Source organism: Peromyscus leucopus, chromosome 1, assembly GCF_004664715.2.
Source record: "Peromyscus leucopus breed LL Stock chromosome 1, UCI_PerLeu_2.1, whole genome shotgun sequence".
Taxonomy (NCBI): Eukaryota; Metazoa; Chordata; class Mammalia; order Rodentia; family Cricetidae; genus Peromyscus; species Peromyscus leucopus.
In genome coordinates this window covers 627,229-771,407 of record NC_051063.1, presented here as the reverse complement: position 1 = coordinate 771,407, position 144,179 = coordinate 627,229, and the positions used below count along the sequence as shown (strand labels likewise).

General features: G+C 47.6%; 2 protein-coding genes across 2 annotated transcripts; both read left to right on the top strand.

Annotated features, from left to right (window-relative positions):
• The first annotated feature begins 28,596 nt into the window (after positions 1–28,596).
• On the top strand, positions 28,597–61,954 carry Zfp64 (ZFP64 zinc finger protein). Its single transcript, XM_028859016.2, is given in 7 exon segments — positions 28,597–28,928; positions 32,702–32,935; positions 43,969–44,130; positions 45,093–45,155; positions 50,682–50,933; positions 60,598–61,833; positions 61,836–61,954. Coding segments are annotated over 7 exon segments (2,235 nt in total). The 5' UTR covers positions 28,597–28,678; the 3' UTR covers positions 61,874–61,954.
• A 12,955-nt stretch (positions 61,955–74,909) lies between these two features.
• LOC114684439 (zinc finger protein 64-like) lies at positions 74,910–93,830 on the top strand. The gene is made up of 5 exons (XM_028859028.2): positions 74,910–75,323; positions 81,452–81,589; positions 82,862–82,924; positions 87,942–88,193; positions 92,604–93,830. The coding sequence occupies exons 1-5, from the start codon at positions 75,218–75,220 to the stop codon at positions 93,314–93,316; spliced, it is 1,272 nt and encodes a 423-aa protein (XP_028714861.2). The 5' UTR covers positions 74,910–75,217; the 3' UTR covers positions 93,317–93,830.
• The last annotated feature ends 50,349 nt before the right edge of the window (positions 93,831–144,179 follow it).

The following is a 144,179-nucleotide window of genomic DNA, read 5'->3' as shown; positions in this document are numbered from 1 at the left end:
CTGGCTCAGACCCATACAGGGTCTCTGATTGTCCCTTCAGTCCCTGTGAGTCCCTATGATCCTGTGGGTCATGTTCTCATGGTGTCCTTGACCTTGCTGGCTCTTAAACCAAATCTCAGTGAATTCTTCTGCCACCCATGGAAGATATAACGGTGCCAAAGGACAGTTTTGATTGGCACCAGTGGGTGAATCCTACTGCCTTCCATGGGTGGAGACCAGGATTTTGACTAAACATCTTACATGTTCTGTGTAGCCCCCATAAGGAAAACCATTCAGCTCCCAAGCATCAATAGTACCAAAGTTGAGAAACTATGAGTTTCCTAAAGCTGCTGTAACAAAATGCCAATGACTGAGAGACTTAATGTAACAGAAGGTTACTGTCTGCAGTTCTAGCAGCCAGAAGTCTGAAATGAAGGTGTCACCAGCGCTCCCTGGAGGTTCTAGGATAGAGCTTATTCTCTGATTTCTTTCTTAGCATCTAAAGATACTGGCATCTTTGATGGGCCCATAGCAGCATCCTTCCAATATCTGTGCCTCCTCCACTATGTATCTTTTTTTTTCTTGTACAAACACCAGTTATGTTGGATTAAGGACACACACTATTCCAGTGGGACTTCATCTCAGCTTACATCTCAATGATGTGTGCAAAGATCCTATTTCCAAATAAGGTCACTGTGGCAGGCAGTGTTTGTTATTAAAGGGGCAGAAATTAGAATCGCCTAGGCAGTGAGTCTCAATGAGAGACTGTATGGATTAGGCTGGCCTGCAGACATACCTCTGAGGGGTTTCCCTAATCAGGTGGATTGAGGTGGGAAGACCCAGTCTTAGTGTTGACTTCTGTCTTAGTTAGGGTTTACTATTTCTGTGAAGAGACACCATGACTATGGCAACTTATAAGAAAACATTTCATTGGGGTGGCTCGCTTACAGTTTCAGAGGTTCAGTCCATTATCATCATAGCGGAGAGCATGGCAGAGAGCATGGTGGCATGCAGGTAGATGTGCTGGCTACATCTTGGCAGACAACAGGAAGTTGATTGATTCACTGGGCGGTATCTTGAGCATAGGAAATCTCAAGGCCCAACCCCACAGTGACACACTTCCTCCAACACTGCACCCACTCCAACAAAGTCACACCTCCTAATAATGCCACTCCCTATGAGATTATGGGGCCAATTACATTGAAACTACCACAGCAGCATCATTTCATGAGCTGGGCCTAGACTGAATGAAAGAGAGTTGATTTCTTTGAAGCATAATGGAAAACAGGAGAATTTGAATAATAAATCCTATTTCTAAATGAAAAAAAGAGAGAGCTGAGCACACAAACTCATTGCTCTCTGCTTCCTTTTCTTAAGATTTATTTTTAATTATGATTGTGTATATGCATGTGAGTGCAGGTGCCCTTGGAGACCAGAGGTGTGGGATCTGCCAGGAGCTGAAGTTACAGATGGTCATGAGTAGGTTGTGAGACGCCCAGTGTGGGCACAGGAATCAAACTCAAGTCTTCTGGGAGAGCAGTACTTGATCTTAATTGGTGGACCATCACTCCAGGACCATTCTCTGCTTCTTGGCTATAGACACTACGTGACCTGCTTTCTTGACCTCTTGCCCCTGTGACTTGGGCTGTGATCCAGAACTGTGAGAATAAGTTATTATCCTTTTAAGTTACCTTTATCAGAGTATTTTATCTCAGGAACCAGAAAAAAAAACCAAGACATTCACATCCACATCCACAGCTAAGAGGGTTGGAAACTCATCTTCTTTAGGGAGGGCGCTATAGACAACATAAGAGAAGCTGTCCCCCAAAACCAGGCACACAAATCTCCATGAGCAGTTCTGGGTAGGAGGGTTGTGGACTGGAAATGAAATGTCCCCCATGGGCTCCTGTTTGGATGCTTGGTCCTGAGATGGTGGAAATGCTTTTTGAAGACTGTAGAAACTTTGGGAGGCGGAGTCTAATTGGAGGAAGTAGCTGCTGGGGACAGGTCCTTGGGGTATATTATTTACTTCCTGCTTCCTCCCCTTCCTGGTCAGCTGGGACGATCCTTCATGTCTTCCTGCCATGGTGAACAGATCATTATAAACCAGCTCAAATAATTCCTTCCTCCTTTGGGTATTCACGTCAGGTGATTCAGACATGGGAAGAGAAAAGTAACTAACACAGGAGTCACAGAGGAAAACAGGGAATGAGTGGGTAATAAATTCATGGAAGTTTAGCCAGCACCAAGCTGCTGGGGGCCTAATTCAGGTTCTCCTTCTATCTCATTTTCTTCCCTTCTTACCTTCTGACTCCAGACAGACCTGGGGATTTTTGTTTTTCCTTATCTTGAGCCACACAGGCCAAGATACAAGATTAAAGAATAGTGTACAGCTTAAACTGCTAAACAAGATTTTTTTTTTTTTGGTTTTTCAGACAGGGTTTCTCTGTGTAGCTTTGTGCCTTTCCTGGAACTCACTTGGTAGGCCAGGCTGGCCTCGAACTCACAGAGATCCGCCTGGCTGGGATTAAAGGCGTGCGCCACCACTGCCCGACTAAGATTTTTTAAAGATTTGTTTACTTTAGGTGTGTGACTGTTTACCTGCATATCTGTGCAGTGCCCACAGAGGCCAGAAGAGGGCATCAGATGCCCTGGAACTGGAATTACAGGCAGTTGGGAGCTGTCATGGGTGCTGGGAACCAAATACAGATCTTCCACAAGTGCAAGTGCTCTTAACTACTGAGCCATCTCTCCACCCTGAGTAAGATTTTTAAGGAAAAAATGGGGTGGGGGGTGGGAGTATGGCAAATCTGCTTACAAAACCCAAAAATGAACAGAGGAACTCAGAACAGGAGTAGACTCTGATAGTTCAGCTAGGATGTCATCTTTGCAAAACGGGAAAAGAGAATAAAGTCAGGGGCCCTCCCTGGCTGCTCTGCCCAGCCTTTGGCACCTGCTGAACATGACCTCATTAGCGCCAACCTTCTCTCCCTTGGCCGCAGGAGGTAAGGACAACCGTCGGTGTCCCACAGCCAGACAGGAATGCTGACCCAACCAGATCTTTGTGTCTTGTGCTTTCAGGGCAAAATCTGTCATATTAATAGGAATTCAGGGAGCTCAGTACATTATTTAAAACTACATACGTGGTCCCAGTACAATAAAAGCTGGCTCAGGTGGAGGGCTTCCCTCTGAGTTTTTTATCGTAGGTGAGTTATTCAATTATCTCAGCAGCAATCTTTTCGTTTTGGGTCCTGCCACTAAAATTTCCTTTGTATCCCCAAACAGAGGGAAAGTATTAGGGTTTGTGTTTAAGGTTTTTCTTCTTGTAAAACAGGGTCTCACTATATGGCCCTGGCTGGCCCAGAATTTTCTATGCAGACCAAGCTGAACTCATAGAAATCCACCCACCTCTTCCATCTGAGTGCCGGGATGAAAAACATGGGGCACCACTCCCATTCTGAGAAACTCATTTTACTTTTTATTGTTTGGTTGATTGTAGGAGTGTTTGCCTGTGTGTGTGTGTGTGTGTGTGTGTGTGTGTGTGTGTGTGTGTGTGTACGCTACTGAGTGAGTCTGGAATTACAGGCATTTGTGAGTGGTCCTATGGGTGCTGGGAACCTAACCTAAGTCTTCTGGAAGAACAGGAAGGGTTCTTGTTCTCTCTCTGTGTGGACCAGGCTGGCCTTGAACTCAGAGATCTGCTTGCCTCTGCCTCCCAAGTGCTGGAATTAAAGACATGTACCACCATGCCCCTCACAGCAAGGGCTCTTAAGTACTGAATCATTTCTTCAGTCCTTTAAAGGGGTGACCCAGGTTAGTCTCAAACTTGTGATCCTCTTGGGTCCACGTCTCCAGCATATCCTACCTATGTGGGACACCACAATAGCTTGAATTTTCATTCTTATGCATGTATGTTTGTGTGGGGGCATGTACATGTGCATGCTTCTGCCTCTGGAGGCCAGAAGAGGGTACTACATTCCTTGGAGCTAGAGTTACAGGCAGGAGTCAAGCTCTGATCCACTGGAAGAGCAGCAAGTGCTCTTAAGGGCTGAACTATCTCTCCAGTCCCAGGGAATTCAGGGTTTTGTTTCGTTTAGTTTTGGTTTGAGGATTTTTGTTTTTGTTTTCTAGATTTTGTTTTGTTTTTGTTTTTGTCTTTGTTATTTTTTTATTTTTGTTGTTGTTTTGTGGTTTACTGTAAAAAATGACCCTGAACATGGAAGCTTGAAGCAACACAGATTTACTATTGTGCTTCAGCCCCAGAAGTCAGAAGTCCAAAATCAGACTCATCTGCCTAAACTCATGGTATCAGTGGAGCTGGTTCCTCCAGCAGGTCACGGGCTCAATTCAGAAGCAAATCCAAATAACAGACATTATAGATGAGAAACATTGAACTGTGTGCTCCAAATAGGTTTGCGCTCACATCTGTAGAGCACTTGGCCGCTCATTCCCTCATAGGTGCAGAGGTCAGAGGGTCAGAGCAAGGGTTGGCCAGGTGGCATGGCGCAATTCCTCCTAAAGGTCTAGAAGAAGTCTGCCTTTCCCAGCTTCTACAGGTTGCCTGCTTCCCTCGGCTCCTGGTCCCTCAGCAGCATCAAATCCTACAAGGGTGCTGCTAAGTATTTTGAATCCCCAGCAATGGGTTTCTCCACTGATGCAATAAGCCAAATAGAGCCAAATTAAAAGTAAAGGACCAGGTTTAATCTGAGCAAAGCATTCCTAAGAGGAAGAGGAGAAGTCACATGTTGAGTCTATGGACCAGGGCTTAAGTACCATGTAGCCTAGGCTTGAGCAGCTCCAGGGGAGGAGCTGACACTTTGCAGGTTTCCTGAGGGGCAGGGTTTGAAGAGGGAGCAGGAGGCTGAGACAGAGTTCCAACGGAAACATCCAACTTTTAGATTATGCACCGTTCAAGTCTGGCTGCTTCCTGTTGGAATGGGGACATGGGGGGGGAGCCAGGAGTCTGTGGGCTCATGCTCAGCAGGAGGTATGGGTGAAGAAGCATTTAGTAAACTGCCATACTGGAGACCTCAGAGATCTGCTTCTTGAGGAAGCTGAGAAGACAAGTTGCTAGAAGAAAAGATAGATTGTTATTACCAGCCCCATGAATGGGATTAGCCATGGGGACAGTGGAGATGGCCAGTAAGAATAGGACGGAGATGTGCCCTGGTTGTACTGACAAAGATGAGTGAGGAAGGCAGAAGAGCAGACAGGCCCTTCATTGGGACAATTTGGAAAACTGGAGTGTCCTGGTTACTGGACAGACCATGTATCGTGGATAGGTGCCTGGAGAGATGGCACCAGCATTGATGTCCCAGGACCTTGGGGAGATGGCACACCAAATCAGGGGGGTGATGAATTCCAGGAGTACCTGAGCCATCACATCTGCTATTTCCCCAGAGGTAGGAAGTGCCTCCATCCTATAAAGGTGTGAACAAGAGGGATCTTTTTATGAGTGGGCATGTGGGTGAAGTCAGCCTACCAAAACTCACTCAGTTGGTGTCCTCAGAACTGGTGCAGGGGCTGGCGTACCTGGAGGGCATCCTGTGGGTTGGTCTTGACACACATCTGGCAGGAGTGGACCTGTAAAATATGGGCTTGAACATGGGTGGGGTCAAAGAGGGGCTCTAGAGACTGATATTAATTTCCACAAAGCCAGATTTCTTGATACAGTAGCAGAACTCTTCCCCCAGGAACATGCAGGTGCCTGTAAAACAGCTGGAACAGAATTATACCTTGGTGTCATAGCATAGGCTGTGTGTAAGACGAATTGCTAAACGGTCTTATAAATAAAAACCCTGGAGCCAGATATTGGGGTGAAAAACTGAGAGATGAGAGGAATAGGACAAGCCACAGCCAACCTTGCCTCATCAAACCCTCAGTTTCCAGAGAGACCTACTTCCTGTATACACATGCCTATACGTCTTTCTGTTCTGCCATCTCACTTCCTCTCTCCACCCAGCTACATCACTTCCTGTCTGTACAGACCTCCAGACCTCTATGGATAGTGCTGGAATTAAAGGTGTGTGCCACAATGCCTGGCTCTGTTCCCCAGTGTGGCCTTGAACTCAGAGATCTGGATAGATCTCTACCTCCCAAATGCTAGGATAAAAGGCATGTGCTACCACTGCCAGACTTCTAATATAAGAAAAACTATATACAATAAGTACAATAACTATATACAATATATACAAGCAAAAAAACATCAATAATGTCTAGTCCATTTCATTTAACAAATTCAGAGAAAATATTCCATTATCTATGCTATTTTTGTGAATCCAAAGGATTGTGTCTAATTCAACTTCTATCTAATTTGCATTAACAACCCAAGACTATCTTTTGATGTCTTTCAAACTTATACACTTTACACCTCTTTTGAGTTTCTTTCTGAAATTGTTAACAAGGAAAACTATAACTATCTAATCCTCAAGTCCCTCAGAGACCCAAGAAGGAAATAATATTACCTAGTAAGAAAGGAAGTGTAAACAAGCACCTTCCAAAAAATTTGAGTTATGACAGAAACAGCTGACTGCCTGGACAATCACCTGAGGTTTCTCTGCAAACGTTGGGGCATCATCTTCAGCCTACAGGCTTAGCGTATCTGACAGACTCATCTGTGAAGCAGGATTTTCTAAAGAGCCTTCCTACCTTCTCTTGGCAGGGATCAGCAGTCCTTTGTTTTGTGTCCTGCTTGTCCATTTTGGACAGCATACTATCAGCAGTCAAGGCAAGGGCACTTTCTTGCCCAATGGCTAACTTTTGCCACAATAAAAGTAAACTCCACATGGAGTTTCTTCAATGTTCATCATCTTCTCTGAAGTAGATTGGTGCTGTCAGAAGCAGACATATCCAACAGTCATAGAAAAAAAGAAGAAAAATCTATGTTATTAAAACATCTTAAATGCCATATTCCATAGATCTCTGAAGGGTTTGAAGATGACCTATCTATCTAAAATATATCTATCTCTCTTTGGCCTTGAAAACATACCTAATATGACTACAAGTTTGATTGTAATGACTAACTACTAACTTTCATTTCTTTGTATCCTAATTAGTTGGTAATAATAACGCTCAAGGATTAGCAAATTGCATTACATTGTTAAATGAACAGTATAGGTATAATACCTTGAACAAGATTAGAAATATATGTACAGTATTTTCTAGCAAAAACAATCTCAAATTGGTATCAACATACATAATTTGTATACAATATACAAAAATCCAATCCAATTTAAAACTAGTAGTTGCCTTTTAAAAGTAGATTCAATAATCTACTTTTTTTTTTTTTTTTTTTTTTTTGGTTTTTTGAGACAAGGTTTCTCTGTGTAGCTTTGCGCCTTTCCTGGACTCACTTTGTAGCCCAGGTTGGCCTCGAACTCACAGAGATCTGCCTGCCTCTGCCTCCAAGTGCTGGGATTAAAGACGTGCACCACCACTGCCCAGCTTAACAATGTACCTGTTTATCCTATCATACCTATATAAATCAACCTCAAATTTGTATCAATATACATAATTTGTATACAATATACAAAAATCCAATCTAATGTAAAATATTTTAAAACTAGTTGTTGCCTTTTAAAAGTAGATTCAATAATCTACCTTATTATCTTATCATATCCATATTCTCTCTTTTTTCTTTTCAGAGTAGATTCAATAATCTACCCTTTATCCATCATCTCTATATCTTTTTCTTTTCAAAGAAGATTCAATAATCTACCTTTTTTCTAAATCTTCTTTTTTTTTTTTCAAACAAGAACCCTGAATCTAATTTCCTTTGTTTAGCCTTTTTCCTGACCTTAACAATAACAACTTGTAACCAACCATCCTAAACAATGACAATTATCCAAAACCCATAGAATGACCAAAAACCACTCACCCCACCTCTTGGGAATGTGGATGTTGTTTTCCTAAAATTACTTTCTGCTGTTTTGGGGTAAAGGAATCTTTAGGAGATCCTGAAAAAAAAAAATTGGGGTTAATTATCAAGTTCTGGGAGAGGTAGCTATATCATTTGTTGTCTAGTCTCTGCATAATGTGAAAGTGCAGGGCTTATCTCAAGTCCTTGTTTGAGTAGTCTGTGAGGCTGGATCATCTCAGCTAGCCATCTCAAAATAGTCCTGAGCAGTTTGTAGTCCAAAGTTGACCTTTGGGTGATGTTTGTCAGCTTAGTGGTATTATCATCATCCTGATGGAATCATCGTTGTGGGGCCCCATCATCTTTTTGGAGACTTTAAATTTACTGTTAGGCAAGGTCTTGATTCCTTGCAAAAAACTGATAAAGACTCAAACACAAAAATACGTACAGGCAGGTAGATGAAGCTTTTTTTCTAGAATTAGTTAGTACTCTCTACATGACCATTAATATCATGACAGAAGTTTAAAATATATATTAATCTTATAAATTTTTATATAAAATTCATACCTTAAGTAAAGTTTTAAAGAATCAAAATAGGACCAAAGAACTGAGATTAGTGGCAATAGAATAGTCCCTTAATTTTTTTCGTTTTCTCCTGTCCCATATCTGGTGCTCTTCTGACATGATACAGAGATTTTGGGTTTTCCTTGTAAGAAGCATGCTTGGGTTTAGAGAAGGAGAGAGTCACATTCCAACTCCAAAGATAGCTTTAATTGTTAATTGAACTGGGACTACATAAAGACCATTTGTGTTATGTGTCTGTAGAGAAGACCAGAAACTCACATTTAGGAAGACTTATGAAATTTTATAGGTGATATACCAATAGGCCAATTTACTCTTTTTCTTGGGACATTTTTTCTGGATAATTTTTCCTTAAGATGTCTCATTTATCCAGTGTTCTTCAGATTCCTTAGCCTTCATTCTTCTAAAAGACAAAAATAAAAACCATTCCCCAAGACTAACTTTTGGCAAGTTATATCTGATTAAATGAAAAGCAATTGTTAGTTGTATAAATTAATTTAAATTGAATGGTTGTGCTGGTTAATAAACTATCACCTCTTCTAATTAAGAGGTATCTCTTGTTCAAATCGAACATTTATCAATTTTGATGATATTGACATCTTTTCTTTTCCTGTAGAGACAAAAGCAAAACCTCGTCCCAACATGATACATATCCTGGTTTTCATTATGAGGTCAGCACATCCTTAAAGTATATAGGCTGGTTTAATTCTGTAGTTTTTTTTCTATTATCCAATGTCTCTCCACAGCTGTTGTTCCTTTCTCATTAGCACTGAGAAAATTCAAAGTTAAAAGAGCATTATGTAATTTATTTCTGGGGGTTTTTGTTACCCCTTTCTGTTTATTTAGCATATCCTTTAGAGTTCAATTTGATCTTTCTATGGCTGCTTGGCCTGTAGGATTTTATGGCATACCTGTAATATGCTTTATATTGCAATAAGCAAAAAAATTGTTTCATTTTACCAGAGACATATGCTGGAGCATTGTCAGTTTTAACTTGTGCAAGTATACCCAAGATGGTCATAACTTCTAGCAAATGCGTGATTACAGAATCAGCCTTTTCTGAACTCAGAGCAGTTGCCCATTGAAATCCTGAATAAGTATCAATAGTGTGGTGTATATATTTCAATTTTCCAAATTCTGCAAAGTGAAATACATCCATTTGCCAGATTTCATTCCTGAGTACCCTTTGGCTTACATCATGGTGGTAGTGGAGTCTGATTGTAAAAAAACAAATTGGACATTTCCTTACAATTTCCTTGGCTTGTTGCCAGGTTATGGAAAAATTCTTTTTAAACCCTTACTATTGACAGATTTTTATGAAATTCTGAGGCCTTCAGCACATTTCCTATCAATAGTTTATCGATCTCATCATTACCTTGTGCTAGAGGGCCTGGCAGACCCATATGGGATTGGATGTGAGTTATAGATGAGGGATAATTCCTATCTGATTATATCATATAACTGAATAAATAACAAAGTTAATTCTGACTCACTAGGGATAAATTCTGTAGTCTCAATAAGTAAGACCACGCTTTCAGCATACTGAGAGTCAGTAACTCTGTTGAGAGTTCTGAAAAGTTCATTAGTACCTTTAGAATAAAATATAATTCTGATTTTTTAACCAAATTTTAAGGACTTTGAACCACTTTACTTAAATTTTCTTATTTGTAACCTGCCTTTCCTTGTTTGTTTGCATCTGTATAAAATGTAAGGGCTCCAGATATTGGTGTTTCCTCTACAATGCAAGACAAGATCCAATCAGCTCTCTTTATAAGCTAAATTTTGCCGGGCTGTGGTATCACATGCCTTTAAACCCAGCACTTGGGAGGCAGAAGCAGGCAGGTTTCTATGAGTTCAGGCCAACCTGGTCTACAGAGCAAGTTCCAGGACAGGCTTCAAAACTACACATAGAAACCCTGTCTTGAAAAAAAAAAATTGAATTCTATTGTTTTGGGGATATTTGCTGTTATTCTCTCCCAAAAAATTACTACAAGCTCTTTGCCAAGGTTCAATTTCTGCCCATAACTTGTCAATTTCATCCTTAGTTAAAGGTATGACAAGTTCTGCTGGGTCTATTCCTGCTAATTGATGAAGTCTCAATTTTCCTTTTAAAATCAACTCAAAGATCTTTTCCACATAAGTTTTTAATTTTTTACTCTGTTTATTTGGTAGAAATATTCATTCCAATATAATATCTTCACCCTGCATTAAAATTCCTGGAGGAGAATGCCTAGAGGGTAAAATAACCAAAATGCAATCAAGCTTTGGATCAATACGATCCACATGCCCTTCATGTACTTTCTTTTCTACCTAGGCCAATTGTCTCTCAGCTTCAGGTGACAATTCTCTTGGACTATTTAAGTCCTTGTCACCTTCTAAAGTTTTGAACAAATTACTCAGTTCATCATTTTTTACCACAACAATAGTTTGTAACTGGGAAACGTTTCCAAATAATCTTTGAAAGTCATTAAGAATCCGTAATCAATCTCTCCTAATTTACACCATTTGGGGTCTAATTTTTTGTAGACCTATTTTATATCCTAAATAATTAATAGAATTTCTTCTGTATCTTTTCAGGAGCAATTTTTAATCCCAAGCAAGGCAAAATTTTCTATACTTCTTCAAACATTCTTTCTAAGGTATCTGCATTTGAATCAGCTAGTAAAATTTCATCCATGTGTCAGGCGTGGTGGCACATGCCTTTAATCCCAGCACTCAGGAGGCAGAGCCAGGCAGATATCTGTGAGTTTGAGGCCAGCCTGGTCTACAGAGTGAGATCCAAGACAGGCACCAAAACTACACAGAGAAACCCTGTCTTGGGAAAAAAAAAATGTATTGTCCATGAAATGATAAATTACAGATTCAGGAAATTGTTTATGTATTACTTCCTATGGCTGTTGTACAAAATATTGGGTTGAGCTATTTAACATTCCATATGGGAGAATCCTTCATTGATATCTCTTCACTGGCTGAGAATTATTATAAGTGGGGACCATGAAGGCAAATCTTTTTCTTGTAAGGGTTATTGAAAAGAAACAGTCTTTTAAATCGGTAACTATAAAAGGCCATCCTTTAGGTAACAGAGTAAGCAAAGAAATTCCAGATTGTAGGGAGCCAGTTCACTGAATTACTTTGTTAATTGCTCTTAGGTCTGTTACCATTCTCCGCTGGTCTGTTACCAGATTTCTTTTTAATAACAAATACAGGAGAATTCCAAGGATTAGTTGATTCTTCAATATGATGAGCATTAACTGCCCTTGTACCTTCTATTCTAAGGCCTGCAGTTTCTCTGTTAAAGGGCATTGCTGAACCCATACAGGCTTGTCTGTTAACCATTTTAAAGGTAGAGCTGTTGGTATCTTAGAAAGATCAGCAACTGTTGTGCCCTGTTCTTGTACAATGTGGATGGCCAGTGACTGTTCTTTATATCGTCTAATATTTCTCTCAGAAACATGTGTTAGTTTATGGTTTGTTTCTGAGGTTTGAGGAATGTTAATCTGGGTGTTCTATTGTTGTAATAGGTCTGACCTCGTAAATTCATAGCTATATTAGCCACTTATGGTTTTAATTTTCTTCTCTGTGCTTCTGGCTCTATACATTTGACCCATCTTGCACTCTGTTTCATTTGAGATAATGTTCCAATCCCTAAAAGCTGAACATTTATCTCCTGAAGAGGCCAATTTGGATGCCAAGATTCTGGTGCGATTATTGTTACATCTGCACCTATGTCTACAAGACCCTCAATGTCATTTATTTGTATTTTTTGTTTTGATCTCTATTCATTTATAGAAGTTTGCCAAAAAATTTCCTTTATGGTTTCTCTTGAATTTCCTGTTCTCTCTGCTATAGCTGTTCTATCACCCCAAGCAGCATGGTTTTTTACAATAGGCATTTGGTTATTTAATTGCTCTGGAAAGGGGTTTCTTCTACGATGGCAGGAAAGGATTGAACTGAATTTGCCATGGGGGCCTGCAAGAGGCCCCTCAGGGAGTTTCCTGATGGCAAAGGCAAAGGATCCTCTTGCCTGTCCCTTGTTGATACATTTGTTAGTCCAATGTTTGCCTTTATCACTTCTGAATAATCCAGAAGGGAGGGGCATTCTGTTGCTACTGTTCCTTGTTGCTGGAGGGCTTTTCTCCAGGTTCCACCAAGCCCCGCAGTCCCACAATCCATGTATAAAATAATCACTCAGACACTTATATTACTTATAAACTGTATGGCCATGGCAGGCTTCTTGTTAACTGTTCTTATATCTTAAATTAAACCATTTCTATAAATCTATACCTTGCCACATCACTTGTGGCTTACCGGTGTCTTTACATGTTGCTTGTCCTGGTGGCGGCTCCAGGCCATCTCTCCTCTCCTTTCTCCTTCCTCAATTCTCCTCTGTGTTAGTCCCGCCTATACTTCCTGTCTGGCTATCAGCCAATCAGGTTTATTTACATATAGTGATATCCACAGCACTTCCCCCCCCCCTTTTTTTTAAAAAAGGAAGGTTTTAACTTTAACATAGTAAAATTACATATTAAAAAAACAATTATCGAGCAAGGATTACAGTGGGGGCCAGATGTAGATGTAACCAACCATCTTATTAAATAAGAAACACAGAACCAATGTAAAAGAGAAAGCCGAGAAGTCAGAGCTCAGAGCTAAAATCTTACCCTTCCTCCTGCGGTGCTCCTAGCTTTCCAAAAGAGAGAGAGCTATTTCCTGTGTGTATGTCTTTAAATAGTCTTTCTGTTCTGCCTTCTCATTGGTTGTAAACCCAAACACATGACTGCCTCGTCACTGCCTGTAAGTACAGCCCTCTAGGTCTTAAAGGCGTATGTCTCCAATGATGGCTGTATCCCTGAACACACAGAGATCTATGGGATTAAAGGCATGCGCCACCACCGCCACGCTCTTTCTATGGTTCTAATAGCTCTGACCGCCGGACAACTTTATTTATTAACATACAATTAAAATCACATTTCAGTACAAATAGAATACCACCATAGTTCCTTGAAGAAACATTGTTTCTAGGAATGCCCCATTTACAGTTCCTTTTTAGGTGACTTTGTTTACCACAATTAAAGCATCTGACATTATTATTTTTCTTTAACCGTCTGGAAATCACCTCTCCTATCCAAGTATCATCATGGTCATGAGATTCAATATTAATTGAATCTCTGACTCATTCCTCCAAGAGTGCTGATCTTGCCTTTAATGACCTAATTACCCTTTGCATGTTTCATTAGCATTCTCAAAAGCCAAAGATTCAATTATCTGTCTAGCTTCTAAATTTGGTACCATTCTATTTACTGCTGAAGATAGCCTTTGTAAGAAATCCATGAAGGTTTCTTTTGAGCCCTGTATAACTTTTGTAAATGACTCAATTTTCTTTTCTACTTCAATTCTGTCCCAGGCATTTATGGCTGCCATGCAGCGCAGAATTAGGGTGTGGTCATCATATAAAGATTGTCTTTGTATATCAGCATAATCACCTTCTCCAAGAAGTTGATTCTGGAAAATTTCCATACTTATAGTCCTACATCATTGTTCTATAGTCTTAGCCTCCTCTTTCCACCAGGTTCGCCACTGTAACTGTGTACCAGTCTCTAGGACAGCTGTAACCAATTCTTTCCAGTACCGAAGGATAATTCTATTACAAGTTGACAACAAGTTTAAAATGTGCTTTGCAAATGGAGAATACATACCTTATGATACTATAGCTTCTTTAAATCTCCTCACATCTAACATTTCCACTGGAGTCCAGTTAGCTTGTACACAGCCTTGAGCATTTGGCTGTTTCTGTAACCATATAATTCGGTGTTGAGATAGGTTCACCTTTAAATTCTTCTGTCTGGGTCTGAATATCTCTATAATTTGTTTTAACTAGTTTTTCTAAAACCTTTATCTTGGCACTCAAATTAACCAATCTTTTTAATGCTAAAATAAAAATGATCAAACAAATAATATTCATAGTTGACATTATGTAAATCCCATAAACATTAATAATCCTCTCATTTAATTGTTCCATTTTCAGACCACCTAATGTGTTATCAGGGACCAAATTCTCTCCATTGTAAAAATGTTTCCCATTTTTTAATGTGGGAAAAAAATTCTCTTTTAACTAATTCCTCCCTTTAAGATATCTTAATTAACTCACCAATCTGCCAACTGCGTAGAACAGAAGTCTGAGAGAGTTTCAAAGTAGCTACCTAGTGTGGCAGCAGTCCGAGATGGGAATCCAGAAAGAACCCACAGGAAAGAAGAAGCCAAAGAGACTCCAGCCTATGTGGGATGGAAACTCCGGCCATGTGCAATTCAGGACTAAGCTGGGGGTCTGTAAGGCCACAAGCAGCTTTTTAGTGAATTCATGCCACAAACATTAAGGAACCAGATGTAAGACGAATTGCTAAATGGTCTTATTAATGAAAAACCCAGAGCCAGATATTGGGGTAAAAAACTGAGAAATTGGAGGAATAGGACAAGCCACAGCCAACCTCACCTCATCAACTCCTCAGCTTCCAAAGAGACCTACTTCCTGTATACCCACGCCTATACGTCTTTCTCTTCTGCCATCTCATTTCCTCTCTCTGCCCATGCTAGGATTAAAGGCTTGTGCTACCACTGCCTGACTTCTATGTTTAATATAGTGGCTGGCTTTTCCGATGATCCTCAAGTAAGCTTTATTAGGGTGCACAATATATCAGCACAGCTATGTCTTTGGGTTAAAGGACATGAACATTTATCCTAAGGCCTGGCTGATGAAACATACCTTTAAGTCTATACTTCGAAGACAACCAGAGGAAGTTTACTGAAAGAGGGGAAGGAGACCAAGGAACAGGGGAGGAGGAACAGACTTGAACGTGCCTGCAGGCTTCCATACCCTCTTTAATCCTAACCTGTTTCAGAGGGGGAGGAGTTGGTATTTCAGCAGAGTTTTGCCATTTGTGGCTGGAGACAATACAGTAATGCTGAAAAAGCCTCTATGCAGTGCTAAAAGCTGGGACCAGTAAAGTCCACAGAAATTTAAGAACTTCTGAAAACTGTTTATAGTCAGGGCTCTATCAGTTTATCAAAACTTCATTTATCAATGCTAAAATTATGAAGCCTGTTTATCCTTTGCTATGAAGCCTGTGAACAAGGCAAACCTGTCTGTATTTTTAAGAGGAAAACTTAACTGATGAACTAATGAGCTACCAAGATGGTTGCAGCCCTGGGGTTGGGGGAAGAGCTGTTAAATTGGTAAATCTATCAGTACCCTCATCATCAAACACCATCAGATCTGAGAAGGATAAATTTTACTTTAGTAAGCAGAAGTAAGACAACTTTCCAGGTACCTAGGCAGCTACCCAGGTTTCTCCATGGTCACTGGGGCCAGAGGTCCCAAGGCAGTATCAGTCTTCAGCGGCCAGGCCCAGAAGATCTGACAGACTTTCCTGTGGAGTAGGAATTTGGGGGAGAATGGCCTACCTTGTCTTGGCAAAGTGGGACAATCAATCCCCCAGTGTCCTGCTTATCCAAAGTCTGGACAGGGTCTTGGCAACAGTTAAGGTGCAAGGCAGTTTTCCGCTCTGTGGCTGGCTTTGCTACATTTAAAGCAAGCTCCGGGTGGAAGTTCTTTTGAGGCCATCCATCTTCCTTAGAGGAGATAGGGGATGCTGCCAGAGCTGGCATTTCTCTATCATGAGAAGCCTTTTTTTTTTTTAATGCTATGTTCTCAGATCTCTGAAACATTTGAGGATCAGGAGGATCATCATCTGTTAGGCATAAGCAGTTGAATATCTCTAGAAGGCAAAACCCAGTTTTCACAGCATTAACAATTTAGTGTTTCTAAAATCAATACCAAGGGGATAACTCTTACATTATAAAATCTGGCTGCCAGCAAGATAACGTCCCAGTACATGAATGCATGGAAGTTCAGCTTTAATACCTCATTAAACCTATTGGAATTCCTGGCCACTCCCCCAGCTACCTGACCGAACATGCGCAGTTCAGTAGCCAAGTAAGGGGCCTTACATCCTACGTAATCTGTGCCCTGTGTGATCACACCATTTGCATGTACATGTGCAGGAGAATCCATAAGAATCGGATCACAGACTCCTCCCCGCTTCTGTCCCCCCCACACACACGTCTCTTCCACAGGCCTGCTCACACTCTCTCCGGTCCCTCTCTTCTGATAAAGCTCTGATAGTGGGTTCTGTCGTGGCTCGTGGCCTTTCTCGCATGGTAAGAGTGCTGCTTGATGAATAACACAGCGCTGCCGCATTAAAACCAACAACGGTGCCACGCAAAGCAGGCTCTCTGTGTCCGGGACCCTGCACTGAGGTTTTGCTCTGTCTACAACTGCCCACTTTTTCATTTGCCCAACGACGGACGACTCTGCACAACACCGGCTGCTCAGATTGGTGAGTTTTCCCTTTCCAATCCCTCACCATTTTCCACGACTGTCGCCTGAGGTATATTTCTCGACGTCAGACCCCCAGGGGGTCCTGCATACACCACAATTTATTCTTTCTTGACGAAACAATGAATGCTGTCAGACCCCCGGGTGTAACCAAATTTCTAAATGATCTTATTAAATAAAAAACACAGAGCCAGAAATTTGGGTTAAAGCCTTAGAGAGATCAGGGAAATATGGAAAGCCACGAGCTAACCTCACCTCACCAACTCCGCAGCTTTCAAAGAAGATAACTTCCTGTCTACCCAGGCTTATATGCCTTGTTTTTCTGCCCTCTCATGAGCTCTTAGCCCAGCCACCTCACTTCCTCTTTCTATACAGCTCTGTTACTGTCTGTCTGCCTGTACGACCTCCAAGTCTCTATGGTTGGTACTGGGATTAAAGGCATGTGTCACCCCGCTTGGCTCTGTTCCCTGGTGTGGTCTTGAACACACAGAGATTCTGCCTGCTATAAGGCATGTGCTACCTGATTTCTTTGTTTATTTAAAATGGCTGGCCTTTTCCCCTTGATCTCTAGGCAAGTTTTATTTATTAATGCACAAATAAAATATCACCACATCTCAGCACAAATAAATTATCACCACACCTGGGGGGTCCTCTGGGTATGTACACCTCCAGCCCTTACCCACTGATTTACAGATCCTTCCCTAGCCTCAGGGACGCCTGAGACTGGGGTCTTGGATCCTATTTGTTATTTTAATTTTTTATTTTTTCTCTCAGCTGCAGTCATGGGACATAAAGGCTTCCTCCTCTTGGTCATACTCCTCCTCTGAGAAATGCCTTAAATATCCCTAGATACCACTAAATATGGCCACGTATTGTCTGCTTGGAGCCCAATATTTCATGGGAATTATCTAACTTCTGCCAGCGAACAGGCAAATGAAGAGTTACCTTATCCCCACACTTTTACCTAAGCTCTGAACCCTCCCTTTCTGAGTCTTCTCTCCTGCCCACGGTCAACCTGAACCTGAGGAATCTCTGACTCCAAAGAACCTCCACTTATCTGACCTCTGCCCTGCTCTCTGGGATCAGGTGGGCTGCTCCTGCCCGACTCTGGCCCCCACCTCCTCTCTTACTGCCACCCGTTCTCAGCTGCCCAGAGAAGCACGGACAGGTGTGGAAACAGGCTAGGATGCACGCAAATGAGTTTACAATCAGGACCCACATTAGGATTATAATAATCTGGATGGCTCTCTAGCTAAAGACCACTTTATAACTTGCCTCCTGGCGGGCCTCCATAGGCTACCCTAAAACTAGCAAACTACCAAAAGCTAAAAAAAAAAAAAAAAAAAAAAAAAAAATTCAAGATACAGAATAAAATCTGTCTCATGTCTCCCAGAGCTTCCCGACATCAGAGCTAACTTAAGCATCTGGAGAGAGGGCCCCTGACCCCGCAGGCAGATGTCTCAGCTGTAGCATTTAAGGTACCATGGGAAGATGAGAAAGCCCATGAACAGAATTGCCAAATGCTGGCCCACGCTATCTGAGCAGCTGCATAAAGGCTTCCACGTCCCTGTTTTAAGTATGCTAGAAAAGGCCACATGGGCTTATTCTTGCCCTACTCCACACGGGCCATCAATTGAGACTTGTTCAAAGTGCCACTGAGAGGGACACTGGTCAGCTGACTGTACTCAGGCACCTTGTGGCATGGGGACATCAAACAAAGACCTCAGCAGACCTCCTAGGCTTGGCCACAGGTCCACAGGGAACCAGGGTAGCCATTGCAATATGGGGACGATCCATTTCCTTCTGTTTGGACACCGAGCCACTTACTCAGTCCTGAGGGAGTTTTGGGGTCCCGCTTCTCCTTATCGTTTCCCTATTGTCAGGGTAGGGGGACAGCCTTTCCCACCAGACCTCACCACTTAGTTGTACTTTCAGGGGTACCTAATGGGAAGAGATTTTCCAGCTGAGGTAGGAGCTTTCATTTCATTTGCTCCCTCCGTGTGCCTCACGCTAGTCGGGTCAGAAGGGCTTCTCCTCCTCATGCACAGTGACACAGACATGGCCCTGCCTGAAGTAAGGGTTTACAGTACAAAGTAGCATGTAAGAAACCGTAGGAATGAGTGACGCCTTAGGAGTGAGGAAGTAGAACCGTAGAGACCCTGGAATGTGGGTCTGCAGGCCAAAAGAACCAGAGCCATGTGGAGAATACAACCAGCAGGAGCTTAAGCTGTGGGTCTCCTAGGCTGTTGGGAGAAGCCAGCCAACAGCCATGTGCTGGGCATGAAGCATGAATCTCGATCTTCCATTTGTTACAATGTGTAAATGAAAGCCAACGTTGATGCAGTTTAGGGTGGAAGTGCCGGTAGGAACAGAGAGAAAGGATCTATTGTGGGAAGAATCCCAGCGTGGCCAGACCAAACGCCAGGGAAGCCCTGGGGAGTAAAGTCAAAGTGGGGGCACCCTTCGGCCGGCCCTGCCTAGGTGTGCCACTAAGAGAAAAGAGCAGTGCATCAGGGAAACGGGGAGAGTGACTTGCAAAGGTCATCACGGAGAAAGGTGGAGCGAAGGCATGGGAAACAGCGAGGCAAGCGAACAGGGTGGGAGGGGCGGAGATGCAGACAAAAACAGCGAACAGGAAAAGGGACCGAATGCAAATCTCCCCGGATGCGGAAGCTCAAACCAACGTATGGTGTGAGACAGCCCCAATTTTGGATAAATTTTGTAGGAGACGCCTCAAGGGTCTCTAGGGATCAAACTTGGACGTGCAAGTCCCCATTCACAAGCCTTTTTCCCGACACGGAAGGATACAGGACTGCATCCGGTTCTATAAACTTACATCCAGGAGCGGTATATGGGATTGCCCTCCGTGCAGAACATCTCCCACACGGGGGAACCCCAAGGAGCAGGTGATAGATTCATAACACGCCCAAATAACTAACAGCAGGGACTGTCCCTGCTCCCGAAGCAGGCCGGAGTTACCCTGCCCTTCCTCGACCCACGGGTAACCCCGGAAGCCTTTGACTCAGAAGGGGTTAAAAGACTCGGAAGAGATCCGGGATCCTTTACAGGCTTCTGGTTTGGAAATGGGTGACTTACCGAGCAAAAGTCGGTCCAGTGTGGCAGAGGCGGGGTGGGAGGTAGAGTGATTTTTCCACATTGCTGGGAGCCCTGCCGGGAATGAACCCATGTGACTGGCAACCCACCGGGGAGAACCCACCGAACCCACCCTACCCGGGCTCAGTACCAGATGATAAGTATTTTGAATACCCGGTATTAGGTTTCTCCACAGATGCAATAAGCCAAATAGAGCCGAATTAAAGGGTAAAGGACCAGGTTTAATCCGAGCAAAGCATTCCCAGGTATCTCAGGAAAAAGGAGGAGGAGAAATTACATGGCGGGTCTATGCAGGTCTACCCTGCAGGCATGGTCTTGAGTTCACGGGGAGGAGCGGCTGCTTGGCGGGCTTTCTGAGGGGCAGGGTTTGGAGAAGGAGGAAGAGGCTAAGGCATAGCTTCCGACAACAGGCGCATCTGGTCTTCCCCCCCTCCTCCCTCTCCTCTTCCCACCTCCTGCCTCCTGTCTCCCACATCTGTCGAGTCATCTCCCCCGCTTCCCTCACTCACCTCTGAAGAGCCTTGTAACGACACTGAAGGCAACTAAACACATACATACATACATATTAGCCTGGCCTGGACCTCCCGGTCCTCTCAGCCCACTGAGTGCTGGGGTTCCACGCGTGTGCCGAGTCCATTCGGCAAAGTGAGATGATATAATCAGCAGCTCCCAGCACGCAGACCTTGACAGATAACGTTCTTCGCTTCTTGGAGGGAGGACCAGCAACAGGAAACGGTCTAGCCTTTGGTACTGTGTCAGAGAAGGAGCCTGGGCGTGGATTCCCACTGGTACACCCCTCCTTTTAGCCCTAAACCTGGCCTCCACACGTTAAGGGACAGCTGACTCCATTTTCTTTTTTAGTTAAACAGTGTTAGACTTCGGTCATGTCCTCAGCTGGAGGTTAACTTTTTTCACTGGTTCTTCCTCAATAATCTTGTGAATTATACACTGCAAATTGTTTCCATTGTTCTGAGTGACCGACCATAAGATGTTTCATGGTATGTTAACTGTCTGATCATAAACCCATAAAGTGTACCTTTCCTGTGATCATAAAAATAACTGCAAAATTCCACTTTTAATAACTTGATATAGAGACTACTCTGCCTTTAATCTGAGCCTTTTTCTTAGAGATTTTTTTTTAGATTTATTTATTATGCATATAGGGTTCTGCCTGCATGTATGCCTGCACGCCAGAAGAGGGCACCAGATCTCATTAAAGATGAGCCACCATGCGGTTGCTGGGAATTGAACTCAGGACCTCTGGACAAGCAGCCAGTGCTCTTAACCACTGAGGCGTCTCTCCATCTCTCCAGCCCATATCTGGGCTTTTTTTCATTCTCCTACTACGGGAGACTGAAAATATGGCCCGGTCATTATTAAATTTTTATTTTGCAGAATCTCCTGGTTTTCAGCATCATACCACACAGAGCATAGGTTCGCTCTTGGGCTTCTAAATTTTCTTTTTCTCTTTTCTTTTTCTTTTTTTTTTTTCTTTTTTTTTTTTTTTTTTTTTTTTTTTTTTTTTTTTTTTTTTTGCAGATCTGAGGACCAAACCCAGGCCTTGCGCTTGTTAGGCAAGTGCTCTACCACTAAGCTAAATCCCAACCCCGGGCTTCTAAATTTTCAAAGTATCTTTTTAATTTTCTTCCCATCATATCTGTTCATTTAAACAGTGTGGTGATATATTGTGTATTCTAATAAACTTGCCTGAGGATCAGAGAACAGAGCCAGCCACTAGATTAGATATAGAGGTCAGGCAGTGATGGCACACACCTTTAATTCCAGCACTTGAAATCTCATGCCTTTGCTTGGGAAGCACACACACCTTTAATCCCAGGAGTAATATGGCAGGGCAGACAGAGAAAGGTATATAAGGCGTGAAGAAACAGGAACTCACTCTCTTTTGGCAGAGGATTTCGTAGGGGTAAGAACTTGTGGTTTGTTTGTTTTGTTTCTCTGATCTTTCAGCTTTCACTCCAATATCTGGCTCTGGGTTTTTAGTAATAAGACTGTTTAGCAATTCGTGTTACAAAACATCTGATTTCAACCCCTGGGACCCACATGGTAGAGGGAGAGAACCCCTAAAAGTTGACCTCTGACCTCCGTATGTGCACTATGGTCCCCATGAATTCACATACACACACTAAGTAAATCAATAAAATACCTCTGTGAGTTCATGGCCAGCCTGGTCTACAAAGTGAGTTCCAGGACAGCCAGGATTGTTTACACAGAGAAACCCTGTCTCAAAAAAAAATAAATAAATAAGATAAATTAATAAATAAACAAATATAAAAAAGGAAAACTATATAAGGAAGAGACAACCTGGAATTGGACCCCCTTCACCAATGCCCAGGCTTGACATTAACACCCCCACCACACACTCATCGTGTTCTCAGAACTGTCAATCACCTCCTTGCAGCTGTTTTCTAAAATAAGACTGGACAGGTGCACAGGACCTTGAGGGCCCCTGAAAGGCAAAGGCCAAAGACCCCATGGGTGCAAGTCAGATCACAGGGAGGAAGCCAGAGCACACTGGATAGGTGAGGACCCCCAGCACTTCAGCAACCTCAGAGAGGTTAAACTCCACGCCCACAGAATAGGAGCTAACTCTTAAATAAGATGCTAACTCTTGACATGTGAACAGCAGGGGCTGAAAAGAGGGCTCAGTGGTTAAGAGTGTGTGCATTTGGCACTCCCACCCCCTTTCCGCCATCTTTCTGTGCCATAGTGCACAGGAATGTCCTGCCTGATGCACTCAAGAGCATCATAATGCTGAGAAGAGGCAAGTGTCGGGTCCTCGTCAGGCCCGGCTCCAAGTCATCGTTGGGTTCCTAACTGTGATGATGAAGCATGGTTACATCAGTGAATTTTCAAATCACTGGTGACCACAGAGCTGGGAAAATTGTCATGAACCTCCCAGGCAGGTTGAACAAGTGTAGAGTGATAAGCCCTCGATTTGATGTGCAACTCGAAGACCTAGAAAAATGGCAGAACACCCTGCTCCCATCCGGTCAGTTCGGCTTCACTGCACCGACAACCTCAGCTGAGAAAACACACAGGAGGGGAAATCCTGGGACTCTTTTTCTATAGACGTAAAACACATAGATAAAAAGCCTCCATGGACTGTGGGAGCAGGGGGTGGGTTTGTTCCTCCAGAGGACCTGAGTTCATTTCCCAGTGTGTTCCCATGTTGGGTGCCTCACAACTACCTGTAACTTCGCTCCAGGAGATTCAACTCCCTCTTCGGGCCTATGTGAGCACCTGTACCCACATGGTACACATACATACATACATACAGATAGACAGACACACACATGGGCACACACACAGGTACACACTCACATATATACATGCACATGTAAACACACACACACACACACACACACACATTAAATAAATAGAAACTTCACGGTGATGCTGAAAACAGTATCCCAAGACAAATGCCACTCAACTGCCCTCTCTAGACTAAGGAACTGTGTAGTGGTATTTGCTCTGCCCATGACCTTGGGCTATAAGGCCCAAAGGAGGTGGTGCTTCCTGCCCTTATGGGAGACTTCTTAAAAGGAAAGCTAGGCAGGACCAGAGAAACTTCCAGCTACAGAACTGACTTTATTAAAAACACAAAATCAACAGATACTAGCTTGTGTTTGGATACGGTGAGAGACGTTTGCACAGCCAGCGGTGAGTGATTCAAATGAATGACTGCACAGAAAATAAACAAACAAACAAGATGTCGTCAACTCCAGTGGAAACGAGAAGTATCACACGAAGGACAAGTGATCAGAACACACACGCTCTGGCTCAGCCGGCACCACTGTTTGCGTGATGCAAACACTGAATGTTTGTCTAAAAAATACCCTGTAACTCCTTTGAGGTCGGAGAATTGAGAGTGGAAAACCCCCTTTTTTCATAACATCTAGAGGACTCCTTTAAACTTTGAACACAGGTGAAGGTTGAAACTAAATTTAAATGTTGACCGTGATGGAGCCTCTGTTTTTCTAAATCAGAACTAAGAAAGGGTCATTCCTATGATATCATACCTGGAGCCATCTCTGACACTTTAGTAGAACTGCAAGTTCCCTCCGTTGTACAAAACCAGTTTAAACTTGGGCCTCCCTCTAGCAACTGCATCCAAGGCGGGAACTTAACAGATGAGCAGGGAGAAAGATCCTAAGAGAGGGAAGAGGATGGGCAGTGTGGAGGATCCAGTCTTCTGGGTGTGATGTGGTCCTTACACTCTCCCCTCACACCCCACCCCAACCCTGAGACAGGGTTACTCTGTGTAGCTTTTGGAGCCTGTCCTGGAACTCTCTCTGTAGACCAGGCTGGCCTCAAACTCACAGAGATCTGCCTGGCTCTGCAAGAGCTGGGATTAAAGGCGTGCACCGCCGCCGCCGCCGCCGCCGCCACCCCCGCCGCCGCCACCCAGCTGGTCCACCCTCACACTCTTGAGCACACAGCAGCTGCAGCTGCCTGTCCAAGACTGACTCCCTCAACATTTCAATGTGGATATGGGGAGAGCTCATGAGGCCCAACCCCTCCCTGAGGATGTTCAGGCAGTTAAGTTGCTGAGTTGGGAGAAATATTTTATCCAGTGTTGTAGACACTGGTAAGGTGTACATGCTCCTGTAAATAACTTCTCACCCACCTGCTGTAAGCAACACTAGTGAAGGTCATTGGATGCCACCTTCAAAAAAAAACCAAAAACAGAAGACTTGAAGAGGGGTAATTGGGAGAGGCAGGGGATCAGCAGGATAGGGAAAGGAGGGTAAATAAAGTCAAACTATGTTATATGCATGTGTATGAAACTGTCACAATGAAATCCACTATAATGTATACTCAATATATATTAATTAAAACATTTTAACTTTTTTTTTGAGATAGGTGTTAGGATCCTGCCCTCACTCCAGCACATGCACAGCTCAGGGTCTTTCGTCTTACATAATCAAGGGGTGCTAGCTACTAAGTGCATGTGGCGTGGTCACACAATCTGCACCTTAAAAAAGCTAGACAAGGACCCCACCCTCTCTGTCTCTTCCTGCTCTCTGCTCCACTCCCACCATCCCCCCCCCCCCTCCAGGCCTGGCTCCCCTCTCTCTCCCTCCCTTTCCCTTCTAAGAGAGCTCTCTGTAACTCTAGTAGTCATGGCCGTGGCTCGTGACGTGGCTCATGACTTTTGTGCCGGTAATCGGCACCACCAACCGGCACAGTTTATTTATCAACAGGGTCTTACTGTGTAGCCCTGGCTATCCTGGAACTCACAAGGTAGACCAGAGATCTGCCTTCCTCTGCCTCCCAAGCATGGGATTAAAGGTGAATGATACTGTTTCCAGCTAACAGTTTTTTGTTTTGTTTTTGTTTTGGTTTTGGTGGTTTTTGGTTTTGGTTTTGGTTTTTCGAGACAGGGTTTCTCTGTATAGCCCTGGTTGTCCTGGAACTCACTCTGTAGACCAGGCTGGCCTCAAACTCTGAGATCTGCCTGCCGCTGCCTCCTGGGATTAAAGGCATGCCTGAGTCACCTCTGCCCGACAACAACAAAAAAATATTTTTAAGAAGAATCCTGGCACACAGACTAACTACGGCCACTCCATCCAAACATCAGTATCAATCTTCAGGTGGGTCCTCCCCTGAGCAGCACTGACAGTGTCCCCTGCATTGGGTGTGGTCAGAAGTGGCCCACCTGCAGGAGGGGCCCACAGAGGGAGAATACGGAGATTCATTGGATACAGTGTGGAGGTCAGTGGAGCTGCTGGAGGGGGTTGTGTTCCAGCCGCCAAGGAAAATCGTTCCCAGACCATGGAGGCCCTCCCTGGTCGGGGGCCTGGTTGTAACTGGTGATAGATGTCCCAATGTCTGGCTCAATGTCACCTAGTTATTTCTGTACACTCACATCTGTGCCCTTTTAGGACATGGGAGCTAGCTACAGAGCATGCATAAAAACGTTGTCATGTCTTCCAGCAGCAGCAGCACCGTTATGGTGAATACGTGATATTCTATCTGTAGGTCTGACTGGATTTGCAACTATATGAGTGATGACAAGAAATTCCAGCGTTTGTCAGTGAAAGCACAGGACACGTCGTCCACTTGTAGATCTTTCTAGAGAAATGTTCAGGGGCTGGAGAGATGGCTCAGCGGTTAAGAGCACTTCCAGAGGACCCAGGTTCAATTCCCAGCACCCACGTGGCAGCTCACAACTGTCTGTAACTCCAGTTCCAGGGGATCCAACACTGTCACACAGACGTACATTCAGGCAAAACACCAATGCACACAAAATAGAAATAAATAAATTTTAAAGAAATGTTCATGCTTGATGTTTATGGAAGAGTGTTCCAAAGCAGCTTGCTGGTTTTACACAGCCTTTCTGTGCTAGCCTGCCTCTCACTGATGGTGCTCGTTGAAAAGGTGACAAGATCCTCAACCAAGAAATGCCCAGTCACGCCAAGCATCAAATCTGACAGGGAAAGATGTGTCCATGGAAACAAGAGTAAGTTCTCACGGTAACCTCTGGCATGTTGAGCTAAGTGTGATGGCACATACCTGTAAGCCCAGCCCTGGGGATGCTGAGGCAGAAGGATTCCAAATTTGAGGCTAACCTGGACCACACAGTGAGGCAATATCTCAAAAATAACCAAACCAAAAAGAAAAAAAAAAAAGGTGAACCTGGCATTTTGCAACTAGAAGTTTTGTGATGTGGCATTATTATTCACTTCTAAAGCTTTCTCTTTGACTTTTTTCTATTTTAAGAGCACAATATACAACAGTATGGCAGTTGTGGTGGATCATGCCAGCAGAATATGTTAAGAAGTGGAGGCAGGAAGATCATGACTTTGAGGCCAGCCTGGGCTACACCTTTAAATCAGTTGGAGAGATTGCTCAGCGGTTGGTTAAGTGTGAAAGCTTGAGGATGGGTATGGAGATTCATTTGGAGTTCCAGCCTCAGAGGTGGGGTCATGGGATCCCCAAAGCAACCTGTAAGATGTCCTCTGACGGCCACAGATTAGAGACTGCAAGAGAGAAAGCTAAACTCTCCTTGACAACTTGAGGCAAAGCTAGAATCGCTTGGGATTGTTTCCCTGGTCTCGTTGTCATGAAAGAGAGAGAGAGAGAGAGAGAGAGAGAGAGAGAGAGAGAGAGAGAGAGAGCACAGAGGGGAATCTCTCCTCATTGTAGTCATTTGGTTTAAAAAAAAAAACTGAATTTGCATATGGCCTCTGTGTATCTGTAAGAGAGTTTTAAGGCACACCTAAGAAAATGGTCAGCGTAAGGGAGGGGAAGGAAAAAAAAGAAACTGATATCAAGATTTGATTCCTGGGAGAGAATCTGGGGTCCCAGTCAGTATAACACAGGAAAACCGGGGCGAGGGAGGGGAGAGGTGCTGGGAAACAGTGGAGAAGAACTTGCTTTTCACTGTGTGTCCAATGGTAAGGTTTGGGTATTTCCATGTTCATTAGCCTTACAAAAGAGAGGCTGGCTTGTGCGTGTCTGCTTTGTGTGAAGTCATCTCACGACCATACTGAACACCACAGCTGTATTACCCTGACCGAGTTTGATGCCAGGCAAGACTCCAGGAAAATAAGTGGTTGTGTACCCACTGCCCAGTGGCCCCCAGGTTCAGTCTTGATCATTCCCATTACATGGGCTTAGCCGTGATTTTAAGTTTCAAATGTGTCTTTGCTGACATTTATGTTAATGTGAAGATTACAAGCCTTTGCTAAACATTAGCAGATCCATTTTAGAAAGGGAATTTCCCTTGGTCCTCATTCAAGATTCCAGCTAGAGTAACCTGGGGCATGTCTCTGTTCTATACATGCCTGGACCACAGGCCCTGATGTTCCGTTCCAGCACATCTGGGTGGCCTCAGCAAGTTCCCTGGGAGAGTATGAGGTATCCATCCAGGTAAGCTGGGAAAGGATTAGGTCACACAGGGAGAAAACCTGCTGAAGCGGAGGGTGAGAGAGCATTAAGAAATAAGGAAAGTGGGATACTGACACCAGCCACACCGGAACCTCCAGGGTGGGTTTAATGGTCAGTTCTTCAGTTCTTCCTTGCAGTACATGATGTGGGTACCCACTGAGGCCAGAAGAGGGTGCTGGATTCCCTGGAGCTGGAGTCACAGTTGTAAGTCACCCAACGTGGGTACTGGGACCAGAACTTGGGTCCTCTTGCAAAAGTAACACATGCTCTTAACCTCTCGCCTTTCTCTCCAGGTCTCCCCCCAGCCCCCGCACCCCCGCAAACAATTCTAACACACCCTCCAGGCTTTCTCTATACAGGATGAAGTTGGAAGCCCCCAGAAACAGAGGCCCCAGTGACTTCTCCAATCCATTCCATCACTAATCTCTTTTTTAAAATATGTGTGTATTATACATGTGTGGATGCATGAGTCTGTATCAAGAGAGTACCAGAAATGGCGGGAAGTCAGGCTTGGAGACTTGTGCCCCCCCCCCCGACTCCCACAGAGCCATCTGCACTGGGCCCCATCCCCACCTTGTTCATCCCCAAGCAGAGCAGAGGCCCCGCCCCGGTGCTAAACTGTTGGATCTGCCCAAGGGGGACGCCCTGGTCCTGAGCGCCCCTCTCCTAGGCCGGCGGTTCATTCTCCTGGTATCTGTGACAAAATGAGGGTTCCCAGGAGGGCAAGGTGCAAAGCGCAGGGTGGCCACAGAGCCCCCAGAGTGCCTGGGGTAGAGTGATGGGATCAGGGCTCTCGGACCTGGGTGCCCAAGGCCCTCCCCGTGTCCCCGGGAGAGCACAGCATGGGAACCCGGCTGGGCTCTCTGGGCTCACGGGGCCAGCGCCCTCTAGGCAGCGGAAGTGGCGCGGGCTGTACATCCGTCCCCGCCTCGCAGAGTTGGGAGCAGACAGGCAGGGTTGGGGGGGTGTGCAGGGGGGGGAAATGCAAGAGCAAAGTCTTTGCACCATGTAGAGCGAGCCAGGGGGCCCGGGAGCGGCGCCCCAGATCTGCGGCCATGAACGCGAGCGACAGCTTCTCAGGATCAGTGCAAAGTAAGTGCTGGGCGGATGTAGCTGGTGCCGGGCCCTGGGCGCAACCAGCAGGCCTGGGGCTCCGGGATCCTGGTGACCGCGCACCTTGCACGCCCCTCCCCAACCCCATCCCAGACAGCCGCTGGGCTGGGAGCGGAACTCCTGCTGCACCAACACCCCCCGGGAGGCATGGCCTGGGGAGGCCACGCGATGCAGAAACCGTCACCTCCTCCCCAACCCGCCTGGCAGAGTTTGGGGCACAGTGGAGGGAAGGAGAAAGTGGGGTGACCTGGTAGGGAAACTTCTGCCTCAGTGGCTCAAGTTGGAACATCGCTGAAAGGCTTGCGGGAGGGTTTGCAAAGCTCTCCCTGCACTCCGGGTGGGGGATGTAAGGAAGACCACGCTGGGGTGGCTTGCTCTGAGTTTGGGGTTCTCTGTCCTTTTCCTGGCATCACATCAGCTTTTATTTTACCCCCTCCAAGTTCTTAGTGTCCCCCTGTGCCTTTGTTTCCCAGAGTTGGGCCAAGAACCTATCTTGAGGTAACCACCTGGAGCGCCAGCATGTTTAAAACCAGGCTGCTGGGTCCGCCCCCGCAGGTCTCCGGGGGTGGGGCCAGAATCTGAGGTCTTCCCCTGCTGCCCGGAGCACCAGAAGTTTGAAAAGCCCTGGCCAGGGTTTGCAGACACCTGACTCAGTTTGCTAACTGCTGTTCTTGGAGCCACTGGCTCCCAACTTGCCTGGGTGTGCCCTGCATGACGTATGAAACGGAGAGGTTTCCCTGAACCCCAGTCCCCACCCCATCGTGTCTCAGTGTCCCCCAGTGACATGCACTTAAGGTTGTGTTTAAAGAGGGAGAACCCCACCACGTGACCTGCTTTGCATCCGGGAATCTGCCCCCATACAGGCATTAGCTCAGTTCATCTTCAGGGGTCCTAAGGAGAGACTTACCCTCATTGGAAAACCCAGGGCTAAAGTCACTGTTGATGCTAAGAAAAGACCCCGTTGTGACTTGTTCCTTTTGTGAGTACCAGAAGCATAACTTAGTACCGAAACTGCTTCATCCTGGACACCAATACTATTCCACCACGAAGACGCCCTTAGCTGTGCAAATATGGCTACATTCTCACTGTTTTCGTAGTATTGGGACTGTCCCTGTAGCCACCGGGCCGCAGCAGTCCAGAGGAGGAAGGCCTTGGGCCTGCCATCTGTTGACTTCTAAAGGCTTCTGCAAGGTGACTTACAAAGTGTCCTCCCCCAGCATCACTTTCCCTGGGACGTCTACCACAGGACACCACAACACACAAATGCCTTGTCTTAGTCCTGAAAGGAACTGGACAGAAGCAAAACAGCTTATAATTTTCAGAAAATTGCATTGTACAGACACTGTGTCTGGTAGTGTTTAACCTCACTGGTTACAGGCATTATCATATGATACATGTTCCCACTAAACAATTACATGTATGAAGAATGTTAATGCTTATGTGGTATTATGTAGGGAAAAGATTAGCTTCACAATAAAATGAAAAAATTGAAATTTTAAGCATAAATAGTAGAAAATGTGTTTGTAATGTCCATGAAAGGTACAAATGAAAACATTATGAGTTTTTTTTCCTGCCAGTTCTTACTATTTCTTCCAGGTTTTATTTTGTGTTTTATTATAATTCAAGAGAAAAAATTTAAGATTTTATTTCTATTTTTAATTATATGTATATAGGGATAGGTATGTGCTTTTGAGTGCAAGTGCTTATGGAGGCCAGAAGAGGGCGTCAGATCCCCTGGAGCTGGAGTTGCTGGTTATGAGCTGCTGAGTATGAATGAGTTCTGGAAATTGAACTCATATCCTCTCCAAGAGCAGTAATACTGAGCCATCCCTACAACTTCGCAAAAGAAAAATTTAAGAATAAAAATTAAATTTCTCATGTTGAGACTTACCAATTATTATCTTATTTTTTTTTTAAGATTTATTTATTTATGTATACGCATGCTCTGTCTGCATGTATGGCCTGCATGCCAGAAGAAGGCATTGGATCCCATTGTAGATGGTTGTGAGCCACCATGTGGTTGCTGGGAATTGAACTCAGGACCTCTGGAAGAGCAGCCATCTCTTCTGCCCAATTGTTACCTTATTTAACAGATGTTTATATAATGCTTTCTTTTGCTGTTGTTCTGAGACAAGGTCTAGATGTTTCAAAGTGGTCAAGACCCAGGAGTTAGTCCTCCAGCCTCCACCTCTGGAGTGGCTGGGATTGCATTACTGGCCTGCATGCCTACACCACTCCATTTTTAGGAGGTACTGGGGATTAAACTTGGGGCCTCAGATATGTAAGGCAAGCCCTCTACCCACTGAGATGCATCTGAAGCTATTACTTTCTAATATAGAACCAGGTACTGTGTTAGTTGCCTTAAAACTCTCAATATAATATTAACTCTCTCTCATTGCTATAGAAAAATGATGTTCCTATCAGTTAAGAGTGAATTAGTCTACAAGTGTCAGAAAAACCTGAACCATTCTAATTCATTTATACTGGGGTTGCATTCAGGGACCAGGGAAGTGAGAACAAGAATCAGGGATTCTAGCATTTTCCTCATAGTTCTAAAGTGTCTGCAGAAGTGCCAGCATCACATCGGTGTCAACAGATAAAGAAGCAATAGCTTTGTGGTGTGTGTGCTGGGAGGAGTCCACACATCAGTCAGGGACCATTGTCAGGGACCACCGTTGTCAGGGACCACTGTAGTCAGGGACCACCGTTGTCAGGGACCACCGTTGTGAACTATGGGTTCCAAGGTGATGAGGCATTTGGAAATGTGTGTTGGGATGGGGGTAGTTTTCATAATGACCTTTCTGTTGGGGCAGGAGATGGCCTCAGGGCCTGGGAAGGGCTGGGCAGTCCTGCACATCAGAAGAGCTTTCTTTTTTATTGGTTGTGTGGATGTGGATGTACTGGAGTGTACATCCTTGTGTGTGCGCACATACGTGTGGAGGCCAGAGGACAACCCTGCTGGTGTTCCTCAGACAACACTCCGAGTGTTGTGAGACAGGGTTTCTCCCTAGCCTGAAACTTGCCAAGTAGGCTAGGCCACCTGGCCAGCAAGCACTGGAATCCTCCTGCCTCCTCCCCTAGGCTGAGATTACAACCTCACACCCCACACCCAGCTTTTTACATGAGTTCTAGGGATTGAACTCAGGGCTTCATGTATGCAAGGCAATTTGTGGACTCTCTTGCTGTGGGAAAATCTTCTTATACACGGTAAAGATTTGTCACTCCAGTTGGTTTAATAAAATGCTGATTGGCCAGTAGCCAGGCAGGAAGTATGGGTGGGGCAACCAAACTTGATGATGAGAAGGAGAAGGACAGAGTCACAAGTTGCCAGAATACAGAGGGAGCAGGAGATGAAAGTGCCATGCTAATAAAGGGACCACCACATGGCAGGGCATAAATAAGGAATATGGGTTAACTTAAAATATAAGGGCTAGGGTTAACTTAGAATATAAGGGCTAGTTAGTGATAAGCCTGAGCTATTGGCCGAGCATTTACAACTAATATAAGCTTCAGAGAGGTCATTTGGGAACAGGCGGTCGGGACAGGAAACTTCCATTTACACTGTCTCCCCAGCTCTGAAAGAACTTTCTTGTAAAACATACACCCCTGGCCTATGGGGACACAGCTGCTTGCACAGAATTTGGAATAGGTTTCCAAGAAAGAAGGGACATAGGCCATCCACTAGCCATGTCTGCCTCTTGCCATGACACTGGTCTGGAATTAAAATGTGACTTTCCCTTTGTCCCATGGAGTCCCAGGAGGCACCACGGTCCTGGTAGAGCTGACACCAGACATCCACATCTGTGGTATCTGTAAGCAGCAGTTCAGCAACCTGGATGCCTTCGTAGCCCACAAGCAGAGTGGCTGCCAGCTGACCAGCACGCCCGTGACAGCCCCCAGCACGGTCCAGTTTGTGTCGGAGGAGACGGTGCCTGCCACCCAGACCACCACGAGGACCATCAGCTCGGAGACCCAGACCATCACAGGTACAGCCAGGCGGGGGTGGGGGAGGAATGGGCACAGGTGGCTGGCTGCATCCGCCACCTCTGTTAGGAAGGCCTGCCCAGGGCCCAGCCCCTCAATCGCCGATTTGTTATTTTTAACCCGCCCGCTGGGAAGCAGCTGCTGGGCCGGGTTTGGAGGCTTCTGGGTTGAAACCATGAGTGTGGATAGTGAGAAATGTCATGTGCGTAAGCAAAACAGACAAAGGCCAGGTTTCTAAGCCAAACCTCTGGATGCTGAGAAGCAGGTTCTCACAGATATTTGGGGTGAGTATGCATGGGAGCCCTGGCTTGGCATCATTTCTGTGAAAAAACAGAAACATCATGGGTTTTACCTAGTTTGGGTTTGGTTTTTGCTTTGTTTTGAGACAGGCTTTCTCTGTGTAGCCTTGGCTGTCCTGGATTTCACTCTGTAGACCAGGATGGTCTACAGAGATTAAAGGTGTGCACCACCATGCCCTTCTTATTTTGTTTTTTTAATCTGAAAGTGAATATGTGTCTCCCCTCCTTCTTCTACCAAGAATGCAAAAAGCACGTGCTCTTCTGTCCACACATTTTGTCAAGTTACAGAGGCGTCAGAAGGTTGAATATAGCCTCGTACGGGGCCTAGGCTGGTAATCCCAGTAGGAGCATTGGGAGTTCAAGGTCATCTCTGGCTATACAGTGAGTTCAAGATCAGTCTGGGGGATTCTACAGCCCAGCAGTGGTGTCTTTAATCCCAACACTTAGGAGGCAGAGGCAGGTGGATCTCTGTGAGTCCAAGGACAGCCAAGGCTACACAGAGAAACCCTTCTCAGGAAAAATCAAAAGGAGAAAAAAAAATGTATTTTACAGATCTGGAGTAGGGGGCTGTTGAGATGGCTCAGTGGCTAAGAGTGCTTGCTGCTCTTGCAGGGGACCCACTGTGGACAGCTTGTAAGTGCCGGGTAACTCCAGCTCCAGGGGATCCAAAGCCCTCTTCTGGCCTCAAAGGGCACCTGCACTCGTGTACACACACACACACACACACACACACACACTGACACGTGCACGCGCGCACACACACACACACACACACATACATACACACACACACACACACACACACACACACACGAATATATAAATAAAAATATTTATATTTTATGTTCTAGAGTACATATTATCCACACAGTGACAAGTACACACATACACACCCCTACCTACACTTAACACATATATAACCCACCTTAAAGGGACAGGTGGCAACTTTAAAAATGTAAAGTACCGGCCAAACAGTGGTGGCACACATCTTTAATCCCAGCACTCAGGAGGCAGAGGCAGGTGGATCTCTAAGTTCAAGACCAGCCTGGTCTAGAGAATGAGTTCTAAGACAACTGGTACACAGAGAAACCCTGTCTTGAAAACCAAAAAAAAAAAAAAAAAAAAGTAAAGTGCCAGTCTCTGAGATGCTGGGTGCTCCAGGAATTAGATAACACATTCCTTCGTGATTGGACTACCCTCCCCAGAGAAAGAGAATTCTAAATGTGACTGCAATGAGGTTACTTATTTTCTCCCCAAGAAATAGAGTCTAAAGATGAGCATGTTGAAAAAAAGTTGGCAGCTCACGCATATAAACGTCCTTCCTATATAAAGAATGTTTAAAAACCAACAAAAGCAGAGGAAAAGAAGCAAGCAAAGAGTCGGGAAAGGACGGCAGATGACATAGAAGGGTATGCGAGCACATCAGGACGGTGGTCCCTGTGAGACGAGAGCAAAGCAGATTAAAACCAGGCATGCGTGCTCTGAGGATGCGAATTCCTATACCCTGACGGTTTTGTGATACCTTTCAAATTAATTCCTCAATTTTAGATCTCTGTTTTAAAATTTACTGGAAATACTGAGCAGAAGAGATGGCTCAGCGGGCTGAGGTAGCTGCCAGCAAGCCTGATGCCTTGAGTTTGATCTTGGCAAAAGGGAAAAATCCACTCCCAAGGGTTGTCTTCTGACCTCCACACACATGCACTGTGATGTGTGTACGTGCACGTACATACACACACAAACAAATAAATGTGAAAGAATTAATTAATAAAATATACCTAAATGCGTTTAATGGGTGTATTTCTAAGTATTTTTTTTAAGATTTATTTATTTATTATGTATACAGAAGAGGGAGCCAGATCTCCTTAGAGATGGTTGTGAGCCACCATGTGGGAATTGAACTCAGGACCTCTGGAAGAGCAGACGGTGCTCTTAACCTCTAGCCATCTCTCCAGCCCATATTTCTAAGTGTTTATCCTGTAAAACTTGATAGCAAATGAAGACTGTTCATTACAGTTTATCCTGTGGAGACAGTCAGTTTTATATGTGATGCTTAGGAGAGAGATGGGTAAACCATGTCAGACACCATACAGTGCAATGTACCCGAGCCTCAGAAAGAGGGACCATGTCCCTGTGAGAGCAGGACAGGTGTGTGCACGTGGAACAGTGTCACACCCAATAAGAGCTTCTGAACAAGAGGCGCAGTCAGTGAGAGCCTGTGGGGTGTTAGGGCAAGGCACAGACTGTGGTCAACTGGAAAGATCATGCACAGAGCAGCTGTTCTTTGGGTCTGGCCAATTCTGTCTTCTGATTTTTTTTTTAGCTGCAAAAAAGATATGAGTTTTCCCAATTAAAACAAAAGTTAAAATGTTTATTTCTGTGTGTGTCCATGCATGCGTGCCATATCACACGTGAAGAATGAGAGGACAACTTTAGAGTTGGTTCTCTCTACCATGTGAGTACTGGAGATGGAACCCAGGAGGTCAGACGTGGCAGCGAGCACCTGTACCAGCTGAACCGTCTCAACAGCCCAAATGGTCTCAGTTTTTAAGACATCATTAGCCGAACAAAATACATCAATCAGCCTGACCGAGCCTACAGGCTTCTAGCTTACTCTCAAAGACCATTTACCAGCTAGATCTGCTGGAGCTGAGGATCAGCCACCTTCCCTCTTTATAAATCATTTGTGTGCTGTTTAAAATTTGGGGCTTGAGGCTAAGGGACGTCTCAGCGGTTAAGAGCACTGGCTGCTCTTGCGGAAGACCAGCACTCACGTGGCAGATCGCACCTGTCTGACCAGTTCCAGGGGATCCAGTTCCCTCCCTCTGGCTTTCTGAGGGCCTGTGCACAAACATGGCACACATACCACACTCAGGCCCACACACATGCCTGACTGAACATAGCACATATACTACACTCAATCAAGTCCACACACATGCCTGAAACATGGCACATATACTACACTCAGACATACACACAAACATATAAAACAGTTTTGGGCAATAAGCAGGATTACTTGAGTATTTTTAATGCTCCCAAAATATGTGTCTGGAGAGATTTTAGAATAGGAAAATGAATTAAACCTTAAAGGAAGTGATCAAGAAAATGTGGAGACTAGAAATCACCTTGGAAACCAGCAGGCAGTGGCACACACCTTTAATCCCAGCACCAGGGAGGCAGAGACAGACAGATCTCTCCAAGCTTGAGGCCAGCCTGGTCCAGGACAGCCAGGACTACTATACAGAGAAACCCTGTCTCGAAAAAGAAAAAGAAAGAAATCACCTTGCTAGTGGCCAGCTGTGACCTGCTTGTATCTCAGCTAGACAAGGAGAGACTGCCTGTAGGGAAGAGGGGGGTCCAGGAAGACCCACAGATCCGGGGCTGTCCTGGAACAAGTGTTTCAATCCCTTTTCCTCATGGGCATCTCCCTGAAGAGAGTTTAGCCTCCTGACTTCAAAACACGAGGCCCCAGGAAGAATTGCAAGAGAAACTCTGAGGAATTCTGCAGTGCTGGAGGAAGGATTTGACTACACTCTGCCTGCGGTTTTTCAACACTGACCCCTGAGCCGTTTGCTTCTCTGTTCCTTCTGCTGGAAATGCCTTTCCCAGCCTTGCCTGGCTGGTGCCACCTGGTGACACACATGTCCCCCACATGTGCAGCCAGGGTGCACACGTTTTCCCCTGCAGTTTTTCCAGTGAACCCCATTTCTTAGCACCCTAGCGCCCTGGCAGATGGTACTCCTCTGCCTGGAACTGTCCCTGTGTGGTCTCAGGCCAGGCATGGGGTCCTCTTGGGACCCAGCTCAGGGAGACATCTCCTGAATGGTGCAGATGACAATCTGAGCCCCGGAGACAGACTGCAAGTCTCATATCCCCCCTACAGTCAGATAGCGCTGGCCACAGCCCCATGCCTGGGCTGCCACAGGAATTCTGTAGTAGACCACTAGAGGGCAGGATGGCTGCCGGGGTCTGGGAGCCCTTGTTCACGGTGCAGTCTCACCGATAAAGTGGCCGGCTACTGGCTGATGTGCTAATAACCTCAAGTGTCTGGCCTCTGCCCAACTTAGCTGTCCCTCCCCAGACAACCAAATGGGACCCTGCTTGCCTTTCTCTACCACACTTTTCTAGACTCCCCTCACCCCCACCACCACTTTGGACTTGGCTGCTCCGTTAGCTGTCAGTTCCGAGACCCGCTTACTAGATCGGGGTCCTTGGGGAACTTATTAGACACCAGCACCCAGGCTCCACCTCAGGAGGAATTAGGATTCTGGGGTGGAGACTCCAGCATCACCATAATAAGCTCCCAGGGGGACCCACGGCTCTGGCAGGTTGGGGAGTCACTCACTTGGCCCAAGGTCTCAGTCCTACCCTTGTCAGTGATGGTTCCTGAAGGCTCCTGTGCCCTCATCCTGATGCTTCCCTTGATGAAGCCACGCTTTCTCTTGGCAGTCCCTTGCTGCCCGGGAGCCATGGAGTCACGTGACAAGTGACAAGTGCATTAGCAGCTTTCCACACCTCGTCTCTAACCCTCCCAGCCACCCCAAGAGATAGGAAGGAAAAGGCCCATTCTCCAGACAAAAACACTGAGGCCAGGGCCAGCAAAATAGGTAAAGGCACCACTGTCAAGCCTGACAAACCTGAATTTAACCCTGTGGACCCACATGGTGGAAGGAGAAAACTAATCCTCACAGGTTATCCTCCGACTTCTCCACATATGCAGTAGCACATACATACACACACAAAAAAGAAATGTAATCAAGAAAAAGAAAGAAAGCGAGCCTCGCAGCTCACACTTGCAGACTCTTTTTAGCCTGTGACTGTGCCTCTAGGTGACTCATGGATCTCATATGATAAGCGCCATTCCCAGAATGAACCCAGCTGTGCCCAGCTGTGCCCAGCTGTCCCTGCTGGGTTTTACCTGCCCATCCCCCGCCCCCACCTCCCATGCTTCCATCCGCATCTAATCTTGACATTCAGAGAGCAGCAGTGGCCACAAGAGAATGGAGGAGTGGCCTCTGGAATGGGAGAGAGATGTTCAAACTATGACTCCAAGAAGGGGTCATGGCTAGACTATCGCCATGTCCCCCTGAGGAACTGGAAGGTTCCTCAGAAGAGAGGGACAGTTAGGAGAAGCCCACCAGAAGCCCCGACTCAGGAGGCCCATGCTTGCCTTTCAAGAGGGTTTCAAGCATCCTGTGAGCTGACCTGTAGAGGTCACACATACACTGCCCTACTCACCCCACTCTGGGGATTTTTCCACCACAGGGGCCTCCAGTTCGGACGGCTGTTGGACAAAAGTGGAAGGTCACAGTAGCAAGCCCCACCAGCCTGGTGTTAGTCCATGTCTCAGGGAAACCCTCAGTCCCGCAAATGGGGAGTATTCCTACCCACCCCCACCAGATCCAGTTGGGAGTTTAGTGAAAGGCGTTCCAAGTCCAGAGCAGTCCCGTTTTAGAGGCTGGAGCTGCTGGTCACACACGGAGTCACTAGATTCAACCTTATGAAGTGGACATGGAGACGTTCCCATTGACAGGGGAGTAAACTGAGGCTCGGTATCTTACTGTTACTATTGCTGTGATGAAACACCATGACCAAAGCAACTTGGGGAGGAAAGGGTTTATTCGGGTTACGCTGCCACATCACAGTTCATCATTAAAGAAGTCAGGACAGGAACTCAAGCGGGGCAGGACCCTGGAGGCAGAAGCTGGTGCAGAAGCCATGGAGGAATTCTGCTTACCGGCTTGCTCCTCATGGTTTGCTCAGCCTGCAAGCTCAGAGAACAGTGGTTCTCACCCTGTGGGTTGTGACCCCTTTCTCAGGATCACCTAAGATCATTAGAAAACACAGATACTTATTTACATTTCAATTCATTACAATAGCAAAATTACAGTTGTGAAGTAGCAACAAAAATAATTGTATGGTTGGGGGTCACCGCAACATGAGGAACTGTATTAAAGGGCTGCAGCGTTAGGAAGGTTGAGAACCGCTGTTCTAGAACCAGGACCACCAGCCCAGGCATGGCACCACCCACAATGTGCCCTCCCCCATCAATCACTAGTTAAGAAAATGCCCTACAGGCTTGCCTACCGCCCAGTCTGGAGGCATTTTCTCAGTTGAGGCTCCCTCCTCTCTGATGACTCTAGCTGGTGTCAAGTTGACATGTAACCAGCCAGTACGACTGACTCCCCGTCAACTTGACACACAGACACATTTAGAACCTTTCCTTTATCATTTATCCCCAAAGTAACTCCACATTAAAAATAAATAACAAGTACTCCACATTAAAAGTTCAATCTCTTTCAAAATCCCAAATCTCTTTCAAAATCCCAAAACTTTTAAAATAAAAATTCAAAGTCTTTCTTTCAGCTGTGGACTCCTGTAAAAATCAAAATTAAGCTGGGCCGTGGTGGCACACACCTTTAATCCCAGCATTAAAGGAGGTGGAGGCACAGGAGGCAGGCGGACCTCTGTGAGTTCAAGGCCAGCCTGGTCTGGGTGGGGAGGGAAGTGGACAACCAAAAAAATCAAAATTAAGTTAAATACTTTCAAGAGGGAAGTATTACAATCAATCCACATGAGTCTATTAAATGGCTAACAGGATTAATTAAGATATAAATTGAGGAAATACACTCACGAATACAGAACGGAGTAGACAGCTGAAGTCATCCTCTGATCTGACCAGGAGTGAATCCACCTCGCAGGCAGGAGCAGGGAGAAGGGGCATGTGACCCTTCTCCAACTCCTTATCAGAGGTCACGACCAACAGCAGGAAGCACCACCTCCTATGGACCCTTTAGCCCAAGGTTATGGGCGGAGCAAATACCACTACAGGGAAGAACCAGGGCACAGTCACATCTGACAAAGCAAACCCAAACTCCAGCACTGTAAATAACTCCATGTCCAGTTGTTGGGATTCACTCACGATCTTCTGGGCTCCTCCAAGGAGCTTGGGTCACTTCTCCAGCTCCGCCCTCTACAGCACACACAGCCCGTCCTCTAGGCTCCGGCTGGTAACACTCCACTGCTGCTGCTGTTCTTGGTGGTCATCCCATGGCACTGGCGTCTCCAAAATGCTGGAGTCTTCTGCTGCTACTGAGCTGCACTTTCAATAGCCTCTCCTGGGCTCTCTTCAGGGACTCCAGCCCTACCACACGGAGTCAAGTCTCAGCTGCTCTCCATGACCCCTTCACACCTTCAAAACCATCTGCGCCTAGGTGACTCCTAACACTACCAAGTTCACCGGCCAGCACAAGGTACAACCTTGGCCGTGTCTGGAACACAGCTTCTGTGTGCGGACCCTGAGGGAACACTTCCCAGAAGTTTTCACCTCAACCATTCTTAATCACTGCTGAATTTTCAGCTCCAGCTGACCAGCATCGAACATCCCAGCAAAGCAAAGGTTTCTCTGTAATGGTTCCGGTCCCTTACCAATCACAGCTGATTCTTCAGCCCCGCTAACCAGAACCACGGAATCTTCACACAAAAGCCCGGGAAAGTCTTTGCTTCCCTCTGAAACTTGACAAGCCAGGCCTCCACCGTCTACACTGCTCGCAACATTCTTACCTTCCCAGCTCCTACAGAGCGGCTCACTGAGCTCTCACACTGGCTTTTGTAGCCATGAGCACACAGGCTGGTGGGCTGCTCAGAGAGCCTGGGTGTGGAGATGGGGCAGTGGTTGTCAGAACCCAACGGCTGGCTTTAACTGGCCAGACGTCCCACGACATTTCCCCATTGAGAAAACTGGAAACTGAGTTTGCTCAGATGCCAAAAACTGTCAGAACCCGGGTGACATCGTCATGAGGATGCTAGAAAGGTCTAGGTGAGCCTCCCTGGACTCTCACTAGAGATCAGAGTGTGTGTTTCAGAAATGTGACGGTGGGGAGGAGGTGTGCTGGGATCTGAGTGCTTCACGCACAGGTTTTTAACAGGAGTTTTATTTATTTGTCGTGTATTATTAATGGGCACATATGTGTGCCTCTGAGTTTATACTGTATGCATACCCCTAGAACTGCAATTACGGATGGTTGTGAGCCAACGCATGGGTGCTGGGAACTGAACCCAGGTCCTCTGCCAGAGCAGTCAGTGTTCTTAACCACTGAGCCATCTCTCTGGCCCCTCATGATTTTTTTTAAGGGGTCCACCTGGCCACTGCTGGGATTCAGCTGAAACCATGTCTCCCCAGATGGTTTCAGGAGTGCAGATTGAAGTCCATATTGGTAACTGATTTTTCCTGGTAAGGAACCCAGAATGGGATGCTGTGGGCATCGGAAGTGAAGCTGAGGACCTTGATGAGGAGGCATGATTTAAAGACAAAAATCAAGCCAGGCCAGCTACCCTTCAAGAAAACCATCCGGAGGAGGAGGAGGAGGAAGAGGAGGAGGAGGAGGAGGAGGAGGAGGAAAACCACATGTTAAAATCAATGTCTGGAGGGATGGCTCAGTGGTTAAGAGCACTGGCTACTCTTACAGACAAAGGACCAGGGTTTAGTTCCCAGCACCCACGTGGTGGTTCCATGGGATCCAGTGACCTGCAATGGCACCAGGCACACACATGCTGCACAGACATGCATGCAAGTAAAACACTCACATACATAAAATATTAATAAATCTTTAACTGTGAAGGTTCAGGATACTGCTCTGTATTGTGACAGCTCCTTAGATCCCTCCGGACTGTGGCAGTTTCTCAGGTTTCATTTTCAATGACCTGGACGGTTTCGGAGGTGAAGTTTTTTGGTTTTTTCGATACAGGGTTTCTCTATGTAGCCCTGGTGGTCCTGGAACTCACAATATAGACCAGGCTGGCCTTGAACTCACAGAGATCCACCTGCCTCTGCCTCCCACCACCACCACCGGGCTGAGGAGAATATTTTGCCAACCGCCTTCTGCTGTGGTTTGTCTGCTGTTTCTCATTTAGCTGGGTCTGTGGGCTTGGAGGGAAATGACCTATGGTGTGAGTTTCTTTGGCAAATAGAGCTATGTAGTGATGGCAGTCTGGGTTGATTCAAGTCAATATATTCTGGAAATAAAGTGGTAAAGACGGGACCCCTGTGCCTTGCCTGTCTCCAGTGAACATAGATTGCCTTCACTTGGAACTAGGCCTCCGGTGGGCAAGCGCCATCTTAGCAAAGGAGACAAGACCCTAAACCAAGAACACCGTTCACAAAATGGGCACACAAAAAAAATTATAAGCAGAAAAAAGTTCAAGACTACCTCTCTTATCTTTTTAATGATAGCTCATTTGGAGTCTTTTTGTTTTCTTTTGCGTTTACATTTTTTGTTTGTTTGTAGTTTCTTTTTACCTCCAAATTGCCGTGACACTTCCAGGGTGCCAATGTCTTTTGAGAGAAGTCCTGGATTTTTAGGACTCTGAGACTCTTAGCGGAGTGCCTTGTACATCTGCCTGCAGTTAACAATGCCTACGTGGCATCAGCTTTAGGGACATTTATTACTCATTCGAGAGGTCTGAAGCCAGGGCTGCACTTTAAGAGTACTGGCTGCTAAATTTGTGAGGACAGGAGTTCGGGTCCCAGCACCCACATAGCAAGCCAGGTGGCTTGCAGACGCCTGTAACTCCAGCCCTTAGGAATGTCCTCTGGTTTCTGCAGAGGCCCACACACACAAGTAAATAAAATCAATCTTTAACAGCAGAAAGAAAACAGGAGTCCAAGACTAGGGATGGTGGTGTATGCCTGTAATCCCAGCTCATAGGATGCAGGAGTTCAAAGCCAGCTTCAGCTACATAACGATTTAGAGGCCAGCCTGGGCTATATGAGACCCTGTCCAAAAAGACCAAAGTCTTCATTGGTGTTTTAGAGCCGCAGGCCAGCATTTGTTTTGTGTTGTGGTTGTTGTTTCTTGGTCAATTTGTTAACACGGGGTTTCATCGTGTAGCTCTGACTGCCTGGAACTCACTGTGTAGACCAGGCTGGCCTTGAACTCTGAGTGCTGGAATTAAAGGCATTTTGCCACCACCCTCGAAAGCGCTTGTGTTTACTAGGAGTTCGAGGGTTGAGGCAGGGTCTCTGTTTATAGTTGTAGCCGTCTGGTACTTCATATGTAGACCAGGCTGACCTGGAACTCACAGAGATCCACCTGCCTCTGCTCCCTAAGTGCTGGGATTAAAAGTGTACACCACCACACCTGGCCACTGGATTTTTTTTTTATTAACTTTAATAGATTTTTTTAAAGTGCAAATAAAAACTGTCACTTACCAAAATTAACCAATTTTAAAGGATTTCTTCTTCTTTTCTTTTTTTTTAAAGATTTATTTATTTATTATGTATACAGAAGAGGGCACCAGATCTCATTGCAGATGGTTATGAGCCACCACGTGGGTGCTGGGAATTGAACTCGGGACCTCTGGAAGAGCATTCAGTGCTCTTAACCTCTGAGCCATCTCTCCAGCCCAGGATTTTTTTTTTTTTTTTAATGTATGTGTTTTTCCCTGCGTATGTCTATGTATCACAAGCCTACCTGGTATCAAAGGAGACCAGAAGAGGGCCTCCTATGCCCTGGAACTGGAGTTATAGAAGGTTGTGAGCCACACTGTGTGGGTGCTGGGAATTGAACCTGGGTCCTCCGGAAGAGCAGCTGCCAGTGTTCTTAACCACTGAGCCACCCCTACAGCTCACACACTTGACTTTTGAATGAGAAAGGAAATTCTTTCCACAGACGGTGTGCCTCACTAGCTGGGGTGCACTGCGTCATCCTGTGGCAATTAATGACCACTGCACCCTTTAGTTTCAGCTCCAGAATTCGTCTTTGAACATGGCTATCAAACCTACCTGCCCGCGGAGAGCAACGAAAACCAGACAGCCACCGTGATCTCTCTCCCCGCCAAGTCACGCACCAAAAAGCCCACCACACCGCCTGCGCAGAAGAGGCTGGGCTGCTGCTATCCAGGTAAAGGGGGCTCTGTGCTGAGTGCAGACAGGGTGCTTAGGATTTAATGTTGGGGAGACTGGGTCCTCACTCTGTAGCTCAAGCAGACCTGGGATTCACCATACAGCTTTGGTGGGCCTCAAACTCATGATTCTCCTGCCTCAGCCTCCTAGTGTTGGAACTGGAGGCCTAAGCACCAATACCCAGCTTCTTCGTGAATTCTTTTTATTCTTTAAAATTTATGAGTGTTTCACCTGCATGAAAGTCTATACCCCCCATGTGCCTGGTACCCACTGGTACTCAGAAGAGGGCATGGAACCCCCTGGGACTAGAGTCACAGGTGGTTGTGAGCCTCTGTGTGGGTGCTGCCGCACCAAACCTGGGTCCTCCAGAAAAGCAGCCAGTGCGCTAACCGCTGCACCATCTCCGGCCCTCCTTACACTGGTTCTTACGAATCTTCAGTCTTCTCTGATCAGGACCGTCAAGCATTTGTCTGTCTCTTCCTTTCACAACAGCATCTTTCTAGCCTACCGGCCATGTTGTAAAGCAGGAGTTCTCAGCCTTCCTAACGCTGCGACCCTTTAATACAGTTCCTCATGCTGTGCTGACCCCAACCGTAAAATTATCTCTCTGCTACTTCATAACTGTACCTTTGCTCCTGTGGTGAATCGTAATGTAAATATCTGATATGTGACTGACCACACACACACACACACACACACACACACACACACACACACACACACACACACACACACGGGGTCGTGACCCACACACAGGCTGAGAACCACTGTTGTAAAGTGTAAGTTCATGCGTCATTCTGATGGCTCCTTTTGGTTTTGAGGTTGTGCCACAGCGATGCTGTACTGTGTCTGGCATGTGACATCAGTGTCTTTCCTGTGTTGCTGGCCATTTCCCTGTGGTGAGGCAAGTCTCTGCCACTTCAGATCCCTCTGGACTTTATCTTCTCTTGACTTTTTCAGGTTGCCAGTTCAAGACTGCCTATGGCATGAAGGACATGGAGCGACATCTGAAGATCCACACGGGTAAGTGACATGTCATTAGCTAGGGTACCCTGAACACCCACCCAGCAAGGAGCTGGGGACCCAGAGATGTCGGACATATGACAAGGGCCAAGCCTCACAGAGGTCAAAGGAACAAGGGTAGAAAGTAGATAAAGATACTGCTTGTACACGTGATTTTGACAGAAACATATCCAAAGCAATAAAAACCTGCCAGTGGAGAAAGTGAGCGCTAAGCCAGAAGGCCAGGAACTGCCATAGCCATGTGAGACGTGACATGCCACGATTAATTAGCGTCAGATGCAGACGGCATCCATGTTGGAAATGTAAACGTCTGTGTAGGCACATCACATTAGTAGAGAGAGAAGAAGGTTTTGTTTTATTTGTTTTCAATGCTGGGGATCAAACCAGAGGATGCAAGTTTTGTTTGGGTTGTTTGTTTGATTTGTTGTTGATGTTAATTGTTTAGAAAAGATCTCACTATGTAGCACAGGCTAGACTAGAACCCACTGTGTAGCCTAGGCTTGCTTCCACTTCTCCATACCCTGCCTCACTGGGGTCCTAGGTGCACACCACCACACCTGGTCAAGGAGAGTAGCTCCCATACATCTGCCGTCTTTACCTGTGACACAAAGGCTGTGTGTTATCTTTGCGATATCAAAAGCAGAGCAGGATGTGGTTTGTTTTAGAACAGAGGGAGGGCTAATCAGGAAAAGCAGTATACCACCAAGCATGATGCCCTGAGCTCAATCCTGGGGACCCATGTGCTGGAAGGAGAGAACCAACTTTGGAACTTTAGGGCATTATTCTCTGACCTCCATGTGCACTTTGTGACCCACATGCTCAAGTGTGAACACATGCACACAAACACACCACACACACACAGTTTTTAATGTAATCAGATTTTTAAAGGAGAGAAAAAACATCAATGCAAAGAAAAAGGAAAATGAAGTGGGGTATTTTAATTTTCTTAATACAGTCATCCTTTTAGATCCTCAGGGGATTGCTTTCAGGGAGCCCCCGGTCCCCAAAGATGCCAGAAACTAAGGATGTGAACATCCCTAGAGACGGTGAAGCGGTGTCTGCACAGGGCCCACATTCGCCCTCCAGACACCTCGCTGCACTCTGGCTGGCTGCCCCATCCTGCCAGAATGCCAACCGCACACAGAGCTCCTCAGTCTTCTCAATGCGGCTATTCACTTATGCTTCAAATATTGTTTGATCCGAAGCCGGTTGGATACACAGTTGCAGGCCCCTAGAGATAGAGAGGCCAGCTTGCGTGCTGATGTTTTCCAGATGTTTTGGATAGAGAAAGAATTGCTGCCTTTAGAGAAAGTCTGAGAGGTTCCTGGTCAATTGACACAGGGGTGTAAATTCAAAAGGGAAGCATGCAGAAGCCAGGGAGAAACGGGTCCTCTCATATTTCATCTGCTGTGTGGAAACTCACATAGCTAACACTTATCAGCTGTGACCCATGAGTGGCACTGGGGTCCCCATCCTGTCCACTAGACCTCACACTGCCAGGTCCCGTGGATTTATTCTAATTACCCAAATTTCATAAGCAAGTAGTGACTCCCCCCCATATGGGCTCAGGGGGCTAAGATTTCCTCAAGTAAATTGCACTCATTATCCATGTCAATTGGGAAAACTAGGTCAGAGTGTAAACGAAGGCATATTCTTTACTTTATTGTTGCTGTGAGACGTCCAACAATGCCACTTGAAGGAAGGAAGAAAAGGAAGGAAGGAAGGATGGATTTGTTTTGGCTCCGGGCTTGAGGGTACAGTCCATGGTGCAGGATCGTGAGGCTGCTGGTCACAGGGCATCCACAGTCAGGAAGCAGAGAGATGGACACTGATGCTCAGCTCACTTTTTTTGTTTAGTTCAGGACCGCAGCCCAGGGATGGTGCCATGCCCATTCAGTTAAACCTCTCTACAGACATGCTCAGAGGCGGCTCCTAGCTTTCTCCTAGCTAAGACAGTGGAGATGAAGTCGCATGGTGTAGCAATCACAGGTCCATCCCTATCCATCTTCTGAAGGCACCGCTGGACAGCGGGGCGACCTGAGGGTCTCACTGGCCACTTTTGAGGAGGGTGGTTGGGGTTGGTGGCGAGGAAGCCATGCGGTTTCTGCCCAGCAGAGCTGTTGGAAGCCGGCCCTGCACCACCCACAGGCACTACCCCTGGGGCAAACTGACAATCCAGTGGGCACAGGCAACACCAGGCAGCAGACAGTGCAGCGAGATGACCCAGCCAGGAATCTGTAACTCAACTGCTAACAGTTTCGATAAAATGATTTTATTTTTGCAACGTTGAGGGTCAAACCCTGGGCCGTGTGCATGCAAGGCAAGTGCTCTACCAGCTGAGTTAGAGCCCAGCTCAACAAAATGACCATCTTTAAGAAATTATCAAGGGGTTGGGGATTTAGCTCAGTGGTAGAGCACTTGCCTAGCAAGCGCAAGGCCCTGGGTTTGGTCCTCAACTCTGAAAAAAAAAAAAAGAAATTGTCAGATGTATTTTCCTTCTTTATGTATAAAATGTTCTGCTTGCATGTATGCCTGAATGCCAATAGAGGGCACCAGATCTCATTACAGATGGTTGTGAGCCACCATGTGATTGCCAGGAATTGGACTCAGGACCTCTGAAGAGTAGCCAGTGCTCTTAACCCCTACGCCATCTCTCCACCCCCTACCCCCATCTTTATTAAGATGCATTCTTAAATGCCAAACCTCACTCTGACATGATAGTGATTAACTTTGACACACTGTGTCAGCGCCGGGCTCTGTACATACTTGATCTACAGAGGATAAAGTGAAAATCTCAGTGGTGTGGTTATCCCAGCACTTAAGAGGCAGAGGCATGTAGATCTCTGTGAGTTCAAGACTGGCCTGGTCTACATAGTGAGTTTCAGGACAGCCAGGGCTATGGAAAGAGATCCTGTCTCCCCCTCCTCTCCCCGCTCCAAAAAAGACAAAAACAGAAGGCAGGGTAGGAGTAAAGATCCTACTAATGACATCTCATTTCCTAATGTATACCTCAAAGTCACCTTTATAGTCTACACTGCAATATTCTCAATTTTTGCCTGCAGATATAGGGCCTAAGACTTATTTTGGGGTTTTGTTTGTTTGTTTTTGGTGGGCTTTTGGGAGTCAGAGTCTCACTATATAGCTCTCACTGCCCTAAAATTCACTCTATAGACCAGGCTGGCCTCAAACTCACAGAGTTCTGCCTGCTTCTGCCTCCTAAATGCTGGGATTAAAGGCATGAACCACTGTGCCCAGCTCCAGACAAACAATTTTATCATCTCTTATTAGGTAAATAAGGTATTCTTGTTCCCATTTAATATTGTATGTCTTTATTATTTTTAAGCTTTATTTTGTGCATATGTGTGTGCACATGCTCACATGCACACCATGTCCCTGTGAAGGTCAGAGGTCAACTATCATAATCTGTTCTTTGCTGCCACGTGTGGGTCCCAGAAATTAAACTGGGGTCCTCAGAGGTCCTCAGACTTGATGGTAGATAGATGCCTTTAGTCCCTACAGCCATCTCAGTATTACCTGTTTTTGTGCAGTCACGCATGTGTGTGCGCGCACGTGTGTGTGTGTGTGTGTGTGTGTGTGTGTGTGTGTGTGTGTGTGTGTCTGCTCCATTCTTTTTCCTGGCCACTGGGAAATTGATTCAGTAATTTATGGCCCATCCATAAAATAAAATCGCTCCACCTTAGCTGTTAATGATGTGGAAAAGACAGAAATGACTATGAGCAAAGGAAGCCAGCGGGGAGTGGCAGAGAACCTGCCAGGAAAGCAGGAGGTCCTGGATTCCAGTCCCAGCTTTATAAAGAGGATGGAATAAAGGATCCACAGGCTGGACATTCAAAGAGTGAAGGGTCCGGATCAGTGTGAGGGGCTGCGGTGTGCCTCGGTGGTAGAGCACTCGCCTACCATGCACGAACTTCTGGGTTCCCCTCAGGTTGGCATCAGTGGGACGCGGTGGTGCATGCTGGCATTCCCGGTGCTCTGCAGGTAGAGACAGAAGTTCAGGGTCATAGCAAGTTCAAAGCCAACCTGAGACTCTGTGTCAAAAGGAAAGAAAAAGACATTAGCTGGCAGAGGTTTTTGTCCTAAAGGAAAAATACACACATACACCAAGATAAATTGATTAAAAAGAGGTGAGACTGTAGCCCAGTTATAGAACACTTGCCTAGCAATCCCGAGACCCTAGTTTATTCTCTACATACACACACCCACACACACACTCATGTACACATATGCTCTCTCTCTCTCTCTCTCTCTCTCTCTCACACACACACACACACACACACACACACACACACACACACACACAATACTGGGCTGGCGAGTTAGCTCATGGGTAAAGGTGCTTGCTGACAAGCCTAAAGACATTATAAATGAGTTCAATTCCCAAGACCCACACGGTAGAGGGAGAGAACCAACGCGTGCGAGTTGCCCCCTGATCTCCACACATGCCGTGGCATGCACATGCCCACACAGAGAAATGACAGCGCACACGCACTTAATAATAGGGACGCTCCAGGTCAAAAGTGAGTCTGCTCACGTGCTCACCCGTGTCATCCGGGGTCGGATTACACTGTCTTAGCAGGGAGACCTAAACAGCACCCAGGCCACCGTGAGGGCTCAGGCCGTTCAGAAGGCAGGCCACCCTGGCCCCAGGCTGGAAAAGGAATGGATAGACGAGATGGCTGTGTCACATTACATTAGTGTCTGTGTCTGTAGTATGAAATAATACATTAATATTGGAACAATAAAACTAAATGGTATTGTAAAATAAAATAAAAGGGAAAAAATATTGGAACAATTTAAATATCAAAAAATGCGGTAAAAGAAAATATGATAAAAGTATGGTGACACACACCTTTAACCCCAGCTCTTGGGAGGCAGAGGCAGGAGGATCTTTATAAGTTCAAGGCCAGCCTGGTCTACAGAGCAAGCTCCAGAACAGTCATGGCTATGTAGTGAGATCCTGTCTCAAAAAAAAAAAAAAAAAAAAAAAAAAAAAAAAAAAACACACAATCAAAATTAATAAGATGATAGAAGTCGGGCGGATGAGTGCTCAGCCCTGTAAGGCTCAGGGAGCAAGTAAAGGGGGCAGAAATAGCCAGAAGGTAAGCAGAAAGACTACCACATTCTTATTTTAAAGCCTGGCATAGTGAGGCATGCTGTAATACCAGCACTCAGAAATTGAGGGACTCGCGAAGTTCAATGCCAGCCTGGGCTACATAACAAGTTTGAGGCCAGCTTGAGCTATAGGGATCCCTGTCCAGAAACAACAAAATGTTTTATTTTTTTAGTTGCTGTGTGTCTTAGTTAATAAGGAATTCATATTCATCTTAGGGAAAACGTTTGAAAAGTCTAATAAGCAAAGCGGCAGGAACCACCACTCCACCCCATGCCCCGGGGTTTCTAAACCACCCCTGGGGCAGCCTGCAGGTTGGTCCTCTCCGAAGGTGTCAGGGGTAAACGTTAACTTTCCAATCTTGTTTCCCGCCGCGGCTTGCGTGTGCGCCAAAGGTGACAAACCCCACAAGTGCGAGGTGTGCGGGAAGTGCTTCAGCCGGAAGGACAAGCTGAAGACGCACATGCGCTGCCACACGGGCGTCAAGCCCTACAAGTGCAAGACGTGCGACTACGCGGCGGCGGACAGCAGCAGCCTCAACAAGCACCTGCGCATCCACTCGGACGAGCGGCCCTTCAAGTGCCAGATCTGCCCCTACGCCAGCCGCAACTCCAGCCAGCTCACCGTGCACCTGCGCTCGCACACAGGTAAGCCGTGCTCTGCCGCCTGGAATCCCAGCGCAGGCACCTGCCAGTCCGTGGGCAGCGGGGAGAAAAGCTGGGGGTGTGGCTGGTGGGTAGAGCATTTGCCCAGCATACATAGGGCTGTAACCCCAACGCTGGAGAAGTGGAGGCAAGGAGAATCAGGAGTTTGAGGACAATCTGGGCTATATGCAAGCTGGTCTCTTTGTAAATTCTTTTTAATTCGTGACCTAGAGGTGTGACTGATTTGACAGTACGAAGTCCTGGCTTCCATCCCCAGTACCACATAAACCAGGTGTGGAGAACCTGAAATTTCAGCACTAGAGAGGTGGAGGCAGGAGGATCAGGAGTTCAGATCATCCTCAGCCACATATCAGGTTCAAGGCCAACCTGGGCTGTAGGAAACCCTGTTTCTAAAAAACTAAATTGGAAAAAAAAAATCATTATTGTTGTTGTTATTATCATTTTTAATTCTGGCTGGGGATGTGGCTCCTTTGGTAGAATACTTACCTAGCATGTGTGAAACCCTGGGTTCAGTCCCCAGTACCACATAAACCAGGCATGGTGGGCAAGAACTTGTTACCTGAGCATTCAAGAGGTGGAGGCCAGAGGATCCGGAGTTCAAGGTCATCCTCTGCTGCATACAGAGTACCGGGCCAGCCTGGGCCAGCCTGGGCTACATGGGACCCTGTCTCAAAGAAACAATTTTAAAGGATCAGGGGTAGTCAACTGACGTTTTGTTTTTCCTTTTCATCTGCTGAAAGAGCCTGTCCCAGTGACACCAGGCGGTTGTCAGGCTGCCGGCCACCTCCTGTGTCTTTATGTAACTGTATACCCGCGGGGTTGAGGGAATGTATCCCAAGAAATAGATACAGACAATGCGTTTTTAATAATTGTCCGAGTTACAGTCAGTTCAGTCATTTTTAAATGATGCACGGACGTGTTCAGAATAGTGCGCCTTGATCAGAAAGCACACAGCAAGGACTAGGGTAAGGCTCTTCCCTGCACGTGGGAGGTCCTGGGTTGTCTCCACAGTGCTGCAAAACATGCACACACAGCAAAGACAGCAGAGCAGGCTGCTAAGGTTAGGTAATAGTGGGAGTTTTTTGGCATGTCTATCAGCAAGTGAATGGCACAGTGGTGCTTCGTAAGGGCCATCCCCTGTCCCGATGGGGTAAGGCAGCCAAGGTTACTCACAGGCTGCGGGTCAGCAGGTTGGTGTTGCTATTAGGTTGGGTCAGCTTAACCACACGTGAGGAGGCATCTGCAGCCGAATGTGGGTTTCTTGGCTGTGCACTGGTCTTGCCTGGGGTGGTCAGGCTGCACCCCATCTATCTCTGATTCTCTTCTCCGACCTGTGGGCTAGCCCAGGCTTAGCTTTGTCATGATCTCCACAGAGGAACAGTCAGGCAAGCCCAATGTGGAGGCCCACTGAAGAAGCCTCTGATTGCATGTGTCCACAAATAGCACATTGGTGCCTAAAGTGAGTCACAGGTTGGATCTGGTGTCAGGGATGGAACTGAGCTCACCCAGGGGACAAGCCACCACCAGATTATGTAGTTGGTGGTTTTTACTCCTTGGCTCTTTGGGGGCCCACCACCCAGCTCCCAAATAAATTACGCATGGAGGTGTATTATTTCTTATAAATGTCCCACCTTAGCTTGGCTTGTTTCTAGTCAGCTTTTCTTAAATTATCCGTCTATCTTTTGCCTCTGAGCTTTTAGCTTTCTCTATTTCTGCATACCTTTCTTTACTTCTTACTCCATGACTTGCTGTGTAGCTAGATGGCTGGCCCCTGGAGTTCTCCTCTCCTCCTTTTCTCGTTCCTCGATCTTTTCCTCCCAGATTTCTCCTCCTTTTATTCTCTCTTTCTGCCAGCCCTACCTATCCTTTCTCCTGCCTTGCTATTGGCCATTCAGCTCCTTATTAGACCATCAGGTGTTTTAGACAGACAAAGAATCACAGCTTCACAGAGTTAAACAAATGCAACATAAACACATCTTTGCATCATTAAAACAATGTTCCATAGCATAAGCAAATGTAACACATCTTCAACTAATATTCCACAACAAGACTGCATGGCAAAGGCTAGGGAGAGGAGAGGGATGAAGATTTAGGACCATTTATGCAAACAGTCACAGACCACATTTGTCCCACCATCAGGCTCATTTCTGACATTCACACCATCTCCAGGACCCCCATAAATCTCACCCAGCCATAGGATCAGGCCAAGAGACAGGGATTGAGTGAGGACCATCAGGTCAGAAAAGGATAAGAAGTCTGGTTGTGACATTCTGGAGCCCCAACATTGACAATAATTCTGGTTTTGGGAATGGGGAAGGTGAGAGCTCTACCTGTGACTAGTCGCACGCATGTCTGAAGTCTCTCTTGGCATATCCCCCCTTTGTTCAGGGTTGGTTGAGGGGTGGGTAGTGTCTAGCTCTGGCTCATAGCCCTACCCACTTGGGACATCCTTTCTGGTTACATTCTGGACCACTTCTAAAGACTTGGGAGGATCACCGGGCGGTGGTGGCACACACCTTTAATCCCAGCACTCGGGAGGCAGAGCCAGGCGGATCTCTGTGAGTTCGAGACTAGCCTGGTCTACAGAGCGAGATCCAGGACAGGCACCAAAACTACACAGAGAAACCCTGTCTCGAAAAACTAGATAGATAGATAGATAGATAGATAGATAGATAGATAGATAGATAAAATAAAGACTTGGGAGGAACTGCCCCTCCTGCCTGCTGCCTGCAGAGGGCGCTGTGCGGGTACACATGCATGCAAAGGCCAGAGAAGGGGCTTTCTCTCTTTTGTTTTAGTGTAGGCTGGCGTCCTTTTTGCTACTGGATCTGCCTTTGAAACTTTTGAGTTTCCTGAGCTGGGAATGGTGGCACACACCTTTAATCCCAGCACTCAGGAGGCAGAGGCAGGCGGTTCAAGGCCAGCCTGGTCTACAGAGTGAGTTCCAGGACAGCCAGGGCTACAGAGAGAAACCTTGTCCTAAAGGAGAAAACATAGCTTTGAGTTTCCTGTATAATTGTATGATTTAAGTCTAGCTGGGGAGCGGGCATCCTTCCTCTTTCTCGACTCAGCTGTAGACATGTCTTCCTCTAACATTCAAGGGACCTGGGAGGCCTCCTGGCACCAGGGTAATCCTCTGGAGGTTCGGACGTTAGGATCTCACTTTCTCATTGGTCTTCATTTAGAGGTTATTTTCTTGGACACGATCTTGGTCCCCATGCTTTTGTCTAACTTTAAAAAGATAGTTGGAGGGAGACTAGAGAGCTCAGTGGTTAAAAGCACTGGCTGCTCTTCCAGAGGACCCGGGTTCAATTCCCAGCACCTACATGGCAGCTCACTTCTGTAAGGTCAAGATCCGACACCCTCACACAGACATACCTGCAGGCAAAATACCAATGCACATAAAATGAAAGTAAATAAATTATAAAAACCTAGCTAGGGGAGCTGGAGAGATGACTCAGTGTTTTAAGGTGCTTGCTACTCTCCCCGAGAACCAAAGTCTAGCACAAACATCGGGCAGCTTGCAACTGGCCACCTGTACTCTAGCTTTAGGGAATCCATGGACCTTATCTGGACTCCATGGTTCACACACACACACACACACACACACACACACACTTCATACACATACAGATACATACTCACAAGTAAAAACTTCAGTGTTCTGTTTTGTTTAGAAACAAGGTTCACCATGTAGATCCTCCTGCCTCTGCCTCCCAAGTGCTAGGATTAAGGGCGTGTGCCACCATGCCTGACTGAAGTAAATTTTTTACATTGCCTTGCCCCTCCACACTCTGCTCAGGGCCCATTGGGCTCTTTAGTGAACGTCTCTTCTGGTACCAATCATTGATTGTACCCTCCAAGCCCGAGCTGCCTGGGTATCTGTTTCCCAGTGTGCGGGGTGACTAGGTTTAACTGATAGATGTTTGCTGTTAAGTGTGAATTACGTGTTTGAGGCAAGGTTTTGGTTCCCTAATAACCTTCCCCTCCCCGAAACCTCTATAAATGCAGCAGCCTCCTCCGTCCACATGCTGAGTTAGCATCAGCTGAGGCCCCTGTAGGTAACTCTCTGTCCTCGGGTGGGTTTTAAGTCTGAGAAGCCGCTGGCTGTGACGAGAAGTCACTGCACCCTGGGCTGGAGTGATCTACCTGTGCACACATGTCTGTCGCCATTTCTCCTGGGACCAGCGGGCTAGCCAGAAGCAACCTTCTCATGATGTGTGAGCAAGACACTCCCAAAGACAGAGCCATTCCAAAGTGCCGTCGGGACTTGTTTTCTGTCATCCCAGCACTCAGGAGGTAGAAGCAGGAGGATCAGTAGTTCAGGGCCAGCCTCAGCTATGTAACCAGTCTGAGGCCATCCTGGGCTACATGAGACCCTATCTCAGCAACCCCCTACCAAACAAAACAACAACAACAACAAATAAACTTTTGCGTCAAGTCTGGTTGATCCTGCTGAACAGTATTGGCCAAATCCAGTGACCTTTGAGCCTGATGTAGGTCACAGCCCATCACCCTGCCCTTATCCAAAGAGCTTGTGTAATTTTTTAGGACTCAGAGGCTACAAAGAACGGGAGGTGGGAGATGGGGGATATCTGAGTGATCTCTTGCAGCAGGCTAAGACAATGATATAACTGGTCCCAGCCTCTTGTCTGGAGTCTGTTCTGTTTTCAGCTCCACTTCCTCAATCTAGTTCTTCCAGGCCTGGTGGCTCACACCCCAAAACCAAGTACCCAGCTGAGGCAGGACGATCAAGAGTTCATAGCCTGGGCTAAGGTGATAGCTCAGTAGAAAAACTGCTTGCCGTGCTAAGGACATAACACAGGGTGGGTAAGGATGGTGGCCTGCCTGTGATTCCCGCACTCCGGAGGAGGTGGGGGGTCCCTGGGACAAGTTGACTAGCCAGGCAAGTTGACTAACTAGGCAAGCCTCAAGTTCATCCAGAGACCCTGCCTCAGTAAGTAAAACGTACTGAGCGTGATGGAGGAAGACACTGACGTCAACCTCCGGCCTCCATGTGCGCTCACACACATGTGAGCACACATAAGAAAAATAAATATATGTACAAAAAGAAGATGAAATTGAAGAGTTCAGAGCCAACCAGGGCTACATAGTGGTACCCGATCCACACAACACCATCAGAGGTCCACTTGGGCTTACGGGGTAGAACTCAGTCATGTTAGTGGCATCTTTAGATTGCTGTAGGAAGGCGTGTTTTTTAGCATTTGAAATGTGTGCCAGTTATGTGTTGTCTCCGTGGAGTATTCATTTTGTTTTCTATCTGCTTGTAACACTTGGACAACTTCACATTAATAGCACCGTTTCACCTGCCGGCCAGGCTGAGGCTCTGTGCCGCCGATCATTTTAGTTACAACCGAAAGTTAGGAAAGCGCTGTCAGTTTCAATACAACTGTCTGTCACTCACTCTGCAGCATCCTTAAACCCTGCTCCGTGGAATGCTAGGGGCAGAGGGTGCAGTCACTGGTACTGCAGAACTTACACCAGAGCTTTGGCCAGCACACTCCATTTAAGAAATAAATTCAGAGCTGGACAGTGGTGGCGCACACCTTTAATCCCAACACTGGGGAGGCTGAGGCAGGTGGATTGCTTCAAGCTAGAGACCAGTCTGGTCTACAGAGCGAGTTCCAGGACAGCCAAGGTTACACGATGAAACCTTGTCTAAAAAAAAGGAAAGAAAAGAAAAAAGGAAGGAGGGAAGGGATAAATTTAGGTCTAGAGAGATGGCCCCGTGGCTGAAAGAGCTTGCTTTCATGAGCTCAGTCCTCGGGACCCACATGGTAAGAGGAGAGACACACTCCCACAAGTTGTCCTGAGCACCACACATGTGCTGTCGTATGTCCATGCGACACACCACACACACACACACACACACACACATACACACACACCGAGTCACTCAATTGGTAAATAAATAATTAGTATGATTTTAAAGCATCCAGATATACTAAAAAGAAAGCTGGGAAATAGTCATGGGGTCAGAGTGATGACCCAGCTGTTAGGATCACCTGCTGCCCTTGCAGAGGACCGGGTCTGATCCACAGTGTGCACGTGGTGACTCACCACCATGTGACTCCAGTCCTGGGGGTCCGGATCCTCCTTCTGTGGGCATTGCACACACATACACACAGACACAACACCTATACACACAAAATAATCAAATAATTTTAAAAAATATTTGTGATAAAAAAAAGAAAGAAAGAATAGGCGGGGTACACTGGTACACACCTATAATCCCAGCACTTGGGGGAGTGAAAACAGGAATTTCAAGGTCACATTCAGCTACATGAGAAGTTAGAGGCTAGCCTGGGCTACAAGAGACCCTGTCTCAAAAGATCTCAACCTCTAGAAAAGTGATGTTAACTCTGCACCCTCGCTATGAGATTTGGTTATGGGTTTTTGTTTTTGTTTTCTGGATTTTGTCACTAATGGAATTGATGAAAGAAGAACGAAAGGAAATGTCTGTTATTCCGCTTTGAGCAAATACTATGAACTTGTCGCCCGGGGAGCTCACGGGGTTTCAAAGCAATCATGGCAGTTGGGTGATTGTACATTTTATGAATACCAGTCTAGAAGCTGTAGTTCCGAGACCCGCCGCTAGGTGGCTGTGTAATCCCCGCTAAGGTACACGTTGCTCTCCGTGATTCTTTCAGTGGTTTTAACAGCCGTCTCAATGCAATTGGTTTCTTCTGTATTCCTATTGTTTTTGTTTTAGCTTGTTTTGTGCATTTGAAGCTTCCTGTAGAAGTGTTCTGTGAGCTTTGACAAACTGCCGCAAGGGGGCGACGTTGTTTGAAGGGGGGGGGCTAACGATTACTGAAAAACACTTGGGGCTGGGGATATGGTTCAGTCTGTGCTTACCACTCAAGCATGGGGACCTGAGTGGATTGCTAGAACTCCTGTAAGAAGTGGCGTAGTGGCAGACACCTGTAATGGTGGCATGGGAGCGGAGTCAGGAGGATCCCCAAGGCTCACTGGCAGCTAGCCTAGCCTACCCCAGGCCAATGAGAGACCCTGTCACAAAGTAGGGCCTGGCGGTGGTAGGCCACCTCTTTAATCCCAGCACTTGGGAGACAGAGAAAGGTGGATCTCCGAGTTCAAGGCCAGCCTGGTCTACAGAGTTCCAGGACAGCCAGAGCTACATAGAAACCCTGTCTCCAAAAAAACAAAAACACAAAGTAGACCGCTCCTGAGGAACAGTGCTTGAGGTTGGTCTCTGGTGTCCACATCTGCCGCACGCACTCCATTTTTATTAATTAAAAAGGCTACTTAGGAAATACCTTGGGCTTTAGGGGCCAAGTGGCCGCTGACAGGGCACCTGTCTGTCCGTGGTTGCTTCCCTTGTCTTTCTGTCGCTGTGATGCACATTCTGGTCTGAGGCAGCTTGAGAGGAGAGAGGACTTGCCCTTCCCAGGTCACAGCCCCTCACTGAGGAAAGCCAGGGCAGGAGCCGAAGCAGAGAGCAGAGGAAAGCTGCTGGCCGGCTCTCCCTGGCTTGTTCTCTCCTAGTTCTCTTACACAGTTCAGATTCACCTCCCTAGGACAGTGATGCCAGGCCCTTCCCATCAATTCTCTGTGAGACAGTTCCTCACAGGCATGGCCATTCTTCAGCTGAGGTACTCAGGTGACTCTGGATTGTGTCGAGTTGACACTAAGAACTAACCGGGAAAATGGCCAATGGACAGTAACCAGGTTTGAATAGCTGTGCTGCCCTAGCGATGGATGAAGTCTGGGTTCGGTCTTCAGCAGAGGAGAGTGGCCCTGGTCCAATAAGCTTTATTTATAAAACCACCAGTGGCCAGGGTTTAGGCCCCAGGCTGGAGCTTCCCACGTCCAGTTCAGGCATCTTGGTCTTCTGGGACTGTGTTCAGCTGATCCCTGCAGGCTCTAGTTGAATGCATTAGGCAGTTCAGGATGACGTCATTGGCCAGCTACCAACATGTGAAGTGTGATCACGGTCTTCAGAGAGCATGCCCTGAGAAAGTGAGCGCAGGTTACGTGTACGACTCATTGCCTGGCTTTGGAGTCAGCCTGGCTTGGAGCCCCTCATTTGCATGGTAATGCTCAGAACAGAGCTAGTAAGGGTTCCTACCTTGTAAGAGGTGTTGCCAGCAAGGACAAGACCACCCTGTAGTGGGCCTGGCGTGGCTCCTACCATCCAGGACCAACCTAACCTCTGAACCGCTGTTAGCTCACTTGCTTGAACAATCGTCGGAGTGCTGGGGAAATGCTTCATTCACTAAGAGCTCGGCTCCTAGATGTCCCATGAAGATGTCAGCTGTGGTGCGCTGTTGTGATCCCAGCACTGGGGTGGCAGAGACAGGTGGATCCCTGGAGCTCGGTGGCCAGCCTGGCCCAGTTTGTGAACTCCAGGCCAATGAGAGACCCTGTCTCAAAGGAGGTGGACAGCATTCCTGGGAGTGTCACCCCAGGTTGTCCTTAGACACACCCGCTTGCACACACGCGCGTGCATGCACACACGCACACACACGTGCACACACACACACACACACACACATCACGTACACAGCAGTGCACATGGAAACACTACTCTGGAGAGCAAGCTGCTTGCTTGGTGACCGCTGCCTCCACCAATCTGGACCCGGATGTCACATCCACTGAGATGTTTGCAGTTTCATTCTCCCCGTTCACCTTTCAGCAAATACAAATTAAAAAACCAAAAACTCAAGCAGCTGGATTCTGTAACTTCTTCCCAAGCAGAGAACACGGCTGGCAGTAAGGGAAAAATAAGTCTTGTGCAATAAACACGTCTCTATTAATAAAAATCTGCAAGAACTATCCTCGGCGTATCCATCACGTGGGGGTGGGGGCCTCTCATGGATGCAGCCTGGCACTGACCGTTGGAAATGTGTTAACAAGTCTGTGACGAACGCTCAGTTCAATCAAAATCCAGAAGGATGCAAAGTCATGCAGCTGTCGGCTTCCAACTGGGCTACGAAAGAGGCTGCGAGAGACGGTTCAGCAGTCTCTCTTCCTGGGTTCAATTCCCAGCACGCCCTCCAGGCAGCTCACAGGAGATCCAGTCCTCTTGGCCTCCACAGACACCTGCATTGGCATGCACATACACACACACACACACACACACACACACACTCACACACATTCAGTGTGTGTGTGTGTAAAATTAGAAATGAAATCATTTTTTAAAGACAATTATAAGGAAGCCAGGTGTAGTGGCACACGCCCTTAATCCCAGCACTAGGGAGGCAGAGGCAGGCAGATATCTGTGAGTTAGAGGCCAGCCTGGTCTACATAGTGAGTTCCAGGACAGCCAGGACTACATAGACCCTGTCTCAAAAAAAAAAGCTGTAAGGAGTAGAATTGCAGATCCTATTCAGGACAGTTAAATGGCTCTTTTCAAAAATCACCACCCCACCACCCCACTTCTGGGTTTTCTAGGGGTGGGCTGTGCGGCACTCATGGTGATGACTGGGGTTTGGGTACCAAAGAGAATCCCAAGGGCCGCTGGGAGCTGCGGTGAGGAGGGGGCCAGCCTCCTGCCTTGCTATAAGCCGTTTTCTGGTGTGTGCTTCGGGGGGATCCTTGTTGATCCTTGTTGTCGTTTTTAACCTGCCTGTTCTTATGGAAACTCACCTTGTGTTGACAGGGGACGCCCCCTTCCAGTGCTGGCTCTGTAGTGCCAAGTTCAAAATCAGCTCGGACTTGAAAAGGCACATGCGTGTGCACTCGGGGGAGAAGCCTTTCAAGTGCGAGTTCTGCAATGTCCGCTGCACCATGAAGGGGAACCTCAAGTCGCACATCCGCATCAAGCACAGCGGGAATAACTTCAAGTGTCCGCACTGCGACTTCCTGGGTGACAGCAAATCCACCCTGCGGAAGCACAGCCGCTTGCACCAGTCGGAGCACCCGGAGAAGTGCCCGGAGTGCAGCTACTCCTGTTCCAGCAAGGCCGCGCTGCGCGTGCACGAGCGCATCCATTGCACGGAGCGCCCGTTCAAGTGCAACTACTGCAGCTTCGACACCAAGCAGCCCAGCAACCTGAGCAAGCACATGAAGAAGTTCCACGCCGACATGCTCAAGACCGAGGCCCCGGAGAGGAAGGACACCGGCAGGCAGAGCAGCCGGCAGGTGACCAAGCTGGATGCCAAGAAGACGTTCCACTGTGACATCTGTGAGGCCTCCTTCATGCGGGAGGACTCCCTCCGCAGCCACAAGAGGCAGCACAGTGAGTACCACGACAGTAAGAACTCGGATGTGACTGTCGTGCAGCTTCACCTTGACGCCAGCAAGCAGCCGGCTGCGCCCCTCACCGTGGGCCATCTCCAGGTCCCCCTCCAGTCCGGCCAGGTGTCTCAGTTCAGTGAGGGGAGGGTCAAGATCATCGTGGGCCATCAGGTACCTCAGGCGAACACCATCGTCCAAGCGGCCGCCGCTGCTGTCAACATTGTGCCCCCCACCCTGGTAGCCCAGACCCCAGAGGAGCTCCCGGGGAACGGCCGGCTGCAGATCCTACGCCAGGTCAGTCTAATCACCCCTCCTCAGGCCCCCGGGTGTCCTGGAGAAGCAGGTACCCTGAGTCAGCCAACTGTTCTGCTGACCACCCATGAACAGGCGGCGGGGGCCACCCTACAACAGACTCTGATCCCCACCACCCCAGCCGGGACCCAGGAAGGCACGGGAAACCAGACGTTCATTGCCAGTTCGGGTATCACGTGCTCGGACTTCGAAGGCCTTAACGCCCTGATTCAGGAGGGCACTGCGGAGGTAACAGTGGTGAGCGATGGAGGCCAGAGCATCGCCGTGGCCACCACGGCACCGCCCATATTCTCCTCTCAACAAGAACTGCCCAAGCAGACTTACTCCATCATCCACGGGGCTGCACACCTGCCCTGCTCTGCCCGGCTGATTCCATACCCGATTAGTGCTTTAGATACATTCTGGAGGGGGACGGGTGCTGTCGGAGAAACGACAAGAGGAATGTTGTACGAGGCTCCTGGTCCCTTGTAATAAATTGTATTTTATACGGTTTATGTAATTTTTTAATGGGGAAACACCGTGGAGACCAACCTAATGCCTCCTTCAAGCCGTTCCTCGGTCTTAAAAGTTCCCAAGGCTGGTTCCCATAGGAGATGGAATTCACTGCATTAGGGACTGGATGCGTTTGTTTGTTTACAGTTTGACTTTCCATGTTCAGATTTGATTTTCCAACTGGAATAAAGGTGTTTGGGTTTGGGGTTTCTCTTGCATTCAGTTTGTATAGTAGATGGTACTTCTTAGCTTTTCTGGAGTCCCTTTCCTGAATTATACAGAGAGAGAGACAGTGTGGAGTACTTGTGTACTACATAGATCCCTATTTGTCCCTCCATAGATCCAATTTGTGACGGACCATTTTCTAACGAGAGTGTTGGAGATGGACGTCCTAAAGGAACAGTGCCCTACCACCCAGTTAAAATATACTGAGGAGTGATATTCTGTTACAGTTCAAGATATGATTAAGGAGGGGAAAGGTTGTGAAGTTTATTTTGTAAAGATTTAGTGTGTGTGTGTATATACATGCGCGAACATGAGTGCAGGTACCCAGAGAGGCCAGGGAGGGCGTCAGATCCCCCTGGAGCTGGAGTTATCAGTGGTTATGAGCTGGCTTGGGTTCCGGGAGACAAACTTGGGTCCTCTGCAGGGGCAGCGCACGCACCTGTGACTGTGTACCCCTGTCCCCAGCCCTTTAACTGTTCTGTAACCAGAGGGAACTTGGAAGAGCAGGGCTTGGGGGTTTGGGGTCTTTTTTGTTTTTGAGACAAGGTCTCACTCTGTAGCCCAGGCTGGCCTCAAGACCCAGAAGGATTAGCCTTCTGCCTCCTCGGATTCCAGGCCTCCTGGGATGCCTTCGCGCTGCTCACAAGATGTGACTCGCATCCAGCTGTTATTTGAAACTTCAGACCTCATGACGGTTCTGACATTTCTGTTTATATGTAAATTGGGTGTAGGAGCCTAGTAAGGTTTGGCAGGGTTTCCTAAGATGTGGTTTCTTAAACATCCATCTCTGCTAAATGAGAGAAGCACTACCTTGTTGAGAAGCAAGAGCCACACTGAGAGAAATCCAAACTTCCCTTTTGAATTGAAATGACATTTGGTCATTAGGTGGCGCCAAAGAGCAAGCCAGAATGACCAAAGATGTTAAAAGTCTAGGAATGTTGTCTCTGGTTCCAGTGTCTGCCAGGACTGGATAAGGAAAGGTCAGTCACTATTAGAAGAAAAAAAATCATTTTAGAGCTGGGAGGTGGTGGCACACGACTTCAATCCCAGCACTTGGGAGGCAGAGGCAGGCAGATCTCTGTGAGTTTGAGGCCAGCCTGGTTTATAGAGTGAATTCCAGGACATAGAGTGAGAGCCAGGGCTACACAGAGAAACCCTGTCTCAAAAAACCCCAAAAAAGGGATCTTGGAGTGGGACTGCTTAGTCACATCTTGGCCAGAACTACTTACTTTCTTCCTTCAGTTACATGAATTCATTTAATAAAAGTGGTCGTGCAATCATCTCACTTGAAGAGATGATTTGTTTTGAGTAATAAACTGGGAAAACACAAAACAGTGGTGTTTTGGGCTGAGTCAGTAGTGTGCTGGCCTAACATGGGGAAGATCTGGCTCCATCATCCCCATGCCCACCCCATGGTGCATGCTTGTGATCTCAGAGGTCTGGAATTAAGAGCAGGAGGATCAGAAGTTCAGGGTTAACCTGAAGCATGTAGCAAGTTGAAGGCCAAGCTGGGGGTGAGGGCCGGGACAACTCACCCTTAAATGCAAGTTGGAATCTCGCAGAGAGCCCTGCCTTAGAGCTGGGTTTGTCTCCTTCCTTTGTTTTCTCGGGTCCTTGATAGCTGAGCAATTCCCATTACCTCTGGGTCTCCGCTCCTGGCCAGAAACTCTATTTTCATATGAGCAATAATAATGCCTCACTTATTTTAATGTGTGTAAAACACAGGAAATCCCACAGCATACAAGATCAGGTATCCATTGGCCTGCTTCCCTCACATTCACACCTGTAACTTTTTTTTTTCTTTTTTCTTTTTGGTTTTTTCGAGACAGGGTTTCTCCATGTGGTTCTGGTGCCTGTCCTGGATCTCGCTCTGTAGACCAGGCTGGCCTCAGACTCACAGAGATCTGCCTGGCTCTGACTCCTGAGTGCTGGGATTAAAGTGCCGCCGCCGCCGCCGCCGCCACCTGGCCACACCTGTAAAGTTAAATGTCATCTCCTAATGTCCAGCTACCTTGCAATCATTGGGAGTTGTTTGGAGGAAATGAAATCCAGGGGCTAAAGCCGTCTTCCCTAGCTTTTTTGAGGGGGAATTGTTGTTTATTTATTTATTATGTATACAGTATTCTACCTGCATGTATGCCTGAAGGCCAGAAGAGGGCACCAGATCTCACTACAGATGGTTGCTGGGAATTGAACTCAGGACTTCTGGAAGAGCAAGCAGTGTTCTTAACCACTGAGCCATCTCTCCAGCCCCCATGTTCCCTAGTTTTTAAGTAGTTCAAATTTGGGAAGGGATGTTTTGTTTCTGCTCTCTAATGTTAATGGTTTGGGTCTGAGAATGTGACTTGGAAAGTATGCGGGGTTTGTAATTATTTATTTTGTGTGTGTAAATGGAGGCAGAGCTCTTCTTTTGTCCCAACTGCCGGGTCCCAAATAATCACACAAAAGTTTTTATTAACTACAAAATGTTCAGCCTATAACTCAGGTTTATTACTAATTAGCTCTTACAACTTAAATTAACCCATTTCTATTCATCTGTATTTTGCCACACAGCTCATGGCTGTACCTGTCCTCTAGCATCTTCCTTCCCCAGCAGCTGGTTCCTCTCCCTCCGACTCCACCCTTCTCCTCTCTGTATTTTCAGTTTGACTTTCCCACCCGGCTTTATTCTGCCTTGTTATAGGCCAAATCAGCTTTATTATCAACCAATGAGAGTGCTACATATTCACAGCGTACAGAAGGATTATCCCACAGCAGTGTGTATGTAGGTGGAAGTGCTTCCCATGTATCACAGCACCCAGTGGTGGTCAGAGGACAATTTGCAGCTCTCGACCTCCAACTCAGGGAAAAATTCAATTCAAGTTATCAAGCTAGGCGGCAGGTGCCTTAACCACCACGTCATCCTGCCAGGCCTGGTTTTGGTTTTGTTTGGATTTTGTTTTTCTTTTTCTTTCTTTCTTTCTTTTTTTTCTTTTCTTTTTTTTTTTTTGTTGTTGTTGTTGTTGTTGTTTCAAGACAGGGTTTCTCTGTGGAGTTTTGGTGCCTGTCCTGGATCTTGCTCTGTGGACCAGGCTGGCCTCAAACTCACAGAGATCTGCCTGGCTCTGCCTCCCAAGTGCTGGGATTAAAGGCGTGTGCCACTGCCATCCAGCTCTTTTTTTTTTTTCCTTAAATATTTATTTGCTTTTATTTTATGTGTATGTGTTTTGACTGCATTCACCACTGTGCACCATGTGCATGCAGTACCTGTGGAGACCAGAAGAGGGGGGCACTGGACGCCCTGGACCTGGAGCTCTTGAGGGTTACAAGCCACCCTGTGATGTTAGAAACTAAACTGACGTCCCCTGCAAGAATAGTAAGAGCGCTCAGCCACTGAGCCACCACTCCAACCCCCAAATCTGACTTCTTTACCAAAGTATTTCTAGCGTGCCTGGCAGTGTATATGCCCACTAAAATTACACAGCTCACCACGATTATTTCTGTTTCACAACAGACACAGAAAGTATTAGAGTGCAAGGAGAGGAAGGTTGGTGGTCCCAGCAGGAATTGGAACTAATGTTCTGGATTAGTTTCTGTTTGTTGGTCCCTTCCACACGTTTTCCTTTTTATTAAAATCAGATATTTCTAGCCAGGCAGTAGTGGCACACGCCTTTAATCCTAGCACTCAGGAGGTAGAGGCAGACGGATCTGCAGAGGGAGTTCCAGGACTGCACAGAGAAACTCTGTCTCAAAAACAAACAAAAAGGTATGTGTTTGTTTTGCCTGCATGTATGTTTGTGCACCACATGCATGCAGTGCCTATGGAGATCAGAAGAGGACCCCTGGAACTGGAGTTACAGACAGTTGTGAACCTCCATGTGGGTGCTGGGAACTGAACTCCAATCCTCTGAAAGAGCAGCCAGTGCTCTAACCACTGAGCCAACTCTCCAGCCAGATACATTTCCTCTTAACATTTAAGGAAAAAAAAAAAAAAAAAAAAACATTTTACAGATGAAGAAGCTGGGGCTCAGGGAAGTTAAGGAAGAGCTGGGAATATAGCTCAGTGGTAGAGCCCTTGCCTAGAATGTGTAAGGTCCTGGGTTCAATTCCCAGCATCACACACACACACAATGGGAGCCAAATTCTGGAAATACAAGTACAAGTAAAATGTGTTTTCAAGCCATCCCTAGCCCACAGTGAACTTCTGTAGGTGGTAACTCTTTCCATCCTTCTAGGCACGACCACTCCTCTGCCTCTGCTGTCCTGTCAAGATGTCCATGTTCTGTCAGGTCAGGAGTGATGATGTCACCTCCCCAAATCAGGCAAGGGGCCTGCCTTGAGATAAATACATCTAGATTCTAAGCGGGGCACCTTAGTCTGTTTAGGTAAGGTATAGAAAAGTGCCATAGACTGGTTAGCTTCCAAACATCAGAAAATCATTTCTTATAAGTCTAGAGACCAGGGGGTCAGGCTGAAGCAAGCCCCAGGGCAGATGCAGGCAGGTTGGAAAGATTGTTTGCTCACAGACACATCTTCCAACTTCGTCCTCACCTGGTGTTTCTCAAGTCTCTTCTTTACTTTGAATGATATTTTTAATTATTCCTTGAAATTCCATGCACTTATACAATGTGCCTTGAGCATGCCCACTGCTCCTGGGGTCTCCTTTAGAAGGACACTAATCCATTCGGTAGGGTCCCACCCCACGACCTAATCACTCTCCTTCTCAAGGTATGATTTTGAAGAAAAGCAAGCATTCCTACCTCAGCTGACAGGACAGAGGAGGACAGGGCAGTTTAATCAAGTCGAGAGGACCACACAAAGCACCTCATACCTGCTCCCCACTTTTCCCCTTGTTAGCTAAGGATATGTCCTCTACTCTCTTAATAGCTGTGCTGTATGGGGGGAGGGGGCAGAGACGGTGTTTTTTGTGTTTCTTTATTTTTGAGACAAGGTCTCCAGTAGCTGAGGTTGGCTTTGGATTCTCTAGGTAGCCAAGGATAGCCTTGAACTCATGATCCCCTCTGCCTCCATCTCCTGGGTTGGAGATTACAGCTGTGAGGTACCAGTTCATTCCATGCTGGGGATGGAACCCAGGGCTTTGGGCATGCCAGGCAAGCGCTCTACCAACTGAGCCACATCACCAGCCCGGGCAGCCACTTTTTTAATTTATTTATTTATTTATTTATTTATTTATTTATTTATTTATTTATTATGTGGGAGTGTGGGGTACATGCATGTCACAGTGTGCATGTGGGGTTGGTTCTCTCCTGTGGGTTTTCTGACGATTGAACTGTGTCAGGCTTGGGGGTAAAGACTTTTACAAAGCCCCTAACTACCTCACCAGCCCCCCAACTAGTTTCTTTTTCATTTAAAATAACATGTGGACGAGAGTGTGAACTAATAAAGCCAACGTGACACTCTGGGGACCTTGTTAAAAAGCAGATTCTGATCTCTGTGCTTCTTATGTCTGAATCACCTGGGGAGCTGGTGATTCAGTGCAAATTCAGGGTATGGAGAAGCAAGCGTATATATCCATAGACCAAGAAACCCGTGCAGGAATGTGCGTACTTGCCTTGCTCATAATTACCAAGCTGGAGAGCGAGCGCCCTTTGGCAGGGCAAGGCGCACAGTGTGGTGTGTTCACACACTGGATTATGGGGGGAATGAAAACAGACTCAGCTGCCTGTGGCAACATGTTGAATCACAGACTACCAGATTCCAGGGAAGGAAAAACACTCAATGAGGGAGGCAAGACTGTGCAGAATATTGTTTAGGTGATGAAATGTGTAAGTAAAGCTCACAAAAAAAAAAAAAAAAAAAAAAAAAAAAAAAACAGTGGTAGTGGAAGAGGCTGGCAGAGGAGGGAGAAGCTGATGGGTTTGCTGAATCCAAGCATGGCCATGCCTCAGGTGGGAGCGAATCTCAAAGGTGGTTTGGTTTGGGTTGTTGTTTGTTTGTTTGTTTGGAGGCAGGGGTCGCCCTGAAATGGCATAGTTATTATCTTTACATGTCAGTCAAATTTTGTTGTTTAAATTTTTGAGAAACTTAAGGCCTGAAGAGATGGCCCTTGCAGAGGCCCTGAGTTCAGTTGCCAACCCCATAGTGTGCTGCGCCCGCTGCCTGTAACTCAGCCCCAGCAGAGCCCGACTCCTGCTCCTGGCCTCCAGGGGACCCGCATTCCTGTGCCCATACCCCACACAGACATACAGACGTCGACACACAGTTAAAATCAATATTTTTAAATTTTTAAAAAACATTTTTCTCGGGCAGTGGTGCCGCACGCCTTTGGTCCCAGCACTTGGGAGGCAGAGCCAGGCGGATCTCTGTGAGTTCGAGGCCAGCCTGGTCTACAGAGCAAGATCCAGGACAGGCTCCAAAAGTGCATAGAGGAACCCTGTCTCGAAAAAAATAAACAAGCAAACAAACAAAAAAACAAAAACAAAAAAAAAACATTTTTTCTGTGTGTAGATGTGTCTGTGTGTGTGTGTATAGTGTGTGTGTATGTGTGTGTCATGTGCATTCAGTGCCTAAGGAGGACAGACTAGGGCATCATTCCCTACAACTGGAGTCACAGATGGTGTGAGCAGCCGTGTGGGCGCTGGGAATTGAACCTGGGTCCTCTGGAAGACTAGCCAGTGCTCTTAACTGCTAAGCCATCTTTCCAGTCACCCCAACCTTTAAAAAAAAAACTTTTTAAAAACTTAGATGATTGTGAAAAGATTTATACCAATAAGTCAGTCACTCAATCACAACTTCACTACACTTTTCCCCCCCTGTTCTCATCCCCAGGAACAAGTCACTGGCCACCTCTCAGGCCCCTCCTTCATTTCTAAGTGTGTGTGTAAAACCTGTGTTCTGCTTCATACACTGTTGTGTGTCTTTATATGTGTATGCTTCCTGCCCTTTGGATGTCTGCATTTGATACATCCTGAAGCATTTTCAACGTCTGTGAGCACAGAAATCCATCGGTTTTGTGTTCTCGGAGGTGTGTGTGGGTTGAAGCTGGTGTGAAAATGTGGGAATCTGCAACTCAGAAGAACAGTGCCTCCCTGCTTGCTTGCTTCGAGTATATTCCATGAAAAACAGTGTCTTGTCCTGTTAAGTGGGACTGAGTTACAGCTGAGTGTTAGCTATTATTGTGGAGAAGTAGAACACGCATCCTGTCATTACGAATAATTAGTGACATGTAGAGCGCTGTCACTGCCTCCACACACAAACTTGCTCGTCACAGTCACCCTGACTGCAGCAGCATTATTGTGTCATCGACGGGAAGTGGGGAACAAATGGCGGCTTTCAAAGACGGCACAGGAGCTGAGAGATGGCTCAGTGGTCGGACTGTCTGCTCTACAAGTGTGAGGGCCTGGGTTTGAATCCCCAGCACCCACATAAAAAGCTGGTACCTGTAACCTCAACATTGGGGGTGTGACAGATTGAGCCTGAGTGTTCACTGGCCAAATGAGGAGGGGTTTTCTGTTTGTTTGTTTGTTTGTTTGTTTGTTTTTGGCTTATTGAGAGACCCTGTCTCAAGACAAGAAAGTCAAGGACAAGCCGGGCGGTGGTGGCGCACACCTTTAATCCCAGCACTGGGGAGGCAGAGCCAGGTGGATCTCTGTGAGTTCGAGGCCAGCCTGGGCTACCAAGTGAGTCCCAGGAAAGGCGCAAAGCTACGCAGAGAAACCCTGTCTCGAAAAACCAAAAAAAAAAAAAAAAAAAAAGAAGGTCAAGGACGATAAAGGAAGAACTAGGCATCCTGTTCTGGCTCCATGCGCTCCTGAGTGGGCATGTGCACTCATACACTAATATATGTGCAACACAACACACACCATAGAGGGACCAGGAGAGTCTTCTCCAAAGTCAGAGGTGTGCTGTCTGTCTCCTGACAGAATCCTTGAGTTGTGAAAAGCCATAGGCTCTCACTATTACCCTTCGGCCAACCAATCATTACGGTGGAAGTGGCTTGGCTTTCTCTGTGGAGGAAGTGAGGAGGAAGGTGATAGGTCTGTCCGGAATGGAATGAGGAAGTAACTCCAGCTGTTAGTGAGAAAATGCAGCCTTGGCCAGCCACGGGCCCCCACCCCTACCCACCTCGGGAGATGTTGCTGTGTCACTTGTACGGACCCCCCTGCGTGTTGGGACTCAGTAGCAGAGTGCCCCAGTCTACCTAGGTGCCACCTCAAAACCTTCAGGGGTCAGAAGTAACTTCCTCTTGGGTTGAATTTGCAAAAGCCCCTGCTTATCAGGAAGGATCAAGATGTATCGGCTGCGGGCTGGGGAGATGGCTCACTGGGGAAGCGTGCTTGCCACACAGCAGAAGGCCCTGAGTTCAGATCCAAGCACCCGCGTTAGAATGAGCGTGGTCCATGGACAAACCTGTAACTCCAGCATCAGGGAGCGCGGAGAGGATACAGGAATGGACTGCTGAGGCTTGCTGCCTGCTGGCCTAGCTTCGGGTTCAGTGACAACCCAGTGTGAGTGACAGAGATGTCACAGATGTCCTCCTCTGACCTCTGAACATAGGTACACCTGGACACACATGTGCAGACGAACCACACACACATACATACACACTCAAAAGTTATCAGCTAGATTTAAACAATCACCAAAAAAAAAAAAAGTTGATGTGAAAACTGGGCAAAAGGTAAAAACCATGGCTCCTGAGCACAGGCCCTGGGGTTTGTTTTCCACAACTTTTCGTAATGATCCTTGAAATCAAGTCATTAAAACTTAGTAGTTGCCCAGCAGTGGTGACCCTGCTTTAATCCCAGCACTTGAGAGGCAGAGGCAGGCAGATCTCTGTGATTTCGAGGTCAGTCTGGTCTATAGAGCAAGTTCCAGGACAACCAGAGCTACACAGAGAAACCCTGTCTTGAAAAAAAAAAAAAAAAAAAAAAAAAGGTAATAAACTCAGTAATAAAATATAGTAATAAACATAGGACTAGAACTTTGGCCAGATGTCAAGCAAGCTTGAAACCCCAGCACTGAACACTGAGGTAAGAGGTTGGTTGCATATTCCAAGATCACCTGAGCTACATAGGAGACCCTGTCAGAAAGAGAGGATAAGAAAGGAGAGCAGCCCGGCGGTGGTGGCGCCCACATTTAATCCCAGCACTGGGAGGCAGAGCCAGGTGGAATCTCTGTGAGTTTGAGGCCAGCCTGGTCTACAGAGAGAGTTCCAGGAAAGGCGCAAAGCTACACAGAGAAACCCTGTCAAGAAAGAAAGAAAGAAAGAAAGAAAGAAAGAAAGAAAGAAAGAAAGAAAGAAAGAAAGAAAGAAAGAAAGAAAGAAAGAAAGAAAGAAAGAAAGACAGGAAGGAAGGAAGGAAGGAAGGAAAGGAAGGAAGGAAGGAAAGAGAGGAAAGCAGAGAGAAGAGAAAGGCAGACAGACGGACAGACTGGCTAGAACTTTAAATAGCTTGTAAAATAGTATAACATCCTTTCAAAATCAAACCAAATGCTGGATATGGTGACACATGCCTTTAAATTTTTTATTTATTATTTTTGTTTAATTTGTATGGGTGTGTCACCTGTACATGTCTGTGTGCCACATTCCTGGTACCCAAGGAAGCCAGAAGATGTCATCAGATTCTCTGGGAGTAGAGTCACAGGTAGTTGTGAGCCATCAGTGGGTGCTGGGCATCAAACCCAGGTCCTCTGGAAAAGCGGCCCATGCTCTTAACTGCTGAGCCGTCTCTCCAGTTCTGGTGGTACACCCAGCATTACCTATACATGCCTACGTGACCTGGCCACTGGGAATGAAGGGAACTTTAATCTTGGCACTCAGGAGGCAGGAGCAGACAGATCTCAGTGAGTGCAGTCAAAGTGAGCCTGGTGTAAGTTGTGAGTTCCAGGCCAGCCAGGGTTACATGGTGAGACTTGTCTCAATAAACAAATAAATACTAAGGAGTTCTTGCCCTAATATTGGTGGAAAATGTAATTTCCATTTTATTCTTTCTTAGAATCAAATATGCAGAGAAAATTGTGATGTTATGAGTGACCATTTTCATCAATACAGTTAACAGAATGAAGACACTTGGTAGCAGTGTGTGTGGGAGACGATGTCAGGCCATGGTCTGTCTCCTCTCCCTTGTTGGGATGGGGGAGATTGGTGTGATCTCATCCTCTCTGCTGGCATTCTAGTTTGGTGCTTGCAATTCACTCAAGAGAAACCAGGACACTCTGGGGAAGAGCTTACATGCTGGCAGCCCAGTCCACACTAGCACAGGCAGGCCTGGCAGAAGTACCGCTGCCCAGGAGAGCAAGTGAGTAGATGACGGTGTCCTCACACCATGATTATCAACAGTGACAGCATTTCAAGAGATCCGGCCAGGCGTGAGGACACACGCTGTTAATCCCAGCATTCAGGAGGCAGAGGCAGGCCGATCTCTGAATTTGAAGCCAGCCTGGTCTACAGAGTGAGTTCTAGGACAGCCAGGGATACACAGAGAAATAATCCTGTCTCAAAAAAACCAGAAAAAAGAAAGCAGAGAGATCTTAGCAGATACTATGTGGTAAGAATGAAAAGGGGATCTCTGGGTCCTGTGAGGTGGCTGGGCAGGAAATAGGCTTGTCACATCGCCCAAGTAAATATAACATAGTAGTATCAAGTGTCTCTGGATGTCATCCTCAAGGTACCCTTTTTCCAGGTTTCCTGAGGGGATGTCTGTTCTCAGGATTTCTGGTCCTGAGACAGTCCTGGGAGACACTAAACCAAAGCATGTGTGTGTTTTAAAGTTTGTCTGCTTATGGGCTGGGAGATGGTTCAGCAGCTAAGGGAGACTAGACACCGCCCTGACAACCTGAACTGGGTTCACAGGACCCACATGGTAGGAGAGAAACGACTCTCAGGTTTTCCTCTAGCCTGCACACACACACACACACACACACACACACACACACACACACACACACACGTAAATGAATGAATAAATAAATAAATGTGTGGGGGAAAAAAATTGAGACAGGATCTCATTATATAGCCCTAGCTAGCCTAGAACTCACTATGTAGACAGGTTGTCCTTGAACACACAGAGATCCTCCTGCCTCTTCCTCCCAAGTACTGGGATTAAATAAAGACACATGCCATTACACCTGACCTGTTTAAAAAAAAAGATGTAAAGAGTGTGGGTGAGATCAAAGAGATGGCTCAGCATGTCCTGTTCTTCCAGACGACCAGAGTTCAGTCCCAACTCAGGACTCCCTGTAACTCCGCTCCAGGGAAACCAATGCCTCCGACCTCTGGAGACATGTATACTCAAATGCACATACCCACGAGGCGCACACACATACACAGAATTTAAAAATAAAATCTTTTTAAAAAATTTTAAATCGTTCTGCATAGGTACAGCTGCACACATATACCAAAGAAAACTTTTATTAAATTATGTCTTGGAGTTTAACCTTAAGTGACTTCACCCAGCATTACTTACACATGCCTAAGTAGATTGACAACTGGAATCCAAAAGGAAGCTTAAGAAAGCCAGCCCTGCCAGTGCCAAATATCCTCGCCCATGAACCCGTGGCCGTGGGTCCGCCTGGCTGCTAAGCCCTCAGAGCCTGCAAAGCCACCTTCTTTAACTTGTCACATCTGCCTTGATTTAAAAACACCGAGTCTCAGGTCCCCACCGCCAGAGTTTGCCGCTGAGTACCGCTGGGTCTTTCTGAGAGGTGGCCACCACGTGATTCTCAGGTTTGGGCAGGCTTGGGGCACAGCCCTGTTTTAAGTAACTTCCCAATCTGAAGAAAGTAAACACCTTGAGGGGACGTAGGTGGCTTTCCCGATCCTTGTTGGACGTCGTTCAGAAGGTGGAAGGAGGGGTCCCCCTCGGGTCTCCACAAGGTCCCAGCTAGTCTGAGCACGAAAAGTCAATTAGCCAAAACCCCGGGGATGGGACCGCGCCTCAGTCACACAGTGGGTGGGGCCTGCGCCCTGGCTGGCCCCAAATGCCTCTCCTGTGTGGTCCTAGATCCTGAGTCCCGGGACAGGAACCGAGGGCAGGATAAAATAGTACAAGTTACAGGCCTCGCCTCCTGAATGCAGGACTTTCAAAATCTATTTTTTAATTTGTTGTTGCATTTGTGTGTGTGTGTGTGTGTGTGTGTGTGTGTGTGTGTGTGTGTGTGTGTGTGTGTTGTCCCATTTGTAGAGGGGACATCTTACAGGGATGAGTTCTCTCCTACCATGTGGGACAAAGGATTCAGCTCAAGTCATCAGATTTGGTGGCAAGTGGTTTTGCCCGCTGAGCCATGTGGCCAGCCCCATCTACTTTTTTTTTTCTTTTTTTTTTTTTTCCTTTTTTCTTTTTTTAACTGGTCTCAGGAAAGAGTGCATCCTGCAGACCGGAGACACTCTGTTCTCCTTAAACTGTATATTCGGATGCGCAGGTGAGAGGACGCGCCGCGAGCCCAGGTTCTTCTCCACCTTGCCTGTGCAAGAGAAAATCCCTGCGAGGTTTTGTGAGAAATATTCTGGGATCGCGGTCCCAGGCTGGACCAATTAAGAGGGACTGTAAAAGCTCTCCAGCCCGCGTGGCAGCGGCCACGGCCTCACGTGGGAGCTCGTTAGAAACACAGACGTGCGGGCCCCACCCCAGACTCACCGAGTCAGAATCTGCATTTTAACGAGCTCCCCAGCGACTCGGGGAGCACATTAAAGTCGGAAGAGGGCTGGCGCTTCTGCAATTTTAATGAGCCAACGAATCACCTGGGATCTCGTTAAAATGCAGACAGGGCTTCTCCGACCTGAGCGTGCGCGCGCATCACCTGGGGAGCTTGTTAAAATGCAGATTCTGGTGTGGCGGGGCCGGGGTGGAGCTGGAGCTCGTGCGTGGGAGCGGGGTTCCCGGGACCCCTGAGGTCCTGGCTGCCGGCCAAGCGACTGTCAGGACACTTGATAAATCGTCCTACCGGGCTGACGGGCGGCGGGGCCGGGACATGCGCGATCCGGCCTGTGTGGGGGTGTGCCTCCGAAGTCTGGGAACGCGCGCTGTTCAGGAGGCCACTGTTGGGGACACGCCGGGGAGCCTCATCTTCGCGCCATGTCGCGGCGCAAGCAAGCCAAGCCCCAGCATCTGCGCTCGCTGGAGCCGCAGCCCGAGTGCAACGAGCCGGGCAGAGCGGCCCCGCGCAGAGCCGGGGAGCGGGGTGAGTAGCCCCCGGACGCCTGGGACAGTGGCTCCGATGTCCCCAGTTTCTCTCCTCACCCCGGGAACTGTGTGGGGTCGGGTCTGGACGGAGGAAGGGGCGGGTGGAATAGTGCTCAAAGCTTCCAGCCCCAGTCCTGAACGAGGGGACTGCTGTCCCCCAACACTCCCCAGTCCCTGGACCTCCCCATGAGTATCATATCTAGGCAGGGGGAGATTGGGGTGAGTGGAAGGGTGCAAAAAGCTTCCAGCTTCAGCTCAAGGACCTGAGGACAGCTGCTCCAATGTCCCTGTCCCTGCACCCCTGTAGATGTCAGATGAGGGGAGTACGTGGAATGGTGCGCGAAGCTTCCAGCTCCAGTCCTGGGACTTGGAGACAGTTGTCTGAAGTCTCTGTCGCCGGACCCCCGCAGGTGTCAGATGGGGGGGGCGTGTGATGGTGTGCAAAGCTTCCAGCTCCAGTCCGGAGACCCAGACCTGGGCGCGTCAGCGGGTCTTTGTGAATTAGGCGCGCGTGTCGATTACACCCTCCACGGGTCCGCTGCTCCTCTCCGGGAAAGCGCTGAGAACCGCGGGTTCGCCTCCCACACTGGCCGGAGGGATGCTTAGAGCCGGGAGGGACGAAGCTGGAGCCAAGGACAAGATACCAGCTCTTCTCCACCCAAAGACAGAACCCTGGAGGCTTTAGGACCAGGGTGGGATGGGTTTCAAGTGCGTTCGTTATCCACCTCCCAGAGAGGGAATCTTCCAAGGACCTGAAGGATGTGTGAGGGGGTGAGTGACTGGGTGAACAGTGTGGTCAGGGCAGCTGAGAGGCTGGAGCCTGGTGGAGGTCGGGATACCCCTGGGAAGTGCGTGGAGCCATGGGGAAGGGGGCAGCACCGTGGAAACCAGGAGGCTCTCGCTCCCCCTCCCCCCTCCTCTGCCGGGTGGACCAGTTGGGAGCGGTGAAGTGACAACTCCCTTCTGAGTACCTTAGGTCGCGCTCCCCACCCCCGCTAGAGGATCCCTACTCCCAACGAGCCGAGGAAAGGGGAGCCTTTATAAGTCTATGAATTCCTCAGTCACCCTCGGGCGCGTGCCCCCAGGGAGGTTGGGGCTCGGCACTCCTAGGGCGCTTTGTAGATTCCTCCTGTCTCTTCTTTCTGAAGCTGGGGGGGGGGGGGAGAGGCGGGGACGACCAGGAACTTTAAATGGACTTTATTCCCTTCTCCATCTGCGGCTTCCCGGGGTGTGTGTGTGAGGCGGGGGTACTCTGTGCATTTCTGATCTCAACCTCCGTTTCCACATCCCCCCTCAACCTCTGGGAAGATTCGCCCGGTGAATTGGCGAATTGGCCCAGGAGGCGCGCGCAGGTGGGGGGGGGGGGTTGCCGAGGACTCTTTCAAGTAGTTTATATTCTAAAACCTAATAAGGGCCACCATAAGCCAGCCACCGTGAAGTCCAGCTGGCACAGGCTGGTTAAGTTAGCGGACCCTCCCTGCTGGGGGTGGGCGGAGGAAAGGGGAAGCTGAACACCGTAGGGAAGAGAATGCCCCGGGCAGGAATGCAAAGTCCCGTGTAGTGCCTGAGCTACTGCGGGTCCCTGCAAACAGCTCGCTCTGGGGAACCCGAGGTCCCCCCCTTCCCCACCGTGGTTCATAGGTGAGTGTCACCCAGGGAAAGACCTTTCTATTCCCTCAAGGCCAACCACTGTTAATTGGCCATACAACGCCAAAACATCTCAGCAGAGGCAGGCAGAAGGCTGTAAGTTTGAGGCTAGCCTGGTCTATATAGGAGATTCCAGGCCAGCCAGGGTTGTTTAGTGAGACCCTGTCCGGGTGATGGCACAGGCCTTTAATCCCAGCACTCAGGAGGCAGAGGCAGGAAGACCTCTGGGTTCAAGGATAGCCAGGAAGAACACAAAGAAACTCATCTCATCATCATCATCATCATAATTACTTAAATAATAGAATTTTAAAAACTGGTAAATGCCTGTTATATCAGTGAAATAAAAAGGGGCCGCTAAACATCGGGGGACACCAGAGGCTTCGTAGGGCACCAACCTAGTCTGCCAAGGTGACCCACAATTCTAGAGTGGCATGGCCTCTCAACCCCCAGCTTTTTGTCTGTTTTTTTAAGTTTACATTTGAAGTGTGCCTACTTGTGCGTGGAGTTCTTTTATATGTAGCAGTGAACTTAAGACAGAAGCCACAATTTCCTTTTTACAGACGTAGGAGTTGAGAAACAGAGAGGTGGAGCAACTGACTTCAGGGCCACACAGCTAAAGAGACAACCAGAATTTGTAACTCACTAGCTGGCTACCTGTTTATTGTCTAACACCTCATTTGGATTTCAGTTTTCAGACGCGGCTACTGTGAAGTTAAAATTTTCTCCCAAACTTCGTGGTTTTCTTTTTTAATGTGGGAATTGTTGAGTAGCTAAGATTTACCGCTCACCTTCCCAGGGCCAGCAGATGGGTAAGTGTTGGTTGGAATAATCTAGAAACTTCCAGCCCTTTGACCTTTAGCACTTCTGAACCACATTCTTCATTTCTCATCAAGCACAGATTATCAGGGAGTCATCCCCAGACCACCAGCAGCAGCAGCAGCAGCAGCTGGGAACTTGTTAGAAATGGGAAAATATCAGCAACGCTGCCATAGCACATCCTCCCCCCCACCCCCACCCCCCGCCCGAGAATTCTAGAGGTGGGCCCAGCCGCATGCTCACAGCTGAGAACCACTGCCTGTCACCTCTCTCTCTCTCTCTCTCTCTCTCTCTCTCTCTCTCTCTCTCCCTCTCCCCTCCCTCCCCCCTCCCCTCCCCTCCCCAATTTGCAGAAACTTATTAAAATGGAAAAGGTATTGTTTAATCTTTTATCCCCTGAGTATCCACCCGGATGCTTGTGACAAGGTCTCCATCTGCTGACTTGCATCTGACACAGGAACCCAGGCAGTCCTCAGTACAAGAGGACTGCCTGGACCCTCCAAACATGAATTCTTGTGTGTATGTGTAGAGACCAGAGGCCAGCTTTGGTGTCCTTCCTCAAGACACCACCCAACTTGTGTTTTAGGATAGGTTTTAGGGATCTGTCTCCGCCTCCCCAAAGCTGGGATTATAACCGTGTGTACGTCCATGCACAAGATTTACTTTATTATTTTTTTAAGGTTTTACTCATTTTAGTTTATATCTATGGGTGTTTCCCCTGAGAATATATCTGTGCATCATGTGCTTACAGTGCCCAAATAAAACAAAGAAGGTGTCAGGTTGGACCCCTCGGACTGGAATTACAAATGTTACAGGGATGCTGACAGTCAAACCCGTGTTCTCTGGAAGAACAACCTACGCCCTTAACCACTGAGCCCTCTCTCCAGACCCTACTTTATTATTTTTAATTATGTATGTAGGTATGTGCATGTGAGTGCAGGTGCCCAGTGGGGCCAGAGGTATCAGATGCCCTGGAACTAGAGTTACAGGCTGTTGTGAACTGCCTGATGCTGGGGCTTGAACTCGGGTCCTCAGCTTGCATGACTAAGCTATCTCTCCAGCCTCCATAGGTTCTCTTTTTCCTTTTAAGATTTGTTTATTTTATTTTGTGTGTATGAATGTATTCCTGCAATGTCTGTGTACCGCATTCGTGGCTGGTGCTCTCAGAGGTCAGAAGAGGGCATCCATTCTCTGATACTGGAGTCACAGGAATTTGTCAGCCACCACGTGGGAGCTAGGAATCAGGCCCAGGTCCTCCTCAAGAGCTCTCAACCACTGAGCATCTCTCCAGCCCCCATGTAGTCTTTGAGGCAGGATCTCACTATGTTTCCCAGGCTAGCCCCAGCATCCAACACCAATGTAAAAGCCCGACAGTGGTGTGCATTTGTAATCTTAGTGCTAGGGAGGTGGGGACAGGGGAGTGGATTCCTGGGGCTCACTGGCCAGTCAGTCTATCTCAATTGGTGAGGTCCAGTTCAGCTGGAGACCCTGTCTCAAAAAACTAAGATGGAGAGTGACTGAACCACTGCCTTGCATGTGTGGGCACACCTTCACACACACATAGACACACACACAACACCATATTGGTTCCCCACACAGCGCTGTGTTAGAGAGAGCTACACACCAAACACACAAGCAGACCCACTGCTCAGGTCCTGGAGGTTCCTGCTCTGGCCAACCATGTTTGTCCTCTCCCTTTAGCTGTGTTTGAACCAAAATAAAGTACCATTCTGCTTGCAAGAATGTCAGCGTTCATCCCTACAGTGCAGGGATGTTTTAAATTTCTTCCTCATTTTCATCCATGCACCCGCCTCTAATCTAAAACCCATCTGTCAACACCATTTCAGGTGGCTTTTGTGGCATGTTTGAATCAGGGGCCAGATAAGGTCCCCATGTGTCAGGTCCTCAGCTTGTGAGGTCTCTGGTTTCTCTCTCCATCTCCCTTCTTTTCAAGCAATTTGTTGAAATGCGTTATCCTGGCGAGTGCAATGCCTCAAGTGTGGCCTGTGACCCTTGGATGAACTGAAGCAAATCAGCTCAGCAATAAAATGAGCTCAAGCATTGCAGAGCTGCTGCATGGGGCAGATCTCTGTGAGTTCGAGGCCAGCCTGGTCTACAGAGCAAATTCCAGGACAGCCAAGGCTACACAAAGAAACCTGTCTTGAAAACAACAACAACAACAACAACAAAAACCCCTGCTGCATGGGCCCTCGAGATGGCTCTGTGCATAAAAGCATGGGCTGCCAAGTGTGATGATCCAAGTTCAATTCCCAGAATCCACATGGTGGAAGAGAGATCTGACTCCCACAAGTTATCTTTTGATGTATGTATGCATGCATGAACCCCATACATGCACATATACAAAATAAATATCAAATAATATTAATAATAGTAGTAATAAAGCAGCTTGGTGCCTCCTATGTTCTGTTGTATCTAATAGGAATTCTTGGGTTCCCCACCCCCACTTTTCTTATAATTCATGTTTACTATTTATTACAAAAAAAAAAAAAAAAAAAAACCCTACATCTTTAGCAGCTAGAAGGATGACTCAGTTGTTAAGAGCACTTGTCCCAAATACCCACCTGGTAGCTTACAAATGTTTTAAATCCAGTTCCAGGGGACCCCCCCCCATCCTCTTTTGGCCTCTGTCAGCACTGCATGTATGTAATGTATGCAGTACACATGCATACATTCAAGCTAAATATTGAAAAGAAAAAACAAAGCTATGTTTTTGAGAACTGGTAGACCATGGCTGGGATCATAGTACTGGGGAATCAGAGGCAGGGGGATCACTATAAGTTCAAGGCCAGTCTTGTGTTACAATGTTTGGGCTAAGTAAGATGACATAGTGTGAGCCTGTCTCCACACAAACCAGACATTAGATCTCGGTGATATCTGTGACATCCCCTGCTGGCCGATTATTTCTCTGGAGGTATTGTCACATTGCCTTCTCTTGTTTCTTCTTATGTAGTAACCAAGGACACTCCTGAACTTTTTTCAAGACAGGTTTCTTTGGGTAGTCCTGGAACTTGCTCTGTAGACCAAGTTGGTCTCGAACTCACAGAGATCCGCCTGTCTCTGCCTCCCTAGTGCTGGGATTAAGGCGTGCGCCGCCGCCACCGCCACCGCCACCACCACCACCCAGCCTGATCTTGAATTTCTAATCCTTCTGCCTCTACTTCCCAAGTGCCGGGATCACAGGCCTGCACCACCAGTCCCAGTTTATGCAGTGGTGGGGACTGACCCCACGGCGTCCTGCATGCTAGGCATGCCCTCCCACCAACTGAGTCCCAGCCCAGCTCCGGATTTTACAGATTCATTTTATTTTTATATGTATGTGTGTAGTTATGTGTCTATGTATGAGCATGGGTATGCCGGTGTCTGCAGAGGTCAGCGAGTTTGTACGATCCCTTCAAACTGGAAAAGCAATTGTAAGCAGCCAGACCTGGGTGCTGGGGGCGCACAACTCCAGTCCTCTGCAAGATCACAGAATCATTTCTCCAGCCCCTGGTTTTCGTATTCGGAGGCAGTTTTTGGGAAACTGATTTAAAAAAAAAAAAAAAAAGAAAGCAGCCCAAAGGTCCCTTCCTCTCAGACTCACTATGAGAACTGTCGCTGAGAAATCAAATCAACTTCCTGTCTCCATTTTTGCCGCTGCACTAGATAACGAAGTTCCAAAACCATCGGTCCTCTCTGCTGAAGACAGTGACACCCAGCAGGCCCCTGCTGTCGCCCTACCCTCAGAAGCCAAGGAACAATCGGCCACCCTGGGAGAAAGGACCTTTAACTGCTGCTATCCAGGTAAAGGATCAAACCTGGCCGTCAGAGCCCCTTCCCTGCCTAGCCCTGATGCAGGGCATCTCCACACCTTGTTCAAATCCAAGATCACTCACATTCAAGTGTCCTGTGGGTCCCACAGCTGCTGCGTCCCAGCCCTCCAGAGACTGTAACTTGAGTTCGTAGCTGCTCCTGAACTGAGGATGGAATCGTGTCTCGATAAATCCATTTTGAGTTGAAACATCATCAAATCAAAAATACAGGATGGGGCTGGAGAGATGGCTCAGCGGTTTAGAGTACTGACCACTCTCCCAGAGGTCCTGGGTTCAGTTTCCAGCACCCACATGGCAGCTCACAACTGTCTGTTCCAGGGGACCCAGCACTCTCATGCAGACAATACATTCATGCATGAAAAGAAGGAGGAGGAGGAGGAGGAGGAGGAGGAGGAGGAGGAGGAGAAAGGAAAGAAAGGAAAAAGAAATTACCATTGTACATAATATAAAAATAAATAAAATTTTTAAAATGCAGGAGGAATAGGTATGGGAATCATCTCAGCACTTAGGAGGCAGAGGCAGGAGGATTACCGAAAGCTTTAAGACAACCTGCTGTGTGTAGTGAGTTCAGTCCAGCCAGATACTGTAAAAATATTTTAAAAAAGGAGGGGAGAAAGAAGAAAATCGTGAGTGCTGAGATGCGTCTCAGTGGCACAACGCTTGCCTAGGATGCCAGAGGTCCCATTCCCTGCACTGCCAGACACAAGGAAACGAGAATGCACTCATGAGAAGACCCTCGGCCCACCAACTGTCCTAGCCCCGGTCTTTAAGCCTTGTGCAGGACACTCGCCTTAGATTAAGGCCGAGCAGAGCCAGCTAACAAAAAGTTTTGTGACAAAGTGTTGGGCAGGTGTTGTCATTGGTTGACTGAGAGCAGGAAATGGTGTCATGGGTGGGCTGTCATCAGTCGGACCGTGGGGGTTCGGGAAACTGGGCATTTTAAGAGCCAGTGCGGTGCGGCACTGTTGACCATGCAAGAAAAGCCATGGGGTACAACAAAGCCCACTGTAAGAGTTCACTAGGGAAAGATGTGCTTAGCTATGGAAATGACCATAGGAGAAAAAGGAAGAAGGGGGAGGAGTCTTGAGACCCACTGTTTATGGATTCCCCACACATGCGCATATGGGCTTACATAGCTACGCCACGCATGCGCATAGGTTATGTGATCAAGCCGCGCATGTGCCGTCATGTAGCTGGGGGCGTGGCCAGGAATTCCAATAAGTGTTGCTTCTTTCTCTCCTAGGTTGTCGTTTCAAAACTGTTCATGGCATGAAAGATTTGGACCGCCATCTAAGAATCCACACAGGTACGTACGCACTCACCCACCTAGCAGTTGAGAAAAAAATACAAGGAAATAGATTGAGTTAAGCGTCGGGTACCCAGGAGTGCACCAGGCGGTGGGTCTCTGGCTGGTGGCATCTAGCTTAGGAGGTGGGCTTGGACCAGGAAGGAAGGGATGTGGGGACGGCCTTGACAGAGCTCGGGATGCAGCGAGCTGTTGCTTCAGGACTACTCTGGTCGCCAAGTACAGAGGGTAGACACGGCTTGCTTAAACCATGGAACATCTGGGTCTGACTTACTGGCACATCCAACTTTTTGATATAGTGGCGGAGTATTGTCTATAAAGTCCACACTCCAGAACCACATGCTCAGATCACAGGGAAAAACATCTTGGGATGCTTTGTTGGTCCGAATTCATAGCTGTGCTCTGCGCATGCACTGGACACACCTCTCTCGTCAACAGACTCTGGGCTTCAACCCAAGGGCTCCCAGCCACTGCCAGACCCTGTGTCTAGCTGGCCTCTGTGACTGATGTGGTTTTATTGTGGTGGACCTGAGAACTGAGGGCACAGAGTGGTGCCCCAAAGCCCCAAACAGCTATTATATGCCTCTTTAAAGTATATACCACGGGTTGGGGATTTAGCTCAGTGGTAGAGCGCTTGCCTAGCAAGCACAAGGCCCTGGGTTTGGTCCTCAGCTCCGGAAAAAAAGAGAAAAAAAAAAGTATATACCCTCGCCAGGCGGCGGTGGCACACACCTTTAATCCCAGTACTCAGGAGGCAGAGCCAGACAGATCTCTGTGAGTTTGAGGCCAGCCTGGTCTACAGAGCAAGATCCATCCAGGACAGGCACCAAAGCTACACGGAGAAACTCTATCTCTAAGGAAAAATGTGTGTGTGTGTGTCCGTCCGTGTGTCCGTCCTCTTGAGTGCCTTTCTGGGCCAGAGTACTGGTTCATTTGCTGCTGACAGAAGCGGTTTGAGTGGCTTACCTTGTTAGTGCCCCTGCAAATGGCACAGGCGGATTCATGTGAGGTGAGCAGGCACCAGATTAAAAACCAGGTCTAGAGCCTGACCAAGCGGTTTAATTTTCTTATACATTAAGCTGTGGGAAAAGGTCTCCACAAAGCTTCAGGGATGGCTGAAACCCCCTTGCAAAGTACACCTCTATGGCCAAGCACCCGTGGGTTTCACCGTAAGAATGGGCTCTACCAACTGATCAACAGTGCTCAGGGATCAGCCAGGGAGGAACGGAAGAAACATAAGGATGGATTCTGTTGCTGGAGGATGGGGCCTCTTTCATAGGGATGGGTTCTATTCACTGGGAGACAAAGCTCAGGATTAGGGGCCCAAACAGTGCTCACTCAGCCTTTCGGGGGGGGGGGGCTGTCAGGTGAAGGCTGGCTCCATAGCAAAAGATCCCTGAGTTTTTAGACAACATCCGCCCCAGCCTTCTGGCTGACCAGGTGTCTTTTTCTTCCCTTGAAGAAAAAAGCCTGTGTGTTTAATAGTTTGGGGTTTTTCTAATGCTTTCTGTAAACTGTACCTCCTACATTAAATATAATCCGATTGTTTCTTTTTTGAGCACAGTTTATGGCCATCTCTGGGACCAAGGTCTCAATCTGTAAGTCTCTACAGTAGGAAACAAGATTGAGGCTGGGGATGCTTACAGCACTACCTCCCTCTGCGGGTGGCCCCGGAGCAGCCTCAGATCCAGTGAAATGAGTGGAGATTCAATGGTGTTGCCTAGCATCCAGAGGAGCAAGGCGTGGCTGTGGGGATGGCCGCCACTGCCCGGGTCTGCCTTGGAGCTGCAGCATTGAGATCGCAGAGCCTTCTGGACCTCTGCTAGCTGCTGCGGCCCACGGACTGGGGGCTATAGACAGTCGGAGGGTGAGGGAAGGGTCCGCTTCTTCCGCTTTAGTGAGGAAGATCGTGCCTCACCGCAGCAGATGAGGTGTCCCTGGAACGTGCAGCCAGGCACCCCAGGAAACGTGCAGGGCTGGGGTCAGAAGGCTTTGCCAACACAGAGGCCAAATCAGGGTCCCCAAGTATCCTGACCATCGCTGAGGCACGCATCAGGAGCTGGGGGGAGGGGAGAGTTGTACTGCTGCCATCTAGTGGACAGAAGAAACCTAAACCCGAAATGGATTGGCCCAGGTGTTCCAAGCACGGAGGTGACCAAGAGGAGGGGACTGATGGTGTTTACCCGCTTGATAGAGGCATGCTGGGGATAAGGAAGCTGTGGAAGAGCTGATCCTTGAGGTATGGAGACAGGGGGCTGCTTCCTGGAGTTCACAGCATCTGGTTTGTCTCTTCCGATCTCTTAACTGACAAAGTGAGCCGCGACAGAGCATGGTGGTGGGCTCCCATAGCCCAGCAGTCAGGAGACTGAAGTAGGAGAGTTAGGTAAAGCTGGCGGCATGGTGGAAGGAGGGAACTGACTCCCACAAATTGTCCTCCAACCTCCACACATGTACATGTACACACACACACACACACACACACACACACACACACACACACGGGGTTGGGGGAGGGAATAAATGTCATTTTTAAAAATGAAAAAACTAGGAGGTCCTGGAGATCTCACAGAATCCCTCCCTCGGGGAATGGCCCAGAACCACCATCACTTGTGACTAGTAGAACAGAGGGACCCCGCCAATGGTGGCCCAACTCTAGATTGCCAAGCAGTTGGGAAACCCCTGTTGAAGACCCTTTTGTGCTTGGAAGCTGAAGGCCTCTGTGCTGGTTACTTTTCTGTGGCTGTGATAAAACTCCACGACCAAGGCAACTTGTAGAAGAGTTCATTTGGGCTTAGAATTTCAGAGGGGGAAGACTGCTGCGTTGTCGTGGCAGGAAGCATGACAGCAAACAGCAGGTATGGTGGCCGAAACAGGAAGCTGGCAGTCCCCAGCCACGAGCCCGAAGCAGAGAGAGCAAACTTCAGGTGACACTGGAGCTTTACTTTCAAGGCCAGCTTCCTGTGGTGCGCTTCTCCGGCAAGGCTGCTTCACCTAACCCTCCCCCACAGCACCAACAACCAGGGGCTAAGTGTTCAGATGCCCTGAACTGAGAGACATTCATAGACCATCACAGTCTCCAACAAACGTATGTCCTCTTGTGGCTCCTGCATAAGAAATGAAAGCTGAAACATTAAAATACCCATTTTATAATAGCAGCAGACCAGTCGTATTAATCCGACATCTTAATGAGCGGAAACTACCTCCCAAGGCAGAACCTGATGGGAAGCATGGCCCACGTCTTGGCAACTCCCTCTGTCTTAGGGGACCAGTGAGCAGACTGGATAGCTGTTTCTGTGTACAATGTGTTGTGTTGCTCGGTGTTGACACACACGTGTAATGACATTCTGGCCTCGTGTGTGGTTGGAAATGGCGTCTGCCCAAACCCAAGAGGCGGCTTCCGTTCTCTGTTGGTTACGCTTACCTCCCGGAGCTCAGGGTCTTGTGCACGCTGGGCAAGCAGCTAGCCCTGGGCTACACGCCCAGCCCTGATAGTGGGAGATGCTTTCCTAGCCTTTTCTTCTAATACATATTATTTTTCAGAGCGGCTTTGGGTGTGCACAGAAATTGGACCGAAAGCCACTCCCATACGTTCCCAATCCCCATTTCCCACACCCTCTCCTGCTCTGGACATCCCCAACAAAAGGTACATATTGTCACAGCCCAGCCTGCGTGGGTACACCAGCGTCACCTGAAGAGGTCCCCTCTTGGTGGAGTACTTTCTTGGTTTTGAGAGGTTTCATGAATCCCAGGCTAGCCTCCAGCTCACTGTGCAGGGGGAGGATAACCTTGAACTCTTAATTCTGGTCTCCACCTCCCATATGCTAGGATCACAGGAGTGCACATCCTGCCTGATTTTTCTTGATAGCATACCTTTTTATTATTACCCAAAAGGGCCATTGATACGGCTCACTGGATAAAGACACTTGCTGTGTCTTTTAAGCCTGCCAACTTATTCGATCCATGGAACCCGTAGTAGAAGGGGGAACTGACTTCCAAAAGTTGTCCTCTCACTCCCACTCCAATCCAAAAGGGGTATAAAGGCTAGATATTGTGATGGATGCCTTTAATCCCAGCACTTGGGAGGTAGAGGAAGGTGGATCTCTGTGAGTTCAAGACCAGCCTTGAACTACATAGAGAGTTCCATGACAGCCAGGGATACACAGACCCTGTCAAAAAAAAAAAAAAAAAAAAAAAAAAAGGAAGAAAGAGGATATGGGGTGAGCATAATGGCCCCCAGTACTCAGGGAGGTAGAAGCAGGAGGGTCAGGAGTTCAAGGTCTGTCACCTTCAGCTACATAGTGAGTTCAAGGACAGCCTAGGCTACATGAGGCCCAGGAGCAGAGAAGAAGCTGGTAAAGTCAGCCTGGTCCTTCTGTAAGTGCTTTATCACCCAGGGGCCAGAAGTCTGCCCAAGACCCCTCCCTACACCAGTCACTTCTCACCTTGAACTCTTGTGTAAACATTTCTTTGGTCCCTACCAGGATTTGGCCTCTGAACTTTGCTTAACCTGTGTCTTAGGATTCGCTAGGATGTTTGGCTCACTTTCTTGTTCCCCTCGGTGACTTCTGGTTTCCTCCTTTGTGTGTGGTCACTGGACAGAGGGGAGGCAGGCCATCTGTCTACACTGTCATCTTGATTGAATCTGTGTCTTCCTCCTGTGACAGTTAGTGTAATTGTCAACCTGACAAGGAGTCTAGAATTACCTAGGAGACAGGCCTGGGGCATGCCTCGGGGCATTTCCTTGATGGAATTAATCGAGGTATAAAGACTGGGTGGCACCGTTTCCTGACTGGGATCTTGGACTGTTTACTAGAGCAAGGGGGCTGAGTAGGCACAGGCATTCATTCCTGCTTCCTGATTGTGGATGCGGTGTACGATACTTACCCATCTGGTGGACTGTATCCTTGAACTGTGAGCCAAAATAAACCCTTTCTCCTTTAAGGTGCTCTGTCCGCCTATTTTATCGTGGCAATGGGAAAACGCGAAACTCTAACCTTGACTGCTTATGTGTTTGAAGGTGACAAGCCTCACAAGTGTGAGTTCTGTGACAAGTGCTTCAGCCGGAAGGACAACCTGACCATGCACATGCGCTGCCACACGAGCGTGAAGCCACACAAGTGCCACCTGTGCGACTACGCGGCTGTGGACAGCAGCAGCCTCAAGAAGCACCTGCGCATCCACTCGGACGAGCGGCCGTACAAGTGCCAGATCTGCCCCTACGCTAGCCGCAACTCCAGCCAGCTCACCGTGCACCTGCGCTCGCACACAGGTAAGCCCCTGCCCCAGATCCGCCTGCTTTACCTCCTTTATTCCTCTGCCTGCGCTTCCTTGAGACACAAGCAACGGAGATGAGTGGCTGATGGAAACACAGGGATTTGGAAACTGACTCCGTACAGCCTGTTCAGGTCTGCGTCGCCCAAACAATAGTTTTCAGTACAGCAGTGTGAGGGCTGAGTTTTATAACTACATAGAATACAGGTGGGGACACGTTGCAGCAGCCACGTGTCAAAGGATGCATCTCAAATAAAAATGACCGGCCAACTGGATGCTGTTAGTGTTTAGGTTTACTCTCTGCCTGCCTGGCTTCGTCCAGGAATGTAGCAGAGTCGGTTGAATGCTGTTGCGAACCACACACACATCTTGTTCTGGAAAGTTTCCCTTTCCTTCTTGGTAGGACTCCATAAGACTAATGTGAGCTAGATAAAACCAGCTCACTATAGTGCACACCCCCACACACCCCCACATGAGTGGAGGGTTGAGGCATTCACAGTGAAATGGCAAGACAATAGAAATGTGTTAGCATTTAAAACTGAATTTGGGGCTGGAGAGATGGCTCAGAGCTCCAGAGGTCCCGAGTTCAATTCCCAGAAACCGTGTGGTGGCTCACAACCATCTATAATGAGATCTGGTGCCCTCTTCTGGTATGCAGGCATCTATGCAGACAGAACACTACATATATAATAAATCTTAAAATAAATAAATAAATAAAGCTGAGTTCACCTGGGCAGTGGTGGCACACACCTTTAATCCAGCACTAAGGAGGCCAAGTCAAGTGAATCTCTATGAGTTTGAGGCCAGCCTGGTCTACAGAACAAGTTCCAGGTCAGCCAGGGCTACACAGAGAGACCCTATCTTCAAAAAAAAAAAGGAAAGAAAGAAAGAATCTGGCAATTTTAAAAAATCAAGAGCATGAAAAAGCTGATAAGAGGCTAATCAGTATAAAAGAAATGAGAAATCCCTTCCTCAGACTCGGCTAGAAAAAGTTTTAGGTAGACTTGGGAGAGACTTTTTTGTTTGGATTTACTTATTTTCATTTTATATGTGTATGGGTATTTTGCCTGTACTTATGTATATACACCATGTGTAAGTGCTCATGGAGTCCAGAAGAGGGTACTGGATCTCCTGAAACTGGAGTTACAGACAGTTGTGAGCTGCCATGTGGGTGCTGGGAACCAAACCTCGGTCCTCTGAGAACAGAAAGTGCTCTTGGCTGCTGAGCGGTCTCACAATCCCAAAGGAACAACTTTGAACAAAGAGTTCTATACCCAGCAAAACTATCCAACCTGCAAGCGTGTACTAGGAGTATATTCAAGACTTTTCTCTCAGCTGCCATAATAGAAGTTACTAGAAGATACACTCATGCAAAACAGGTGGGAAAATCTACCACAAAAAGTTTTATTTACAACTGTCTGAGTATAACTAACTGGTACTGCAACAGAGAGAAAGGTCAGGGTGACCTTAGACAGCAGAGTAAGAAAAAACACTAAGTATACTGGGAATTATGAAGCTCATTCAAAATTGCATGTGAGAGGAAACCTAAGAGACTAGATGGCTTCAAATTTTTGTGAGATTACTTTTTCCTCAAGAAATAGAGTCCAGTGCTGTGGAGCAATCCGTTTCTACTCTGAATATATATTACTCTCATTGGTTAATACAAAGCTGACAGGCTGGTAGCTGAGCAGGAGGTTAGGTGGGAAAGCCAAACTGGGAATGATGGGAAGAAGGAGAGTGGGGTGAAGAGAGTTGGGGGATATGCCAGCCAGCCACTGGGCATGCAGGACATGTAGAAAATGAGGTAACAAGCCATGAGCCACTTGGGAAAGTGTAAATAGAAATATGGGTTAATTTAAGTGTAAGAGTTGGCTAGTAACAAGCCTGAGCTATTGGCTGAGCATTTATAAGTAATATAAATAAATAAACAAGCCTCTGAGTCGGTTATTTGGGAAGCAGCTGCCAGCTTTTTGGGAACAGGTGGGCGGGAGAGAGATTTCCGTTTATAGTCCAGCTGAAGAAGCAAGCTAAACCACTCCCTGGAGGTGAGCATACAAGAAGAAGAGTCATTTCACTTAACAGTAGTGATGCCATGCACAGTGGCCACTCGCAGAGGTGTCTGCAATCCTGGTGCAGTGTTTGGCTCCCCCGGGAGCACGTATTTGGTCCTGACAAATAATTTGTACTTTAATTCTAAAGTGGAAATATGAGAACTACCAAACAGTGGCAATTCAGAGATGGAATGGAAATTTTATGACTTAAAATATATGTGCGCATATGCGTGTGGGGCAGGGTATATGTATGTGTATGAGTGTGTGTATTTATACAAGGGACAGAAAGAGGCCAGAGGTGAACGGTGGTATCTTCCTCTATTGCTCACCACCTTTACTATCATCATCATCATCATCATCATCATCATCATCATCATTATTATGACAGTGTTTCTCACTGAAGTTAGCGCTCCGCTGTCCCAGGCCTTGTGTCTCTCTCCAGCACTAGAATCGTAGAAGTACTCACATCTAGCTTTAACGTGGTGCTGGGGATCCGAACTCAGATCCTCCAAGCATTTCACCCTCCGATCCATCTCTCCAGCCCTAGGCCTGTTTTTAACATTATTTTGTATTTCTGAGATAAGAGCTCACTTTGTAGCCTAAGCTGACCACAAACTCACAATGATCCTCCAGCCTCAGCCTCCTCTGAGTGCTGGGATTACAGGCATGAGCCACCATGCCTGGTAAGAATGAAAATGTGCCGTGCATGGTGGCGCACACCTTTAATCTCAGCGTTCAGGAGGCAGAGGCAGATGGATCTCTGTGTGAGGCCAGCCTGGTCTGCAGAGTGAGTTCCAGGAAAGGCGCAAAGCTACACAGAGAAACCCTGTCTCAAAAAAACAAAAAATAATATAAAATAAAATAAAGAGCCTGATGCCGGGCGATGGTGGCGCACGCCTTTAATCCCAGCACTTGGGAGGCAGAAGCAGGAGGATCTCTGTGAGTTCGAGGCCAGCCTGGTCCACGAAATGAGTTCCAGGAAAGGCGCAAAGGTACACAGAGAAACCCTGTCTCAAAATAAATAAATAAATAAATAAACAGCCTGACAATTAGGAGTTTGTTGTGAAGAGAAGAAATGTTCAAAGGAGACTCATTCTGGTGTGGGCTGCTGTTCTCCTTAGAAGGCAATGCTGGGAAAGCAGGTTGTTGCCATGGGCACGCAGCTTTTGGGTAGGATGACAAGGATGACTTAGGGACTTCTCACCAGCTCCAAAATGACCAAAACCCTCTGCGAGCCTTCAAAGACTCACCTGAACCACGTTGGAAAGCTGTGGCTTTCCCACGATCTGTCCCCAGTGCCTGGTGCCACCTTTGTGTGTCAGCTTTATAGTAAGTTCCATTCTGAGCCAGGCATAGTGGGGCACGCCTTTAAGCCCAGTACCTAAGAGGCAGAGGCAGGTGGATCTCTCTGAGTTCAGGTCCCTGGTCTACATAGTGAGCTCCAGGACAGTCAAGGCTACATAGTGAGACCCTGTCTCAAAAACAAAAACAAAAAGACTCAGTATGTAGTTAGAAAATTTAAAAAGGTTGTTAGTACATGCTAAATAACTCTTGTACATCAAACATGAGCACAAGAATCCCTGTAAACTTTTGTGGTTACTATGTTTAAGGTTCATTTCTTTTTAGCTGGGCAGTGGTGGCACACACCTTTAGTCCCAGCACTCAGGAGGCAGAGGCAGGTCTGTGAGTTCAAGGCTTGTCTGGCCTACAAAGCAAATTCCAGGACAGCCAGGGCTATTACACAGAGAAACCCTGTCTCAAAAACAAAGCAAAAAAACAAAGCAAAAAAAAAAAAAAAAAAAAAAAGGATTTATTTTTATTCTATGTGTATGGGTATGTGTATGGGTATTTTGCCTGCATGTGTGTCTATGCACCGCATGTGTGCAGTACTCATGGAGGCCAGAAGAGGGCGATAGACTCTCTGCAACTGGAGTTACAGGAGGTTGTGAGTTGCCATGTGAGTGCTGGGAACTGAGCACCGGTCCTCTGCAAGACCAACTGGTGCTCTTACCACTGAGCCATCTTGCCAGCCCTGTGTCTGTAAATCTTATTTGGAGAACCCATGTGCAACCTATATTGCATTTCTAGAACCCAAGTGTAATCGAGTGTGGACTCGGTGGGGGCATAGTACATGAGTTTGGGTCCTGCCACTCCAGCTCTGTGAGCACCAGTTGCCTCCTCTATAAAATAGACTAACAGTACTGAGTTATTATACATGGTCAGTGTCACTATTGGGAAGTTGCAAGCCACAGTTCAAAAGACCCGGTTAGCTGTCTCCTGGACAAGTATGTGGTGCATGTCTAGGTGGGAATTCTGTTGCCTGCCCACTCTAATGTGATCACACCTTCCATTGCTAGGGGACACCCCCTTCCAGTGCTGGCTCTGTAGCGCCAAGTTCAAAATCAGCTCGGACTTGAAGCGGCACATGATCGTGCACTCGGGGGAGAAGCCTTTCAAGTGCGAGTTCTGTGACGTGCGCTGCACCATGAAGGCGAACCTCAAGTCGCACATCCGCATCAAGCACACCTTCAAGTGTCTGCACTGTGCCTTCCAGGGCCGCGACCGGGCCGACCTGCTGGAGCACAGTCGACTGCATCAGGCCGACCACCCCGAGAAGTGTCCCGAGTGCAGCTACTCCTGCTCCAGCCCGGCCGCCCTGCGCGTGCACCGCAGGGTCCACTGCAAGGACCGGCCCTTCAAGTGTGACTTCTGCGGCTTTGACACAAAGCGGCCCAGCAGCCTGGCCAAGCACATCGACAAGGTGCACCGGGAAGGGGCCAAGACAGAGAACAGGGCCCCGCCGGGCAAGGATGGGGGGCCCGGGGACAGCAGCCCCCACCACGCGGCCAAGATCGTTGCCCAGAAGGCCTTCCAGTGCGACAAGTGTGGCGCCTCCTTCGTCAGGGACGACTCTCTGAGGTGTCATCGGAAGCAGCACAGTGACTCGGGTGAGAATAAGAACTCAAACCTGGTCACTTTCCCCTCCGAAAGCCTTGCCTCGGGGCAGCTCGGCCCCTTGGTCTCCGTGGGGCAGCTGGAGAGCCCCCTGGAGCCCAGCCGTGACCTCTAGAGTGGTGAGTGTTCTCTCAGGAATCGGAACAAAGCGGACACGGTGCCGTGCGGCGGACCTTGCCTTCCCTTCTGGAGCAGCCCCGGCCTCCCCAGCGTTCAGCATCGGAGCAGCTGACCCGGGGGGGGGGGGGGGGGGGGGGCCTAGGTGCCAAAGTGAGTCCACAGGGACGATTGCCGATTGCCGCGGCCTCCCTGTAAGCGTTCTCTGACGGACTGCTCTGTGATCTGGGTCATTCAAAGGTGGGGGCCCCCTTGGGGAGAGTTGCCTCGTGTGGGTTGTGATTTGAAAACTGCCCCGTCTCTGGTGGAGTTATTAAGCTGGCAGACCCGGAGCACTGCCCTGAACTGAGCTGTGTGGAGAAAGGCATCGGTGCTCTGGGATGTGGTAAAGTTCTTTCTTAGCCGGGGTGGTGGCTGTTAGTGTTCGTTCGCCTTATACATTTGTGTGGTGTCTTTTCTCTGTTTTTGTTTTGTTTTTGTTTTTTGCAATAAAAAAAGTGAACTTCTCTATAGAGGGATGTGAGGTCTTTGCAGTTGTCGTAGACAGGCTGTGGTAGGTTTCTGCCCTCTACCCCCCCCCCCAGTCCGTTATTGATGGCAAAGGCTCCTGGGGTTTCCCAGTGACTTAGTCCGTCCTCCCTACCCCGCCCCCCAAGTGCAGCGAAATGCAGCTTGAACCGATGGTGGCACCCAAGATCACCCCAACAGCCTGCCCCCGGATGTCACAGAATTCGAAATGCAAATGAAAAAAGCAAAGTCTGGGGCCCAGTGAGTCCTGGATGGGGTTCTGGGGTGAGTGGAGCAGCCCGAGACTGGTGTCTTTCAAGTCTTACAGAGTACCCTGTGTTTGCACGAGTGAAAACCTAACTCGGTCCTCCCTCAGGTCCATTAACGAAGCTCAGAGTCTGGATCGACCTGTCAGTCATCCAGAACACTTTGTGTTTTCTGCCCCAGCCGGTTTTCTTCAAGCACGGCCTTTGTTTAATATAAGTGTTTATGTGAGCTGGGCATGGTGGTGTTGGGCTTCTATAATCCCAGCACTTGGGAGGTGGAGGCAGGCAGATCAAGAGTTCGAGACCAACCTGGACTACATGAACCCTTGTGAAACAGAACAAAAATGTGCCTCATTAGCTACGTGGTTAGACTTTTGGAATTGGGCTAAACAGATCTAGTGTTGGGAAAAGGGGTGGGATGAGAAATTTCTGTAGACTGAAAGAAGAACAATCAGGAAACACCAAGAGGTGGCCTGGGGGTGTGGCTCAGTGGCAGAGCCTCTGTCAGGAATCTCAGTGAGCAGTGAGGGGCAGGGGCGGCTCAGTGGCAGAGCCCATACTTAGCCCGAAACAGCTTGTTCTAGGACAGTGACTGATTTGTGATGCGTTCTGTAACACCGGGTGGGGATGGCACATGGCTGACAGCGTGACCGGAAGACGAGATCAGAAGGCTCCATGGACGACTCTCCAGCCGCCTCGGGTGTTGTGAGCATCTCACTGCTGTGTGAATGTCCAGCCCCTGTGCGGAGTCCTGCTGCTTTCTCCCGCCCTTTGCCCTCGATCTCATCTGCATTTCTGGAAAGAGAAGGTTGTTGACTGTTCAAGTAGCAGTTCACAGACACAGCATGGCCTTCAACTGCACGGGAAAGAGGTCAGTCTTGTCCAAGGCAGTTTGAGCTAACAGTTGTGTGAACTCCAAGGACCTTAGACCCAACCTGATATCACTTCCCAAGTTTGGTTTTGGTTTTGGTTTTGAGACAGGGTTTCTCTGTGTAGCCCTGGCTGTACTGGAACTCACTATATAGACAGGGCTAGCCTTGAACTCACAGAGCCCTGCCCCCACCCCTGCCCATATACAGGGATTAAAGACACCACCACACCTGGCTCATTTAGCAAATTTGGATTCACGGTACCCAGAGGGGAGCAGAAAGTTTGGGGTCAGGCTTTGACTACTTTAGGCATTTGGGGTCTGCAAAGGATCCCTGGCGACCCTGCGGCTCTGCAATTGCTTTTCAGACTTTAAATTTTATACGTATAGTGTCTTGTCTGCATGTATGTCTGTGTACCACATGTGTGCCAGGGGCCTGTGGAGGTCAGAAGAAGGCGTCAGTTCCCCTGGAACTGGAGTTAACGGATGATAGTGGGCTGCCATGTGGGTGCTGGGAGCCAAATGCGGGTCCTCTGGGAGGGCAGCAAGTGCTCTTAACTGCTGAGTCCGCTCTGCAGCCGCAGCCCTGCAGCCTTAACACAAAAGCAACCCAAGGAGGCAAGGCAGAGAATGAGTGAGCCATGCAGTGAAATGCCTGGAAACAGACATTTCAACCCTGCCGTCCAACCCCCACCCCCCAGCACAGCCATCTGAGCTAAATCAACAAAAATGACCTGCAGAACGAAATGAGAGGCCAGACTCCCTGGCATTCATTAGTAGGGTTGACAGGGAATAGCCCAGTGTGCTGGTAATCTTTTTTAATACATTCTTTAAAAGGAGCTTCATCTGGGTGTGGTGTTGCAGGCTGTAATCTCATCATTCGACAGGCTAAGGGACAAAAAATAATGAGACCAGGCTAGCCTGGGCTACATACATTCTGTTTCTAAAAAAAAAAAAGGAGGAGGAGGAGGAGGACGTGTAGAATAATTCGGTTGAAGAGCACCTGCCTGGTGTGCTCAAAATCCTGGGTCCCGGCTTGAGCACCACATACACCAGACAAGGTTGTGTGCTGGAATCCAGCAGTGAGGAGCTGGAGACAGGAGGATTAGTAGTTCAAGGCACTCTTCACAGTGAGACCGAGGCCAGCCTGGGCTACAGGGCAGGGCGCTGTCTCAATTGGGGGGGGGGGGGGGCAAAAGAAGGGATATAGAAGCTTGGAAGCGCTTAGGGAAGAGCTGCTCTATGCCAGCTCAGGTCCGGCTGCCTGCTTGAAGCCTGGCTTCTCTATTCCCCGCCTCAGCTGTGAAGCCTCGCGGGCCGAGCTAGGAGCTGGTAGTGCACCAACTCGCTCCTTCGCTGGGGGTTCCTGTGCGCCTTGTGGACAGTGTCCAAGAAGGAAGCAGTGTCAGCTCTCAGTGCCATCATGAGTTACCTTGGCTGCCCCTGTGCTCCTGGATCCTCTCGAGAGCTGGAACCAGGAGAAGGGGCCATCATCAGGTGCAAGGTGAGGGGCCGCAACCCAGGCTCCGAGAAAGAATACTGACGGTAGGCTGCTGTTGTCCGGGGTTTCTTCATCCTCGCCTCCTCCCTCTCTTCCTCCTCCTCCCCTCCTCTTCTTTTTCAGGCTCCCATATTCATGTGTCTCAGGCTCCAGAGCCACATCCCAAGCCCTGAGAGTGTGTATCGTTAATGCAGTTGCCCATGGAGGCCAGAAGAGGGCATCAGATCCCCTATCGCTGGAGTTACGGGCTGCTGTGGGATGTTCTGTATGTCCTGTGGGAGCCCTTCTTGGGTTCTTTGTGGCGTTACCCAGCAGGTCCGCATAGAGGATGATTAGGACCATGGGCCTGAGTGCAGGTGTCTGAGATGGTCTGCACTTGGCTGTGCTGGGGGATGGTCTGTATGTCAAGTTGTTCTGATTGATCAATAAATAAAACCTGATCGGCTGTGGCTAGGCAGGAAGGATAGGCGGGACTAACAGAGAGGAGAAATAAAAGGACAGGAAGGCAGAAGGACTGACTGCCAGATGCCGCCAGCATAAGAAGCATGTGAAGATGCTGGTAAGCCACAAGCCACGTGGCAAGGTATAGATTTCTAGAAATGGGTTATTTTAAGATATAAGAAAAGTTAGCAAGAAGCCTGCCACGGCCATACAGTTTGTATGCAATATAAGTCTCTGTGTTTGCTTGGTTGGGTCTGAGCGGCTGTGGGACTGGCGGGTGACAAGGATTTGTCCTGACTGTGGGCAAGGCAGGAAGTCTCTGGCAACAACGGGCCATTCGTTGTAGGAGCTCAGAATCAAACTCAGATTCTCTGAGAGAGCAGCAGCAAGAGCTCCTTAACCACCCAGCCACCCAGCCGTCTCTCCAACCCCGAGCAATATTTCCTAAGCACGAGTGAACAGCAGCCCCGTGAGTCACCACTTTGCTCCTGTCCCAGGGTTTGCTGGAAATTTGGATAAGATGGGTTCTGCAAATGTACACTTGGGCCTGTGTGTAAAGTGTGTAGGGGTGGTTTATGTAGGGTTGACTCTCTCTCTCTCTCTCTCTCTCTCTCTCTCTCTCTCTCTCTGTGTGTGTGTGTGTGTGTGTGTGTGTGTGTGTGTGTGTGTGTGTGTGTCCATGCAGATGTACATGTGTGACCAGAGGTCAGCCATGGATGTTATTAGTCCTCAGATGCCATCCAGGCTTTTGAGGCAAGGTCCCTCACTGGTGTGAAGCCCAGTGCTTAGGCTAGGCTGGCCATCCTGCCCTAGGGACCTCCTGCTTCTGACCGGACTCCTCCCATCCCTCACCACCAGCACCAACACTCCTGGCTTTTTGTTTTCCCGAATTGTCTTAGATAGCCCAGCCTTGAACTTCCTATGTAGCCCCAAGGTCAGTCTTGAACTCTTGATCCTCCTGCCTCCACTTCCCAAGTAGAGTAAGAAATATCTCGCCCCCCCCCCATCTCATTTGTATTTATTTCATTTGTACACTTGTGAGAGACAGAGAATGTCACGTGAATGCAGTGCCATGGGAGCCAGAAGAGGTCATCAGACCTCCTGGGGGTGGGGTTTCGGGCATTTGCGATCCACCTGACGTGGGTGCAGAGACCTGAGCCTGGGTCCTTGGAAGAGTGTGTGAGGTGTCCACTGCGAGGCCTTACAGCACCACACTCCTGTCGTCTTTGAAGTGGAGTCTAGGGACAGAGCTCGGGTCCCCACGCAGCTGTCCCTTTCCCATCTCCCCAGCCCCTAATCTTGGTTCTTAGCAGGTTTGTGTTACAAGGTTTGCCCGAAGCGGGCTCAGCCAACACCCAGCCCCTCCCTGCTCTTATTCACAGGGCATGCACTCTCCACCTGTGTGGAGGAGTTGGATTCTGTCCCTGCCCAGAGCTTCCTTCCCAGCTTGTCTCCACTTCCAGGAGTGGGTCCTTAGAGTGACAGATCTGGGTAGGTGGTGACAAAACCGGTCCAAAGTTTTTCTTTTTAAAAATACTCAACAGAAGTGTGTATGTCCAGCCCGTCCAGTGTGACAGCCTGGCCTACCTGAGCGCCTGTGTGACCCGGGACCAAAAGCCGTCAGCCATGGCACCCTGCTGCACCTTCCACGCTGGCCCTCCTTCATCTCATAGCTGAGCATCGGCACCCTTGGACCAACAGCTGCTTCCCCTCAGGCCCTGGGAATCCCTGCTCTGCTCGGCTTTCCCGGAAGCCACCTGCTGCGATAAGCTAATGGTTGAGTGTTGGAAAGCCTGCCTCTAGCTGGCTGAGACTTCACCTCTGGCTCTGGGCTCTGTCTGCCTTCTTCCTGTGTCCACATCTTCACCACCAGGCCCTGGGTGACAACCTAAACTCTAGGTAGGATGGGGTGTGTGCCCCTCCCCCTGAAGACAGCTGGAAAATTGCCTTTGGTCATTGTGCTGCAAAGGATGCTGGGAGCCTGCTCCCAGTGGTATATTAAAACCTGGAAGAGAGTCTGGATGATGACTGTCACCTGCACTCTGAAGGCAATGTAGGCTTGTTAACCTTGGAAATGGCCTTCTCCTTTGTGTATCTGGGTGTACATATGCATGTGCCTGTACCTGGGGAGAGGTGTGCACATGTGTGCACATGCACCCGGAAGCCAGGGCTCAACCTCAGGTCTTAGTCCTCAGCTGGTGTCCGTCCTATTTTTATTTATTTATTTATTTATTTATTTATTTATTTATTTTTTTTTTTTTGGTTTTTCGAGACAGGGTTTCTCTGTGTAGCTTTGCGCCTTTCCTGGAACTCTTTTTGGAGACCAGGCTGGCCTCGAACTCACAGAGATCCGCCTGCCTTTGCCTCCCGAGTGCTGGGATTAAAGGTGTGCGCCACCACCGCCCGGCCTATTTTTATTTTTTATTTTTTTTATTTTTTATTTTTTTTTTTTTTTTTGGTTTTTCGAGACAGGGTTTCTTTGTGTAGCTTTGCGCCTTTCCTGGAACTCACTTGGTAGACCAGGCTGGCCTCGAACTCACAGAGATCCGCCTGCCTCTGCCTCCCGAGTGCTGGGATTAAAGGCGTGCGCCACCACCGCCCGGCTCTATTTTTATTTTTTTAAATGTTCTCTCTCTCTCTCTCTCTCTCTCTCTCTCTCTCTCTCTCTCTCTCTCTCTCTCTCTCTCTCCCCCTCTCTCTTTCTCTTGCTGTCCCTGTCTCTGTCTCTCTGGGGTCTTGGGGGAGGACACTCGTGGGCCCCCTCGTGGGTGTAGAGATCAAAAAGACAACTTGCAAGAGTCCACTCTCTCCTTCTACCGTAATGGTTCTGGGGATTGAACTCAGGCCATCAATCAGCCTTAACCGCAAGCTCCTTTACCCTCTGAGCCATCGAGCCATCCCGCCATCCATCCCTCCATCCATCATCTGCACTTGTTGAAGCCTCCAGGAAGCAAACATGATTTGGATTTTACTGGTGAGCACTTGTGAATTTGTAGGTCGGCAGACAAATGTAAGAATCAAATGGTATGTGACAAGGAGTGGGTCTATGGCCCCCCAGAACTGTGGTCCTTTAAGGGCAGCTTAGGCTGTTACCCCCTTTAGCTTCCTAAACACAGTTTTTTTGTTTTTTTTTCTCCTCCCTGGAGGCAGATAGTAACTGTCATCCCATTATAGCGAAGCTTATAATAGCTTAGCCTCCGGGGTCTGCACCAGACTGTGGGCTGACTTAACGAAACTCTCCGGATGCTGAGTGACTATTAGTATGCTGACTTTTTTTCCTTCTTCCCTGAGACAGGGTTTCTCTGTGCAGTCCTGGCTGTCCTGAGACTTGTTCTATAGACCAGGCTGGCCTTGAACTCAGATCCGCCTGCCCTGCCTCCCAAGTGTTGGGGCTAAAGGTGTGCGCCCCGCCGCCACTGCCGCCGCCGCCGCCGCCGCCGCCACCACCACCACCACCACTGGCTAAAATGAGCTGCTTCTTAGTCCAGAAAGTGAGCTGTCAGGTGTGATGGCTCATGCTTTGAATCCTAACACCCAGGAAGCCAAATCAGGAGGACTTCCATGAGTTCCAGGCCAGCCAAGACTCTCTAGATAGACCCTGTCTAAGAAAAAAAGATTGGGGGGGAGGTTGTATTTCCAGATTGATGAGCTTATTGAAATTTCTAACCTCGGGTCGGCAAAAATGGCTCATTGGGTAAAGGTGCTTGCTGCCAATACCAACCACCCAGGACCCACACAGTGGGAGGAGAAAGCAGAGGCAGGTGGCTCTCTGAGTTCCAGGACAGCCAGGACTGTTATACAGAGAAACCCTGTCTCAAAAACCACCCCAAAAAATCTGCAGCCACACAGATGGTTCAGTGGGTAAAGGCACCTGCCACCAAGGCTGTGATGCAAGTTCAATCCCAAGGACCCACAGCGTAAGAAGAAAACTGACTCCTGCAGGTTGTCCTCTGACTTCCACATACTGTGGCATGTGCATGCATGCACACACATACAGGCAGGCACACATGCATGCACTTGTGCACACACATGCTTGAGCACACACACATACATACACACCACACACACATACAGGCAGATATAAACACACACACAGAAACACACACACTCACACACACACACACACACACACGCATGCATACTCACACATAGACGCACATAGAATTTAATCTCAGCTGGTCATGATGGTATATGCCTATAATCTGAACATCTAAGAAGCTGAGACAGGAGGTTTGCAAGCTCAAAGCCCACCTGGGCTCCCCATAGTGAGACCCTGTGGAAAAAAAAAAAGCGAAAAACCTCAAGTTACTGAGTGTTCCTTTGTGAGAAGAGGTTGGAGATGGGGGTGTCTCACATAGCCTAGGTTGTCCCGGAATTCACTATGTAGATGAGGCTACCCTTGGACTGTGACCCTCCCGTCTCTGCCTCCCAGCTGTTGAAATTACAGGTGAGCACCACCATATTCTACCAGGTTCTGAATGGGGTGTCAACATACAGCTGTAAAATCCACCAATCACAATACAGTAAGCTTTATACATATCAACTCAGTTGAAACTTGGCCATGTTAATGCAAAGCGATTATAGTAACTGTCCAAAAGGAATGCTACTAAAATTTTGGGCCTTTTGCACCAAGAGTATGGGAATTTATCCTCCATCCTTTGATTTGCTCAAATGACATAAAGTATCACTTGTGTGTAGATTCCAGGACTCAGCAAACGCTGGACCCTCTAATGGGACAGGGTGTGCTCCCTGTGACCTGAAGCTGCCAACACAATTCGTTTTCAGTGATGACTTCCCTTGCAGTTGGCCAAGAGGGAACCATTTCCCATTGATTACCTCTCATGGCGGATCAGACTTCCACATTTAAATGTAAATCTTGATAGTGGAACCGGACAGGAATCCGGAAGGGCTGTGAGAGCAAGGACCACAATCAAATAAGTAGACAGATTTGCAGACGGAGCTCATTGTGCCAAAGACCAAGAGGAGGGGCCTTGAGGGGTGGGAAAGGGGGAAGGGAAGCCGTCCTCCAGCATCTCTTAAAACTTGATCTGCTCGGGGCTGGAGAGATGGCTCAGCAGTTGAGAGCACTGGCTGCTCTTGCAGAGGACCCGGTTCAATTCCCAGCACCCACATGGTGACTCACAACTGTCTGTAACTCCAGTTCCAGGGGATCTGACACCTTCATAGCAATGCACATAAAATAAAGTTAAATAAATTATTTAAAAAAAAAAAACTTGATCTGCTCAATTTTTTATTGCATTTATTTATTATATATATATATTATTTTAAGATAGAGTTTCACTATATAGCACTCATTGGCCTGAAACTCACTATGTAGATGGGGCTAGCCTCTGCATCCTGAGTGCCGGGATTAAAGGTGTTAGGGATGGAACCAGGGCTTTATGCACACTAGGCACAGACAGAGCTCCCTCCCTCCGGGCATCACCTGATGCTCACTCAATGGCTAGCTTTTCCCTGTGGCCACGCCCCCAGGAGGGGGTCTCCGAGTGGGGAGCGGCCAGTTCTCCACCTCACCTTAAGGTGTCACTAAGTGACTTAGGCTGTGGCTCCCGAGGGCTGTGGCCACCTAGCTGGGTGGTCAGTAGGGACAGGAGGAAATGACAAATCTCCCATTTCCTCGAGTGCCTGGCAGAAAAAGTGACTGTGCTGACGTGCCCCACCTGCTCTGCCAGCTGGTCTGGCAGACCTGGTCCTCGGAGCCCTGGAACTTTCTGTTTGAACTTTCATGAAGTTGGGCCACACAGATAAACCACTTACCGTGTTATTGGTCCCCTCCCCACCCCACCCTCCCCACCCCACCCCTCCCCACCCCACCCCAGTCACCCCACTGTGCACCCAGCATTATCCCTTGGGCTCTGGGTGGACTCCAGAGAAATGTACCGTAGTAGTTCTGCTCGTGGGCTGGAGAGATGATGATAAACGCTAGCTGCTCTTCCAGAGGACCTGGGTTCAGTTCCCAGCACCCATATAGTGGCTCACAACCGTCTATGACTCCACGTGGTTGCTGGGAATTGAACCCAGGTCCTCTGGAAAAGCAGCAACTGCTCTTAACCTCTGAGCCATCTCCCCAGCCCTAGGTTTTTATTGTTGTACTGATGTTAATGTCTTCATTTTAACAAATATACTATGGTGATGTAAGAGAAGCTGGGGGAATTATGTGGAGGGCCTTACCACCTACAGTAATGCCAGAATTCTAAAAGTTTTGTTTGGGGTTTGGGAGTTTTGTTTTGTTGGTGATGCAGGCTTGGAACCCAGGCCCCCACATGTGACAGCAGGTACTCCAACACTAAGCTATATGCCCTGAGCCTCCTTTCACTTTTAATTTGTAAACAGGGTTTCATTCAATTGCCCACCTGGCCTTAACTCCCTTGAGTGATCTGACACCACCTTCTGGCCTCTAAGGCACCAGGCACACAGGCAGTGCGTAGACATACATGAAGGCAAAACACCACACACATAAGAATAAACAAGACCTTTTAAAAAAAAAAAAAAGAAAGAAAGAAAGAAAGAAAATGGCCCTCGACAATTGCAGTCTTCTGGGCTTTCTCTGGTTGCATCTTAGGATGCCAGTGATACCTGTAATTTTAATTATCATCCACTAGGGCCCCTCTTCCAGCTTGGGGTATGCCCAATTCAGAGGGGCAGTGTCTCAGGGTTCCTATTGCTGTGAAGAGACACCATGACCACAGCAACTCTTATAAGGGAAACATTTCATTGGGGTGGCTTACAGTTCAGAGGTTCGGTCCATTGTCATCATGACGGGGAGCATGGTGGCGTGCAGGCAGATGCGGTGCTGGAGCTGAGAGTCCTCCATCTTGTAGGGAACAGGAAGTCAACTGACCCTCACACTGAGGGAAGCTTGAGCAAAAGGGACCTCAAAGCCTGCCCCCACAGTGACACACTTCCTCCAACAAGGCCATCCCTCCTAACAGTGCCTCTCCCTTTGGGGGCCATTTTCTTTCAGACTACCACAGTCAGTTCATCCCCAGTGAAGCGAAGGCCTCAATGCCCTTCTGCTATCAGTTCAACTAACGTTTGCTCATTCTAGCCTCTTCTGGCTTTTTCTTCCTTTTTTAAAAATATTAACTTAAGTTCTATACTTTATTTTATTTCATTTTTGTGTCAGGCAGGAACAAGGAAAAGTTTGGCTGCCTGGCATGGGTTTGCATCCACCCAACAACCAAACCGAGACTATTTAAGGCTATAGTCACAGTTCACACCTCAGGGAGGAGGAGCAAGGGAAGCGGCCATCCTCTGCACACACCCTGTAAGTTCCTCAGCTCCAGCACGATGCCAGCTACGGAATGATGGGGACCCTGAGGCACTGCCCCTGACAGCTTCACTTGAGGGTGGAGGCAGGGGACTGCTTGCAGGGAAAAGGCTGCTCTGTGGCTCCGTGACCTAGTTCACACCCTCCTTTTGTGGACCCAGGCCTGGAGGACAGCTTCTGATGCGACCCCCACTGCATTTCCATTTACAGGATCAGCAATTACCCCATGCCCATCCCCACCCCAGGTTTGGACTTTCTGAAATTCTTGGAAGCTACCCAATGCTGTTGCAGGGACCCAAACTTGGATCCTGTGAAAGAGTAATCCACACTCCTAACCTCTGGGCCATCTCTCCAACCCTCTCCACCATTTATTTTTTGAGGCAGGGTTTCTCACAGAACCAGCTTGACTGGCCAGCCAAGCACCCCCAGAGACCCACCTGTCTCCTTCACCAGCACTGCAGGTTTTTATGTGAGCACCAAGGATCTGAATTCATGTCCTCACACTTGGCTGGCAGGCGTTTTAACCGCAAAGCTATCTCTGAGCCCTTCCAATTTGCATTTTGTTCTAACTTTCTTTTTTCTTAGAGACTGGACTAGTAGCTGACACGAACGCCATGTTTCAGAAGAATCCACAGTTGCAAAGGCAGAGTTGTGGCTTTGAGTTGCCCAACTGGCTTCAGACAACTTTTGACTGCAGCTGGTGAGGTCCTTCTTGGTGACATTTATCCCATCTGGGTTGACTTAAGTCCCATTTCTTTGAAAACAGAATTTGAGAATATGACGCTTAAGCTCTCTAAACTGATTAGCAGGGACCAGTAACCTGAGGAGTTTCCTATGTGGCCCAAAAGGCTGTGACGGACCTGGGAGCCTTCTGATTGGCCCCGCCATTCTGGTCACTGCCCTGGGGCCTTCTGATTGGCCCTGCCTCTGGTCACTGCCCTGGGAGTCTTCTGATTGGCCCTGCCGTTCTGGTCACTGCCCCAACTCCAGTGAGGGGAGAGAAGTTTCTGGATATTTTTAAAATAAATATGGTGTGACCTGATGAAGACATGTAGCATGCAGTATTAGAGACATGGATTTTAAAGAAAAACGAAAACAAAACAAAACCTCTTAAGAACAAGTGCAAGTGTATAAAGCAACGGGTCGGAGCAACAGTTTAGATGACGGGACAGTGGGCTGGCAAGATGGCTCAGAGGTAAAGGTGCGTGCTGTCAAGGCCGGTGATCTGAGTTCAGTTCCCGGGACCTGCACGGTAGAAGATGAGAGCTGACTCCTGAAAGTTTCCTCTGACCTCCGCATGCATGCCAAGGCAAAGGCACACCTGTCCCCTGAGTAAACAAAAGAGAGCTCTAAGTGGGTTTCCTTGCACAGTGTGAACATGAAGTGCCCGTCTACAGCACAAACGTGTGCTGTGCTCCTTCTGCAGGGGTTGTTTTGTTTCAGATGGTTTCGTTTACTGCTTTGTTCTTTTAATTTTTTAATTACATTTATTTACTTGCAGAGGTGGGCATGCACAGCATGTATGTGGCATTCAGAGGGCAGCCTGCAGGAGCTGATTCTCTGCGTCTGTCATCTGGGGCCCGGGATGGAATATAGGTCATCAGGCTTGACACATTCGCCTGGACCTGCTGAGCCATCTGGCTCGCTTTATTTATTTATTTATTTATTTATTTATTTATTTATTTATTTATTTAGAAACAAAGTCTGATGTAGTCCAGGCTGGCTTCAGACCGACTGTATAGCTGAGGATGACCTTGAATTTCTGACCCTCCAGCCTCCACCTCCAGAAAGCCGGGATTTCAGGTGTGTGTGACACTACACCCAGCTTAACATGTTCAGTTTTCAGGTGGAAGATATATTTAAAAAAGAAATAATGGCATGGAGTGGTGTGTGAAATCATGGGGACTGTCACTTGTGGATGTTGGCTTGCATTTGCCTGGAATGTACCTGGAATTATCTAATAATGACAGACTCAGGGCTGCCTCTCTTTCTCCTCACCTTCCCCTCCACTCCCCTGTCTGAATTTTTTTGTTTTGTTTTGTTTTTAATTTATTTACTTATTATATATACAGTATTCTGTTTGCATGTATCCCTGCAGAAGAAGCTAGATTCATTACAGATGTTGTGAGCCACCATGTGGTGCTGGAATTGAACTCAGCTCTGGGCAGCAGTTTCTTTCTGACATCTCTCCGTGTTTTTTTTTTAAGATTTATTATCCTGGTGGTGGTGGTGGTGGTGCTCATCTTTAATCCCAGCATTCCAGAGGTAGAGACAGGAGGATCTCTGTGATTTTTAGGCCAGTCTGGTCTACAGAGCAAGTTCCAGGACAGTCAGAGCTACACAGTGAAACTCTACCTGGAAAAAAACCAAAACAAAACAAAAAATTGTTTTATTTTTATTTATGTCTAAGTGTGTGACTGCAGGTGCCCATGGAGGCCAGAAGAGGGCGCCTGGAGTTACAGGCGTTGAGAGCCTCCAGGTGCAGGCACTGGGAACCAAACCTGCTTGTGATTTCTCCTGCATTGAAACACAGGGGAAGAGCCTCTTGGGTCTACCCTCCTCCAAAACTCTAGTACTCAGAGGCTGAGGCAGGAGAATCGCAGTGATGATGATGCTTTGTCAGCTTGCCTGGATCTGGAATCGGGTAACAGGCAAACTGCGAGGACACCTGTGAGGGTTTTCTCCATCAGTTTAATTCAAGTGAGAAGACCCACCCTAAACCTGGGTGGCACCTTCCAGTGGCCGCCAGGTAGAAGGAAGCCGGAGCAGGGAAAGTTGTCACTGCTGCTGCTGCAGGCAACTCTGTCATTCTTGACGACTTGAGTCATCCAATGTGGACTGGAGACCAGTGACTCTCCAGGAATCCCCCAGGCCTTCAGGGCCCACTGAGGCATCGAGCCATGTGCACCGAGCAGCTAAGGTGTTCTCGGCCTCTTCAGTAGGAGACAGCCATTGTTGGGGTCTTAGACGGTATTGTGTAAGCCAACTGAATACACCCTTTTGAATACATACTCATTCTGTTGACTAACACAGCTACCTAGCAAGACCCTGGTACCAAAAACCCAACCAACCAAGCAAACAGAAGCCCCTGCCCCAGAGCCCCCGTGTTCCTCAGATGGAGGCTGTGTCCGGTGTTTGTCTCCAGCTCCGGGCTCTACTCTGCATTTCCCACCACGTGATTGATCGCTCTCTGGGTAAACAGCGGTGGTGCTTGCTCTCGGGGTGGGGGACTCGCTAATGCACAGGGAGGTTCTCATGGGGTCTGTCACTCCTACGTGCCCTGCCCTGGCCGTCCTGCAGGCCTTCTCCGTGTCCCCAGGATCCTTCCTCCCACACTGTCCCCTCTGCTCTCCAACCCCGGCTTCAAGAAGGCAGCTCGGTCAGAAAGCACTCGCCCCACACGTTCCTGAGGACCGGAGTTCATATTCCCAGCACCCATGTAAACCCCGGTGCAGACAGGCCCTGCTTATAATCCTATAAGAAACAGGAGGATCCACGATGCGTGCAGGCCAGCCAGAGTAGCCAAATACATAGCCCCAGGTCCCAGTGACTCACCTGAAAAGATAAAAACCGGAAGAAGATACCTGATGTCGACCTCTGGCCCCTGTACATGCTCATGTTCACACACACATGTACACACACAACCTTTCACATGTGACAAATGGCTCTAATTATCCCCGGTGTTAGGGACCCTAACTTTACTTCCGATTAAGCATTTTTTTACCCAGCCCATAAATCAGCACTTTCTGTTCACAAGTCATTAAAATCCTACTGTCTTTCAGGAACACTGTAGTCATCCATTAACTGTCTCCAGGAGATTAGGGCATCCTGCCTATCAGCGCTTAATGGAGTTCACGCGTGCACACATGTACACACACACACACACACACACACACACACACACGCACACACACACGCCCCAGAGGCACCTGCACAGTCACTGTCCCCTGAGGAAACGTGATCAGGTCACTCACTTGCATTCTCTTGATATGTTTTAATATTTCTAAGATGGAAAAGATCTCTGTCAGTTTCCACAGGAAGACAGGAGTCTTAGTTGTTTTTTTTAACTTAGCTGAGGGGCTGAGGCTATAACTTGATTAGTAAAGTGTAAGACGCTCAGGGAGCTTCCCCAACAAAGCGAAGGCCAGGCACAGTGGCATATACCTGTAACCCCAGCACTCTGGAAGTTGAGGCAGGAGGACAGGATCAGGAGTTCAAGGTCATCCTTGGCTTTGTTGTGAATTTGATTCTACGTGAATCCACCCCAAAAGGTGGGAGATGATATCTGAAGAATGGCTCTCGTCACATTAATTTTTAAAGAACTGTATTTATTTAACGGTGTGTGAATGTGTGTGTTGTGCATGTGTTGGTCAGAGGACACCTTTAGGAGTCTGTTCTCTCCTTCCACCTCTATGTGGTTTTCCAGGATTGAGCTCAGGCTTCCAGACTAAGCACCTTTACCTGCTGAGCCACCTCAATGACCCCATATTAATTTTGAGAATTTTTTATTACATTTATTTGTTGGGGGGGGAGGGCACAGGAAGTGTGTGTGGAGGCCAGACAACTTCCAAGGACTGTCTCTCTTCCCCCACTATGTGGGTTATGGGAATTGAAGTTAAGTGGTTGGGCATGGGCAGCTGAGAGTCATCTCGCTGGTTCTCAACCTGTGGGTCGCGACCCTTTGGGGGTCCTCTATCAGAGATCCTGCATACCGGATATTTACACTACAATTCATAATAGTAGCAAAGTTACAGCTGTGAAGCAAGAGTGGAATGATTTTATGGTTGGGGTCACACACATGAGGAACTGTATTAAAGGGTCGCAGCATTAGGAAGGTTGGGAACCACTGGTCTAAAGGGATAGTCTGTTCACTGCCTGCTCTTCCAGAGGTCCTGAGTTCAATTCCCAGCAACCACATGGTGGCTCACAACCATATATAGTGGGGTCTGATGCTCTCTTCTGGCATAAAGGTACAGATGCAGATAGAGCACTCATGTACATACATAAAATAAATAAATAAATAAATCTTTTAAAAAATTTTAAAAATCTATTTAACATTTAAGTCTATGCTCCTTTGAGCTAAAGGGTGTAGTAGGCGTGGCATCCCTGGGAACTGGGCCTTCTTAGCCCCAGTTGTAGATGAAGAAGCTGATGCCCAGGAAGATGAAGGCACTCGGAGGCACGGCTGGACCAGATCTCAGATCTGAACTTGCCCTTCCGACTCCTGTTCCTACTCAGCCTGCCTCAAAGAGCAGAGAGTCTGTTTCTCGACAGGGATATACCACCCAGTGCCCCGAACGTGTGCAGAGCTGCCCAGGGCAGGGGACAGATGTCATCGGCAGCCTTTCTGCAGAAAAGGACAGGGGGTTGCTCCAGGGAGCTCTCTGGAATTAAGCTGCAGACTGTGCAGCATGCTTTGTGACAGGCTCTGCTCCTCACTCTGACACTCACTGCCTGCGTCTCCTCCGGCTGCCATAGCATCATACCAGGGACCACAGAGATGTAATCAGTTACTGGTTTGCTCACAGGTCTCAAAACTTGAGGGTCCAAGGTCAAGATGTGAAGAGGCCAGCAAAACTGACCCACTGGGCAAGCCTCGCTCACTGAGCTCCAACCTGCAGCCCCCTGTCCCCTTCTTCAAGATTGTGTGTGAGAGAGAGAGAGAGAGACACAGAGAGAGAGAGAGAGAGAGAGAGAGAGAGAGAGACAGAGAGACAGAGAGACAAAGAGACAGAGAGAGAGAGAGAGAAGGGCATCAGATCCCCTGGAGCTGAAGTTACCAGAAGTTGTGAACTGCCTGATATGGGTGCTGAAAACCAAACTCCAGTCCTTTCAAGAGGCTCTCGACCACTGATGTTGCAGACTTTCTCATCAGGACCGCCAGCTCACAAATAACAACACGGAGACTTATTAATCATGAAAGCTCAGTCTTAGTTTAGGCTTATCCCACTAGCTCTTATAACTCAGATTAACCTGCTTCTATTGATTTACAATTTATCATATGGCTTTTAACCTTTCTTTCATTCTGTATGTCTGACTCCCTCGGTGTCCTGTTGGCATCTCCTGGTGCAATCTGCATGTCTCCATTCCTCCTCCTCTTTCTCCCCGGAAATCCTGCCTAGCTATTGGCCATTCGGCTCTCTATTAAACCAGTCACAGTGACGCACCTTCACACAGTGTAAACAAATATTCTGCAACACACTGGGTCATTTCTCTAGCCCTGCCCTGTCCCTCCCCGCACACACACACACACACCCTTTTTTTTTGTGAGCCTTGGCTCATGTAGCCCAGCTACCCTCAAACTCACACTACACCCAAGGATGAATTTGAATCCTGATCCTTCTTCCTCTACTTCTCAGGGGCTGGAATTACAGACTATTAACCCCATGCCTAGCTAACAGCTTCCACTGTGTGTGTGTGTGTGTATCTGTATGTGTGTGTGTGTGTGTCTGTGTGTCTGTGTGTGTATGTATGTGTGTGTCTGTATGTGTTTGTGTGTGTGTGTGTGTGTGTAGGGGTATTTTGCCAGCATGTATGTCTGTGCACTACATGCATACAGTGCCCATATGGTCAGATGAGAGCATGGAATCCCCTGGAACCGGAGTTACAGATGGTTGTGAGCTTCCATGTGGGTGCTGGGACCCAAACTGAGTCCTCTGAAGGAGCAGCCAGAGCTCTTAACAGCTGAGCCATCTTTCCAGACCCAGCTTCAAGTTTTTGAAAAGAAAATCAAATAACATTGGAGTTTCCTTTGTGGTTTGAACAAAATCCCTCTTGAGTAACTACAGGGTCAGCTCCTGTATTTTGCTAGTTTTGAATGTTTATTATTTCAACTTTGGGGGTGGGGTTGAAAATTGCTCCCTTCTTGGGGGTAAAAAAAAAAGAGGAAAATTGTCAGAAGTGAGCTGTCTCCAAAGCACGGAAGATCCATTCTCTTGACAAATGGCTCAAATGTCTTGCTATAGACCAGGGAGACCCATGCCTCAGGTAAGTCGCCCATCTTGCCTGAGGATATTCCAACTCAAACAGGTGACCCCAGAGCTTTGGATAAGATGTCAGAAGAAGTGGATAGAGAGCCAGGGAGCGCTGGATGAAATGGTAAGAGCTGGCATGTCATCTAAACATGCCTTTCCTGGTAATAAATGACCTCACAGGGGTGAGGTGGGGTGGTGGCCTTCTCCAGAGCAAGCTTGACATGTGATGACGGGAGGGGGGGGGCTTGACATACTGCAAGTCGAAGCCTGGCCCGTAAATCTGAGATGCTCGAATGTGCTATCACTGGGTCAGTCTGTAAGAGCATGTTCCTGGCTGGGTGCCCTTTGGAAGGGGTCTGTGGTGATTTGAAAAAAAAAAAAAAGGCCCTAAAAGGAGTGGCACTGTTAGGAGGTGTAGCCTTGTTGGAAGAAGTATGTCACTGTGGAGGCGGGCTTTGAGGTATCCTATTCTTAAGCTATGCCTAGGTCAATTCACTTCCTTTTGCCTGTGGATAAGAGTTGTGTGGTTGCCCAGCAGTAGTGGCACTCGCCCTTAATCCCAGTACTCGAAAGGCAGAGATAGGAGGATCTCTGTGAGTTCAAGGCCAGTCTGATCTACAGAGCAAGTTCCATGACAGCCATGACTACACACACACACACACACACACACACACACACACACACTCACAAAACCCTGTCTCAAGAAGCTAAAAAGAAAGAAAGAAAGAAAGAAAGAAAGAAAGAAAGAAAGAAAGAAAGAAAGAAAGAAAGAAAGAAAAGAATAAAACCCATCACTCCAATGTAAGTAGCATAGCATTGGTTGCCAAAAATGTTTGAATTTTCAATTAATAACTAGGATCTGGGAGTATTTATATTTACTACCTCAAACTCACAGCTCCATGTTACTCACATGCTTCTTTTATATGTTTTTAAACATTTTTTTAAGATTTATTTATTCATTATGTATACAGTGTTCTGCCTGCATGCCAGTAGAGGGCACCAGATCTCATTACAGATGGTTGTGAGCCACAGTGTGGTTGCTGGGAGTTGAACTCAGGACCTCTGGAAAAGCAGTCAGTGCTCTTAACCTCTGCGCCAGCTCTCCAGCCCTCTAAACATTTTTAGATTTGTTTTATGTGTATGTGACCTATGTGGGCCATTTGCACACAGACACCTTTGGAAGTCAGAAGAGAACATCAGATCTCTGGAACCGGATGGAGTTCAGATGGTTGTGAGCCACCCTCTGGGTGCTGGGGACTGACCCCAGGTCCTCTTCAAGGGCAGCCAGTGCTCTTGACCACTGAGCCATCTCACCAGTCCCCACTCACATGCGTAAGTGAGGACAATGGTGATATGCACAAATGGGATTCTTTTTTCATGTTTGATAATCAAATCTGTCAATAATTGGATGATCTGTGCAAAACAGTTTTCTTGTCATTTCCACGTGATCAAAGAATGTTGTAAAATCCTGCTTGGGAAAAAGATGTGTTCAGAATGCCAAGTGGTGGTCAATATATATTTTTACTTTTAGTGCTGGGAATGCAATCCTGGGCCATGCTCATATTAGGCGATTGCTCTCCCACTGAGACACACCCGGGCTCCTGAAGGGGGAGGGGTACAGGTAGGTAGGTAGGTACATAGATTTGTATGAATGTGGTGTGGTGTGGTGTGTGTGTGTGAGTGCGTGTGTTTGCCTATGTCCAGGTGTGTGTAGAGGCAGAAGTTGATGGGTGTCGTCATCAGTCTTTACTTTATTCACTGAAGCAAGCTCTGTCACTGAATCTGGGCCTCATCACCTGTAGTCTAGCTGGCCAGCTTGCCTAGGGGACCCTGTTTCTACATCCTGGATGTTAGGATGGCAACTGCCCCACTTTGTCCGTGAGTCCTGAAGACCCCAAGTTCAGCGCTCAGGCCTACATGGCAAGTATTTTATTCACTCAGACATTTGCCTAGCCCAACGTGCACTATCTATTTTTTATGACTTTCAATAATAATCAAAGCCCCAGATGCCCATAAATGTTTTTATCTTATTTCCCGTATGTGAACATGCATGTGAGTCTGTGTGCCACAGTGTACGTGTGGAAGTCAAAGAACAACTTGGGGACATCAGCTCTCTCCTTCTACCACGTGGGACTCAGGGACAGAACGCAGGTCCTCAGGCTTGGCAGCTTGAGCCAGCCCCATTCCAAACCTCCTCACCCCATGAGAACACTGAGAGCCACCACGATGATATTTTAATATCTCTTCAGAGAACTCACCAGAGTTAGTGACCTGTACAGTCCTCATGGACAGCAGTATTCAACTCTCCAACCCCCTTTTTTACACAGGCTTGCTATGTAGCCCAGGCTAACCCTGAACTCACTGTGCAGTTCATGTTGGCCTCGAAGTCATGACTTGCCTGCTTCAGCCTCCTGAGTGTTGAGCTGAGGTGACGGTGTGTGCCACAATGACATGATTGTTTTGTTTACTGTCATCTGTTCAAACTGTGCCCCACCCCCCAGACCTCTTAACATGTGACGGCATTTATTTCATACCAAACTTTATGTAAAAGAGACCAGGGAGCAGATCTAGGAAGTAATTTCCCAGCACCCTTTTTTTCTTGTTCTGTATATGCCTGTGATGTGCTGTGTGCATATGTGTCTGAGTGTCTCTTAGTCAGGGTTTCTACTGCTGTGAAGAGACACCATGACCACGGCAGCTCCTACAAGGAAACATTTCATTGGGTGGCTCACCGTTCAGAGTACATGGCAGGAAGCATGGCAGCACCCAGACAGACATGGTGCTGGAGAGGTAGCCGAAGTTCTACATCTGCACAGGCAGACAGCAGGAAGAGAGAGCGACACTGGGCCTGGCTTGAGCACCTGAGACCTCAAAGCCCACCCCCCAGTGACACACTTCCTCTAACAAAGCCCCACCTACTCCTAGAAGGCCACTCCTCCTAATAGTGCCACTCAATGTGGGCCAATGGGGGCCATTTTCATTCACACCACCACAGCTTGGGGGGGGGGGGGGCGCATGCCTGTGAAGGCCCCAGGTTGATATCAGGTGTCACCCTTGGTCCTCTCTCCCATCTTATTCAGTGAGGCAGGGTCTCTCAGTCAAACCCAGAGCTCACAGATATGGCTCAGCTCACTATATATCCATAAATCACAGGTATTCATGTGACTTCTGGGACTCGGCTCCAGTCTCCTTGTTTACACAGTGAGTGTTTTCTCAAGCCATCTCCTCAGCCCTCTCTCCCTCTTCAGGGGCCTGTGGCTCTGTCTTCACCAAGAGTGAACCTGGGATTTAGAGACGGCAAGTCTCTAAACTCTAAACTCACGGAGTTTTCTTGAGTTGGCAAGTATGTCCTGGAACTTAGTAGTCTTCCTGTTTGTACAATATTGTAAATGTATAAAATGCCACTAATCTGTGCGTTTTGCAGTGGTGACCTTTGGGGGCTGGAGAGTTGACTCAGTGGTTGAGAGCACTGGCTGCTCTTCCAGCAGACTCAGGTTCAATCCCCAGCACCCACATGTCTGCTCACAATCATCTGTAACTCCAGTTCTGGGGGATCCAACACCCTCTTCTGGTCTCCACAGGCACTGCATACATGTAATATATAGACATACATGCAGGCAAAACACCCATATACATACAATAAAAGCATAAATCAAATCAAATCAAATGGTAACATTTAGGCTGAGAGACACAGCTCAGGGGCAGAGTACTTCCCAACATGTACAAGGCCCTCCTTTTAAACTCCAGCACTGAAAAAAAAAAAAAAAAAAAAAGAAAGGAAAGAAAAATTAACTTTTCCTTATATCACAATGAGCAACTAGAGAGTCCCAGGGGACTTTCCAGCCCTTCCCAGGGTGACAAGGGACCTCCGCACAGCCTTGATCTGCCACCACAGCCAATCCCCAACTGCTGGAGAAGGTATCAGCCGTGGAAGCTCTTCCTCCTGGGCCATTGGGGACGCAATGGTTCCCACCTCTGCTTCCTCCCTGTCCGAAAGCCACTGGGAAGTGTCACAAAGCTATCGTCAGTACATTGATGTCACCATAACAAATGGACCCTTCTTATGCTGTACCAGAGTGTCCACAGATAATTCTCAAAGATTTCCAGGGAGACAGTGTCTCCTCAGCTCTTCATGGAACATCCCACTGATGGACAAAAGCCATTCAAAGACCTGTTACTCAACTCAGCTACTGTACCATTCGTTATCCACGACCCTGTAAAATCAAGTGGCTCCCTCCAGAGCTTTGGCCCACGCCTGGAAAAGAAAATGACACTCAATCACCTCAAATCCCTGTCTGTCCCAGATCCCCTTTGAGAAATACAGCCATAAATATGCGTGGCTCTGTTGACATTCACACAGGAAACAACACTGCCGTTGCCTATTTTACTACCAATCGGCCAGAAAAACAGCAGCAGGAATTTTCTGGAACACTCCAGGCTAAGCTGAGGGCTCCCTTCTCTCCCAAGGCAGAGGCAGCTCTCTCTGGGTCCGCTTGCCAAGCCAGCCACAGGACAGACCCCAGACAAGGCCACTGGGGCGAGGGCCTGAAGCACACCCCGCAAAGACGGACAGAACGCGCTGGGGACGCAGCCCTGCCTCCCGCCCCTCCCCCACCCGGGTTAGAAATATCAACAACATTCCTGCGCACTGTAATCAAATACTTACGCAAAAAGCTATGGAATGTGCAATAATTTGTCAGGCATCCTTTTAGCCCAGTCCACTGGAGCAAACTCTGCCCGGGCCCCTTGACCCTCGGAGAGGGGGCCCTTTGACCTCACTTGGACCTCTTTTATGCGAAGCCCCACTCTGACCAGATGGCTAAACTATCAAAGGAGTTTATGAGTCAAAACTACTGCTTTCTCAGTTCACAAGTTGCGGATTTCTGTCCGCGTTTGTGTGAATGATCTAGGAGAAGCTTTAAATTAAAAACACAAGAGGGGGCCCGCAGCTGGGGCCCGCCTCCCGCATTGTGTGAGCGCGGGGGTTAGCGCTGTTTGCAGAGAAAACAGCTACACACAGATGAGGACAATTTCAGCTAAATATTTAAAATAGCCATCAGGAAAGGAATGATTGATTGATTCCCCCCCTCCTCTCCTTGCACCCATGATCTTTTGCTGAGCTTTAGGCAAACACCATTCTTGTGCAAATCACAACTGCACCCTTCTTTCCTTTTAGCTGAGGCTGGTGGGCAAAAATATAAAAATAATAAGATTGGGGCTGAGAGTTGGCTCCACAGATAAAGGAGCCTGCTGCCAAGTCTGATGACCCGAGTTCAAACCCCAGGACCCACAGGGTGGAAAGAAAGAACCAGCTCCCGAAAGTTGTCCTCTGGCGCGCGCGCACACACACGCGCGCGCACACACACACACACCATAAATAAAATCTGATATAAAGATATGTCACATGGGGAGAGACGGCTCAAAGGGTCGGAGCACTTGGTGCTTTTGTAGAGGACTCAGGTTTGAGTCCCAGCACCCACACAATGGCTCACAAACATTTGTAACTCCAGTTCTGGGGGATCTGAAGCACTCTTCTGGCTTCTGGGGCACCAGACATGCATGAGATACATGACAAACACACACACACACACACACACACACACACACACACACACACACACATTATGTATATATGTATGTATGTATATTATATATACATATATAGAGTACAGTTTTTATTTAAAACCTTTTCTGGTAAAGGAAAAAAAAAAAAGGTTTCCAGTCCTGTCCTGTTCAGAATCTGAGGTTTTGAGGTTGTGTGTGTGTGTGTGTGTGTGTGTGTGTGTGTGTGTGTGTGTGTGTGTAAGCGCTCTTGCATGCACTTGCGCATATGCACAGAGTGGGATTGGGGACAGTATGCACACGTGTGGACCAGAGGACAACGTCTGATGTGTTCCTCCGTCACTTCTCCACGTTATTGTTGTTGTTATTTTGAGACAGTCTCGCTATGTAGCCCTGGCTGTCCTGGATCTCACTCTGTAGACCAGGCTGGCCTCAGATTCCCAGAGATCGGCCTGCTTCTGCCTCCAAAGTACTGGGATCATAGGTGAGCCACCATGCCCGGCCATCCATCTTGCTTTTTGAGATAGGGTCTCTCTCTAAACTTGGAGCTCACCAACTGTGGTTTCTAGTTTTATGTCAACTTGATACAAGCTGGAGCTATTTGGGAAGAGGGAACCTCAACTGAGAAAAATGCCTCTGCAAGCTTGGTCTGTGAGGAAGCCTCCTGTACATTTACTTAGTTAATAATGGATGTGAGAAGGCTGGGCCCACTTGGGGGCGGTGCTACCCCTGGGCAGGTGGCCCTGGATGGTAAAAAGAAGCAGGCTGAGCAAGCCACGGAGAGCAGGTCACAGAGAGCAGGCCATAGAGAGCAGGCCACAGAGAGCAGGCCACAGAGAGCAAGCCACAGAGAGCAAGCCACAGAGAGCAGGCCACAGAGAGCAGGCCACAGAAAGCAAGCCACAGAGAGCAGGCCACAGAGAGCAGGCCACAGAAAGCAAGCCTGTGAGCAGCCGCAGCTCCTGCCGCCTGGTTCTGACCCCAGCCCTGCCTCTCCAGCCCTGTTCCTCAATGGCAAATGTCACCGACTTCACTGTACTCTTGAGGAACTATGAAAACAGGGACCGGAGAACTTCCTAACAGTTCTAATTCATCCAAGGTTTGTCCAGCCTTTGATTTCAGAGCTGACTCAGGGTCTCATGTTCTCCTGAATGCATTAGAGAAGCCCCTTAGGGGTCAGATGGGATTCCCAGGTCCTGGAATCAGTTAGAAGCGGAGAACACACACATGTGATGTGGCAGAGGAAGACCCTTTTCTGGCTCTCAGCCTGTGACCTGGGGACAGGACAGTGCTAACTGCAGGGGCATGGCCTCGTGGGTTGTAGTTTCAGAAGGATCTGTGATTGGTCCCCGGTCTACTGTTACTATCATGAAATGCTTCTCGGTGTGTTTTTTGTTTGTTTGTTTTTGTCCCCCCCCCCCCATCTGAGGGTCGAACCCAGGGCCTTGCGCTTGCTAGGCAAGCGTTCTACCACTGAGCTAAATCCCCAACCCCACTTGGTGTATTTTTGAGGGTGGTGTATGTGGGTGGGGGGTGTGTGAATGGGGATAGGGGGTTAGTATGAATGTGTATATATATATGTGTGTGTGTGCTCCTGTGGGGATGTATACATGAGTGTGTGTGTGTGTGTGTGTGTGTGTGTGTGTGTGTGTGTGTATGTTCCTGTGGGGATGTGTGCATGCATGAGTACGTATGTGCGTGCGTGCATGTGTGCATGTGTGTGTGTGTGTGTGTGTGTGTTGGGGGGTATATGAATACATTTCAGAGGTGATAAAACTGAGATGTGAAGGCTCTAATAGCTGATCTTTATTAAGCACTTCCCAGATGCCAGTCATATTTTTACAAGAGGCTTCTTTTTTAAGATTCACTATTTATTTTTATTTTATACTTATTTGTGTTATGCCTGCATGTACATCTGTGCACCTTGCACATGCCTGTGACATCAGAAGAGGATGTCAGAGCCCCTGGGACCGGAGTTAGATCCATTGTGAGCCAGTGTGTAGGGGCTGCGACTCTAACTCCAGCCCTGTGGAAGAGCAACCAGTGCTCTTAACCATTGAGCCATCCTCCAGCCCCGAGATCCTGTCTTTAAAAATGAGAGAAAGCAGCCAGGTGTGATGGCGCACACCTTTAATCCCGGCAGAGGCAGGGAATCTCTGAGGGACTGGGGGGAATGGGAGAGAGCAGGCAGGAAGGTGGCTCAGCCAGGAAAGAGCTTGCTATGCAAGCATGAAGGCCTGACTCTGGTCCTCAGGACCCTCGTTAAAAACAAAAACAGTCAGCCGGGCAGTGGTGGTGCACACCTTTAATCCCAGCACTGGGGAGGCAGAGTCAGGTGGATCTCTGTGAGTTCGAGGACAGCCTGGTCCACAGATCGAGATCCAGGACAGCCAGGACTATGCAGAAACCTTGTCTTGAAAAACCATAGCTAGATAAATAGTTGGTAGATAGATAGATAAAGAGTTGGTCATAACCAGATTTGGCGCCATGCACCCACAGTTCCCACATTGGGAGCCAGTGTTCCCCTTCACCAAGTGGGTCCTCAGACTCAAACTTGGTGACAAGTACCTTTACCCTCTGAGCTACCTTTCCAGTCCATAATCCAGTACTTGGGAGGTGGAAGCAGGAGGATTGCTGTAACTTGGAGGCCAGTCTGTGAGTGGAGACTCTGCCTCACAAAACTGGAAAGGTAGACTGAATGCCTCACAGGTGTGAAGCCCTGGGGTCAGACCCTAGCATTGCATAAACCCAGGTATGGTGGTGAGGGCCCATAATCCTCGCACTTTCGAGGAAGAGGCAGGGGGATCAGGAGTTCACAGTTATCCTTGGTTATATATAGAGATTCAGACCAAAAAACTAAAAGATAAAAAATATAAATAAATGAGAGTTTCAGGCTAGCCTGGGCTACCGGAGACCCTGTCTCCCAGGCAGCCATTTGGAATTCTGATCTTACCTCTGCTCTTCACTGAATCACTTGTTTTCTGGACCTAGAGATGGCTCGGTAGGAAGATGGCTTAGCAGCGAAGATCACCGGCCTCTCGGCCAGAGGACCCAGGTCTGGTTCCCATAACCCACAGGTAGGCTTCCAACCACCTGTATCTCCGGTTCCAGGGGATCCGATGCCCTTTTCTGACCTCCAGTGGCACCAGGCACAGACCTGGAACACAGACACACATGCAAGCAAACACAGATACTCAGGAAATAAAATAAATATTTTAAAAATTTGTTTTCTTTTTTCATATATTTAATGCATATATGTGTGTGCCCAGGTGTGCCTCTGCCATGACACAGATGTGAACGGAGGACAGCTTGTGGGAATCAGTTCTGTTCTCTCCTTCCACCGTGCAGGAGCCAGATTCAGGCTGTTAGTCTTGGCAGCAAGCAACTTCACCTGCCGGGTCATTTCAGCTCCCTCCCCACCTCCCCCAATGCACTGGGGTTTTTTTGTTTGGTTGGTTTGGTTTTGAGACAGGGTTCCTCTGTGCAGGCCCAGCTGTCCTGGAACTCACAGAGATCTGCCTGCTTCTGCCTCCCGAGTGCTGGGATTAAAGGTGTGCCCCACCACTGCCCAGCTCCCCCATTGCATGGTTAATCAGGTGTCATCTGAGTCACTGGGGACCTCAGAGCATTAATGTTTGTAAAGTCACTGTCTTTATATATTCTTGGTTTATATATCTATGTTTTCACGTAGTCAAGGCTGGTGACAAATTCTGAGAGGCCGAGGATGACCTGAGCTTCCTGTCCTATCTCCAGCCTCCAGCTGCTAGGATTATGGGTATACACCCTCATGCCTGGTTTTATGCCATGCTGGGGATCAAACTCAGGGCCTTGTTCATGCTACACAAACGTTTGACCAACTGAGCTGCATCCTCAGTACCATGCAGCACTCACCCCTCGTCCTGCAGACTTTGAAGGCCGGGGAGAACTGTATGAGATTGGAGGAGGTGATTTGAGCTGAGCTGGTGTGGCCCGTCCTCCATGCGAGCAGAATCCTTTGATTCTCCACTATTTTTATTCTTGGACAGTCAGCCGAATGTCTGTCCTTGAAAACAGTAGGCCTCACACCGCAGCCAGATAATTGCCATCCACAGGTACCAAAGATTTGTGTTCACATTTTTAAAATACAGAGAGAATGAAGCCTCGTAGCACCAGGTATATTCCTAAATGTGAGCTGAGATTCCCACTATTAGAGAGAGAGAGAGAGAGAGAGAGAGAGAGAGAGAGAGAGAGAGAGAGAGAGAGAATCATAGATTTCTCTATAGGTGTCTATTTTAACTTGGAACAATCCTTTCATGATGCTGGGAAGTGAACCAGAGCCTTGAGCATGCTGAACAAGCACCCCACTAAGGAGCTACACTGGGTCCCGTGGGTCTTTCATGTGCATGTTTAAAGCCTTGGAAGCAGCCTTTTTACCTGAGCAGATGCTATGACTACCAGTTGCTATTTTAGGCACTAGACAATGAAGCTTAAAGCTCACCACGGAAGGCTGGAAGCTTTGAGGCTCTCCGGGTCCCAGAAGAGAGCCTTCTTTTTAGTCAGTGGGAGGTGAGAGGCGCCTCCCTCAGGTCAAACTGTAAAATGGTGCCCACCGCACCAGGCATCACTGCAGGGTCTTGGTTTGAACACTTGACTGGCAGATGAACCACAGCTCAGGGGGCCCTGACGGCCAAGGCTTCAGCTTCAGGGCTAAGTCGGGCCTTCCTGCTGTTGGGATCTGACACAGCCCTGAGACAGTGTTGAGGGGCAGGCTTGCCAGGGACCCCAGGTGAGCATCTCAGGGCTTGTCACAATTTTCTCGGCAAATCATCAGTTTCACCCTCAGGACTGTCGGGACCCGAGGAGGAAGCAAGCATATGGCTGAGGCCATCTTTTTCTTCGTTCTGGATTTGGCCTTGAAAAACATGTTTTGTGCCGGGTAGCAATGGCGCACACCTTTAATCCCAGCACTCGGGAGGCAGAGGCAGGAGGATCTCTGTGAGTTCGAGGCCAGCCTGGTCTACAGAGCTAGATTCAGAGCAGGAGCTACACCGAGAAACCCTGTCTTAAAAAACCAAAAAAAAAAAAAAAAAAAAAAAAAGAACAACAACAAACCCAAACATGTTTTGTTTGCATATTGTTTGAATTTCTGGACATAACCTGACAACCCGGTTAGCAGTTTCTGGCACTTTCATCAGATCCCACTGGTCTAATTTAGTAAGAACCTGAATTTTTTAAATAGGCCAATAGTAGGCTGGCAAGATGGCTCAATGGGTACTTGCTGCCACATCTGACCCAGGTTTGACCCCTGGAACTCAATGGAACTCTAGCAAACTGTCCTCTGACCTCCACGCATGGAGGTACACACACACCCATTTTTTTTTAAAAACAGGGTCTTGCAGCCAGACATGGTGCTACTAGACTTTCTTAATAAATAAAATGTATCATTGAAAGGATAAAAAGAAACAGACAAAGAGCAATTGAATGACTTATTCTAATAAAACAGACAAAGCATTTTATTAGGATTTATCTTTATTCATTTTTTTTTTCTTTCTGAGATAGGGGCTCTATGTACCCCTGGCTGTTCTGGAGCTCACTCTAGACCAGGCTGGCCTTAAACTCACAGAGATCCTCCTGCCTCTGCCTCTGGAGTGCTGGGGTTTAAGGTATATACTACCATGCCTGGGTTATTTTTATTTTTTATTATTTATGTATTTGTGGTGTGTGTGTGTGTATGTTCAGGTGCCCATGGAGGCCAGAAGGGATGTTCACTATTCCTGGAAGTGGATTTACAAGCAGTTGTGATCAGCTTGAAGTCAGTCAGTGCTGGGAACCAAACTCAGTCCTCAGAAGAGCTATAGGTATGACCTCTGACCTGAGGCGTCTCTCCAGCTGAAACTGTGTTCTCATTATGACCCAATCAGTTAGAGAACTGTTATATGGGAGTGTGCATTTATATCTCAATATCTCTCTCTCTCTCTCTCTCTCTCTCTCCTCTTCTCTCTCTCTCTCTCTCTCTCTCTCTCCCTCTCCCTCCCTCCCTTTCTCCCTCTATCTCTCCCCTCCCTCCCTCCTGTTCCTCTTCTCAAGTGGGACATGTGGTGGTTTTGTTTAGAACTGTGTAAAAGAACCAGAACCGAGAGGCTAACATTCTCATCCTGAACTAGATTTTTGAGCTGAGCTGTGCAAACATTTAGGGCCTATTATTTAATTTTCCTTTCCTGGTGAATGTTTTCAATTAACTGATTTAAAAAAAAAAAAATCCGTTCCAGCCACCTCCACACGATGGGGTAAGGTGCTTGTCCACTACTGGAAAACAAACAGCAAAGCTTGCAGCTTTTCATGCCTCATTGGTCGACCCAGACATCTGCTTCCCCAAGAATGAATCACTTCCAGATAAGACTACCTCCGAGCTAGGGAGATGGTGCAGGGATTCAGAGCACTGACTGCTCTTCCAGAGGACCCGGGTTCGATTCTCAGCACCCAAAGGCAGTTCACCATCTATGACCCCAGTTCCAAACAACCCGAAGCCCCTTTCCATACACACAAGGTAATAGGCAACGGAGGAGGAATAACTCCCACAAAGAAACAGGCAGGCCAGCAAACTTATGCAAATCTGAGGTCCCAGTTCAGATCCTCAGCACCAGGCAAATGCTGGGTGGGTGTGGCCTGGAATGCCATTATGGGGGCAGGGAAGCAGAGTCATGGATTCCAAGGGCAGGCTGGCTCCGTAGGATAATAAAATGGGTGAGTGCTGGGTTCAATCGAGAGACCCTGCCTAGTAAATAAGATGGAGAATGATGGGAAAAACATCAAATGTCAGCCCCTGGGCTACACACACACACACACACACACACACACACACACACACACACACACACTCAGCTCTGAATTGGAGATTGTGATGAGAACATCGCAGGAAGACCTCCCAATTTCATTGTTGGGGTTGTTGTCCAGGCTGGCCTCTAAGTCACTATGCAGTGAAGTATGATCTTGAACTCCCGATCCTCTGGTCTCTACCTCCCAACTGCTGGGATTAAAACCTATGCTACCAAACTCTGATATGAGAAGCATTTTCAAAGCCCACCATCAAATTCAGTCAGTGCTCAGCCTTAAATGGGACAACTATACAGCACCTCCCCCAAGGCTCAGAAGAGTGGAAAGATTGTCAGAGCCGGGACTTGAGGAGAACTGAGGTGAAATGGTCTCTTGTGGACGTGACAGGGTGGCTGTACTTACTCATGAACTCACAGCTGGTGTAGCGGCCTGCATAAGAGCAAGCCTGTTGATACTCCAACCTGGAAGTGGGGTCGGGGAGATGGGGGGTGTCACAGGAGCTGAGCAGCTATTGACAATGTCTGCTAAGGGAAGGAGAATCAGTTTTCTTCAGGAGTGGTCTGTGGTAGGTGGACCATGCTCCAGGAGCTCCAGACCTATGTGCATATGGATAGCACAAACTAGACTCCAAAAAAAAAAAAAAAAAAAAAAAGCCATGAAGTTGAGCTGGAAGATCAAATATAATCAAAAGACAGTGTACACATGTATGAAATTCTCAAAGAATAATTTAAAAATGCTATGTTTTAAGTGTTTTGGCCAAAGCAGGTGGTACACACCTGTAAGCCCAGCTCTTGAGAGGCTGGGATGGGATATCCATGAGTTTGAGGCCAGCCTGGCCTACAAAGCAAGAATCTCCCCCCCCCACACACACACACAAAAAGCCATAACCTCCTAGATACAGTCTCCAGTTCTGTCTCCTGTGTGAGCTCGGGCCTCCATTTCCACCTTCAGAGACACATGATGGTTCCGCCATGTTTTTCTGAAAATGAATGTTGGCCCCATTAAGTCTGCCTGATGTCAGTAGCTCTTTAGTGGAATCTGGTAAGGACCAGACATAGGGGTGCACATCTGTCCCTGAGCTTGGAAGACTAACTCATGAGACCAAGGCAATCTCAACCAGTCACAGATAAATAAACATGAATGATTGATTTGTTATTCATTTATTCAATAAATATGACTTATTTGTTTTCCTGGGTTTTTGTTTTGTTTTGTTTTGTTTTGTTTTTGAGACAAGGTGTCATGTTGACCAGGCTGGCCTGGAACTTGCTATGTAGCTGAGGATGACCTTGAGCTCCTGATTCTCCTGCCTCCACTTCTCAAGTGCCAGGATTATAGGCATGCACAATGATGTCCAGTTTATACAGTCCTGGGAATCAAACCCAGTACCTTGTGTATGCTAGACAACCCCCTACCAACTGAGCCACATCCCCGGCTCCTTTACTTATGCTAGGAGGAATTAAAAGCTTCTGTGCCGGACAGTTGTATCTCCTTATCCCTGGTGTAAGATGTGTGAGGAATTCAATAGTGAGCAGCCATTGATACAAAGCAGTACTCTGTACATAGAGTAAGAAGAAAAAGCCAGGCAGTGGTGGCACACACCTTTAATCTCAACACTGGGGAGGCAGAGGCAGGCAGATCTCTGTGAGTTCAAAGCCAGCCTGGTCTACAGAGTGAGTTCCAGGACAGCCAGGGCTACACAGAGAAACCCTGACTGGAAAAAGAAAAAAAAGAAAAAGAAAAAGAAAAAGCCACCTGGTGGAATTCAAAGAGGAACACAAACAAGAACTCCACTTAAGTAATTCTGCTTCCCACTAAGACGTGGTAACATCCATGGAACTGCCATGTTTCATTCTCCTCTTCAGCATGGTTAAGGTCGTGGGGACTAGCAACAAAATAATATGAAAAGTTATTGTGCTGTTGAGTGTTACGTCACCTTGACAGAAACTAGAGTCAATTGAGAAAATTCCCCCACCAGACTGGCCTGTGGGCAAGTCTGCAGGGTATTTTCTTGATTGATGATTGATGTGGGAGGCCCCGCCCACTGTGGGAGGTGCCACCCTGGGAAGGTGGTCCTGAATGCTATAAGCAATCAAGCCATGAGGAGCAAGCCAGTAAGCAGCACTCCCCCATGACCTCTGCTTCAGCTTCTGCCCTGAGTTCTCTCAGTGATGGAGTGTGACCTGAGAGTTGTAATTTGAAATCAACCCTTTCCTCTCCATATTGCTTTTGGTCATGGTGGTTATCACAGCAATAGAGGCCCTAACTAGGAGCTGGAGAGATGGCTCAGAGGTTAAGACCGGTAGCTCTTCCCAGAGGTCCTGAGTTCAATTCCCAGCAACCACATGGTGGCTCACAACCATCTAGGATGAGATCCGGTGCCCTCTTCTAGTGCACAGGCATACATGCAGACAGAATACTGTATAGATAATGAATAAATAAATCTTTAAAAGAAAGGAAGAAGCCCTAACTAATGCAGTTCTGAAGGAGGGAGGGTGGAAGTGAGGTGGATGGGGTTCTCTTGCTTTAAGGACGTTTCTGTTTGGTTAGGTTGGTTTGGCCTGGCCTGGAACATGTCAAGCCATCCCCCTGCCCCTGTATGCTGGTTTATAGGCATACCACAATCCCTGTATAAAAGTTCCTTTTCACTCAACTTTGGAAACTGATTTCCAGTTTCAGGTGGCAGAGAATATTTATTTAACAACAACAACAAAAAAAAAGTTTATATCACTCTTATGTATCTCTGTATGTGTTTACACAAGTTTATATGCACTATGTATGTGCAGGAACGCCTAGAGGCCAGAAGGGGGCATCAGATCAGCTGGAGCTGGAGTTACACCATGTGGGTGCTGGGAACCAAATCCAGGTAGCCTGTAAGAGCAGCCAGTGCTCATGCCCTGAGCTGTCACTCAGCCCTGGGCTGTGCTTTCTGTAAGAAGCACCAGTCATTTCATATGCTGACCCCCTCACAGAAGTTCCTGAAAGGACACTGCTGTCACCTTTGGCAACAAGCAGATATCCAGCACCAGTTGTTAGCTTTGGAAAGAACCATACATTAAATCCTGAACACATGTATTATCTAGGCATGGTAGTATACACTGTTACCCCAGCATGTGGGAGGCTCAGGCAGAGGATAATGAGCTGGAGGCTAGCCTGGACTATATAGTGAGATTCTAGCTCCCAAAACCAACCAACCAAACAAACAAACTAGATAGACCAACAGATTCACATACATAGAAATGAAGCCCTGTGGGGGCTTTTGTTCGCTTGGTTCTGCTTTGGGGATGGAGTCTTACCACTTAACTCCAACTGTCCCGTCACTCACTTTGTGAACCTCTGCTCCCAAGAACTGAGGTTCAAGACCTTTGCCATCACTCCCAACAAGAACTGCTATTTAATAAAGCTATTTGTCAGCCTCTCAAGGGGATGGGGACAGAGGTGAGGGATCAGAGTCAGGAGTCAATAAAGGGGCTGGAGAGATGGCTAGGCTGTTAAGAGTCCTAGCTGCTCTTGCAGAGGACCTGGGCTCAGATCCCAGCACCCACACGACAGTCTACAAGGGCTTACAACTCCAACTCCAAGGGATCCAGTATCTTCTGGATTCTGAAGGTGTTGCACTCAAGAACACAACTTTATGCATAGACACTCATGTTTAAAACATAATTAAAAATTTTAAAGAAAGAGAATCAAGAAAGGCTTTTATCCTGGAAGTGTATGAGTGGACTCACTAGACAAATGGCATTCATTTGTTGGTTGTATAATTAAAGTTTGCTTTTCTGGCTCCTCAGTAAGGGCACTTGGTACCCGTGGCACAAACCTGACAACGTGCATCTGTACCACATGGAAGGATGGAAGGAGAGACCAACTCCACAGACGTGCCATGACGCTGCCCCACAATGAATCATAATCATCATCATAATAAGCACAGTTTAAGGTTTTTATTTTTGCATTTTAAATAGTAGACAAGCCGGGCATGGTGGCACACCCCTTTAATCTCAGCACTTGGGAGGCAGAAACAGGCAAATCTCTGGGAGTTCCAGGCCAGCCTGGTCTACAGAGTGAGGTTCTGTCTCAAAATAAAATAATAAATTTGTAAGACAATCACATTTAAAAAATAAAATCATCAGTAGCTAGTAAAAATTTCAACCAAGCTGGCCATTGTGGCGCACACCTTTAATCCCAGCCCTCAGGAGGCAGAGGTAAGTGGATCTCAGTGACTTTGAGGCCAGCCTGGTCTACAAATGCGTTCCAGGACAGCCAGGGCTATATGGTGAGACTGCCTTGAAAAAAAAAAAAGAGAAGAAACATTGCGCTTTGGGGGCTGGGAGATGACTCAGCAGTTGAGAGCACTAGCTGCTCTTGCAGAGGACACAGGCTCAGTTCCCAGCACCCACATGGCAGCTCACAGCTGTCTGTAACTCCAATTCCAGGCAAAACACCAATGCACATAAAATAAAAATAAATAGATTATACCAAAAAAAATTTATTTAAAAAAAAATTCAACCAAGCATCTTAGTTTGATATTAACATTACTACATTTATATTTATTGTATAACAGAACAGGGTGAGCTCTGACTTTTTTTCCTTACATGAGCCTTAACAGTTGAACATCAAAATATAAGCATGTGATCATTTTTTTTTAAAGATTCATTTATTACACATACAAGTGTTCTGCCTGTTGTGTCTGCATGTATGGCTGCAGGCCAGAAAAGGGCACCAGATCTCATTAAAGATGGTTGTGAGCCACCATGTGGTTGCTGGGAATTGAACTCAGGACTCTGGAAGGGCAGCCAGTGCTTAACTCTGAGCCATCTCAGCCCATTTTTTTTTTTTTTTTTTTAAGATTCATTTATTACACATACAAGTGTTCTGCCTGCACACACCCCTGCAGGTCAGAAGAGGGCACCAGATCTCATTACAGATGGTTGGGAGCCACCATGTGGGTGCTGGGAATTGAACTCAGGACCTCTGGAAGAACAGCCAGTGCTCCTAACCTCTGAGGCATCTCCCCAGCAACATGTGATCATTTTTATCTTTAGCATATATTACAAACCCTACTCATCCATGACTCTTCCTCCTCCACCCTCCCCTAAGGTCTACCAAAAAATTAAACATAACTGAGTTCTGGGCTTTGGCCAGTGGGAAAAGTTACAGAGAAAATGAACCAACAAGGTCACTTAGCACTGGCAACTGCCGTTGCATCCAGGACTCCAGGCACTGATGGTTTGACAATGTCCTAACAAAGGTCTTATCGGATCAACAATGATCTCTGTCCAAGAAAAGAAAATTCCCCATTTCCCATCCAAACAAGGGGTGTCAGGCCTCAGGAGGCTGTGACTGGCAGAGGGTCACGGTGCGTCTGTAGGGATAAGCAGAGATAAAATGTATCAAAGGGGCCTTGAGACAGGGATGCTATGCAGGCCTGGCTCCCAGAACATCCCTCCCTGACTGACAGGGGATTAGGACCCCAGGAGGGCAGTAAACAATGAATGAGGGGCTTGGAGGCCCAGCACCTGGAGGCCAGGCGAGGCCAGAAGGGGGCTTTGGGTGCTGCAATGGCCAGGCCCATCCCAACCTTCCCAACGCCCAGTCCACAACAGTTTCACAGGGTCGCTGGCTGGCTTTTCTCTTGGATAAACAGGGTTGGAAAAAAGGTGGAGGTTTTGCTTGTTTGTTTGTTTGTGTTTCATGCTTGAAGGCCAGGGAAGCTGAAGACTTTGGGAAGTCCACAGTCCGCCACCCATGCCAACCCCACAGTGAGTTCTCACATTGAAAGGCTGAGATAACTAAATACAGTGAGCAAACCTTCTTTGGACTCGATCCCATGAAATCCAGGGTTAGCAGCCATCCTAGGCTGTTACTGTTCGTTTTAGCACGTGTAACGGAGTGAAGGATGAGTCAGGCCCTGAAAATCAAAGGATTGTTACAAGTTCAAGACCAGCCTGGTCTACAGAGAAGGCTGTATACACAGTGTGAGACCTTGTGTCAAACAGCCAAATAAAACGAGAGATGAAGTAAACGATCTCACAGCATCGAGGCGGCTCCGTGGGTAAAAGGACCTGCCACCCAGGCACAGAGCCCTGTGGCCCTCGTGAAGGCAGAAGGAGAGGTCGGGCACCACAGAGTTGTCCTCTGACCGCCACACTTAGCCCTGGCACCTATGTGCCTATGTGCATGGGCAAATGCATACACTCTACTAATAAACAAAATTAAATAAACAATCTCCTAAGGAAAGGGCACAAACAGGAACTGAAGCAACAAGTCATGCAAAATCCTAAGAAATACTGAATTTGGAGCCAGGTGTGGTGGCGCACACCTTTAATCCCAGCACTTGGGAGGCAGAGGCTGGCGGATCTCTGTGAGTTTGAGGTCAGCCTGGTCTACAGAGCGAGATCCAGGACAACCAGGGCTGTTACACAGAGAAACCCTGTCTTGAAAAACAAAAGAAAAAAGGAAGAAGAAGAAAAGAATGATTTGGAGTATTTGAATATTTTTATCTAAACAGTGATATCATGTCTAGCATATGCAAGGCCCTGGGGTTGGGGAGGTGGAAATGGGTTTATAATATTTATTCTTGTTAGTCACTTCATCCCAAGGGGCCCAAAACTCACCCAGTAAAAGCTTGCCCAATGACTCTGTTTTTATCTCAAATTTTGAAATCTCATTCCTCATGGATTTCTTATTTCTTTTAGGTGCTGAGTTTCATGGATATGACCTCCATCTGTCACTGAGGACTCATGGAAACACTCATTCTTGTTTCCTAAATGAGATCGTGTACACACACACACACACACACACACACACACACACACACACACACACACACACACACACACACCAGTGACTTGCTGGATATCATAGGCAGAAAACGACAGAGTAAAGCCTCTGGAGAGCCTGCCCAGCAACTGAGAGCACTTGCTGTTCTTCCAGAGGACCTGAGTTTGGTTTCTAAAATTTACATTCCAAGGCTCAAACTGTCTGTAACTCCAGCTTCAAGGAACTGGAAACCTTCTCTGGCTTCTGAAAGGTACCAATATATACACATAAATAACAAATAAAAATAAAATATTTGCCGGGTGGTGGTGGCACTTGGGAATCCCAGTACTTGGGAAGCAGAGGCAGTGGATCTCTGTAAGTTCAAGGCCAGCCTGGTTAACAGAGTTGAGTTCCAGGACAGCCAGGGCTACACAGAGAAACCTTGTCTCAAAATAAATAAATAAATAAATAAATAAATAAATAAATAATATTTATGCCAGATTTGGTAGTACACATCTTTTATCCCATTCAGGAGGTTGAGGATATGATTAAATATATAATATTTATACATATGTATGTATAATAATGAAGCCCGTTATTATATATAGCTAATACATGGTAATAAAATCCATAAAACAGAAGGTAAATTCAAGTGTCACTGCCTGTGCTCTGGCTGTTCCTAATGTTTAAGCCAGTAGAACATGGCTTGGTGGGACCATGGAGCGCGCTCAGTTTTCCATATGGGCCCACAAAAGTCCTGTGTCGGCTCCATGAGGCCGGAGCACACAATGGCCTGCTGAGCCCTGTGTCTCCGTGGAGAGCCCCTTGAACTCGGCTGCAGGGAACAAAGGGTCTCCAGGACGCACCCCAGTTACAGATGTTGAGTCATCTCAAGGGTCAGAATGCCAATTAGATATTGAACATGGCAGGGGGAGGGTGGAGTTTCCCAAACAGAGGAGGGATGAATGCCAGCGGCCCCTGAGCCCCAGCTTAGGTCCTGCTGTTCTTTTATACGATGATTTGTGACAAATTTGTTGTGGTGCTGAAGCACCATCCCCCTGGGTCTCAGAGTGATTCGGAGATCGCCCAAAGAATTTTTTTTTTTTTTTGCTTTAAATATTCTTTTCGTAATCAAAACTAGATACAGAATTCTTACCTTAAAAATGAATTGAAGAAAATTATTCAGAATCCACAGGAGGTTGAACTAACAGCAGCCAAACATGACTAGAAAATTAAAATGTGTGTGTGTTGGGGGGGTGGGGGGGGTCTTGCACAATTTTTTTTAGTGGATGGAAATCTGAAAGAATACAAGTTACCAAGTTTAACATATATTTTACAAAAGAAAAGTTTATCATTTGGTTGAGCCAATCAGAAATATTGCCCCCAGATTTCCATTTTATAAGATAAGGCTGTGTCAATCTCCAAAGCCTACCAATCAGGGTGTGTGTGTGTGTGTGTGTGTGTGTGTGTGTGTGTGTGTGTAGATTTAATGTCCAAATACTTCCATAGTTAATTATGGAACCATTCCTGAATCATTTGGCTCCTGAAGTACTTTTTTTTCCCCTCTTGAAGCCATCTACATGTAGTACAATTCCATGGCAGGGGACCCCTGCCTGTCCCCTCTCCGAAGCTCCCAGCCACTCATCCTGGAATGCTAAGGATACACCCTCCCTCGGAAAGGAAATTAAGGCTGCGGAGACCTAAATCAGTCAGTGCTGGGACCCAGTTATTTACTTCTCGCTGACCCTCGGAGGTCAGGCCTGACTATTTATGCTATCTGCTAATGCTTCGCTATTTTTCACCGCTTTGCCTGTTAACAATTCAGACCCACGGCCCTTCCAGCCTTCGGGGCCCTTGTACTAAATAAGCACTAATTACTCCCGGAAACATCCGCTCCTGTTTTAAACGGCAGCAGGATGAAAGCCAGGGTCTTGCTTCGCGGATGAAAGCAATAGGAAGGGGGCTTGACTGGAGAGCCCAGCCTGGCGAGGTGAGAAATAACCCATTTGAATCTCAGCTAGTAACTTGCAAATTGCTTAGCTAGTACTCCTGAAAAATTAGTAGTGAGGGGAAGCCAGGCCTACTCCCTTTAACCACAGCATTAAAATGATACTTACGTTCTCTTACACTGGCTCTGAAATGTTGTTACTGCTGTTGTTTGCTGAGTTGGAGATTTGTTTAATTTTTGTTGTGGTGGTGGCGGTGGTTTGTTTCTTTTTTCAGTTTTTCAAGACAAGGTTCCTCTGCATCTCTGTCCTGGATCTCTCTCTGTAGACCAGGCTGGCCTCAAACTCAGAGATCCACCTGCCTCTGCCTCCCAAGAGCTAGGATTAATTTTTGTTTTTGTTTTGTTTTAAAAAAGATTTATTTATTTATTATGTATACAGTGTTCTGCCTGCAGGCCAGAAGAGGGCACCAGATCTCATTCTAGATGGTTGTGAGCCACCATGAGGTTGCTGAGACTTGAACTCAGGACCTCTGGAAGAACAGCCAGTGCTCTTAACCTCTGAGCCATCTCTCCAGCCCTTTGTTTTTGTTTTTTGTTTTTTGTTTTTTTTTTTTTTTTTTTTTGGTTTTTCGAGACAGGGTTTCTCTGTAGCTTTGCGCCTTTCCTGGAGCTCACTTGGTAGCCCAGGCTGGCCTCGAACTCACAGAGATCCACCTACCTCTGCCTCCCGAGTGCTGGGATTAAAGGCGTGCGCCACCACCGCCCGGCTGTTTTTGTTTTTTTAATTTATTTATTTTTATTTTATGTGCATTGGTGTTTTAGCCATGGGTGTCAGGTCCCCTGGAACTGGAGTTACAGACAGTTGGGAGTTGTCATGTGGGCGCTGGGGATTGAACCTGGGTCCTCTGGAAGAGCAGTTAGTGCTCTTAACCACTGAGCCATCTCTCTAGCCCCTAATTTTTGTTTTTGAGACAGGTCTGGAACACATAGAGATCCTCCTGCCTCTGCTTCCCAAACACCAAGACTAAAGCGTAAAACCACAGCCAGATTGTGTGTGTGTGTGGGGGGGGGTAATGTTGTACCCAGGCCCTCACCCATGCTGAGGAAGAATTCCACTGCCAAGCCGATGGATGTCTTCAGTCTTGTAAAGCCAAGAACATTAGGTGACACTCTCCTCCTCCTCTATACAGACTACGAACATGAGTGTCAATTACATGTCAGATTCTGAGTCCGATGCTGAGATGGATGAGTGAACCAGGCAACAGATCCTCTGAAAGTTGAACTTGGGTTGTCGGCTCTGAAAACGCTTCATCTGGGCTATCGAGATGGCTGGGTGTGTAAAGGCACATGCTGCCAAGCCTGATGACCTGAGTTTCATCGCTGGGACCCACATGGAAGCAGAGAACTGACTCCCAGAAATCGTTCTCTGACCTCCACACAGGAATGAGTGCATGTAAGTGTGAACACAGACACACACAGACACACACACACACACACACACACACACACACACACACACACTGTAATCAATATTTAAAAAGAAAAAGCTACATTTGTTAGAGAACAAATATAAGACACATTTTGTTGTTCACATTTTGTCTGTCAGGAAGAGAGATAAACACAAAGGGATTTTTCTCAGAGTATATTTGAGACCTTTAAAGATATTTGGGGTGGAGGTGGAATGTACCCACTTGGTGGGGTTCTTGCCTAGTGTACATGCATGCTTTGATCACTCAGTTTGATCACTGGTGGTGGTTCGGATCTGTAATCCCATTGGGGTGGTGAATGCAGGAGTGTGAGGAAGGGCAAGGCTATCCTCAGCTGCATAGCAAATTCAAGGCCAGCCTGAGCTACATGAGACCCTGCTTCAGTAAAATAAAATAGCTCACTTTTAACTTGTGGTGCTGTTTTATTCCATCTTGATTCATTTAGATTCTTCTAGACAGCAGCTTGCATCATTTTGGCAAAACTGAACTCACTTTTCATCCCTTCTGGTCAGTGTGAATTGGTGGAATAGAAAAATATGTAGACTTAAATATTACATCTGTCAAGATGTTAGTGTACCTGTGGTTTTAATAATTTTCCTTGAGACACACTTTCCAAGATTTGTTTTACTTTATTTTGTGTGTGCTTCTGTGTGTGTGGCATGTGTGCAGGAGCCAGAAGAGAGTGCCAGATCCCTGGAGCTGGTGTTACTGAGGGTTGCGAGCTGCCGTAGAGGTGCTGGGAACCAACCTGTGTCCTCTGCAAGAGCAGCAAGTGCTTCTAACTGCTGAACCCTCTGTCCAACCCACGTATTTGTTTTGAGACAGGGTCTCGTGTAGCCCAGGCTGGCTTCAAACTCACTATGTTGCCAAGGATGACCCTGAACTCCTGATTCTGCAGCTTTGACTCCTTGCTTTTACCAAGATCTGGGATTACCACAAGGACTGCCGTCCTGGTTTTTGTTGTTGCCTGAACATCCTCGCTACATACCCCTGGCTGGCCTCAAATTCACAGCCATCCTCCTGCCTTGGCCCCCTGAGTGCTGGGATTACAGGCATGTGCCACCACACCCTAATTTGGCCTTTTATTAAAATGGCAGGGCTTGGGGCTGGAGAGATGGCCCAGCAGGTAAGAGCCTTGGCTGCTCTTCCAGAGAACCCAGCTTTGCATCCCAGCATCACAGGGTACCCAGCACCACAGGGCACCCAGCTCCACAGGGCACCCAGCACCACAGGGTACCCAGCACCACAGGGACTGCTCACAATCATCTGTGACTTCGGTTCCAAGGGATTCCATTCCAACTCCTGGCCTCCATGGACAGCAGGCAGACATGACGTACAGACACACACGCAAGCAAACTACCCATACACATAAAATAATAAGAACAATTTGGGGGTGGGGTTTCGAGACACTCTGTGTGGCCCTGGCTGTCCTGGAACTCACTCTGTAGACAGGCTGGCCTCAAGCACAGACAGACATCCTCTGACTCCCGAGTGCTGGGATTAATTCGTGCACCGCTACCACCTGGCAAGAATAAAAAATTTTAAATAAAGAGAGATCAGAGAGAAGAGCTAATCAGGTGTGATGTTGCCTGTTTGTGATCCCAGGACTTCCGAGGTGGAGGCAGGAGAAAGATCAGGAATACGAGACAGCCTTGGCTACGTAGCCAGTTTGAGACTAGCATTAGTGGGTCCATGAAACTGTGATTCCAGAACCAAAACAATAGGTAACTGGGTTTCTTACCAGTCTGTTTTGCCACCACTAAGGATCAAACCCGGGACCTCACACACTCTAGTCAAGCACTCTACCACTGAGCTCCATCTTTCAAGGTACCAGCCTTGCTTCTGACAGGAACCACAGGGTAAGTCCCATGGATGGGTGTCCTGGGTTCTGTAGACTTTCAGGGCCAACTTTGATCTTCACTTACTGGGTTTTGGTGACACCCACTACTGCCATAGCCGGAGGCGCCTTGGGAATCAAAATGCTTTCACCCACAATCACCTTTGAGACCCACTGGTCCAGAGTGAAGCCTCAGCTCTTGAGTAGCCTCGGCTCACACCCTAACGGTCCCCTGCCAGCTAGGGAACCTGTGGCTTCTCCTCACTATGCCTAAATTCCTTCATGCAACATAGCGTCTTCTGGGAGTTTGCACTGATTGTTGGTTGGTTTTGGTTTGGTTTGGTTTTGGTTTTTCGAAACAGGGTTTCTCAATGTACTTTTAGCTCCTGTCCTAGAACTCGCTCTGTAGACCAGGCTATCCTTGAACTCACAGAGATCTGCTTGGCTCTGCCTCCTGAGTGCTGGGATCAAAGGCGTGCGCCACCACCGCCCTGTGTTGGTTGGTTTTTGAGACAAGGTTCTCCTATGTATCCCAGGTTGGTCACCAGCCTACAATTCTCCTGCCTCCAATTCTCAAGTGCTGGTCATACAGCACCGCCAAACCTGGCTTCCTGAACTTTCTATGAAGATAAAAGGAGCTTGTACTGCACTCAGGACAGGAGCCATGAAAACACTGGGTACAGGACACCTACCATCACTGTTGCTCTCAGTGTCCCCTAATGTCTGGGACTTCTTCACAGTCACCCGCTGTGGTACCCGCTGTCCTCCAGGCCAAACTGCCGCCATCTACAGGAGTTTGGCTTGGCCTCTCCCAAAAGATCAGCCCAACAGGGCCTGTCAACTGTTGAACTCTCATAGAAGGAGAAGGAGGGAAGACCCCTCACCTGGGTACCCAGCCACCACTCCCGACCAGTTATACGATTCTGCTCTAATGGCAAGGGGTCTGTGGGAGGAGCTAGAGGCTGTAGGTGGTGAAAGAGGTGGGGGGTGGGGGGGTGCAGTGGGGGGGGGGGTGCGTGGGGGGGGGGGGGGGGGGGGGGTGGGGGGGTATTTCCTATCAATACAGCCAAGGGGAAGCTGTCATCCCTGCTGGGTCCAGACCTCCTGTTGTGGCTGCTTTAATGTCAGTCACCCAGGCTCCTGCCCATTACCCCTCAGCCATGTTCTGTTAGAAGCCTCATAAACTTATGGTTCCCCCAGGTGAACTTTAGTGGCGCTGTATCCAGGTTTGTTGTTGGGACCACAGAAGGATGGCAGAAGTTTCTATGTCACCGGGGAAGGAATTTTAGCATCATCACCGTCGGCCCTCACCAAGCAGCCACCCAGGAGCCAAGGCACCAGACTCTCTGCCTGAGAGGGGTGCACAAAAGAGGAGGTGAACTAGAAAGTTGTTGCAGTCCATTGCTGAACTCTGAATGATGACAGCGTGCCTGTGGTAATGCTTCCTGCCCCTGAGTTATGGCAGAAAGGGAGATTGATTCTCACTGAACGTGGACTCCATCGCTGGGAATGTTTGTCCTCCCAGGGCCTTCCAAACACCAAGTATTCATACCAGCAGGTCTATAGCCAGAAGTCCACACACATTCATACATCACACATACAATACACTACATATACACCACATACATAGACCATACACACATACACCACACACGTACCTAACACAACACACCACTGCTGTGGATGCTCTTGTCACTCATTTGTCACTCAAATTGATTTAATAAAACACTGATTGGCCAGTAGCCAGGCAGGAAGTGTAGGTGGGGAGACCAGACTAGGAGAATTCTGGGAAGAGGAAGGGTGGAGTCAGGAGTCACCAGCCAGCCACAGAGGAAGCAAGATGACAAGGCTGCACTGAAAAAAGGTGCCAAGTCGTGTGACTAAACATAGATAAGAATTATGTGTTAACTTAAGTGTAAGAGCTAGTTAGTAATAAGCCTGAGCTACCAGCCAAGCATCTATAAATAATATTAAGCCTCCAAGTTAATTATTTGGGAAGCTGCTGCCAGGTATTTTGGAGTTGTTGGTGGGTAAGAAACTTTTACCTATATCACACACACACACACACACACACACACACACACACACACACACACTTACACATACCACACATATACACTACACACACACACTCATACACCACATACATACCACACAACACACTACACACACACATACACACACACACTCATATACTACATACACACACCACACAATACCACACACACACTACACACATACATTAGACACAAGCCACACATTCATATACCACACACATTCACACATGCGCGTGCACACATAGATGCACACACTTTGCCCAGAACAAACCACACTACTCTGTGTGGCCAGCTCATCCCATCTGGCCCACATTTGGTCTTGGTAGAAGTTAGACACCATGTCACTGTGACTTGGATTTTGAATCGCCTTTTGTTTATTTAAGTTTTTCCTTTCCATATATGTGGCTTTTTAATTTTTTCTTATCTTTTAGACTATCCTTACCAATGCTTTCCATAGAGAAAGAGACACACAAATCTTTTCTTTGAGTTTTTGAATGTTCTATACGAATATTTCTATATACTTCCCATTTCATTTGTAATTATATATTATATATCTTTTGTTATATATACAGTTTTTATATTGATTACAATGGTTTTTTGTTGTATATACATGTATAAATATATAACATATTACATGTTTGTACTATGCATACATATGTGATTACATAAATATAACTATATATTTCAATGTGTATATTAAGAATCAAAAGTCTATATCAACTATGGACTGTTTGTTTTCTCTGAAATAAGATTTCTCTATGTGGTTCGGGCTGGCCTTGAACTTACAACCCCTCTGCCTCAGCCTCCCAAGTGCTAAAATAGCAAGTGTCACTGTGCCTGGTCACCAGGTAAAACTGGCACCCACCCAATGGGCCCTACAACAATGTCTGGAGACATCTGTTTCAGCACAGCAAGGAACAATGCTATTAGCTTCACATGCTTCAAGCTTCCCTCCCCTCAGACCAGCCCCACCACAAAGACTTACGAGACTCAGAAGGTCAGAGGGGCTATAGTTCAGTCTGTGGCCTGTAGGCCTCACGTAGATGAATGACCCCTTGGGCCCCACCCCCAGCACCACATAAACAGTGGAGGACATCTGCAACACCAGCTCCCCAGAGGTGGAAACAGGGAAGAGGACCAGAAATCCAGAAGTTCAAGATCATCCTCAGCTACAACAGTGAGGTTGAGGCCAGCCTGGATGACCTGAGTCCATAATGAAAGAGAGAAAGGCAATATAGCAACTAAAAATGGAAAGTCTTGCTTGCATTCCACACAGCGTCTTTTAAAGGCTACCTTTTCTCAACCCCAGGGCGGTGGTGGCGTGTGCCTTTAATCCCAGCACTCGGGAGGCAGAGGCATGTGGACTTCTGCAAGGCCAGCCTGGGCTACAGAGCGAGTTCCAGGACAGTCAGGGCTACACAGAGAAACCCCCATCTTAAAAAAAAAGAAAGAAAGAAAAAAAGAAAAAAAAGATAATACACACAGCTACTAAAATCACATCTCATGTTTGCTGAATGCCAAATTTCATAACCACTCCAACCTCCCGCCTTACTCTGTGTCCTCTCAGAGAAGTTTCTGGGCCCACTGCTGTGGGCTCCTTCCTACCTATTGAACCCTAGGTGAGTACAGAGCTCTGTGAGCTCTTGCAAGGTGGGTAGTTTGATATGTTGTGAACACTTTTACACTTTTCCTTTACACACACACACACACACACACACACACACACACATCAGGGGGTGGGGGTGGCTGCCATAGCCCACATGTGGAGGTCAAAGAGCATCTTGTAGGAGTTGGTTCTGTCCTTCCATTCTCCTGTGAGGCCTGGAGATCCGTCTCAGGAGGTTGGGCTTGGAGACAGGTGCCTTTAGCTGATGAGTCATCCTGCCAGGCTCAGTGATGGACTTCTTTAGTGCCCGGTGTATTTGTTATTTCTCTGTCGCTGTGATAAAACACCATGGTCAAGGGAACTTAGAGCAAAAAGGGGCTGTTTGGGCTCATGGTTCCAGACGGATAAAGATGCATGATGGGGGCTGGAGAGACGGCTCAGAGGTTAAGAGCACTGGCTGCTCTTTCAGAGGTCATGAGTTCAATTCCCAGCAACCACATGGTGGCTCACAACCATCTATAATGGGATCTGATGCCATCTTCTAGCCTCCAGGGATACATGCAGCAGAGAATAAATAATAAATCCTTTAAAAAAAAAAAAAAAAAAGTCAGCCTCAGGTGGATCTCTGTGAGTTGAGTTCAAGGCCAGCCTGGTCTACTAGTGAGAGCTAGGACAGACAGAGCTACATAGTGAGACCCTGTCTGTGTGTGTGTGTGTGGGGGGGGGGGGTTGGAGGGGGGCTGAGCAGATAGCAAGCATGATGGCAGCTGAGGCTGAAAGCTGAGGGCTTATTGAACCGGAAGCCAAGACAGCAGGCTCCAACTGATCCGAGTCTTTATTCTTTTAAAAAAGAAACTTTTAAATTTAACTTTATGAGTATTGGTGTTTTGCCTGCATGTATGTATGTGCATCTTGTACCTGGTATGGAAGCCAGAAAAGGGTGCCAGATCCCCTGGAATTGAACTCGGTCCTCTGGAAAGCAGCAGCACTGTTAACCACAGAGTCCTTTCTCCAGCCTCCCCTTCCCCTTCCCCTTCTTCTTCTTCTTCTTCTTCTTCTTTTTTCTTTTTTTTCTTCTTCTTCTTTTTTTTTTTTTTTTTTTTTTTGGTTTTTTCGAGACAGGGTTTTTCTGTGTAGCTTTGTGCCTTTCCTGGATCTCGCTCTGTAGACCAGGCTGGCCTCGAACTCAAAAAGATCTGCCTGCCTCTGCCTCCCGAGTGCTGGGATTAAAGGCATGAGCACCACCACTACCCGGCTTTTTTAAAAATTTTTTTTTGGTTTCCTTTTCCCTTCTTATCTCTTGCTGCCTCAGCTTAGATGCTATCATCTGGAGGCCATGAGGTGAGTAAAATGGGTGAAGAAGTGACCGGAGATGTGGCTCAGTGGGTATAGTGCACCCCTCACATGCATAAGGCCCTAGGTTCAATCCCCAGCACCACATAAACCAAGCATTGGTAGAGGCAGGAGTTCAAGATCATCCTCCACTACACAGTGACTTAGAGGCCAGCCTGGGCCATATGAGATCCTAAAGGGCGGGGCCAGTGTGCGAGTGTGCAATGTTGAGCACCAGGAAAGAGGCTGGGACCAAAGCGGGCCACTGCAGCCTGAGACCACCTACATAGCTTTTAATCAAATGAAAATAAACTTCGATCCTGTGGGAGGCACTGGGGATGGGGTAGGTTCTGAGTCCCTCTCAGCTGAACGTATAAAATAAGCATTCTTACCCAGGAATAAGAATCAAGCTAGGCCTCCTCCGTTTAATTTCCATGTGCTGTTGACTAGCATGTCCCACCCCTGACCCAACACAGCAGCTTCCCGCTGCGGGAATGAATCGCCAAGCCACCAACGACTCCCATTTCTGGAATCTTCATCCTGTAGCCATTGGTGGCTTGGCTTTAGACAGGGCAGGTGTGTGTGTGTGTGTGTGTGTGTGTGTGTGTGTGTGTGTGTGTGACATATTGCTCACTGGATTCTCAAAAAGAGCCAAGAAGCCACCTACGCTTAAGTATCACTTTTGTCTGTCTTTTCCTCTGGGGACTGGCTAAATATCCAATCATGAGGCGGGGCTGGGAGCTGAGTCTTGCTTTTGTTGTTAGTTCCTGCATTTCTAGAAGGAACGTCTCTAAGTGGGAGGGAGGAAATAAATACTGTTTGCTGGGTTTCCTTGCTGGTGATGTAATTTACATAGCGGCAAAATTACAGCCTAAAGACATCTAAGTGGCAATTAAAATGTTGGGGGAACAAAACAAACTTTGCCCTTCGTTAAACACTAGCAGAAGAGTGGAAACGTGGGCAAAGGGCTTACTAGATCCAGTGCTTACGGATCTCATTTGCCTAGGGGGGAAAAAATCCCTCACATTCTCCAGCCTTAAAATGGAAATAGAGTCACAAAATAGTCTCCAGTCTTAAAATGGAAATAATCTCACACACAGTAAATTCCATCCCGAAAGTCCCAAAGTGGGAAACAGATCTAGAAGGATCCCGAAGCTCACAGGAAGGAGGTAGATAGGAACTTTCTAAGCATGGTGGACATGATGTTCAGCCCAATGAAAGCTAAGTTAAGTCAGGAAGTTCCATTTGGTCCCGGAAAACAAGCCCGTGTTCCTAGTGAGCTCGATGATTTTTATCACGTCTCATTTGTCTCCAGAACCTTTGCGTGTTCTCTTTTTTCTTTTCTTTTTTATCTTTAAGATACTTTTCTACTCTTTATTAAAAGTTTCCTTTAAATTTTAATTTTATTATTTGCATATGTATGTGAATGGAGTGGGGGCATGTGTGTGTGTCGACGCGTGTGGAGGTCAGAGGTCAGCTTGCAGGAGTTGGTTCTCTCCTTCCACCCTGTGGGTCCCAGGGATCAAATCCAGGTGGTCTGACTTGACAGCAGACTCCCACCTTAACCCACTGAATCATCTCACAGGGCCTCCAATCTTGTCTCCCACAGACACACACAACACACACACACAACATAACACACACACACACACACACACACACACATTCTCACATTATTTGACTCAGCTGTGTGTCAAGGTCTCATTTTACTTGCTTGGTGACCAGCCTGCTCTCATGGAAAAAAGGCATAATTTTGCCTGGATCAATTACTCAGACTTTGTCCCTGACTTAATATGTAAAAATGTACTGGCATTATTCTAATCAAGAGAGCATAGGTAAACTCAAAACACAAACAAACAAGCCAGGTGGTGGTGGTGGCTCAGTCCTTTAATCCCAGCACTTGGGAAGCAGAGGCAAGTGGATCTCTGTGAATTCCAGGCCAGCCTGGTCTACAGAGTGAGTTCCAGGACAGCCAGAGCTGCTACACAGAGAAATCCTGTCTCAAAAAAAAAAAAAAAAATAGAAACCAAATAAATAAATGAAAAATTGGGGTACAGGAAGGACAAGCTGCTAGCCCAGGCTGACCTGGGACTCTCCTGGCCCCTTTCTGAATGCTGGATTTCTGGCCTCCATCATATCACCATGCCCAGCTGGAGGGGTGGTTAGGAACACTGACTAAAAACCCGCTCTCTGGAATGACTGTTTAGATTTTAATCCTGCTCCCAGAAGACTTCAGGCAGTGCCCAGAAGGCCCCGTACCTGGGTTCGTCACCTGCAAACTATGTGATATTGCCATGTATACCTCGACAAAGAAGAAAAAAAGAGAATGAAAGAGGAAAGAGAAGGAAGGGGAAAAGGGAATGAGGGAGGGAGGGAGGGAAATAGGGATGCTAAAGAGATCACCCTCCCCACAGACTGAGCGAAAGAGTGAGTGAACAGGTAAAGCGGTTGGAACAGGACTAAGTCAATAAACTGGAAGAGAGAGGCCCCCAATGACAGGATGTGACATCATAGCCCAGATACAAAGTCAGGCTCACAAACGTGAACTCAAAGAATACTTGCTACATGAATGAGCGAGTGAGTGAGCAAGCGAGCGAGTGAGCAAGCGAGTGAGCGAGGGAGTAAGCAAATATGTAGCTAGGCTATAATCTCAGCACCTGGGAGAGAGATGCAGGAGGATTAGGAGTTCAGGGCTAGCCTCAGCTATATAGTGAACTCAAAGGCAACCTGGGCTATAAGACTCTTCTCTAAATAAATAATAAACTGAATATCTAAATAAATAAATGGTAGTTAATTCAACTGTCTGGAGTCATCTGAGCCAACTTTACCTCTGCACCGGGTGTCACTGAGAGCCAGCATGGACACAGCCTCGTTCAGGTCACCAATTCATGTCCAATAGGGCCTAGGGAAAGCTGTGTCCTGAGGGTGCCACAAAGGCCCTCAGCTTGGACAAGACTCTCCATAGGTGCTACAAAATGCAGATTGGCCAGCTTTTATAAGACAAACCAAGAGAGCTTTGCATCAAAATGGTCACATCATCTAGGTTATCATATTACTTAAATGGTATGGTCGAACCTGGGTGTGGTGGAGCATTGAGTGAGGATGCTGGATCTCTATGAGTTCAAGACTTGCCTGGTCTGCATGACGAGTTCCTGGACAGTCAGGGCTTCACAGAGAAACTCTAACAAAAAAAAAAAAAAAGAAAGAAAGAAAAAAAAAAAAAAAAACAGAGAAGGAGGAGGAGGAAGAAGAGGGGGAGGAGGAGAAGACTCCAGGTCTTGCCAAACACCCCTTATCACATGCAGGCACTCTAATTAGACCCTTCTGGTTTACATGAAAGCATTCAGTATGCACCCCTCCCAACCTCCAGCACAGTGTCCTCACAGATGCTACTGTAGTTCAAGCCTTGAGGGCTGAAGATGATGAAAAGACCTGGCGATTGCCAGTGGAACTGGGCTGTCTCCCACAGACAGTTTGGCTCGGAACAACAGGGTTTATTCTCACACTGTAGAAACATAAGTCTGGCCCGGAGGGCGACACTGGGGTCAGTCTCACCCAGTGCTCCAGGCAAACATTCTTGCCTAGTCCATCTCCTTCTGGCTCCAGACAGCCTTGGCC

What these genes read in the sequence shown, in the direction of transcription:
- LOC114684439 (XM_028859028.2), top strand. Translation starts at nt 75,218, where the DNA reads ATGTCGCGGCGCAAGCAAGCCAAGCCCCAGCATCTGCGCTCGCTGGAG. An exon ending in CTTTAACTGCTGCTATCCAG is followed by an intron (nt 81,590 to 82,861) that starts GTAAAGGATCAA and finishes TTTCTCTCCTAG; the next exon opens with GTTGTCGTTTCAAAACTGTT. An exon ending in CCATCTAAGAATCCACACAG is followed by an intron (nt 82,925 to 87,941) that starts GTACGTACGCAC and finishes ATGTGTTTGAAG; the next exon opens with GTGACAAGCCTCACAAGTGT.